At 40.2% G+C, this 125,562-nt stretch overlaps 4 protein-coding genes across 8 annotated transcripts; 1 reads left to right on the top strand and 3 right to left on the bottom strand.

Moving 5' to 3' along the window:
• Positions 1-14,224: 14,224 nt before the first annotated feature.
• LOC131228505 (small RNA degrading nuclease 1-like) lies at positions 14,225-55,818 on the top strand. Of its 4 annotated transcripts, none has more exons than XM_058224191.1 (12): positions 14,225-14,651; positions 17,588-17,770; positions 17,865-17,945; positions 22,129-22,200; positions 38,351-38,488; positions 39,018-39,134; positions 39,207-39,276; positions 39,461-39,561; positions 52,583-52,717; positions 52,808-52,915; positions 53,024-53,128; positions 55,323-55,818. In XM_058224191.1, exons 1-12 carry the CDS (start codon positions 14,631-14,633, stop codon positions 55,638-55,640), a joined length of 1,449 nt encoding a protein of 482 aa, XP_058080174.1. In that variant the 5' UTR covers positions 14,225-14,630; the 3' UTR covers positions 55,641-55,818. The 4 variants fall into 4 exon arrangements, with proteins under 4 accessions (XP_058080174.1, XP_058080173.1, XP_058080175.1 ...); XM_058224190.1 differs by having other exon boundaries at positions 14,226-14,651; positions 38,351-38,491; XM_058224192.1 differs by lacking the exon at positions 22,129-22,200 and having other exon boundaries at positions 14,226-14,651; positions 38,351-38,491.
• LOC131228507 (uncharacterized) lies at positions 55,772-56,926 on the bottom strand. Its single transcript, XM_058224195.1, has 4 exons — positions 56,775-56,926; positions 56,636-56,684; positions 56,186-56,530; positions 55,772-56,080 (listed from the first exon to the last, which is right to left on the bottom strand). Exons 1-4 carry the CDS (start codon positions 56,924-56,926, stop codon positions 55,802-55,804), a joined length of 825 nt encoding a protein of 274 aa, XP_058080178.1. The 3' UTR covers positions 55,772-55,801.
• Positions 56,927-60,570: 3,644 nt separating this feature from the next.
• Positions 60,571-62,887, bottom strand: LOC131228506 (protein SRC2 homolog). Its single transcript, XM_058224194.1, has 7 exons — positions 62,740-62,887; positions 62,539-62,643; positions 61,757-61,883; positions 61,572-61,643; positions 61,431-61,479; positions 60,993-61,329; positions 60,571-60,897 (listed from the first exon to the last, which is right to left on the bottom strand). Exons 1-7 carry the CDS (start codon positions 62,843-62,845, stop codon positions 60,863-60,865), a joined length of 831 nt encoding a protein of 276 aa, XP_058080177.1. The 5' UTR covers positions 62,846-62,887; the 3' UTR covers positions 60,571-60,862.
• Positions 62,888-116,138: 53,251 nt separating this feature from the next.
• On the bottom strand, positions 116,139-124,959 carry LOC131229531 (phosphatidylinositol 3,4,5-trisphosphate 3-phosphatase and protein-tyrosine-phosphatase PTEN2A-like). Of its 2 annotated transcripts, XM_058225520.1 has the most exons (4): positions 124,815-124,959; positions 117,456-117,586; positions 117,152-117,221; positions 116,139-116,711 (listed from the first exon to the last, which is right to left on the bottom strand). In XM_058225520.1, exons 1-4 carry the CDS (start codon positions 124,815-124,817, stop codon positions 116,175-116,177), a joined length of 741 nt encoding a protein of 246 aa, XP_058081503.1. In that variant the 5' UTR covers positions 124,818-124,959; the 3' UTR covers positions 116,139-116,174. The 2 variants fall into 2 exon arrangements, with proteins under 2 accessions (XP_058081503.1, XP_058081504.1); XM_058225521.1 differs by lacking the exon at positions 124,815-124,959 and having other exon boundaries at positions 117,456-117,951.
• Positions 124,960-125,562: the final 603 nt, after the last annotated feature.

Below are 125,562 nucleotides of genomic sequence, written 5' to 3'. Positions count from 1 at the left end.
TCAGTGTACACAGGGGTGGTACCAGTAAAGAACCGCACCAGTCCGATTAATCAGCCGTAGGAAGCTAATGAATCCGCCCGATCACTTGAACATCAGGTGTAGTGTAACGTCCCACCCGACCAGAACCGTGTCCTGGGGCGTCCACATAGGATTTGTCACAGGATCGTTCGTTTAAGCTACTCGTAGTGAGGTATCACAAATAAGTTAGACTAAGATTAGCCCAATTGATTAGGCCAGACGGGCCTTGATAGAACCTGGTGCGGGCCTCCAAGCCTGATGGCCGTTAACACTTGACGACAACCCGTGCGGGCTATACCGCGACACGGGAAGGTCAGAAAATTATAAAAATTTAGAAAAGTATAGATCTCACTGGGCTTGGAGACCATCGCGGACTACGGACTTAGTGGACACCCAGAAGTGGAATCTGGCACTTTCCAGATGCGCCCCACCAATGCCAAAATTGGAATCTGGCATGTGTAAATAAAACTGAAATGTAAGACATTTCAACCGTCGGATTTCTTCATAATTTATGATGAGGGTATAATGTATTTTTCTACACCCGCCCATAAAAATCTGGGTCCCGATCGTGGCATGGTGACCGTTGATCGCGAATCAGACCCATGCGACCAAACCCCATATCTGATCATTCCTAAATTTTGCATGGCCCTTCATCGGGTCATAGAGCACCTATCCTATAAGTTTCATGGTCAGAAGGCCACCAGAACTGCCCCGGTTATCCAAACAAGCTCTAGACCGCTCGTTGGTGGACCACTAGTTCCAAAACTATAGAATAATGTCCATCTCATTAGGCTTGACGTCCATCGCAGGAATCGGACTTGGGTACTGTCCAAAACCGGTCAACTTGAGCCAAAGGACGAGTTCATGAGAAGTGCAAATACCCTAAAGGAAGAAGTTGGAACTTAAGTGAATTGAGTCGTCCACTCTTATGCAAAGTTGAGGATTTCGGACCGTCAGTTTGCGACCAAACTTTACCCATGGAGTAAGGATATTTCCCTGCTCATATCCGTATAGCCGCGGCCCTGATCGACTATCGGTGACCGTTGAACAGACTTCTTATCATATCTGTCGATCGGCGCATCCAAATGGCGGGCCGATCATATCCATACGTAGATCATCATTAAGGCTAGCTATCCAACGGTGGGTATCAACTCCTACACCCTATAGTGGGCCCTAGAGCTTAGAAAGACCCTCTCATAGGTCTAGTATAGTAAAAACCCAACACTTGGGGCCATTGTCACCAAATCTGGCATTATAAAAGGGCCTCATTTGGGGCACCCCTCTCTCATACGAATTTGCCCTAGGAAACAAAGGGAGAGGAGAGAAAAAGGAGAAGGAAGAGAGGAAGAAGAGAAAAGAGGAGAAAGAGAGAAGGAGAGAAGGAAGAAGGGAGAGAAAGGTGGGCCAAAGGGAGGTGAGATCTAGAAACCCCTCTTCCCTTTCCTCAAGAAACCCCACATCCACAAATGCAAGCGATTTCCATCCGATTAGGGAGGTAAGTACCCATCCTTTTTGTAATCCTTTGTGTTGCGCTAGGATTTGTATGAAATCCTAACATGCAAGTGTATTGTCTTAGGATTCCGGCCGATCAACATCGAGTTTGGCGCTTCTAGGTCGTTTTCCAAGATCTCAACGATCCATAGGTGCGGACTATTATCCTTAGGTGGCCTAGCACCAATTATAGTTGGAGTTTAATGATTTTGTTTGCTTGGTATGTTGTATGGAAGAATCTAGAGGAACCTAGGAATGGTATGTTGTTGGATTGTATGGAATGACATGTTTATTTCTCTTTGACGTTAATCTTGTCTCTCTCATGATTTAGTGTATGGATGATTACATGCTCATGTTTGGTTGATTTCTTTTCTCATATGTGTTGCTTCATATTGTGTATGAATCATTCGCTCTTATGTATTTGATTCCTTGAGGTGTAGGAAGTGCTTAACTTCCTCACCAACCCACACCACACACATACACCTTATTCATGATATTAATAGTTTGCTTGCTAGAGAAATTTGAATTGTATGTTGAGCAACATGAGAACATGGTATTGAATATGCTTGATGTTACATTAGTAGTTAACATGCTATGAATCACTATTCCTACCCTTGGGTTGGTCAGAAACATGAGGAGAGCGAAGGTGGTTCCATTGGTAGGACCACCTTGAGGCTAAGCCCATGGGTTTGGACGAGTATGTGTGGGCGGCAGTAGTTATGCTAAATGGGTCGCTTGTACCCGATGTCGTTCCGCCACATACTTGCCTGGGCTCGTGCGGTTTAGTCCACTGGCTGAACCACCTAGTTTGTTAACCTTGTTTGCTCACATATGTATGGAAACCGGAACACTCCACCACCGTTGTAGCCCATCGATACCGGATGGAATATTGATCCCCAGTCTCATGAGCCGGGCATGGTGGAATGGGACACTGTCCGAGCTGTCGGCCTACGCTGGGGTGACGCGCCTCCCCGTAGTGACCGCGAGCGACTCCACATTCAGCACCCCCCATGTGCTTGAAGTCAGGAATGGGGGAAACCCGATGGGGTCAAGGATCGCGGGGTCTCGGCCTCACACATTAGGGGGTCTTGGTCTCGCAACTAGTTCAGGGCATTTGATACGTGGGGTGTATCAGATTTCCAAATCTGCTGGATGAATGGACTTAACTAAGAACCCGGTTAACATCATCATTGCATGGCATTAGCTAGGTTGGCGACTCGGCAGTCGAGGTCGCACTGAGGGAGTGTTGGCATTGGCGATCGTTAGATGTTGTCGCACGAGGGAGCGTTGTGGTGAGGGCATATATCATATCATCCTGCATGCATGCACATTATCAAGACTAGATAGATGTTTATGATTGATTGTTTTTCATTAAATTCTTATTATAATTTATGCTTGTTGCAACTTAAGACTAATAGCACCCACTGAGTTGATCACTCACTCCCACTCTGGGACGGTGTTTTAAAACACCAACCAGACCCATTCATAGATGCAGGTGATACAGACTTCGTGGAGCCTGGCGATGCGAGCCTTGAGGAGGAGGACAAGTTCTCTTACTTCCAACTGATGAATGGGCCCACATCGGACCTGTAGATGGCACGTTGGATCGCTGCACAGAGGGCTCAACTCTACTCTTTTTTGACATATTATTCTTTTGTGATTTTGTTGGGTGACACCATGTGTGACCCTTTATTATTTTTTTTCTTGGTCATGTATATGTGTGTAATATGTATATATGTATATATATACTAGTTCTCTTCCATTTCAGTCGACAGGTGCATTTGTGCTTCATGTTCCAGGAACTCCAGGCTGCACATTTAAACCCAATTAAATGCATATTAATGAAAACCGATTATAAGTGACCACGAAAACTCGAGAGTCGAGCATATGTACGACCTCCGATTTTCAGGGTGTTACATCCACCGTCCAGAAACTGGACGCGTGGACAAAGCACATACATCATATCAGGGCCCCATCGTCCCTTGCTAGACGGTGGTGGATGGCACGCACATAACAGGTGCGTTCTGCACCGATGGACAATGTAGGTATAACACATACGTCATGTGGTAGCCATAGGACTTGCTAACGTCGACGGTAGCAGGTGCTGCTAGACAGCTCAGATATACAACGCATATAATGTGGACCCCACCAGCAGTTTTAAATCAAGCAAATATATGTGTTTTCCATCCAGCGTCCAAGCAGGACGGATGGCCTAGATTCAGCATATGCACGAGGGGGTCTCACCGTCCAGATGTGCTGGACAGTGTGGATTTCACACACACCAAGGTGGGCTCCACCGTGATGGATGACATGCACACATCAGGTGGGCCACATGTACCATCAACACCACAAAAAAATGAGAAAAAAGGAGAGAGGGAAAAGAAGGGAGAGAGATCGGTTGTGGGAGGGGCCCCGCCACTATGAGCCCCTCTTTACAATGCATACATCAAGATGGGTCCCACCACTATGTGGGCCTTTAAATCACAAAATCACAACATAAAATCACCCACCTTTGATCATGGATTTCTTCTATCAACGTATCCTAGAGCTCCAGGAGTTGCATTTTAACGATGGAGATGATCTTTGGATGGTGGGATTGGGTGGTAGGGAGGTGGGCCACGCCTAGCTTTCTCCTCTCTCTTGGACATTGGATTTTCATGGGGGTTAGCTTGAAAATGAAGAAATGAGAGAGAGAGAGAGAGAGAGGGAGAGAGGATGGGATGTAAAGAGAGAGAGGGATGGGTGAGTGAGTGATGGGTGATAGGTGTACTTGACATGTATGGGTTATAAAAGAGAGAGTTGACTTTTAGGGGAGGGGTGGTTGTGCTTGGGGATGAGATGGTTGTACTTGACATTAGGTGATTGATGTGCACTCGATTGATGGGACATGTTGTAGAGATTTTCTTCGGATTGCAAACGCGCGACATTTTCTCGAACTGAACGCGGGCCCATCTCCTGACCTGGGTATCGCCTCGGCGCGCGAGACGCGGCATCGAAACCGCAGCGACGACATGGTCGCTAAGGTACAAGTCTCGGGTTGAGCCAATTCTGAAATATGGGATACGACTCAGGGTTGCGCACAAATACTGATAAAAGATCGTGGGTTGCCGAAATTCGACCGGGAGGACCACGAAAGTCTATGGAATGGTACGGGCTAGGATAGGGCCTTACACTATATACCAATTATATCAATCTAAAAAAGAAAAAAAACCATCATCAGTGAATAAAAAATTTATTACATGCCCACAAAGAAACATATCAATAAAACCCAGGACCAGTTCTTCTTAGACCGACACAACACCTGCATCACCAAAGTTATCGCGGAGTATTTTTTTCAACCACTCGACGCGTCGCTCGGGTCAAAGACTGACAAAGAACGATGTTAGCTTCTCGTTCCTACTTAACAGATGACCAGCTTCGATAAACTCTGAGTTGGTCAACCCTTGCACCTCTTCCAGAATATCAAGTACCTTGCTGTACGATTGACCTCTTTGCCTAAGCCAAAATCACGCATAGCCTCTGTAACGGTTTTAAGAGAGATGATGAGCACATCACAGGGATGAGGAGGCGGCATACGTTTCTTTGATGTGGTCCCACCTCGGCTACCATTAGAATCGGAAGTTCTAGTAGGAGTGTCATGCGATGTGCATTTTTCCATCAAAGGAGTCTCCGAGGAAAAATGATTGGTCTGGGTCGAGTCCACTACGTTGTCGCCTGAGAGGTCAATGGTATCGTCAAGATCATCTTCGAAGTCTCTCCAGGACTCATTGAGATCTCGATGAATCCGAGAGGATGATGCGGCCATACTCATACTTCCTTGCATATATCATCCTGTAGCCTGATCAAATTCAATGATGACCGCAGGGTCATCCATTCTATTGATTCTTTTCCTACGAAGCCTTTCAGCATGCAGGTGAGACTACAGCCGTAAAAGATAGTTGTAAGTTAGCAAAAAGTACATGTGATTTAAGTGTTTGTGATTGTGTTCTGTAAACTATACTTTTATAAATCATACCCTAAGGTATTCCTCCCAGACCTCATCAGGGGCTGTAACCACCATGCGCTCATTATTACATCCAAACTCGATGGCCGCTAGCATGTCCTTCACGACATTATATTCTCGCTTGTAATACCTTAGCCGGTTCTGCACATTCTGTCAGTTGACAGCTATGTCTGTATGCTTCGCAATCTCTTCAGCCGTTGCTTGGTAGGCTTCCCACTTGAAACCATTATCCGCTTTACATCCCAATGTAACCTGTCGAGCAGCGTGTCGAAAAGAACTTGATCCATTTCTCTAGTCCATTTGATTTTAGGTGCTCGAGACAGAGGCTCAGCAAGGGATTTTACTGTATTCCCATGTGGAAAACATCGAGTTGGCACCACATGTGTTTTAACTGGTGATTGCGTCGATGTCGATGTATCATTTGACCATAAGTCTGCCATTTCACCTACACATGCAGCACGTGTCAAGTACAGATGAAATTCAGCTAATGTCAACCATTTTCGTGAGAAACTATATGACAAAAGCATAATTGATCAGAAATTGAACATTCCTGATTGTAATTATATTTCAATCTTTTATAAACCATAATTCCATTGACAAGTAGTTAATATTACAAGCACCTAAATGCTGTCCAGTTCGTATGAAAAATTGAAAAGAAGAAATAAAAATAATTTGACTATTATCTACTCCTACTGTTCTCATGCGCATCTGCCCACATTTGAGTTGCAATATCATCTCGCACTCGAATCCAAGCATCCTTCTCTCATCGCGTAACTCACAGCAACTACTGTCTCTCGTTATTCGTTGATACCTCATGCGGTGTTGGGTTACTCTTTCCTTCAGCAAAAGATATGCCAGCGTCATGTAGGTCCTGACGAGACTTATATCCGGTTCGTATAAAATTATGTAACACACAACATGCTGTAACAATTTTCACTTGTATGTGTAACTCATACTGCATAGCCGTCTTCAATATGGGAATCTGTCTTTCATTACACTAAAACAATACTCGATTGCATTGCGCAATTGTGCATGTCAGTAATTAAACAGCTCTTTCATGTTCGTAAGTGCTCTCACGGTTCGATACTCCTGTAGGTGGTATCGAACGCCCCGGCATAAAGCCATAAAACCGGGTAAATACGCGTATCTAGCGTCGACAACATAATATTTTCCTATACAGTTGAATGAATGTTCCATTAAGTGGACAATCGAAGATTTCATAAGTATTAATTAGATAGATAATCTTTGAAAATCTAACCAGTACCATGCGGGACAAGTAAGGGATCATCTGTTTCAGAGAGTTGTGTAGCACCCTCACATCCGAAGCTAAACCCTCCCAACCGGCCAATACATATAAAAAATTCCTGTGAAATGAACACGCCGCAAGTACATTTTGAGAGAGGAACCTTTTCCAATTGCGGAAGCTCGCATGATCCACTGCTTGGACATGAGCAAGTATGTGTGTCTCGTCAATTGCACCGACACAGTCTTAGATACCTTTCATCAAATTTCTTTTAAGGACAGACTTGTTAGTAGGGGTTTATGAATAACAATGTAGATATACAATGACTATCAATCAAAATGATACCTGAAAGTATGGAGTCCAAATTATATTTGTTTAGATCTTGGAGGGTGTTTCTGATCCTGACTGTTTAACGAACTTAGGGTATAATAATACAATGACATCTAATATACGATGAAAGTGGTGGCTAATGGTTTCACCTTATCGAATAAATTTGTGCCTTATGACCCAATTATGAACATTTTGGCCCACAGTGTGGAGGAAAATAACTATCCGTTCTTCTAGAATCACATTACGAGTATCGCACAGATGTGTTTTCTCACGTAGTTTAGTACACAACTTAAAAAAAGCTTCTCGACTCATCCTAAGTTGAGTTACACAATCCTCGTCTGTCGCCCAAATGATAAGTTGATGAACCTCGCCCACTCATCATCTCCGTGTCGTGCCAGTTGTTTGAACATGCATACGTGGCAGTATTCCCCAACTACTGTTACACAAGCTGTCATCGCTTACATGACAACAGCTTGTTTCATCTCTTCTTCCTCATCATTATCCATTTCAAGCCAACTATGCACCTACACGCGTATGTACAATTGTGTTTTTAATATAAATCATAAATCTATAGCTTAATCTAATTCCCAATTTAAATATCTTACCGTGGGGAGTATCTGATAAATACAATTTAAGCGTGTGATTTACATATAGCCACGTCATGTTATTTATACCGAGATTAATTCCATGTAGTAGATAAAGAATAGAGCCCCAAATACTTTTGATAAATTGGACATGAGCAAGTATATATGCGACATATATCCAGACCTGTCACTTCATCGTATATTGAATTACGGTTGTTTGGAAAGGTGATAGTTTTGAATAGTAAAAAGAGAAGAATTCAAATAATAGTGGAAAGAAAATAACATGGTACATACGTGAATTTCAGCTGAAAATGGGCTGTGTGCGATGAATTCCTAAGAAACAGAGTACTGAATCCGGGAACCTGAACCTATGGAAATATAATAGTTTATTAGGAAGAAACCGATTACAGATGATAGGTAAACAGCACCAAAGAGAAAGGCAAACATATGTCCAACATTAGAACCGCCATAAAAGAAAGGCCTGATTTGTGAGTAGCTACTGCCAATAACACCATTAATACCACTACAATAGAAACGCCTGATTTGAAATAAGCTACTGCCAGTAACACCATTAGTATCGCTACAATAAAAAGGCCTGATTTGTGAGTAGCTACTGCCAGTAACACGCAGTGCAACAGCAAAATCAGATGTTGCTGTTGCAAAATCCGATGATGGATTTTACTAATAAAACTGCATACGTTACATGCAATAGATACCACTAAACCGTCCAAATCATGTAATCTAATAAACAGGCTTAAAACACGAAACAATAGTCGCCGAATGATCGTGATTAGTGGAGTGAAGATGAGACAGTTCCACTATAGCTGAAAGTACTGTCTGCAGGAACTAGAACAACAGGTCTACTAAATCAGGGCATGAGCAGAATGTACAGCGGCAATACCTTCCATGGATGAAAAGTGCACAGCAGCAATGCCATTCAATCGGCATGAGCAGAATATATAGCAGCAATACCATTCATTGGACATGAGCAGAATGTACAGCAACAATACCATTCAGTGGATAAAAAATATAACAGTTCAATGGGCCATTCTAATCAAGCCCTTAATGGACCACAGGTAATAATTTCGGTTTTTTGTCCCATGAAGAATGAAAGACAAATCAGTTTTATTATCCCAGGAAGAATGAAAGTCTTTATCTCTACACTTCTTAACAGCTCACGATCCATGAAATTCAAAATGTAAGGAAATGTAATAGTGTAGCAGTAACAGATTGCAATATATGTACTACACACATCTGGCATGGATGTTATACACATATATGCCCAACACTTAGGAAGTATAGCAATAGTAGAGTCACTTCTAATCACTAGACAGTTACGAAAGAAAAAAGAATACACATAATGCAAACATTACAAGCCAACCATTTCTTGTCCCAGGTTTCAAAACTGAATGTCAGTGACATCTTAAACGAACCACGCCTTAAGAAACAGTGGTGACTTACACTTTTAACTTACACATGGCTTGTAAACACATCACACACGTGTCATAATCATGAAACATCCATCAGGCATGGATAATATACAGATGTATGCCTAGCACTTAGGAAGTGTAGCAGTAATAAAGTCACTTCTAATCAATAAACAGTTAAGAAAGAATAAAATACAATGAACCATTCCAAGCCAACCATTTCTTGAATAGATGCAGAATGAAAGACATGGTGTTGATCAATCACTATTTGCAGGGGCTAATGTAGATAACTAACTGAACACGAACTACATTTGAGAAGAGACCTGATCCATCAGGTCCTATTATGTCCTCGATTTTCTTCATTTCCTTTCTTTTATCTTTTCTCTTTCATCTTTTTTTTTTTTTTTTTTTAAATTTCTCCTGGGAAATTAACACTTTTTGGAATTAGTTATTTAGGAAGAGTAGCAGCTAGCAGGTCTGTAATAACATGATGAGAAGACTAATACAAATCGTTATAAAGATTAGAGTTCTTGGAAAGAATGAATAACAGTTATTTTTTATGTTATCATTAATTCCAATTGTTTTTTTTTTCTTTTGTTTCTTTTATATTGTTTTCGCCAATCATTAGTGGTCATGATCGATAATCTCATTTGGATGCCTGTCATGTTTGGTTGTAAGCTATAAATGATTTACAGGTAAAGGATTCTCTAGGTTTGGATGGCCTTTAAATTGTTTCAAGTCCTGTAAATGGAGAGCCAATCTTTCCATTTATAGCTGTTAGGCTGTAAATGGAGAGCCTGAAATCAAATGGGGCTGAAACCTGTATACAACATTTTTCAGCATCCAAAAACCTGTAAATCATAACCCCATTTACAGGCATCCAAATGATCCCTAATCAAGATTTTTCTCTTCCCATCATTTAGTGAAGAATTTAAGAACCTATCTACAGTAATTTCATCAGTAGCCAGAATTTAAAAATAAAAAATCAAAAACAAAAGTCATAGAGAATAAAACAGAGACAGAGATTGAGAGAAAGAGAGTGCTTGCTTGCTTGCCTACCTACGGTTATCTGCGAAAAGGCATGAGAATCCATTTCTAATTTTCAGTTCAGGGTCAAAAATGAAAGTCATTAAAATCTTATAAGGACCACACCATAAGAAACAGTGGTGACTTACTGATTTAACAGACATATGGGGACTAAAACAATTCAGTATGTAATGTATGTTCTGCCCACCTCAGTCATGGATATAATATATACTTTACACAACAATTAGGAAGTGTAGCAGTAACAGAGTTACTCTTAAAAAATGAAAAGTGTACAAAAGTAAAAATGACAATCAGAAACATTACAAACTAGCATTATGATGGCCAGACCCATTTCACAAAAAAGGCATCGCAGCTCACATAACCAAGGACATGAGCATGAAGGAGATGAACCAATCTCCGTATGTCTGGAAACAATCTCTGACTTGATGAATATATGTGAGAAGCGACATTTCATTATAGCATGGAAACAAACATACTTTACAGCAGAATACATCACCAATACCTCATGGATAAAGAATGTACATCAAGAAATTGTAGCCTATTGCTTTGCCTGAAATGAGGGCAATGCCATTATTGGCATGGGTTTCTTGTAGCATTCATGAATGTAAAGCCATTCCAAGCCAACCAGTTCCTATCTCAGGAGGAGTGAAAGACATGGAGTTGGGAATGAACCATTTTGATTGGGCTAATATACAGAACATACTGTAAGCTGCCGCTTCGCCCTAAATGAGGGCAATGGCATTACTGGCATGGGCAAAATGTAGCATTCATGAAGGCAATGCCATTCCAAGCCAACCATTACATGTCACAGGATGAATGAAGGACATGTAGCTGGAAATGTACCCTTTACATGGGTGACTTACTGATGTGAACTACATATGGGCCACAAATACATCACCAATAGCATAAGGAAATGTAACCACTCCAAATATATCACCAATAGCATAAGAAATAGTGATGAATTACTGATGTAAACTACATATGGGCTACAAATACATCACCAATAGCATAAGGAAACGTAACCACTGTAAATACATCACCAATAGCATAAGAAACAACGGTGAATTACTGATGTAAACAACATATGGGCCACAAATACATCACCAATAGTACAAAGAAACGTAACCACTCTAAATACATCATCAATAGCATAAGAAACAGTGGTGAATTACTGATGTAAGCTACATATGCACCATAAGAAAAAAAAATTGAAATAGAAAAAGCAGTATGCAATATATGTTCTTCCCCATCGAGACCGCCCACTAATATTTTAAACTCCCAGCACATAAGAAATGTAACAGTAACTGAGACACATCTATGGTCTGAAAAGGAAAAATCCCCCCAAAAAAACATCCATTCAACATTGAAATCAAAAGAACAATGCATCATAGCATGCGGGAAACATCTCAGGTACCATGCATGCCCCCCCCTCTAAAAAAAAAAAGAAGAAAAAAGAAAAAAAATCAGCCATTCGACATTGAAATCAAAGGAACAACGCATCACAGCATGCAGGAAACCAGCTCAGGTACCATGCACAGTCCGTAGACAGCAAAACCCCAAAAATCCTCCCTTAAAAAATCCATTCGACATTAAAATCAAAGGGTCCACAAATCAGAACATGCAGGGCCCCATCTCAGGTACCACGCATAGTCCATAAACAGCAAACCCCCAAAAATCCCTCAATAAAAAATTCCGTACGACATTTTAATGAAAGGAACAAGGGATCACAACATGCAGGAAGGAAAACCCCAATTTCTATCATAAATCCGTAGTCGGACCAACATGCAGGAAATAAAACCCCCATTAGGAAAGCATCAACAGTGAAATCAAACTACGAAATTGAATCAAAGAAATCAACAGATCAATACAATGATGATTCAATTTAGACGGAGAGGGAGGCGTACCTTGGACGAAATGGGTCTAAATCAAACATTCTGCTCACCTGAAATCGATGTCACAAGGACAGATGACCACCATCTCACAGATTAACAGGTATTTGTAGACATACCTGTTCGCGCCAAGAATTTCACTCCTGCCAACTCGAGCGGCCATGTTTGGGAGAAATGCCATGGGATGGGCTCGAGGATGGCAGCGAGGGATAGCGGCGTATCCAAGAGGGATTTCGCAATCCCTCAGCTCGAAGACTACTTTGCTCAAAATATCAGTCGTCCCGTGGGATATATGCATGCCCAAATAGACGAGTGGACCGAGCGAATGGGATATTACGATCCCATCCCTCCTAATCCTGCTCAATCCGCCCGGCCAAAAAGGCCCTAAAATGTTTATGGCAAAATACCTCATATCCTAAAATGATACGACAAAATGGATGGACGGCGTGGATAAAATACTTGTATCATAGTGGTCTGGAAGAGCCACTACCAAGACCGACCAAGCCCCTACCGTGCCTACGTGTACTCTTGCAAAGGTTTTCTTCTGAATCTCTTCGTGCGACTCGCGGCAGCATTCGGAATCTTAGATATCGTAAATACCTATTCACATCCTCCACGCTTGCGGAAGGACAACTAAAACCCTAAGGGCCTGTTTAGATGCCTGTAAGTTCTTTTAAGTTGTAAGTGACTTACTTACAGGTAACCTGTTTGGATGTAAGCTGTAAGTCATTTACAGGTAAGTTAGTTTTTCTGTTTGGATATCCTGTAAATTACTTACAGGTAAAAAATTGTATATTCACATCGAGTAGAACTTGAATTAGGGAATTGTTTCAAAATATGATCATATTAAAATGCATGGGGATCAAATATGTAATTTTATTAAGCCCATCAAAATGAATATTTAAGCTAATTTTTTGGCCAAACTAATTATCAAGTGGGCCCATGAATTCAAAATATCTATAATATATAGCAATAACTCAATTTAAGCATTGATAAAGCTAAGAAATATTAATCCATCTTGAAATCCGAATTCATTTTGCAAATAAATCTAAAAATTAAGAATTATTAAGTCAAGAAATACATATTATTAAGCATAAATGGTCCATATAGAACAAAATCAGAATTATCATTACTGTCCAATTTTTAGAATCCAAATGCATAAAAATAATTAAATAAAAATTAAAAAATAAATGCATTATAAGAATCCAAGGGAGCATATTAGGATAAGATTTGTGTGGCCCACATCAATATATTAATAAATAAATGCATAAAAAGAATCTATATACGACCAACCTTAATATATTAATAAATAAATGTATAAAAAGAATCCATCTTAGGTGGACCTCACCATTGGAAACAGGCAAACAGCCCATGGGTACATTAAACTAGTCACAACTGTTTCTGTGATGGGGTCCAGGTGAGATTTGGATCAGCTTAATTTTCGGGACCACGTCCTAAAATGAGCATGCACACGTTCTGTAGTGTTTTTTACTTGAAAAAAACATATGAATCTTTTTAAGGTAAATTGGCAGTTTGTTCTTAAATGACAGCGACAACAAAGTAGCATATAATGCAGATGCACCCACCTTCTAGTGAGCCAAGATTATATTTTTGGTGCGACCAGCTAATGAATGGACCATGAATAAAGGTAATTTCCATTAAACAAACCAGCCATACGATGAGTGTACATTGTACCATTGTATATATACCACTGGACATTTCTTACTTTAAACCATCCATGGTAAACAAAATGGATGGACGGGTGGATCAAATACATAAATCAAGGTGGATCAATTCCTTCTGTCAAAATGCTCAGCTGAGCACGAGTTGGCACAAATTCTTGTGAGAACATTTTGAGAACTCGTAATATGTGATGTTAGTCTAAAATCTGAATGGTTCACGTGACGAAGCACCTCATGAAACCCATGAGGCCCAACTTTTACATTGATCCAAAACTTTCGTCGACCATGACAAAAGAAAACAGTTTTCTCTCTTGATTTTCATCTCACTTTTCAATGGCCCATCAGGGTTTTAGATCAGGGTGACTAATTTCATCGCACGGACCGTTCGGATTAGAGGCCTATGATACGTGTGGAAACGTGCGCACGTGCGCAAGTGCACAGGTGAGAATGCCTATGTACGAGCAACAACTATTCCACCCCCGTTTTCAAAGCAGGAAAAAAGGAAACGTTGCGATCAAACCCTACGGCGATCAAACCCTACCGTTTGGGAGGAGTAGAGAGGGAGGGCGGTCGTTGCAGACAGAGAGAGATCGCAGAGAGGGAGAGAGAGAGAGAGATTGCAGAGAGGGAGAGTGCGTTTCTCCTTCTTCCCCTCTTTTTAAAAATCTGACCGTTGAGCCTGTAAGTGGCTTACAGGGAAGTGACTTCTCACCCCCATCGCCCTGCAGTTTTTGGTAGATTTGCCTGTAAGTGACTTACAGGTGAATTTTCTCCCCCAAACACCACCTGTTCCCACTTACCCAACTTACAGGCATCCAAACAGGCCCTAAACCAGTCGCGGGTTTACAACAGCGGCAGAACAGGCATTTGAAATCTCCTTCTGCTTTCAATCCCTTCTTCCAACCTCACGTTTACAATGGATAAACTAGACAAGGAGGTACGTATGTGCGTATGTATACAAGGAAGTATGTATGTATGTATTCATGCATGTAGAGGGGAAAGTTTCATGCTTATAGTGCGCGTTTGGATGCAAAAATGTATTGAATTGCAAAATATTCGTAAGTAGATTCCTAGAGTTCATAATGATGGAATTCGAGTTGGGTTTCTTTCAATTCAGGGTAGAAAGTAGCGTAATTGCGATTTAGGGCGCACGCCCTCAATCTATGGATGCTGAGAAAGTTGCACTCGTTTGGGCAAGTAATTGCAATGCATTCCGATAGTGCATCCAAACGCTCCCATATTCGTATGAATACAAATGGGATTTGTTTCATTTGGTGAAAGCGACACACTGCGTAGTGACTATTTTGGTCCCATAGCAAATGATGGCGTTGTTGCTAAAACTTGCATTTGAAGGAAGAATCTTAGAGAGACGAATGGGTACCCGCAATGTGTTTTGGGAGATGCATACCCAATTTTGAGAGATGCTCCAATGCGTCGGAGCACTATAAGTTAGTGCTTCTAGTTGCACTTGCATTGGGACACTTACACAGTCCGATTCATTGATCCAGACTGTTCATTAGGTCTGATGCACCTTTTATGGGCTACCATGCAAACATCACATGATTTGATAAATGCTAACCATTTCATCAATGCCCTTTCATATGGATGGTCAAGATCATTTACACAGACATAGGCCCAAATCCCAATCAACAGTTTGATCCATCAATTTATTAGGATAATCATGGGTTGCGTATGATTCTAGAGAATCACTTTTGTTATGCAATTATAACCATCCCATCAATGGCTTAGAAGAAAGGATGGCTAGAGAAAAATAAGGCCAAATGAAGGATGGATTGGATCCTTTGCTCAAGGGTATTTTTGCCGAGTAGCCCATGAGAAGTGTTATGGACTTAATGGACAGTTCAGATTGATTGACTGGACTGTCAAAGTGAACTGATGCAACTAGGAGCACTATAACTTACAATGTTTTGAGAGCATTGGAGCATCTCTCCGGTTTTTACATCCTTGATTTTGTTGGAAATGATTGTTTTAGAAACAAATGTTATGACTTAAAAGGATTGAAACAAACACAACAGATTTAAGCAGATAATAATCAAGAACACCATGTTTTGATTCCCGTCAATAGAAAACGCAACGGAATATTTAGTTATGATTTTAACCCAAAGTTTCTTCCAGATGTGCTTCTGAGAATAGGAACAAGTTTGTTGGAACTAATGTATGAGAGAATTTCTCGAGATCTCATTTTGAATCCTCTTTTTGAGAAAGAATAAACGGTTGGATGATCATCCATGATTAGGGAAAGTTTTGTTGTTGCTACCTAGTACTAGGGGATAATTTTTTTTGCACAAATTTGAAATTGGTGAAGCCAAGTGACCGATGGGTAACTTTCTCATTCGAAGTGTATAGCCAATTTCATTTAATAGGTACTCCCAAGATTGATAATATTTTAGGAATTCGAAGGTGCTTGGTCATGATGAATTTGAATGTAAAGCACTTTCTTCAAGAGTAGACAATTTCTAGGATTATTGTAATACCAAATACACCCTATCTCTACTATATGTATAAATGCCAATAGCTATGAACAATTTTACCCACATGATTAGTCATTGGGGGATTAGTAAACTTCATTGAAGGAGGTTTGGATCTTTTTGCATCTTCAACTAGGGTATTTTGGTTATTTACTTTTTCTTTATGTAACTTGTTTTATCCTCTCTCCTCATTCCATCTACCTTGCACTCACTCTCTCGGATGGAAATTTTTAGGGAGCCTGTGTAACAAAAAAGACTTATTGTGAGGTTAGTGTGACATCCACTCCGTCCATCAGTTGTAGTCATGGTGTGCCTTAAAGGCCATTACGGGGCCGTAAAGTCTGTTATGTAAAGGTAACGGTGGCAATCATTACGCGTTACGAGGTTGTAACGGCTATAACAACCGTTATGGAAAAAATGACCCGTAATTGTCGTTAGCGGCACATTACGTCCCCTGTAAAGGCCATAATAGCTCCGTAATTGTTTGTTATGGGGTAGATATAGGTTTTCGATACTTTTTAATCAACATCATGGGGCAAATACAGGTTTTTTAGGATTTTTTTCAATAAAAAAAGAGACCGTAATGGCCGTTACGACTTACGACCCGTATCGTAAAGGTAACGGTGGTGGCCGTTACAACCACCGTTACCGTTATAGAACACCTTGGTTGTAGTGGCTCATATTAGGACGTGAGCCTAAAACCAAAGTAGATCTAAAACTCAAGTGGTACACAACAACAGAAATAATAGATGGGTGTACCCACCATTTAAACCATTATTAGTCATTAACATTAACCCAAAACCACGGTAGATCTAAAACTCAAGTGGGCCACAACACCGGAAATGGTGGGATGGGGGTTCCTATCATTGAAACCTTTCTTAGCCTCTCTGTCTCTCTCTCCATACGCGTGTCTGTGCGCATTTTTGTTTGTGCCTGTATGCATCGTGTCCCTATGTGTGCCTCAACAATAACCTTCGTTTGACTTTTTTTTTTTTTGAATTATTTGGCACAAGTTAGAGACATGTATCTTCATTTCTCATGTATTTATAGTAAAATACAAGAAATATTCTAAAGCATAGGGACAAAGGGAAAGACTACATTGAAGGATCCCCCTCCTCTATTAGGTTCGATTGGTCAAAAGACTGGGTTTAACATGTGTTGTTCCATGGCTACCTGTTGAGGGAGGGTTTGTGGTCCTAAGTCTTCTCTTATTTTGTTTCTAATAGTGTCTTTTGTTATGTACTTTACTTACACACAAGCTTGGTTGCTTCTTCTTCTTTAAATAGCAGCTTGGTTGCTAGTATGATGATTCAGAAGTCCCAAATGCTTATAACATAATGTTGACATTTTTCATTGCATAAAATTAACTCTTTAATTTGGTTAGACTCTTGTCAAGATTGTAAAGTTGGTCCAAAAACAAGGAATGAAGGGTGCTAAAGGAGGCTGGAAGGAATTTTTGGATTTCCATGATAAGAGGTTTGGTTCTAGTTTAAGTGATCCTGCAAAGAGATCTATTGATACCCTGATTGCGTTTCTAACAACTTTCACAAAAGAGGAAGATTTAGAGGTGAGTAATCTAAATGGGATTTGTACCTTGTAATTTATTCTTTCTTTGGTTTACTTATTATCAAAACAATAAAATTCCTTCTGTTTTATTGCAGTTCATTGCCAAAATCACAAAGAATCGTGAAAGAATAGAAGAACTTGCTAAAAGCTCCTCAGATGTTGAATCCCCTCAACAAGTATGGGTTAGAGAATTTATTTCTTATTAGTGCACGGGATCCGTGCTTGCACTATTTGATTTCTATTAGAAATTAAGAAGGTTTACACTGTGATTTGGATAACTTCAAATTCTATATAAGTTATTTCACTTTAAAATACTAGTTTTGTCGTGTTAAATAAATATCTCTTGTTATGTGAAGGCAGTAGTGTAGTATTGGCATATGTAATGGTGTACTAATTCTAGTCTTTCCTAGAAATATCAGTATATAGGTTTTTGTATGAGAGTTTCCTAACGTGGTCCTAGCTTTTCCCCAACTATTTTGGGTAGGTCTCATGTATCTTAGCAAAGAAAAAAGAAGCATTGAACTCCATTTAACAATATATTGTATCCCCCTTGATGCTCGGATATCTGTGGTTGTGAAGAAAGCCAGTGCATGTTTGGGGATAGTTTGAGGCCTAAGTCTGCTTGAGTTTCGTAGTGTTCGTGTGCGTTAGTATAGAGAAGGAAATCTTGGATGTTGTTGATCTGTGGGTGGAGTAAATTCAATTCAAAATTAGATTTGGAGTGAAAAGGAGAATTTGAGATGGGAATAGGTGCAAGTTGGGCAAGAGGAGAAGACATAGGGGTCAAGGGGTGGCCGAGAGGTAGAGCTGGGCATTGGTCCGAGTCGGATCAGATTGGGTCCAACTTGAATCGGTCCGAAATCTACATGGCCTGATTTGAACTCGATCCGATCCGGGTCCGAGTCCGGGTCATCTGACTCGAACCAATCCTAACCACTGCTGGCCTGAACCGATTCGAGTCCGACTCGGTCAGGAAAATCGAGTCAATTCGGATCGGGTAAGGTTTGGATCGGTCCATTTTTATTTATTTATTTATTTTTTTTTGAAAATTTAAGATTATCATTGAAAAAGATAATAATGAAGAGTTGTTAAGTACATTTAAAATTGAAACCTTGCAATTAGGTTCCAATACTAGAAACAATTAGCACTGTCTACTTATCAAGTGGTATATATAGCTACAACATCATCTGATATGTTCTGTAGTACCCTGATTATAGAAAGAACAACTATCGGACTGATTACAGAAAGAACAAGTATCAAACAGAAAGAACAAGTATCAGACAATCACAAGCATCCCTATCCCTACTGTTCCCTGTGGTGTGGCCCGCCTGAGTATTAGATCGGCCTGATTTTTGGATTCACAAACCCGACTACCCGAGCTGTCTGAAATGATGGACAGTGTAGTTGATTTCTTGTAACCCAAAGCTCGATTGGGCAGCGGCCATGGCTGGTGGACGATCCAGGGTGGCGGGATCACCAGCGGGCAGCGGCCATGGCTGGCCGACAAGCCACTCTCCTAAAATAATAAAAAAATAAATAAATAAATGAGTCTGAGTGGCCGAGTGGGTCTTCCTATTTGATAAACGAGTCTTAATGGCCGGATTAGGATCGGGAGTGGCTGACGTTCGGGTAGAGACGAGAGGGTTTTGGGGGATTTAGGGTTCGACGCGTTCGGGTGCGGCCGTATGGGTAGAGAGGGACGAGTAGGGTAAAAACTTAAAAAATGGTGGTAATGAGTAAAATAGTAAATTATTAGTTATTAATACATCCGATCCGGTTCGAATCGGATTGGATCAAATCCAATTGGATCGAATTTCGGATCGGTCCAGTCCGAATTGACATTGACCCAAACCCGATCCGATTAACGGTCGGATCTGCCTGATCCTGCTCGAACCTGACCGATCCAGGTTGTCGGTTTAGTTCGAATCGGGTCAGATCTGGTCGGATCCACCGGATCGGGTCCAACATGTCCAGCTCTACCGAGAGGTAGAGGAGGGATGAGATGAGATCAGGAAGGTGGAGCTGAGTTAGCAAAGATTGAATTCCAACATGGTGATGCAAAAGTCTTGTGGTTGGAGGAGATTGGCCAAAGGTGGATCCCACACTACAAGAAACACTAGTCATTGAACGTCCACCATAAAAAATTCCTAGGGCCCACCGTAATGTTTCTTTTCCATCCAACCTGTTGATAAGGTCGCAAAGACCTAGATGAAGGGAAACACAAATATCAGCTTGATCCAAGACTTTTGTGGCGCACAATAAGTTTTTAATGGTTAATCATCACTGTTTCTTGTGTTGTGGTCCACTTGAGATTGGATTTACTTTATTTTTGGGACCATGCCCTAAAATGAGCAGGAAAAATTGATGGACGGAGTGGATATACAATAGATACATCAAGGTGGGCCCCATGGTCAGGGACTCACCCACTAAGCTGTTACCCTGGACTAACCTAATCCGCGCCCCATGGGATGAATGAAGTGAAGATGGGGAGCATGATCAGATAGTAGGCGAGGAAGGAAGAGAGTGGGGATTCTTGGGTCGATGATGATAATATCTTAAGAGGATGGCTTGGAGAAGATGATGGTTGTTGTCGCTCAAATCTGGTCAATCCTACTCCTAGAGCTGGGCATGTTGGACTCGATTCGGTGGATCCGACCCGTCTGACCAGATTCGAACCGAACCGACGGCCTGGATCGGTCAGGTTCGAGAAGGATCAGGCAGATCCGATCGTTAATCGGATCGGTTTCGGGTTAATGTCAATTCGAACCGGAGCGATCCGAAATCCGATCCGATTCGGACCGGACCGGATGTATTATTAACTAATAATTTACTATTTTACCCCTCATCTATATATTTATGTATATATATATATATAAATATAATTTTACCATTTTTTAAGTTTTTACCCTACCCGTCCCTCTCTACCTGCAGCCGCACTCGAACGCGCCGAACCCTAAATCTCCCAAAACCCTCTCGTCTCTACCCGAACGCCGGCCACTCCTGATCCTGATCAGTCCATTCAGACTCGTTTATATTCATGAGTGTCACGTCCCCAAATCTCCACCAATCACAGAGAAAGTAGAAAGAGCTGTTCTCCTTGGAGGTGGAGGAAGGATAAATAATGGATTTAGAGATGGAAGAATAACAAGGTAACTGAACTTGCAGCTCCAAGTGAAATGGAAGAGTAAAGTTACCGTTTGCATAAAGAAAGTGGGTCTCATGAATTTGATGTGAGATAAACACTCATTCAGTTGTGGATGAAGATGTTGGTAATCTTTATGATAATAACTAATCCCAACAAAAACACAATAAACCCAGGACCATTGTAGCAATATGCCATTTTATATGATGTTTATTTAAAAAATATTCACTAAAACACCTTTCTGCATAAAATGTTGTATCTTTCAAAATATCAGCAAACAAGCCTTTTTGAAGCATCCGATTAAAACATGAACAAAATCGATCCAATTAGAACTGAAAAAAGAAACAGCAATTACAAATAAATCCTATTACAAAAATGGGTTTAAGTAAACCCTATCTCGTCCCATACCCCTCCAAGAAATACATCAAAACCTTCTCATTAGGGGCTTCAATTAGAGGTCTCTCTCTCATGCAAAAGACACATTTAGTGAAGGGGCAGATTATATGGTGTAGCTGGACAAATGAGAATGTTGTAAGTAGTTGTAACCATCTCTCAACTAGTGGATAAATGCCCATGTTTATTGTGTGTACGGCATCCAACACGCCAACAAGTTGTGCATGAATGTGTGCTTGCCATGTTTGTATGACATCCAACCCATTCTACAAGCTGGCCCACCATGAACACACCTAGCATAAAGTCTGACAGATCACTGGATCCACTATCCACACTTAATACTTTAGAGCAGTTAGGTGGCTGTTCATTATTTTCTATGGTCTAGCTAACATGATGTTTGGATTGATTGGAATTCTTCATGGCGGCCCCAACCTCTTACATGTTCGATGCTGTACACACGTGACAGGTAAACATTTATGTGTTAGTCTCTCATATCCACTTGACAGGTCAACATTTATTCGCTAGTTGGATGATAAGTCAATCATGTTATCATCCAACTGGCTGTGTATGGTTTTTTTCCCCTGATTTATGCTCATACACCTGTGATCTTCATATGTTATCTTTGATAATTGTTATGGATTGTATCTTTAAAATTTGTCCCGTTCCATGGTCTCCTATATCATAAATTTGTCCTGTTTCTTATTCTCCTATATGATACGTGCAAACTGCAGTTCCATTGGATGCAAACTTTTGCAGATGTGAATAGAGTTAAGTTTTCTTGAATCTATACTGATCGTTATTGGTTTCTTATTGTGGCAGTGCAGAGGCTGGTCCGTTTAACTATCGAACACCCCCTTTACGGAAAATATTATGACCCTATCACATCCTTTAATGAGGTCCTTTACCACTTTCATTCCTGACTTTTCTTATTTAGCTATTAATTGTATATGCTGTTATTTATCAGCTCACAATGTAAATTGTCCTTTCATGTATATGCTGCAAGTTTTCATATGATTTTACATCTCTTTGGCTGAATTATATCATAATTGCTCTTGTCATCATATCATCATCGTCGTCATTGTCCCCTTGTCCCAGCTATCTGTGGAAGGCTAATGAGCCGTGTTCCGTAGTGTGACTCGTTATACAAATTAAATGGATACTTATAATATTGGGATAATTGGATGCAAGACATCACTTTTGAGTCGTGTGCAACATTTAGGTTTTTGGGTGAACGACTGAACGTAGGAAGTATTTTGGTGATCCTATTTGTTATTTTATGCAATAGGACCTAGTTGAACCAAATCATTTTGTAGGTGGGACTTTGAATCGAGGTTTACTACCAGCCCAAGAAGTTGACCTAGAACCCTAGAGTGAGACTTAAGTGGATTGAATCTTAGGTAGACAGCTTTGAACCTTGGTAGAAGACTTGGAAAATCCTACGACTTAACTTAGGTGGACCTAAGCCATGGACAGTCCATATGTGAAATTAAACAAAAAAATGTCATTACAATAAATTACCCATAGGTTCACACCCATGGACCGCTAATGCACTTAGGCGAATCTATACTAGGTTTAAAGGCCCCAGGGGTGAATCAAGATCGATAGCTATGCGGTGATATTTATGATAAATTTCCAATTAAGAAAGTTTATTTATGACAAATTTCTTGAATTAGTATGAAGGACAAAGAGCGAGCAATTACGAAAACTAAGCTAGCCGTTTCGAAAAAGAAGTTCAAAAAGGAAACCAAGTGTGAAGTGTATGCGAAGGACCCTGATGGGCGTCCCTTACGCACATGTGGAAATGTGTTGGTAAGCGGTTCTAAATCCAAGATGCTACTATTTTTCCTAATTTAATTGGCAGGATATTATATTTGGAAAGTTCCACTATTATTGTGACTTGTGCTATTTTTGGAAGGTTCTTTATTTGGAAAATTCTTGTGACATGTTATTTGGAAAGTCCTTGTGCTATATATAATTTTGGAAAGTCTCACTGTTTTGGAAATTATTGCAAAATACTATTTTGGGAAAGTGATAATTGGAAGATTATTCTATTTTTGGAAAATTCTCTGAAAATGAGTTAAAATTTGGAAAGTTGATTTCATTCATTATAACACTACAGAGAGGAAAGCTTATGACTTATGAGTGATGGTTTGGATTATTTGAGGCGCTGCGAGGTTGTTGAGAGTGAGATCCAAGAGTGATGGTGAGGTTATGAGAAACATTTATGAGTGATGGTGAGGTTATGATACGAGTGATTTACCTGAGTGACTGTGAGGTATGCTTTGAATGAGTGAATTATGTTGAGGACTGTGTGTCCATTGGGGTGAATCCCTATGGATGAATAATTTTTATGGAATTCAGTGTGGCCAGGATGAAGGCACCTGCCCATCCAATTTTGAATGAGGGAATGTGAGTGATGTTTATGCTAAGTGATAAATTATGCCGAGTGATACCAAGTGACAATTTATGCTGAGTGATACTAAGAGATGAGCGATGCAGAGTGCAGTGAGTTGTGAGTAAGGTTTGACCAATTGGAAAAGAATTGGTCCTGGTGTAAATTGATAAACTGTACCTGAGAGTTGATAAATCATGCATATAAATCTTCATTTTTCTAAGCGATTTCACTATGATTTTCTATATTTACAAAACTATTGTGTTGTCTTGTATTCAGAACCTTTTTACTGGGTGATTTGCTCATAATATTTATTGATGGAAAAACTGTAGACTTAAGGAATAGGTTGCGATGCTCAGGAGTTGGCTAGATGCGACTGATAGCATGGATCACTTGATGTTGAATTTAGAATATCTTAGACTATGGAATTTTGATATTTTGTTATTTCACTTGAGGATATTATGATTTGGATTGATGATAGAATAATTTAAATAAAGTTTAGTAGTTATTACTCGGTATGCATGGTTTGGATGTGAATTTTGTGGAGTGAATGTTTATTTTTACTTTTAACCCAAGTCATGACCTAAACCTAAGGCTGGGGTTAGCCTTAGCTATGGTTTTAGATTTGGGGACGTGACACTCATGAATATAACCTCACTATCACTCATGAAAGTCACTCATAAAATGGCCTCATAAACACTCCTGAAATAATTCTCACCATCTCTTAGTTAAATCACTGTTTCTGGTGGTGTAGACATGTATGAATGCAAACTTTCTAAAAATAACCCTTTTCTAGAACTTTTCAAAAATAGATCATTTCACAAATATTTTTTCAAATATTGAAATTTCCATAAATAGAATTTTTCAAAAAATTACTGTCACATGAATAAAATTTGCAAAAAAAGAAACTTGCTAAATATACCAAAATCAGAAAAATATAAGGACTTGGATTTAGAACCACTCACCAAAATGTTTCCACACACATATAATGTACGTCCATCGAAGTCCTTTGATTACACTTCCCGTTTGGTTTCCTTTTTAACCTCGTTTTCTTATTGGATGGCTTGGGATTCTTATTGGCTCGATCCTGACCTTTCATGCTAATTCAGGAAACTTACCATAAATAGACTTTCCTAAATTATCCTTAACAGGAAAAATGTTCTCGTGTTCACCACAAAAGTCTTCAATCCTAACCTAGACTTACTTGAGTGTACTAATGGTCCATTAGTGTGACCTTACAAGTAGTCTTACATTAAATTGTGTTTTTATTTAATTTTTACTATACATATAGACCAAGGTATTCAAAATCGGTTATGTAACAACCGTAACGGCCGTTATAGAAAAACGGGCTGTAACGGTCCAGTAACAACATTTTTCAAAAAATAAAAAGCGGCCATAATGACTGATACAGGGGTTGTAATGGCTGTTACGGCCTGTATCGTAACAGTAATGGTGGTGGCCGTTACGGCCACTGTTACCGTTTTGGAACACCTTGATATAGACTCCTCCTACCTTAAGTTAATGTAAGTCAAGTTATTGACGATTGGGGTCCAAAATAACCTATGAGGGTCAAGTCTATCACACTATCTTAACATTAGTGGTCCCTCTCTGTGGTCAAGTCTATCACACTATCTTAACATTAGTGGTCCATCTCAATAGAATAGCTATAAGTTACACACTTGGTCCTAGGTTGATGCATTGGGCCATTAGTGGGATTTTCTCTCAAAATAACCTAAAATCACAATGGGCTTGATTTAACCGTACTATTCTCTTGTGGATCTTCAAATGAGTCTCTCACATCGTCCAAACCCCACTTTGCCAATTCCCCATAAGTTCACTAAAAGCCCAATATTACAATTCTAGGCCCTTAAAGCGACAATTTACACTGAATGGTCCAAGTATGGTAAAATAAATGATTTTCCTAAGCCGTTTATATAAGCATACCAAAAATTCATGGCCGTGATTATTGGAATACTAGTGGGTCCCGCTTCGCCCATAGGGTCTATTAGGCCCATTTCCATGGATAAGCCCAAAGTGGCCCAAAACAACTTTCATAGGAAGTGGGCTTGACTTAGGCCCATTAAGCATTGGCATGGTTTTCATTTGCTGATGCATACTAATTTACTTATTTCCAGATGCGTTCCGTACAATGGGGCTCACTCTAGTGTCCCACAATCATGACAATTATATTGGGAAAGATAAATCCCCTAAGTTACCTATTCAATGGGCCAGTTTTCCAATAGGCCCAAAATGATAATAATATATAGATTTGGCCCAAAATCTTAAATCCATGTGCTTTTTAGAACTATTAATGGGTCCAATTTAGGTTATCCAACAATTCTTTTAATTAGGCCGAAAAATCACTTTTATGGCACTTGGGCCAAAACCATTGATATATGCATAGGTGATGTTGGATAGATTTCCACCCTCATGGTCAAAATCATACTTTTATGGCCTGGCTGCTGATCTAATCTTTGATCATGATGGTGAGATCGTCATTATGCAAGTGGGTCAAAGATAGCAAATTTGTGTGTGTGTGTGTGTGTGTGTGTGTGTGTGTGTGAGAGAGAGAGAGAGAGAGAGAGAGAGAGAGAGAGAGAGAGAGAGAGATCATAGCATTAAATCAGAATTTTTATATAAGAAGAAATAGGCCGCTGATTGGTGGATACAAGGGGTCCTTGGTGGGCCCCACACTCCTCAAATACCATGGCGACAAGGCCTTTTGACGCCCACAAAGCCGGGACCCAATCCAGTCCCGAACTGGTCCCAAAGTGGGACCATGCGGACACCTACATGCCACTCACGGTTCACTCTAGGACTGTGGTCCCTGGCCTATTTAGCAAAAATGATGGGCTCCCACTTCAGCCCTCATGCGGTCCACCAATCCAAGGGTGTGATTTTGAGTGAAAACAATACAATGAGATCCCTTTTTCCAATGAGTGGTATTCTTGGGCTAAGATCATCATCTAAACACTTTTAATGGTGTGGATCATGCTTTAGGAAATCCTAAGCATGAGTTTTCTTACTTCAGCCCGTAGATCAATCATAGTGAAAAGAAGAAAACAAGAGTTATGAAGTTATTTCTACAAAATCAAAATCAAAAGATTCTTGGACTTACTTGGAGTTTGATTAAGGGTTGAAATAAGCTGAGGAGATTGGGCCCCACACAATGGATGGAGTGGATCCTTCCCATGCATACTCTCTCTCTCTCTCTCTCTCTCTCTCTCTCTCTCTTCTCTCCACGTCTAAAGGTTCGTACGTCCCCATGCATGGAGACATGAGGCCCTTTATAATAGAACCTTCTCACACCAATTCCCCCTCATCTCTTTGTAATAATGTGCTGGCTTTTACTAATTTGGGAGAGAATTTGTATTTTCTTCCTTATTTAGAGACTGTGATGAGTTTTGATAAAAAAACATTTTTGCTAATGAGGGCCCTTAATCCCTAGACCTCTTTCTCCCAACCAAACCTCGTCACTTGAGCTACTGGATGTTTTTGAAAGAGAAGTGAAATTAAATAAAGTTATTCACTTAGTTCGAAGATGGTTTGGAAGAAAAAAACAGAAGAAAAGATATAGTGTTAGTGCACTGATTTGTGCATCCTGTTTGTCAATCACGTGAGTCCTTGTGTCATGTAGTCGGTTGAGCGTTTGGAAGTTGAAGACCGAAGACACAAGAGTAGAGAGCATCAAGGAGCAAAGAACAAGTAAATGAGGTGTCGTGGTGGCTCTAACCCTGGACCCAAAATAACCGTTGAACCTCTAGATGATCTTGGCTTAAGAGGTAAACCTTGTTGATCATCCTTCATCCTTAAGAAGCTAATTGGAACATGATAAGTAAGATTAGAAGAGGTGTGAAGCTGCTGTGAAAACATACGCTCAAAACAACAGTTTTCAAGTGGTGCTCGATCCCATCAAGTAGACCTCGAGGGGTCTTCGATCAGATATGTCCAGCAAGAATTGATTATTTAATTTGATTTTCTTGATGGCATCGAGGTCTCCTTCAATGGCATCGAAGCTTCACTTCAATGGCATTGAAGACCACTTGATGGCATTGAACAGGTAACTCAGATATGTCTAGCAAGAAATATATCATATTATTTGATTTTCTCGATGGCATCGAGGTACCCTTTGATGTCATCGAAGACCACCTCAATGGCATCGAAGACCTTTCGATGACATTGATAGAGCCGTTATCTGTTTGTTTTCTGACCGTTGGAACTCATTATAAGGGGCATTCGGTTCCTAGGCATTTGAATAAGTTTTCGATGACATCTAGCAATCTAATATGTTTTATCTTTGCTTCTCTTTCTAGAATCTACATCCGCACGACAATAAGAATGACATCCAGGATTTACCTACCCAACATGACTTCTCCTTGAAATGGGAAATGATGAAATCCATCATTTCTTTGATTCCATTGAAATGATCTTCGGCTAAGATTTTGTATAAGTATCCTGAAAGGCTACTTGGACAGAAGTCTGATAAGTCTTCCACTCTTTTATCTTAGGAATAGTGTGATAGTTGTATTGGCCCCTTTGTGAATGCAGCTCCTTTCAAACAGTTCATTACGCATTGCAATAATATTGTTTGTTTCAAATAGTTCATTACACATTGCAAATTGCAAGAATATTGTTTGTTATCACGTCTTCTCGTTGCATTAGCAATAAGGTGAAAGATATATTTTTGTCACCATGTACACAAGATTCGTTTCTAAAATCTCTTTTCATTGTTGAGAATGTTAAGGAGGGAGGATATGAGGAGGTATGGAGCCCTTCCCTACACTCCGAGTGAGGGGCCAGAAGTGCATCTGAAACTCCCTCTGAGTCATTATCAGTGATCTCATCCAGAATCAATTCCTTCCATTCTTCCAACCTTAAAAATGCTGTTTTCTTCCAAACCTTGACCTTTTGTTTCACATATTGCAGTTTCTTTGAGAATTTAAAGCCAACCCAACCCTTGAAATTTGATTCATTCCAACAGAAATCCTCCTATTTCATGAAACTGTAATATTTAATTACATGTTTTCGAATTTAAAAAGGAATTGGCCGTTATATAATACCCCTGAGTCAAGCATAAGCAGATGATTGTCTGATTTTTGTGCTGGAAAAATGGATCTTGGCAAGCTATGGTAATGCTTGTCCCAATATTTAGAGATAAGGAACTGATCTAGTCCGCATTCTACTAAGATTGTGTGTTTGTTCCATCAAGTAAATACACGAGCATCCATTGAGATGTCTATCAGCTGGCTATCGTTGATTTGTTGAAAACCTTTCGTGCTAGTTGTAACCCAACTACGCTCCATCATCTTGAGGAGAAACGAATGGTGTTGAAGTCGCATGCAACACACCAAGGGCCCTCCAACAATGACAGTATATTTCCATCTTCAACCCACATATCTGCCTGCCTTGTAGCTTCAATGAGCTTGTAGACATTAGTGCAGGTCCATTGAAACCCATTCTATTTTTAGTTTGACTTTATTAGATGTAGAAACTTCCCCTCAATGTCCTTTTCCATATCAATAATGTCAGTATTCATTTTAGTTCTTTAGAGACCAAATTTTCTCCCTTCCCTCCACACAATGCAGGATACGCAACCACTCCTGGTATTCTCCTTCTTTCCCTCAACATCTTGGTATTCTCTTTCTTACCCTCAACAATGTATGGGGTGGTCATCTTGGAGAAAACAGGTGTGAACCATTTGAGTCTTCAAGAGATGGCGAGAGAAGACACTCTAGTGATGTTTCGAGTGAAGAGAGAGCAAATGACACTAGAGATTCTAACAGGTCTGGTTTGAGGGAGGCTTCTCGCAAAAGAATGAGGAGATTGGATAGTAGAGGTTCTCGGGCCTCTAATAGAGAATGAAGTTGGGCAGAAGAGGAGATCAGGAAGAGATATCCTTCGAGGGGGAGATCTTCCTATAGGTGAAAAGTTTCCTATTCTAAGAGGTCAAGGTCTAGAGGTGGCTATAACAAGGGAGGAGCGCTCTTGCTATGTAGAGGTTCGAGTAGGTGTGTTGGAGGGGTTCATGGCAAGCGATTCAATGGTAAGGAGATCAAAGACCAGTGAGCTCATTATGGGCCAACGGTGGTGAACACAGAAGGGTAGGTTGGAAATGGTAAAGTTCTGGGAGGGAAGACCAAGGAAGACATGTATGCTTCTTCCTCCTCTGCTCAGGATTGTTTGGTCGGAGAGGGTGTCATCTAGACAGAGGCCCAAGTATCCTTTAAGGAGGATCTTATGGAGCTTCCTCCCTTGAATGGGGGAGTGGATGGAGTGGCCATGCAATCCCGGTCACTTGCTCTAATGGAATCCTTGGTCCCTAGTCCAGTCCATCCTCCTCTTCTGTTATTCTTTGTTTCAGTGGGGAGGTTAAGGTTGTTCCCCATGCCATTGATAAAGTCTAGCTTCAATGGAGCCTTATTGCTTCTATGAAAGAAGGTGCTTCGATTTCCTATCTTTCTTTCTGGCATTACCATTCTTGTAGTCTGTTGGAGGACTTTCTTCTTCAACAATTGTTTGATCGAGTCTTTTGGGTCCCACTTTGCCCTATGGAGTACAACAACAGAGTTATCTTTATCAGTCACTGTTTCTGGAATTGTCCAGGCCTCTCTCTATGTAGATGGGAAGAATAGTCTCTCTTTGATGACTCAATGGTATGGTTCCATCTCTTCAAGGTCCTTCTAGAGTTTTGAACCAAAGAGGCCATGGTGGCAATCAGTTCTTGCCTTGGGGACATCATATAAATTAACGAAGCTTCTCTAAGGTGGGAGGAGTTGCAACAGTTTAGCGTCTGTGAAGGATTAAAAATGCGGTAGGGATTCCTCTTTTCTTGTCTGTAATGGTAGGGGAGATTAAATTTGAATTTTGAAGTCTTAGCTGTCGTTGTTGTCAAATGCGATCGCATATGCGCATATTGTGGATCGAATCGCATATGCCATGATGGCATATGTGATCTTGGCAAGTATGCCATGGCATACTTTTATATGCGACCAATATGCGATCACATATGCAAGTATGCGATCGCATACTGCATATGCAATCGCATATTTTCTAATAGCCATAGTGGAAGCAATTTTAATTTTTTATTTTTTCAATTTGGATAACTTTTGCCTATAAATAGGCACTCATATCCCCTCCATTTTCACTATTCTTTACTCCAAAGCTCTAAATCTCTTTCTCTAATCTTTCTACAATTATTTCAAGTAAGTTTATTCTTTTGTATTTTATAAGTTGTGCTTGCTTTTTGTAAATTAAGTTGTAAGTTGTTTCAAGTTATCCATTTATCAGTAAAATTTCTTTGTTCGAAGTTAATAATAATTAGTTCTCTTTTAATGTAGCTTGATTGTTTTGTTAAAATTTATATAATATAATATAAGTAATTAAATATATAACTTAATGAAACACGCAAACTATAATGAAATAAGTAAAATAACCCAATCCAATCATGTGTACTAATTAGGCAAGTTTTCCTTTTTTTTTTTTTTAAAATAAAATAAAATTCATTAAATTTTTTTTTTAATTATTGTATAAAAAATATGCCATGGCATACGCGATTGTGCAATCGCATATGCGAACAGCATATGCTGATCGCATACAATCGCACATGCGATTTGACAACATTGGTTGTTGAGGGGGGTTGGGGATAATTCGCCAATCACATTCGCGTCTGTTTCCATGGAGGTAGGTTGAACGGGGTGCCTTCTCAGTCAATGCAGCCACGATCTTCCCTTCTCAGTCAATGCAGCCACGATCTTCAGTGGTCCCATAGGTAAGTGTTCCCATGGTCCACTAGATCCTTGCTTGTGCGAGTGCGTTCCAGAACCTTTGGCACATTGAGTCCTCAACTATCTCGTTTGCGGGCGCACGTGGGACCTCGTTGTTTTTCGGTGGTATTCTTTTGAGACAGGTGGTGCTCCCCTCCCTGACGTCAGTCAGCCCCCTTGTTGTAAGCCCTTGATCTAAGTCCGATCCATTTGCTGGTGTGCCCATGTACTGGAAGTTCGATATTTGGTCTCGTGGGGTCCCATCTGATGATGGGCACTAAAGATCGCCATCTGTCTCCGTTATGTAATATGATAAAGAATTAAAGACGTGTCATAGGCCTTGGGTGTGGAAGCGAACTTCCATGGCTTATTCGGATTATGGAATGATCGTCAAACGACAGTTGGATGTCAGCCGATTTTTGTTTGATACGTAAGCATTTAAGGAGTTCGGCATCTCTCACCTTCTTAGGTCTGCATGCGTCAACGAAGTGGCCACGTGTTTAGTAGAAGAGGGGACACTTTAATGGAGGGCAGTCAAGGCAACTTTTTTTGGGCCAGCCTTGATAGGGCAGTGGTTACATGCCCTAGAGAGAGAGAGAGGGAGGTCACCGCCTCCTCTTCTCAAGTCTCTAGGTGGCATGACACGTGGCTATCTCAAAATTGGGATGGCTTGTTATTCTCTGCTTCTATGACTCTGAGGAGGATATTCGGTCAGTCGACTCAGAAGCCAATGAGAGTATGTTACGTGGCACTCTTGTATAATAAATGGATGATGAAGAGCTTCTTGAGGGAGGCAGAGCTCTGATCAAGGAGAATAACTTTGATGCTTCTAATGGTTGCAACAACTCATTCCGATCCACCTCTACCTTTTCGCTAGATTCGTAAGGTTTTCAAGAGACAGGACTGGATGTCACTACTTCCCTCCCTACACTTGTGTTTTCGCCCTATTGTGTTGTGGTCTCGAGTAATTTCATACGTGAGAGGGTGGCTTTGTTCTCTCCCATCAGTGACCCTATTCTCTTATCCCCTATTCCTTTTGACTGTTTCCATTCTCCTCATTGGTCTTTTTATCTCTGTTAGGATTCCCATCCTTTGGTTATTCCTCCTGGGTCTTTGGTTGTTGTGCAGTCTAATGGCTATGGTTCCTTACCTCTAGTTCCCTTCTTGGTAGAGGTTGCTCCTTGGATTCCTTATCAGGAGGTGGGTTCTTTGGTAGACGGGCGTGCAGTAGTTGACTCTAGAGTCTGTGGTGATGCTCTAGACGTAGTGCCCCTTCAGGCAGCGTTCTATAAGGATAATTTCACTTTCCCCCTAGTAATGAGCTTTCTTCGGCCTTCTCTACCAACAGTTTAGAGGGTCTAGTAGCTTCTATCAAAAGTAAAAGTTAGTTGAGGGATGCCATGTGCCATGTTGCTAGGAGTCTTGGGGTGGTGTTTGGTAACCAGGATAAGGACTATATAGCCCTTCTCCAGCAAATGGAACAAAGGGGTGTGCGTCTTTTGATGGAGGAGGTTTTGAGAAGATCCCCGAGGTCCCTTAAAGGCTGTAGGGTGCCTCTGAATTTTGGAGTGGACTCGATGGGGCAGCTTGATTCTTGTCCTCGGAGTGAGAGGAAGGGGAGAGGTATTAGCTTGGTGTCCCAATGAAGATATTGTGCTGGCATGTTAGAGGGCTCGATTGCCCCCAAAAGTGTATCCAAGTTAAGTCTGTCTACAAGCGGTCCAAGGCTAGTCTAGTCGTGTTGTAGGAGTCCAAGCTCCAGTTGGCGGATAAGGGTCTCGTGGAGTTTGTCTGGGGTAAAAGGTCAGTTGATTAGGAAGTTGGGGTGTCAGGGGTTGTCGTTGTGATTTGGCACCCCTCTTTGGCCTTAGAAAGGTCGTTGGATTGGGTTCTACTTGATTCATGTAGTTTTTGAGGTCTCCACAAGTTTCAGTTGGGTCTTTTATTGGGTTTATGGTCTAAATCGCCCCTCCTTGTGTCCTCTTTTTTGGGATGAGCTTTCCTTGGTGTTAGCCAAGTGGCCCCTCCCTAGGGGGGTGGTACTAACGTAGTCTGGTTTGTTCATGAGAAGCTTCATGGGGGTCTGGTTTGTTCATGAGAAGCTTCATGGGGGTCTAATCTCAGCTAGTATGAGGGGTTTTGCTGATTGGGTTCTAAAGCATAGTTTGGTGGACATTCCAATGGGAGGGGTGAGGTTTACTTGGTCCAACGGTCAAGCTAATCTAGCTATGGCCTTGCTGGATAGGTTTCTGGTCTCTCCGTTAGGTCTCCTACATTGCCTCTCTCTTGGAAGTTGGAAGATCAAGATTCAAGCACTTTTAAGTTTCAAGGAAGATAGCTTGTTGATTTTATACAATAATAAATAAATGGCTTGTTGATTTTGTTGTTACTTCTTGTTAACTATATTGTTGAATGTCGATGACTTGATATTTAATTCATTGTTTAATTAATTTTTTCTCTCTTAAATGTATTTTAAATATGTAAAATTAGTTTTGTATTAACTTAGAAAAGTTTCCCTTAGTTTCTTATATAATTTTAAAAATTTAAAATTTTCCTATTTTATATATGAGTCATGCTCCCCTGCGCACCTACGCACGTGCGCACCTTTGCACATGTGTCATGGGTGTCTAATCTGAACGGTCCATGTGATGCGGAATTCCATGAAACCCCATGTGACAAACTTTCACCCTGATCTAAAATTCTGTTGGGCCATAGCAAAGAGAAATGCAAATCAAGGGAGGAAAATGTTTTCATTTTTCATGGGCCATCAAAGTTTTAGATCAAAGTAAAACTTGGGCCCTGGGGGTTTCACGAGGTGCTGCTTCACATGAACGGTTCAGATTTTGGATCCACATCAGGTAGGATGGGTTCTCAAAAAAGTGTGTACGTAGTACGTACGAACTGGTTCGCAGGTGAGTGTTTCCGTACACACACACACACATTAATTTTTCAAAAATTCTACAACATTGTTTCAAGCTATTCAAAAAATCAAAGTTGTTGAAATCTAAGCTTGTTTCTTGGAAAAAAGATGTGTTTGGCCTCATAAAGTTGGAACTAGATTCTTTGTTGAGCAACATTCAAGCTCTGGAAATAATTGAGGAAAGCGAGCTACTCTCAGAAGCCGAGTGTGTTGAAAGAGATAAGTATTCTTTTGAGTACCAATCTAGGGTTAAAAAAGAGATCAAAGGTACCAATGTTCTAAGGTTGTTTGGCTAAAAGAAGGTGACAAGAATACCAAATATTTCCATGGTGTAACCATTGCCAAAGCGAGGACCAATTGTATCTCCTATTTTGTGATGGATGGTAAAAGATTGGTAGATAAGGGTCCTATTTGCGATGATGTGGTTAAGTTTTATCAATCTTTGTTGTAGGATGAGGGGTATCAAATCCCTAATATTAATAATCTTTTGTTTGAGACTCTTTCTTTGGAAGATGTTGAGTCTTCGGAAGCCCATGTCCGCATCGAGGAAACTAAGTGGTTTGGGATTTAGGGAGGGATAGAGCCCGGTCCCAATGTTTTTTATCGCCTTTTTTTTTTTTTTTTCAATATTTCTAGTAGTTATTTAATTCTGAGATTTTTTGTTTTGTTTTATTTATTTATTTATTTAGGGCATTTAGCTACTGAGTTGGGGTGTTCTTTCTTTGCCCTAATTCCTAAGGTAGAGGGAGTTGACAACCTCAAGAATTTTAGGCCTATTAGTGTAGTAGGGAGTCTTTAGAAGATTGTTGCAAAGATTTTGAGCCAGAGAAACATGGTAGTTCTCTTGAAGGTAATATTGCCCTTTCAGAGTGCTTTTGTGGCCGGAAGGCATATTCTTGATAGCACTCTGTTGAGTCATGAATCTTTGGACTCGTCTTATGGTAGGCAGATAGGGTGTTGTTTGCAAATTAGATCTTGAAAAAGCCTGTGGCCATGTTGAGTAGTCCTCGATTACAGTGTTCGAAATATCAGTATCGCGTTGCGTATCGCATTCTTGGGATACGGATACCTATCGGTTATTGCGTGGGATATATCGGTTGTATCGTGTAATGTATCGTTGTTGTTAGAAACATAGTTGATTTTTTTGGTGATTGTAAAAAAAGACATCAATTCACACTTATAAATCAAAACATTATCAAAATAAAGTACACATAATAGGTTTTCTTTGCATGGGGTCCTAATCTATGCGTTGTCTAACTGAATTGATGCAAGTATGTTCAATGTCTATTCATATAATTTATAAGGATAAGAAGACATGTGGAAACACAAGCAATACATTCAAAAGCAAAAGAAGAATCACTAGATTAGGGTACATGTTTCATTTGATGTTTGGACACAAAGATTGCAAACGATTTGCGAAAATTTGGAAAATTTGATTTTTTTTTTTTTCAAGTTTCCGCAACTCGGCCCATCTCCTCCAAATCTCGAAATCGAAGCTCCCAATCCATGATTTTTCATGGGATTTGTAACAATTTGACACTAATTTAACATGATTTACAAAAAATAAAAGTATTGAAATTCGAAAATTCTCAGCAGATCGAACATGTGGGATATATCGCACTACTCGTGCGTTTCGTATCGCACTGGTGGGATACAAGATATATCGTGGGATATATCAGCCGATATCGTCGATATTTAAAGCACTGCTTGATTATATGTTGGGACATTTGGGTTTTGGTGAGAAATGGAGGAAGTGGATTGGTTCCTACGTTGCATTTGCTAAATTTTTTCCGTTTGGATCCATGGCTCTCCTTTTGGTGTTTATTTATTTATTTATAAAGCTACTAGGGGTCTCCGCCAAGGGGTTCTCCTGTCGCCTGTCCTCTTTGTCGTGGTGGTTAAGGCCCTTAGTAAAATGTTATCTAGGGGTCAATCTAAAGGTCTATTTGAAGGTTTTAAGGTGGCTAACTTTCCTCAAATCATTAACCGTCTTCAGTTTGTTGATGATACGATTCTTTTTTGTGAGGCTTCTAGTCTAAAGTGGTAAACCTGTGGATAGCCATCAGATGGTTTGAGGTAGTTTTTTGCCTTAATATGAATTTAGCTAAAAGTGAGCTTCTTGGGATCAATATTTGGTAGTATGAGGTAATTCAACCAGTAGATGTTTTTGGGTGATTGGGTGTGGCAAATCAGGGTGGGGGATTTTAGCCTTTGAAGGAGGGTGCTTGCTGCTAAATATGGGTCCTCTATGAGCTGGTGGATTAAGGAGTCTTCTTTGTATAGGGCTTTCTTCATCTGGAAATCTGTGGCTGTTGAGGCCCCCTCATTGGCTAGGGAGGTTGTCCTTTGCTATCAAGGAGGATTCTAGGGTGAGATTTTGGCACGACGTGCGGTATGGTGATGCTCCTCTGTTAGTGTCCTTTCTTTCCCTCGTTAGCCTTTGCCCGATGGTAGACATCTCTGTTGCCAGTTGTTTCTCCCACTAGGAGCTTGGGGGAATTTGGCTTCCTTGCCGGAGGGATCTGAATGATGTTTAATATTGTGATCTAATGGATCTTTTGTCAGGTCGCACCAGAGCAGGGGGTGCAAGATTTACTCGTCTGGCGGTTTAGCAAGTCTGGAGCATTCTCGGTGAAGTCTTTCTATTTGAGGCTTACCTAGCATGGGTTGGGGAGCACTAGAAGCCACACAACCAGCCTTTGGCCTTATGGTGCACCTCTGAAAATTGCTGCTTTTGCTTGGTCGGTTGGAAGAAACAAGATCCTAACCATCAACAATCTGCGCAAAAGAGCCTTCATCCTCCCAAATGCCTGTCCACTCTGTTTGAAGACCGAAGAATCTGTGGATCATCTGTTCATCCGCTACTTTTCTCATGTAGTTTGGATTCTTCGATCTGCGAGCCTTGATTGGATGATGCCAAGTTCGTTACTTCCAAAACCTTTTAGGTTCAGAGATTTTGGTGTGTAATTGGGTAGCCTTGTATATTAGGGAGTGGGCTCCCTAAGGGTGTTGTTCAGGGATTGTCTTTCTGTTTCTTCTTTTTCTGTTTTCTTTGGTTTGTTTTTGCTTTGTATCTTTGTCTCTTGTTTGTTTTACTTTTTTCGGCCACTGGCCCTAAAAAAGCTGCTTCTCTTTCAAAAAAAGAAAAAAACGAAAAGAAGAAGTCAGTATCTCAAATAGTTACATGGCCCCCTGATCTACCCCTTGCAGGAAGGATGGTCCAAGCACATTGCCCCCTCCCCATAATTGCTTAATCATCAACCTCAAAATCTGTTCCATTTGTGTTTCATGAATACAGATAAATATGAATTGTTTAGTCTTTAAGCGTTTCTCATTCCTCCCCATCTTTTTTCGAGCTGGGAACTTCATTTTTTCCCATAATTTACTGAGCATTTGAGCTTCTGGACTAACGCATTTACTCTTGTTCCTGCCTTTTTGCTTTGCTGGTACCTATATGTTCGAATTAAAATTTTATGAGGAAGCGGTAACATTTTCTTCTGCTGTTGTTAATGGTGTTCTTTTGTTCGAAACCCCATTAATTTTTCAAAGATTCCTGAATGGAAACAAAACATTAATTCATCATTTTTAGTTAGCAAGTTTCTTGCTGGATGTGGTAGGATGCACCATTGAATTGAATTGCAATAACTACTTCAATCAAGTGGAAAGGAACAAATTCTAACCATCTTCCATAGTATTCACAATGAGGAGCCTTCTCAAATTGCAGTTACATCCTGTATTGTTCAGATTGGAAGTAATTTATATTGCAATTTGGAGCATAGTGCTGCAATACTAGTTGAAAGAAAGGTAATTGCAAATTGATGATTTCCACATAATTAAACTAATATTGCAATTGAATTTTATGGTGCATCCAAACACTGCCTTTATCAGCTTCTTAGGGGATCTGGCTTGCCCTTCAATCCTTTCTGAAGCATGTAATATTCTGATAATCTTATTGCTGGGATGTGTGACAGGAGTGGGTGGTTACAAAGTTAGGAAAAGTTTCAAAGGCAATAAAATCAACTGCAATGATAGCTGTTGACTGTGAGATGGTTCTTTGTGAAGATGGTACAGAGGCAGTAGTGAAAGTTTGTCTGGTGGATCACAATTTGGTGGTACTTTTTGCTGCCTAGTTCCATTTGTTTTGCAATATAAGTTCTTCTATAATTTGCATGATGTTTATATCCTGAAAAATTTCCTTTTAGGATTCTTGTAGGTGTTACTGTTTTTATTTTGAGTCAGTTATTATCTGACGATCAATTGAATTGAATGTTGCTCTTTGGTTTATGAATGGCAATGGTGCTCTTTGTTTGAACCCTGCAATGTTACAAAGGAGCCTCACCCATGTGTAACCTAAGCTGTTCATCTGGTGTGTCACATTGTTTTATCCAATATCTCCCATCAGATTATCCACATTAACAGTAGCCTATTTGGATGGTTAGGGTCATGTGATGGGGGGGTGGGAGTTTCAGCACATCTCCCATCCACCATGGTCCCTACAATATGAATGATGTGGGTCACCAGAAGGCAAGAATATGTATGTACTGTTTGTTGGGACACAAGCAAATGCTTAATTGAAATTTGTACATTTCCTCTTCAACTTTTTTTGAGTTGTTTATGCTCTTGGTGTGTCACTTTCAGGTTAAACTCGACAAACTTGTAAACCCTAATAAAGCTGTTGCTGACTACAGAACTGAGATTACTGGAATTTCTGCTAAGGATTTGGAAGGAGTTACCTCTTCTTTGATAGATATACAGGTATTGTAAGTTGTACCTGTTAATTGCTGGCTCCTGTATTTTCTTTTACTGACTGGTCTTTGCATTTTGTAGAAATCTTTGAAGAAGCTGTTGTCACATGGGACTATTTTAGTAGGCCACAGTTTACATAATGATCTACAAGGTATGCAAAGGACATTGTCACTCTTGAAGAAGCTCTATTTAATCAATTTGTTGAAAAATCCGATTAGTAGTTTCTTTCAGCGATCCTAATTGACATTCGTACGTTGTTGTGGGAGTGTTCTTCTAATGCTTCATGCTTGTGGTTTGTTCTCCTCTTTACTTTTTGTTTTTAATAATTTCTACAGCACTAAAACTAAATCATGCAAGAGTGATTGACACGTCATTTATCTTCAAATATCTGGATGAAACTACTCACAGTACACCTTCTCTGAATAATCTCTGCAAGGTAAATTTCGGAAAGTTACTTTTTCTGCGACTCAGTCATCTATTCCCACTGTTTAGACATTCCATGTGTCCACCATGCATTGATGGATTGAAGGCTGAAGTTCATTTGGATTTATGAATGATCTTTCGTCCTCTGATTTGGTGTAGTTTGTTATGTTTAATATCAAATTAGGTGTAGTTTGTTATGTTTAACATCAAATTAAGTTGAGGTTCGACATGGGGTCTGAAAATTCCTTAGTAGTTGTTGTTTTTCTTTTTAAATCAACTTTTTCACAGTTGCATGTACTACAGAATTCAGAACTATTAGTGATCCTTCAAAGTATGATAGTTGAGGAGTAACTTCTGTTTCCTGATTTGATACTTAAAGAAAAGAATCTCATCTGATGATTGTTTACCATGCATGCATTTGATGGTATCAGATCCATTGCTTATGGAAACATCTCAACTAGTTAGGGTGGCCTCGGCCATGCAAAATCAATATCTCGTGTAGACCCACCCAACCCAATAGGCCCAACCAATCAGTTCCAAACCCAGCCCCAAACCAGCCCAGGCCCAGGTTGTTTGCAACCTTAAATGTTGAGCTTGAATGTGGCGTGAATTAGCAGTTGGTGGGAAACGAAGCAAGAGGGTACAATTTGCATTTGGAGTGGAGCGGAAAACAGAACCCACACCAAGGAGGTCCCATTGCCCTTTTCTTTTCCTGAAGGTCCTGAATATATCTCACACGGCCCTAGTGAATCTTGACCATTGAACTGGGAACTAGCAAACGTACCCTAAGGCACTTGTTAAACATATCATGGTGGTAATGTATGCCTTTCTGAAACAAAAAACGGTTTGATTTCCTTGCGGGAAGGGATTTGGAAATGAGGGACAAACATGTTTATTGAAACTAGGTAAATGTTCCTGTGAAAATGTTGACACGTGTAGATTGCTCCACATGCATGTACAATTAGATAAATTGCATATAGAGTATTACAGATACATTTTACATAGACAGATTACGTCTGTCATGAGTTATAGACAAATTATGTATAAGTTGTCATGAGTTCTTTTGTGTCTATTATTAGTAAAGGAGAATTTGTATGCTTTTTCTATCCAAACCCTTATCTTTCTCATTATCTTTCATTGGAAACGTCATGGTATAAGAGTTAAGAAAGGAATGAGACAAGAAAGAAAATGAAGATAGAGGCACCCAATGTTGAGAGTGGCAGAAAAGTATAAATATGAAAAGCCTCAAAATATATATAAAAAATGATAAACAGGAAGCAAAGCAGTGAGGAAAGCTAGCTATAAAGCATATGATGAACTTTATGATAGGTTAAGAACAATTGAGGGGGAGCAAGATATCTACAAAATAGCAAAAGTGAGGGAGAAAGGTAGAGGCATAAACCGCGTAAGATGCATCAAGGGTAAGGATCAGTGGGTCTTGGTGAAAGATGGAGAGATTAGGAAGAGGTGGAGAGTCTACTTGGAGTGGTTGTTGAATCATGCATGTAGATGCATGCACAAGGATAGAACAAGGAGGGACCTTAGATCTTGAGGCATTGGGAGAAACATTTGGGCTATCATAGAAGTTGTATAGGGAAACTAAAGGTAGCCATAACGAGCTCAAGGGAAAGGCTAGGGAGGCAAATGATATCATATACGTATAGAACTGTGGAAGATGTTAGGTGAAATTGAATTAATTTGGTCAACTACTATTTTCAATAAAGTTTGCAAGAAAAAGATACCGGGTGAGTGGAGGAAAAGAACTGTACTACCTATTTACAAGAACAAGAGATGCATGAAGTTGCATCTAATATCAAGGGACCAAACTTCTGAGATTGTGAAGCTTTGGGAGAGGGTGGCGGAACAAAGATTAAGACAAGAAACAAGGGTATTGGAAAATCAGTTTGGTTTCTTGTCAGGGAGAGCAACAATTGGAGCATTTACAAAGACAATTGATGCAGAAGTATTGATATAAGAGAGCATCTTGACATGGTTTGCTAGATTTGGGGAGAGCATAGGATAGAGTACCCATAGAGGTTATGTGGTGGTCGATGAGTATCAAAGGGGTCCTAATTCGATATAATAACACCATTAAAAGACATCCAGGTGTTGTTACAAGAGTGAGAATGTCCTGTGCGGAGAGTCGGAGGCTACTGAGTTCCCTCTAGTAGTGGGTCTTCTTGTTTGGGTCTTCATGAGTTCTTTTGTGTCTATTATTAGTATGAATTCTTCCCTGATTTTGGCCTTGATCTTGAATCTTCTATCTCCAATCTTTGCAAATCGAGGATTTCAACTACTAGGAGCAGAGCTTAGTTTGAATAAATCCAGAAGAGACTTACTCCAGTCATCTACTTCCTCTCTTCTTCCAGCTCCATCTTCTCCCTTCTTCTCTGCAACTTCTCTCTAACTTCTCTCTAATCCTTTCTCGTTTCTCTTTCATGGAATCGTATCTCACAACATAAGAATTCTGCCTTTCAAAAAAAAAAGAAAAAAGAATTCCAGGGATCAAAGGCCTCGTCCTCTTGAAATGCAAGGCTATTTATAGACTTTGTGATGGCAATCTTGCAAAATGAGAGAACAAAATGGGCATTAATAAGCGTAAAAGAAAAAAAAAGAGAGCTTTAACAATTCCAATCCTTGGATGTAAGTACGATATTGTAATTGCTCAGATTTGAGGATAATGTTTGTAACAAAGGAATCTTTAGAACTCTCTAGATTAGAGGGTAGTTTTGGGATTTTTATTTTTACCATGGTATTTATGCATTTCTTTACTAATTTGGGTTTAAATACATGTTTGATTACACAAATCACAACTAGTCAATGCAAATTTGGGAGAGAAGCTTGGTTTAATCCTGGGGATTTGAAACACAAATGGCAAACTGTAAAAACAAAGACAAAGTCATGCAAGACCCTTCATTGATGCCGGCCATGGATCTCATCATACACTCGTCCAAAAATGAGATTTGTATAACACTAGAAAGCTCTTTTGACCTCCACATAGTGGTACAAAAATCGAGTGTAACCATGCATGATATCATCCAAATCATGGCAGAAACATTCAGTTCGTGCCCAACGCGTCTAGGCAGCATGACACCATTCACTTGTGGGGCTAATAACTCAAAATCTAAAAGTCTGATCTGAGAAATTTCACCACCATTACATGGATCTTTTCAATTATTTCATGTTCAACCCAAGAATCCTCCAAATCTGACTAAAAATGAGGGAGTTATGGCGTCCTATAGATCGTTGTCCTGCCACACAATCTCAAACGAGTAAATTCTACTATTTCGTCATTCTGACCCCTAATGTTACTTAAATTACACTTCATATACTCTTTTTTTTTTTTTTTTTAAAAAAAAAAAAATTTAATTTTTTAATTTTTAAAAATGCCCTGAAAGGTGATGATTTCATTAAAAGGCCGCAACCAAAATTTACAAAAGAATATAAAGAAACAAAAGGAAACAACAACTACCAATCCAACGGGAATTGGTAACAATTACCTGATCCCAACACCCATTCTTTAACTAAAGCTTTAGCCCTCCTTAAAACAGATATTGCTCCCCCCTTCTCATTCTCAAAACAACGACCATTCCTTTCTAACCATAATGTCCATAACCCCACTAAACAACTCAGCTTCCAAATCCTTTTCTCTGCTTTACCTATACCCCCTCCATGCCATGATAGTAGAAATTTATCTATAGATCCTGAAAGCACCCAAAGCACCCCAAAAAGTTGGAAAAAAGATCCCACACCTCTCTAACAAAAGAACAATGAATGAACATGTGATTTACTGATTCCGCATTTGGAAGAACTAGGTTCCTCTTGCAAAGATTGTCGATAGTTAGCACCTTGTTCCTACCAACAGGCCAACCAAAAACCGCTACCTTCAACGAAGCACCACATTGCCAAACATGTTGTTATCATTTTTTCCATCTTTGCTTAGGACCCGATATAATGACTCAGCTGAAAATTTCCCTGATTTATCTTTAAACCATCTTAATGAATCCGTACTAGAATCGACAGGAGAGACCTGATCCAACACTTGCAAAAGGCTTGTAAACTCTTGAAATTCTTCTTTGCCAAGATTCCTTCTACATAGAGCAGCCCAAATTACTTTGTCACCCATGCATGAGTAACAAGAACTAACCTTCATATCAACTTCCGATGCTAGCCCCGCTAGCCTTGGAAATCTAGCGCTCAAATTAATGTCTACTAACCACCTATGTTCCCAAAAGTGAATATTTTTTTCCATTCCTAAACCCTTTGTTTTAAGGACTCCACCCCAAACCTCCACACCCATTTCTCTAAGAGCACTAGGTCCATCTCATCTAACTTTCTCAACCCTGCCCGTCCTTAATTCCTTTGTTTGCACACCTCTTCCCACTTCACAAGATGAAACTTGTGTTTCTCTTCCGATCATTTCCATAGAAAATCCCTCATTCGCTTTTCCAAAATGTTCAACACCGACTTTGGGCACTCGAATAACGACATAAAATGAACTAGAAGATTCGATATGGATGCTTGAATCAAAATCATTCTCCCCCCCCATAGATATATGTCTCGCCTTCTACTTGGACATCTTCCTTTCACATTGCTTGATGACTGTGTCCCTCATGTGCCTTGCCGGTTTACTGATACATAGTGGAAGCTCAAGATACATGGTTGGGAAAGACCCCTCCCTACAACCTATGATGGACACAAAAAGTTGAGATTTTTCTTTAGAAAGACCAACCCCAAGAATCTTGCTTTTGCTAACATTCACCTTCAAACTGGAGACCACCTTGAAACTAACAATGATTGACCGAAGATTCTACACTTTTACCACATTTACCATATAAAGCAAAAGCGTATCATCCGTATATTGGAGATGCGAAATCTGAAATTTTGAACTTTCCACCCCAAATCCTTCCACCAATCCTAATTCCTCCTTTCTCTAACATTTTGCCAAGGGCCTCCATCACTGATACGAACAAATAAGGAGACAATGGGTTGATGATGCAGGATAATTAACCACTTGCTCTAAAAGCTTAAACTGATAGAGCATGGCGAATTAATCCCTTTATCTTATAGCCCATGCCCCAAATCCATGGGTTAGGTCCTCGGCCGAACCCTCATCGTGGGCCTCAAATCCATGGGCTCCGCCTCACACAAGCCACCTGCCTCACACGGGCCCCAAATCACATGGGTTCCACGGGCCGCCCACCTCGAGTGTGCCCCTGCATCTAACAAGTCACCCCACTCAAGCCCGTTGTGAAAATGCCCCTGCATTAATCACCTCCGGTGAGGAGTCTCGAACACGAGACCTCCCCCTTTGATACCAATTTGATGCAAGATAATTAACCACTTGCTTTAACAACTCGAACTGATAGAGCATGATGAATGAATCCATTTATCTCATAGCCCAGGCCCTATTTCCATGGGTTAGGTCATGAACCGAACTCTCTTCTTAGGCCCCAAATCCACTGGTTTTGGCTCACACGAGCCACCTGCCTCACATGGGCCCCAAATCACATGGGTTCCGCGGGCCGCCCACCCTGAGTGTGCCATCGCATCCCATAGGCCACCCCACTTGAGCCTGGTGTGAAAATGCCCTCGCATAATTCGCCTTGGCGCAACCCTCTAGAAGTTGAAAAGTAACCATTCGGCAAGCCATTAACTAGAATCGATAATTTAGCCGACCTAATACATGCCTAGATTCAAGCACGACATTTAACCCCACATCCTAACCTCCCCAACGTATAATCAAGAAAGGTCCAATCCACATGATAATATGCCCTTTCGATGTCAAGTTTGCATACTCCCTGATCCCCTCTTCTCTTACAAGAGTCAATACATTCGTTAGCTAGTAAGGATCGATCTCTCCCATCCGGGAATACACCTTGAGAAGTCGAAATGATATCCCCCTACATCCGAAAACTAGAAGCCAAAACCTTCACCAGTATCTTATATGGGCTTCCTAACAGGCTAATAGGGCAGGCGTCTTTTAGGCTTTCGGCTCCTTCCTTTTTGGGAATCAAAGTTATGAACTTGGCCCCTAATTTTGACGCTACGAAACCTTTTTCGAAAAATTCATTCATGAACCAAAGCACATCTCCCTCACCATTTCTCAAAATTTTTGAAAGAATAGTAATGGAAAACCGTTTGGACACGGAGCTTTTTCACCACCCAACTCTGCCATTGCTTCACTTCTTCCTCTGAGAAAGGTTGCTCCAAAGAAATTGTTGCTTCAATTGACATATAAGTGTTCAAGGGGAGGACAATGCCAAGCATCTTTAGATAACATGTTTTTGTAGAACTCGACAATAACACCATTGACTCTAGCCTTACGCCCTCTTCAATTAGAAATTTGATCTTGTTTGAACGCGCTCTAGCACTTGCAATAGCATGGAAAAACTTGTTGTTTTTGTCTCCCTCTTTTAGCCACAATGCCCTTGATCTTTGTCTCCATTTAGTATCCTCCTCCCGCAGTTTGGCGTTATATTTTGCACATGGACCTCCTGCCATGCTTTCCTCCTTTGACAATTGCCCTGCCTCTTCTTTGATATCCAACCTATGCATCTCCTGGAGTAGAATCAACGTTTCCTCCTCCCGGCCTTGCAAAACCTATTTTTTCCATTCACATATCATTTTCTTTAGCATTTTAAGTTTTTGAAAAAGAGAGAAACCTACACTCCCGTAGACTGAAAAAGATGTCCACCACTCCACTACCTTTTCTGCAAAACCTATTTTTTCCATTCACATATCATTTTCTTTAGCATTTTAAGTTTTTGAAAAAGAGAGAAACCTACACTCCCGTAAATTGAAAAAGATGTCCACCACTCCACTACCTTTTCTGCAAAACCTTCTACCTCTAGCCAAGCTAGCTCAAATCTAAACGGACGCGGACCCCAATTCTCCTCATCTACCTCAAGCAATACCGGGTAGTGATCGGAGAAAGGTCTGGGCATACCCCAATTCTGTTGATATGAAGAATCTGTCTAGCCTGGATTTGGTCGGCTCAACTCACCCATTCGACCATGTAAATTTGACGCCACTCATTGGAAGGTCCACTTGCTCGTGTTTTAAGATCCAATTAGAAGAATTTCTCATACCTGTGGACGTCCGCTCTCCATTGGACTTCTCATGAATGAACCTAATGACATTGAAGTCCTCTCCCAAACACCAAGGTATTCCCCATCTGTTTTGGCATTTATCTGGCTCCTCTCATAATTCACCACATAACTTTGGTTTCCATGGCCCATATACTACTATAAACATCCATGTAAATCTAGATGCAACTTATTTCAACACAACTGACACCAAATAATCACCCGACCAACTGTCCTCTTTACTCCACAACATTGAGTTCCAAATCACTAGAATATGTCCCGCTGAATCTGTCACATCCTCACCTACCCAATCCTTTTGCTTTCCCCACTATATTGAATTTATCAGCCTTTGATCTATTTCTTTCATCTTAGTTTCCCGAAATGCTACTATTTGAATTTTGAATCTCTTACACATCTCTAATTTGACCCCGCTTTTGTGTGGAACCCATTCCCCTGTCATTCTAAGATATGAACTTCATTTAAAACTATCTATACCTGATGTACTCCCACCCCTCATGTTTTGAAATTCGGCTCCTCCATTTAGATTATTATTGTCCGAACATATCATATTCCTCATACTAAAATGAACCTGCTTGGGAATTAATTGCCTTCCCCTTTCCTCCACAAATTCAAAGTAAGCTATATAATCCTCAGGCCTATCCCCAAATTTGTCCCCCACTAACCGAGCCACCTCCATTGTAACCATTTTTATTATTTTCATGTCTTCCACCATAGGTAACATTTTATTTTGTGCAATTGAGCTAATTCTGGAACTGCTTGAATCACCAGCCTCTCTCCCGTTGTCCTTGCATTACCAGATTGCTGACTGGTCGCCAAAGCGGATATAAAGATAGGACTACGTAAAAACTTTGCCTCTGATACCACCATTGCACCACCTGACGGCTTAGTCCCTCATAACTCTTCCATTGGTGTCCATATCTGACTTGGCCCTTGATCTTCATTTCTAGCTATTTGGCGATGAAGAGGAGACATCTCGAGACCTCCTTGAATAATGTTAAAGAACTCATTTGCAGGCTTTGTTATTGGCTCTTTTTCTGCCGTAGAACTCGCTTGTCAACCATGTACTAAGGGAACCACTACCTCTGCCAATGAAACTGTAACCTCTCTCCCCAGGGTTTCCTTTCCTGCACCAAGGTTTTGTGATGATGCCTCTGGTGAAATCACTATTGCCCAGCTGAATTTGAAATCTTGAGAGGAATGATCCTGCAACATAGATGACTACTTCACACCCTGTAGGTGACTCTTGTAGCAAAGAGTGGTCATCCGCAACCGGGATATGCGTCTGTTGCTGCCGAACCACAACTTTTGACAGTTCTTCGCAGCAAAACTCACCATTCTTGCCTTTGTAAGGAACCAACTGACGAAAATCAGTGACCTGTCGACCATCTGTTTCGATTTCCAGAGAAATCGGCGTGATACTTACCGTAGACGTTCTTCCACCGCAAACCCTTTCTAAGAGAATGTCACTCGCATAACATTTATTGGGTTTTTGGATGCGAGAGAGACTTGCACGTGCCGCCTATTAAGTTTTTAGTGGCACGTGCGATAGAGAGAGGTGAAGACTCTCGTGTGAACAGTTCCACACGAGCCAAAGGATTGGAATAGCAAAAACTCGACTTAAAGCTCTTACCTCCTCTATATCTTGCCACAATAAATGGAGGAGAACTATTCTCAACATGTGTCGACTCAAGCACAAGTCCCACTCCCTCTTTCGTTCCTATTACATTTACTCCTGACAATGCTGAGTCCTTGTACTGCAGCCCACCAGATGTCACGCCCTCCATCAAACCCAGAGAAAAGCTTTTCATCTGGCCAATGGGGTTTGAACACTGCCTTTCTTGAATGTTTGATAGTCCGGCAGAGCACTCTGATTGTGCACCTTCACTGCGTTTCCGTTCTTCCGCCATTAACAATTTTTCTTCTTCCACACCATACACTCTCTGTTCCAGCGGCTCTTCTACTACTTTGATAACTGCAACCCCAACTTTAAACTTGATTTTATCCTTTATAGAGTTAACCTTCTGTATCTTAATCCTCATCCTCGCAAAACACGACTCCTCACTATCTTCTGTTCTTGGATGGATCTCTACTACAATCCCCAGACATGCTCGTAGCTCTTGAAAGATTTTAGAGGCCCAAAATTCCATCGGCATATTCCAGAACTGGAACCATTTCTTTTCCCATCCCAGGATAGACCATTCTTCCCATCATTGGATGCTGACGATGATATCTTTTCGATGCACCGGATCGACTGCAAGAACGTATTCGATGAAATCGCTTCTGGTGAGAGAAAGCAGAAATAGACTGCCCATGAATCTTTTTAAGACTATATCTCCCTCCATTTCAATGCAGTGTATTGCCAGCCATCCTATAATGTCTTCTTCTGAAATATTCGAATAAGCTGCTTTTAAATGAGTTCAGAGACTCTACTAGAAGCTTTTCGTGGATGTGCACTTCCAGCCCCTCTTCCGACTACACCCTCCGAACCCAATTTTTTTTCCTAATTTTTGTTACTCCCTACCTCTGACCTAAACTTGGGCTCCCGTTTTGACGAATTCTCCCCCACTTCTTTATAAGATCTTCCTCCTTAGCCACGTGCGGCGTATCTATTTCTTGAGATAAAATGATGAGGACATCAGTGGTGCACCCTTTAGAGTGTACTAGAGGAGGAGGCGTCGCCGACAGAATACCAGAGCAGAGGAGTTGATGTGGATGGATGGTGGGTCCATCAGACCCATTTTCTGATGTGCTACAAGTGCAGGAGCGGCATGACCACACTCTGACCATAGATCCATGGGTCGGATTTTACACTCTACCACATGGGTGTTTTAGTTTTAGACGTTTTTGTTCTTTTTTCTTGTTTCAGGGACTTTATTGCACTTCCTTTAATTTAATTTTTTTTTGTTATTTTTCTTGTTTTCAGGGGCTTTAGTGCACTTTTACTTTTTCCATACCTTATATATACGTTGTGAGAACCCCATTTTCATTATTACTGAATGAATAGAAATTCGTTTCTTTTCTTCCTCTTTATTCAAGAGAGATTAGGGTTTCAGGATTGACCCTTGGGTGTTGAGGATTCCACCCCGATTTTAGGTTTTCTTCTTTCTAAATCTTTGAGGTGCAGGAAAAGGTAAGAATCATCCTCCTCATTTTCTTTTGACGATAAAAATACCTGTGCTTTTTTTATCTCGAACCCTTCATTCTTCACCCATTTCGTTCCTCTCCGGCTACCCCTTTTCTAGTTTGAATGGAAAAGAGGGATGATTAGTCAGTAGAATTAGATTCAAACTTAACCATGGACTGACTTATGCTAGATCTGGGATATCCTTATATCCTTAGGTCCTCCTTTTTTATTGTTTACGCGATTTTATGCTAGGCCGCATGATCCTGACGGAATGACCTCATCTTTGTGTTGAAATTTACCTAATCCCTTTGATTGGAAACGGTTAGTTGATTCGTGTATTTACTTGAAGATTCTTTAACTTGATTATACATGCATATAAGATTAGGTCATCACATGTCCCTGCATCATAAAAAGGAGACTCCTTTTTGTCTAACTTTCTTCATGTATTCTTTGCATTTTTGTTAATCGTCCGCTTTTCTCTTTCTATATATATATTTTTTACTCCGACCCATATCTTGCTCTCCGGATTCGCAATTTAATCCCTCCAAACCTCTCTCCATTCAACATTTGAGCTGCCTTCTCTAACTCCTCTTCCAACGACATTCGGACAAATGCAAAACCGCGAGGAGAAGCTGAATGCCTATCTCGTGGTATTACTACCTCCATGACTATACCTGCCTCCCCGAAGACCCTCTCGAAATTCACCGGCATCCATCCTTCCGGGAACTGTCCACAAATAGCGTTGGATATTCCAACAACTCTCGCCTGTTCGATCTGCCAAGTCCTTGTTTCCTGGCTTTCCTATATGACACCTGTTTCCACTCCCCTGCACTTTCTACCCCAAGAAAGTGCTCATTGGTATCTCAAAGGTCAGATGTTGGCTGTTTCCCGGAATCTCCCTGACTGGATGAAGACGCTCCTCTCAATCTGTCGCCACGTTCATCCCATTTCTCTCGCCGTATACTCTGTTCTAGTCAGACTAATTTTAAATCCTTCGGATTTGAAAGCACCCTTCCACAAATCTAGCTTTGTGTTTATGAAATCTCCTTAGATGAATGATATTAATAGATTTGTGTTTATGACATCTCCTCAGATGAACGACATTATTCTTGACCCAAGGTTCAATAAATTTTTTTGTTGTTCCAAGATATATAATTTATAAGGCCGGCCAACAGTTCTAACCCAACTAGCTAAACTTTATGTCTACATAATTGTAGAAAATCAATTATTTTCAATGATTGGTGGGTATTTTAAACCATGGCTCATTACAAAGATCAGTGGATGGGTTAAAGATATGCCACTGAGCATTTAAATTTATGGACCGGATTTACCAGAAAGTGGGTCTTCTTCTATATGTTTGTTCTGTTGTTTGTTTGAGCCTATTGCCACAGGAATTGCATCTGCTTGAAAGTTATTTCAGATAGCATTATGATGTAATTGTGTATCAGTTCGCTTAAAGGTCTGTGATTTTCTTTGCTAACACGACCATGGAAACATCAGAGATATCATTATGTATTTTACCCAGTGTTTTAAATAGTTACGGTAGGTAGCGTAGCTCATGAAAATAGCTTAAGTTGCCAGTAGCCCGCTAAATGATAATTTGCATACACCACATGCTACATAGAGTATGCTACATGCCACACAACTCACATTACAAGCTATTATTCACTACAACATTAAAATCAATTAATTTTTTCAATGATTTGTTGCATTTTTCTATTTTCAACAAAAAATAGTTGAACATTTCTATGCTTTTAGTAAAATAATATAAGTACCCTAAATCAGTTTCGTTGCTCTTCTTGACCTTTATACTTGATAATTGACCTCTCCTATTATTTCGGTTGCATTTGGTTGCACCCAGTGTTTAAGTATCGACGATATCGGCCGATATATCCCATGATATATCTTGTATCCCACCCGGTGCGATAGCACAAGTAGTGGGACATATCCCACATGTTTGAGCCGGTGAGCATTTTCGATTTTCGATCCTTTTTATTTTTTATTTTTTTCTGTAAATCATGTTAAATCGGTGTCAAATTGTTACAAATCCATGGTTTTTCATGTTTCGCATGAAAAATCACGGATTGGGATCTTCGATTTTGAGATTTGGAGGAGATGGGCTGAGTTGCGGAAAATTGAAAAAATCAAAATTTTTTAGTTTTTCGCAAACCGGTTGCAATCTGTGTCCAAACATAAAATCAAACATGCATGTAACCTGATCTAGCGATTTTTCTTTTGCTTTTGAATGTATTGCTTGTGTTTCCACATGTCTTCTTACATTTAGAAATTATATGAATAATAGACTTTGAATATACTTGCATCAATTCAGTTAGACAACGCATAAATTAGGACCTCATACAAAGAAAACCTATTATGTGCACTTGTTTTTTGTAATGTTTTGATTTATAAGTGTGTATTGATGTTATTTTTAACAATCATTGAAGTTTCATTGAAAAATTCGACCAACTTCCCAATGTTTCCCCATGTTTCCAACAACAGCGATACATTACGTGATACAACCGATATATCCCATGAGCTAACCAATACATATCCGTATCCCAAGGGTGCGATACATAATGCGATACCGATATTTCAAATGCTGGACTTGCACCAAATATTATGAATTTTTGTTAGATTTCATTATTAATCAGAGTCTAATTTGGTGTAGAATATCATGAACTTGGTGCAGCTAAGTGCAAACTTGATTAAAAATTTACACCTCATGCTTTAGAGGGGTGAAAGCTATACTACATGCTATTCACTTTTTAAAACACTGATTTTACCTTGTTTAATTCTATCAGTCTGTGTTGGGGTATGAAGTTCGAAGAGATGATGCTCCTCATAATTGTCGAGATGATGCAGTTGCTGCAATGAAGTTAGTTCTGGCCAAGATAGAGCATGGATTTGATGATCCTATTGCGGTTGAAAGGAAACATGTCTGTTGGAAGTTGAATGACTCTCTTGCATTTATTTTTTTCGGTAAGAAATTTGGCCTTATTAATTCATTGCATCTTCAAAAATTGTAGGTACCTGAAACAGACTTCAGAAAGCTTTTTCTTCACAGAATACCAATTGGTGTGCCAAGTCAAGAATTGATGAAAATATTTCCTCCAAATTTTACTGTTGAAGTTCAGGTATGATATTTCTTATGTGCTACCTGTTCAGATCCTCACTGAACCAACCTAGACCAAAGGGTTTCATTCTGACATTTCCTGCACCATCCTAACGGGTTTCATTGGCAGCCCAATTGTAGAGTTCGAGGCCGAAGATATTCCACCTTTGCTATTTTCAAGGATTCTGAAGCAGCATGTGAAGCATTTGAAAAAATAGAAGGCAAAGTAGAAAAGGTAGGGGCCATCTGAATTTACATGTATTTCAGCAATTGCATCCATGGCCCAACAACAACACTGAAGATTCATGTGATGAACGATGCATAGTTCAAATGAATTAAACAAAAAAAACCAACAACAACAGTGAAGATGATGGTGGCATTGGTGGTTGTGTTGTGGGAGGAACTGTGATGGCTAGATACAGATACTGCTACAAACATGGATACAAGAACAGGGTGTGACTCTATTCATTTCCCAGAAGTCTACAATATGGATATGCAAGTGGGTAGCCCACTTATAACATGTTCATATATATTTTTTTTTGAAGACACAGGGTGTTCATATTTTCTTTACATGATATTGATTTCTAATATTTTTAGCATGGTAAATTGAACAGAACTTAGTGTCTACTATTTTTTACATTTTACTCGGACAAAAATATACATATATCATGTCAAGAATGTGAGCAAATTGCCAGGATTTTATGAATATAAAAAATTGGATTCAATTAAAGCACTTTCTCCAAGTATCCTAGAGTATCTAGTAATAGCTTCTTACCACATCCGATCTACCATACCTAATTAAAACACTTTCTTCAAGGCCAAAGATACTGCTACCATATTTAATTATTCTATCATCACCATCATCAAGATCAAGATCTGGATTGGGTGATAGCATCAAAGGCTATTTATTCGGTCCAACTTCCTTCTAGTTGGTCAGATTTGTAGATTGTATTTTTTCTTTTTTAAAATTTTGTTTTCTTATGTAATTCTTTAGGCTTTGGCATCTATTTGATAAAATAATCACAGTTCAAAAAAATCAAGATCAAGATCTAGGAATGCTGATTTAGTCACATCACAGATAAAAAAAATGTAGGGATTGAAAATGAAAGAGAAAATGGCATAGGCCATCTGTTCAGCAAGGGTTTGGGGATATTTGTTATTATTATTACTGTTACTACTGTTTCACAAGAGTATAGAATTTGACTTTACTGCATGTTGCTATGATAATGATGAAGTATCTAAGAATCCTGCTTGTTCACCGTCTGTGGCTGTAGCTTTACTGGTAATGTGGGATCACTTGTTTGGCAACCTGCTTGCTTTGAATTCATTGCATTTTCTTACATTTACAAAAAGAAAAGCAGACTGAATAATTACAGAGGTTGATCCTTTGGAAATGAGCATTAGATGAGATTATGGCATATGCTATGTTTTCCTTCAATAGAATGAGCTCTGTGCACATCTTTTTTCACTGAAATGCATGAAACTATTCAGCTTCCAGTACCTGCCACAACATTTGCTCCATTGCTTAAACTTCTCTCTTTTTTATTTTCAAAAAATGGGATATTGGTCCATAGGATGAGTGTGCGGATATAAGGATGCTGATGAATGAGTGGCAAGAAAAGGAAGGATGGAACTATAAATGAATGCATTCAAGGGAATTTAGGAGCCGCACCAATAGGTAACAAGATGAGGGAAGGTAGACTTAGACGGTTCGGTCATGTGCAACAGAGACCATAACTGCAGTAGTTAGTAGTAAGTGCATACAAGTTGAAGGCTCTAAAAGGGCCAGGGGAAGGCACACAAGGACCTAAGTGGAGGTAGTGAGAAAAGACATGACGACATATGGTCTAACTGAAGTTATGGCCTTTGGTAGAGTGGAATGCCATATTCATGTAGCCTACCCTAGCTAGTTGGGATAAGGCTTAGATGATGCTGATTTTCAAGAAATGGGATATCGTAGGGTGTTTGTTACTTCCTATCACTTTTTAACTTATCAGTGATTTGCTTTCCAGACACATGGCACGTGTGTCCAAGATTATGAACAAATCATCTGGTAGGCTGTACCTTGGATGAGCCACACCCCAAGAATCACACTATCTGACAATCCTAACTGCTCTATTGGTGCATGGGATCCAATTGGTGCAGAGTTTGAGATATGGCCCCATCCAGGTAGGCTCTCCTGATGATTGGTTTCAATACTGTGCATGTTTGCCACATGTTTGAAAAATGAGACACTAGATGCCGAAAGAAAGTCACAAACATTGTAGGCTTTTCTCAAGTAACTGGATCCACATAAACCAGAGACATACAGGTTGTAGATGGATAATTTCAGTCTTTGTTGGTGAAAAGAACATTGATCTTATTTTTGGGAGAGTCAAAATGTAGCAAAAACAGTGGGGACTAAATAAAAGGTTTTCTTCCGTTGGCAGGATGTACATGGCCGGCCTCAGAAGCTCATTTCTTTCCAACCAAAAAAGGGATCAACTGCCAGTGTCTATGTTCAGAAAATGACATCTGATGCTCTTCTCGAGAAACCCGACTTATTAAAGAGGAGATTGGCCCAAGACGAGGGGGTGCAATCCAAAAAGCCAAAGGTGGACATGCTTGAGGAGGACTGCGTCAAAGAGTATCAGTGTGACCACGTCAAAGAGATCGAAACACTGAAACAAGAACTGCGCCAAAAGGAAGAAGAAATATCTAATTTGCAAAAAATCCTATCCGCTCTTACAAGGAAACATGGGCTCTGAAATTGCCCATGGATATTTAGGAACATGTACCTTCATATATTGAATTTTCATGAATTCCCAGGTTCAACCTCTCTTTTTTTTTTTTTTTTTCTTATTTATAACCAATATATATAGAACTTGATCAACATTCATGCAGGACTTCATTAAATTTCAATGAAACATCATGTTACAACTAGTAGTAACCATTGCAGGGAAGAAAAGAAAACGAGAAAAAACAGCACTTTAGCTACAGCCAAACAGCTGATTTGAATTGCATCTTTGTGAAGTAGTGAGAAACCTTTGATGATAATGCAAAACGAGGCCTCAAATAGATGCAAATGATTCAGAAACAGTTCATAACTTCGAGGTGCTGCGCGGCTTTCATCAACCGACTCATCTTCATACGAGGAAGACTCTATCTGCATCTCAGCATGTTGGTGGATAGGTTCCTGGATATTGGCCTGCAGATCAGAGGTAGTATACAATCAGAAACATATTGCAAGCACAAAAAATAAGAAACCGTTTCTTTAATAAGATTGTCAGTGACAACGATGAATGGAAATTACCTGGTGGGTAATGTAGTGTTGCTTGTAGGGGTGGCAGGTATGGTGCAGGTGGGTACGGCTGTGGGTAATAGGCAGTTGCTTGTTGCAGGGGAGGGTAAGTGGACAGTGGATATGCAGTTGGATTTGCTGGGGGAAGTGGGTATGATGGGTAAGGAGATGGAGCAGGATAGGTTGCGGCTGGGGCATAAGGAATCGTCGGTGGAAGTGTCGTGTAAGGAGACACATGGGGTGCTTCTGGGGTTGTGTAAGGAGGGATGTGGTGCAGCTGGGGTTGTATAAGGAGGGACGTGGTGCAGCTGAAGCTACATAAGGCGGTGGGGTCGGCGCAAATCCTGGTGCTGATTTCTGCAATTTCATACAAGCATACATTAATGGTTAATATAATTCGGCTTTCTTGATTTTCTTAAGGAGAGCATGAATCAGTTTCCAGTTGAAGAAGAATGAACTTACACTGCTGGCATTGGCATAATGCAAGATGAGTCTTACTTCTCCGATGTGTCTGCATCATAAGTACGCTGGTTAGAAATGCTACAAACGGGAACAGATAGAGGATTGCAGATGTGGGTATTGTTTGTTTTTATGGTTATACCTGCTGTTCTTCCTCTGGAGAGGCCATGCAGCATCGTCGAAGCCTTGAGAGAGTACCTTTTGGGGTTGAATTCTGAAATCAGACAGCAAGATCAATTGAAACTTGAGATGCAATGAAATGAAACTGAAATGAGTTTTTTTGCCAGCCGTCATTTGGTTGGTATGCAAGGAAGAAGGGGTACCCGCCACTACAGGTGAAGTCGTTGTAGGTGAGGGTGTTGCTATTTCACACCACAACGTTCAACTCATGGAGACATTCCACGAGCAACAAGATGAATTTCTCTTGGAAAGTGGGGTTCTTGTGTCTATCTTTTTTTTTTTTCCCTCTTTCCCTCAGATTCTTGTGTCTATCTAGATCACAGATCAACGCTTGCAAAGAAACTCAATTCAGGAATTTAACAAGTGCAGGATTCAAAAAGGACATCTGTTGATAACTTCTATGGGTGGTCCATCTGCCAAAACCAAACTGGTCAGATGAGCCTAGCAGGCAATTGGAGGACATTTTCCTATTGAATCTTAACCATTTGTTGGAAATTCTCTCTACAACTATCGAATTGTTACTTCCAATAGGTCCCTCGAGCAGTGGCTAGGATCACCCGATCAACGTGAATTTTGGGGCTACGACCGATCAGATGAATGGTTGTGATCTCACAGATGTATTGCACGTGTAATAAAAGCGATTTTAGCATTGGATCCTTTCTTCTGAAGAATGCAACAGAAGAAGAGTGGAAAAGGGTACTAATAAACGGGCATGTTGCAGATGTGGTTTTTGAAAGTATAAGATGCTCAAGACGGCTGTGCTGTCCTTGCTGTTTTCTATTAATGACTGATACTAACCTTCACTGGTTTCTGCTAATGACTGATGCTAACCAATGGACTGCGTGGAGTCGTCACCAAACGCTTAGGCCCTGTTTGGGCGCGTGCAATACGGTGGAATAGAAGGGATGGAATTATGGCCGCCTAAGCATTTATGATTTGCAGTGGATGGTCGGCTGCATTGCGTGTACACATTTATCCCACGCGTAGCACAAGACCTGTTTGGGTTTCACGGAACTGCAATCATCCCCTCAGTTATCCCATATGGGTTTGTTTGGTTTACCCATTGGATTGAAGTGGATTTCACTTGGTGCCGTCGCGTCCTCCATCTTCACCCAATGTGAAGGTCTGAGCCGTTGATTGCATGGTATCCGCATTGGGATGAATGGTCTATTCACAGAAATTGTGATTCTGTGTATAACTGTGGCCCAGTTGATGATCATTTTACATGGCTCGAATGGCCATTCCTCAACTTTCTTCTCGGTATTCTTCCCTGTCTTAGCCGGCGCAAGCTTCCGGAACTCCGTCTCAGAACAGCAGCAATTGAAGCCGTTCAACCTTCCTGGTCGGTCTCGGCCACATATCCGGAAGTCTAGTCTGTGGTGAGGGAGAGGGAAAGCATAGAATCTCCAGATTCTGAAGCTGAAAAGAGCAGCTAAGCCTCTGAAGCTCGCCTCCATCCCTTGTATGCTTTTTTTTTTTTTCTCTCACAAAAATGCCATTGGAGGAAAGGAGTTTGGAAGAAGAAAAAAACCCTAGCTCTGCAAATTGAGAATCATTTTTCCTAAAATGGGAAGAGCTCTTATGAGAGAAGAAGTTCAAATGGTGTTGTCACCCTCTGTTTTCCCACCTAAGGAGAGAGAGAGAGAGAGAGAGAGAGAGAGAGAGAGAGAGAGAGAATCCTAGCGCTTAAAGGTCGCGCATCTTTCACAAGCGTGACAGGTTCGGATGAGAAAAGAGAGCATCGAGGGATTCTCTCGAAAGAGGTGAGGTTGTGGCTAACGCCGGCCTTCGTTTTCTTTTTGCTAGAGGGATTCTAGCTTGCGACAGGGCGTTAACAATCCCACCAACTCCACTGCACGCACTAGTTCCTCTTAAAATGCGGAGAGACGTCCACCATCCAAACAGCTTCGGAGCCATCACATCAGGGATTAGTAAATCCCATCTCTCGTAATACCGGTTGCCGCCGTATTTCACGCGCCCAAACAGGGCCTTAGAGTTTATTATGGGGGCTGGACTCCAGTCAACTGACTCAACTTAGATTGGGTACTGCTCATGCCTGTACCAGCTTGGCAGAGACATGACATGGTGGAATTGGATGGGACAGCCGGATCCTGTCAGATATAGGAGATATAGGCCTGGTCGAGTAGGCATCTACCCAACAACTTTCAAACATATTCTTGTGGCCCATTTCTGACGGCTGCTTGTGGTCCAATCAGTCCGGCTCATTGTGCATGTGGGGAGTTCAGTGCACGTTTGGGCAGTACCCATTCCGAGTCCCAACCCACCACCCAGCTGCACTATGGGGCCTACTCTGATGTATGTGTTTTATACCCATGCACTACAAGGGGCACGAGCCCAAAAATGAAGCAGATTTGAAGCTCAAGTGGACCACACAACAGGAAACAGTTGGGATAATTACCTCCACTGTTGAAACCTTCGTAGGGTCTACCGTTATGTTTATTTGCCATCCAACCCCTTGATAAGATCACATGGACATGGATAAATGGAAAACACAAATATCAGCTTGATCCAAAACTTGTGTTAATCAAGAAGTTTTTAATGGTGGGTGTTCTATCACCACTGTTTCTATGGTGTAGCCCACTTGAGCCTTTGATCTGTTTCGTTTTGGAGATCATATGCTAAAATCAGATGGCAAAATGGATAGATGGTATGGATAAAACACATACTTCATGATGGGCGTGACAGCTTCCAACACACCTAGTATACACAGGCCCACACACTATCTCTGCCATCTTTTTTTCTATCGCTCTTTGTTATCTTTTATTTTCGCCTACTCAGGGCTCTGAAACCTGCCTAGTATGACCTAATGAAGTAATACTGAAACTTCATTGAATAAATTTTTTTTTTTGAAATCCCTTAAAGTAGAGACTATACATTGCACAAGCGGAAAAGAGTGCTTAATTCTTTTATTTTTTGTAATCAAGCCCTTGTTTTGAATCTACAGTGCAGATCAACCATATGAGTCACATGGATTGAACAATTTGACAATCCCCCGATTCACCAGCATTCTGTGGTTTCTAGTTGACTGTAGATTAAAGACACACCCCATGACATTGCACAATCAAGGAAACAAAAGCGATTCAAACTAAATCAAAACCCAGGCAATATTCGCAGTCGTGGAGTTCATCCGCTCGCATGAGAGCATTGACACTTGGTCGAGTGACTTGGGTGTAAATGAATGAAATTATACACTGAAAACGAAAAAGAAAAGTATTTCTTGCGGACCGGTGCTTAGCGTAGATGAAAAGGCATTACACTACTCTTATGGTAAAGCTGGTCCAGCATAGTAGCATAGACAAGTTGTTCTAGTCTAAGGTAAAATAAAATAAAAGGATATGTAACATTATGCTGTAGATTTGATTTGTGTTAGGTTAGCGAGGGCGTTTAGCTCTTTGATCATTCTCTTATTTATGGAATTTTGAGGTGGTAACTAAAGAGATTTTGCCACTCTTCATGTCGGCTCACATAAAAATAATCGTCTGGGCTCAAAGACAGCTATGACCTATTAAGCAATGTCACATGTGCTAATAGTTTGTCATGGGTTGGCCATTGATTATACACATGTCTTGCTCCTCTCACATGGATGAGAAACAAGAACTACGCAAGAGGGAATAAGAAATATTTGATTTGCAAAATATCCTTTCTGCTCTCGCAAGGAAAGATGGTCTTTGAAATTCATTGTCCATGTATATTTAGGACCTTCATATATCAAATTTTTATGAATTTTTAGAACTTGATCAGCATTCATGTATATAACTTTATTAAATTCAATGAAAAATGACGTTACAAGTAACCATTGCAAGGAAGAAAAGAAAAAAAAAAAAACAGCACTTGAGCAACAATCAAACATTTGATTTTAATTGCTTCTTTGCGAGTAGTGATAAACTTTTGATGGTATTGGAAAAACAAGGCCTCAAATAAATGCAAATATTTCAGAAACAGTTCCAAACTTCAAGGTGCCATCTGGCTTTCATCAAGCAATCATCTTCATATGAGCAGGACAGAGAGCATGTCTTATATGTCAAAATCTCAGTACGCTGGCGGATAGATTCCTGGATATGGGCCTGAAGATAAGCTATTATACAATTAGAAATGTATTGAAAATAAGGAAAACATTTCAATAATAAGATCATCAATGACGCCGATGAATGAAAATTACCTTGTGGGTAATGTGTTGTTGTTTGTGGTGGCGGCGGATATGGTGCAGATGGGTATGTCTGGGTATTATAGGCAGTTGCTTGTGGTGGGGGAGGGTAAACGGACGGTGGATATGCATTTGGATTTGCTGGGGGAGGTGGGTATGATGAGTAAGGAGATGGAGCAGGATAGGTTGTGGCCGGAGCATGTGGAAATGCTGTGTAAGGAGATGCATGGGGTGCAGCTGGAGTCGTGTAAGGAGATGCATGGGGTGCAGCTGGAGTCGTGTAAGGAGGGACATATGGTGCAGCTGGAGCTCCGTAAGGTGTCATGGACGGTGCAAATCCTTGTGATGGTTTCTGCAATTTCATACAAAGTATACAAAAATCGTCAGTCCAATTTGGCTTTCTTGATTTTTGAAGGAGATAATGAGGAGATTTTCTAATCGAATTCAACTTACATTACTGGCATTTGCATAATGCAATATGAGTCTTACTTCTCCGGCGTGTCTGCATTAGTAGTACATGGGTTAGAAATGCTACGAATGGGAAGGAATGGAGGATATTGAAGATGTGAGTTTTGTTTGTTTTTATGGTTATACCTGCCCTTCTTATTCTGGAGAGGCCATGCGGTGTCGTCGAAGCCTTGGGAGAGTACCTTTTGGAGTTGAATTCTGAAATCAGGAGATAGAGTAAGATCAGTTGAAACTTGAAATGCAATGAAAAGAAACTGAAATGAGTTCTTTTTATAGAATTTATTTGGTTGGTATGCAAGAAGAAACGGTACCTGCCGCTGCCGATGAAGTCATCGTAGGTGAGAGTGTTGCTGTTCCATACCACAACATTCAATTCACGGAGACCTTCGATGAGCGAGAAGACGAATTTTTCTTGGAAGGTGGGGTTTTTGTGTCCATCTAGATCAAGATCAATGGTTGCAAAGAAACCCAATTCAGGAATTTAACAAAATAATAGTTACAGTGCAAGATCTGTGGTTGATCCATCTACCAAAATCACACTTGGTCAGATGAGCCTATCAACCAATGGGAGGACTTTTTCCTATTGAATCTTAAACATTTGTTGGACATTTTTCTTTCTCCGACTATCGAATTGTAACTTTCAATAGGTCCTTGAATCAGTGGGTAGGTGATCTAGAGCGGGTCGTGGACACTTTCATGGCCAAGATGGATCAGAAAAGGGCCGATTGGAGACGGAGGTGATCCGGACCGTCAAAACTTAAAATGGACGTATCTGGCAAGCCGGAATGAGTTATCGGACGTTCCATATATGATTTTGGGTAGGACGAGCTACTTTAGCCACCCAACCCTGCTACACCGTGTTGCACATGCCGGACTTGCGAAATAACACCAGATCCACGGTCGAATCCCTGTTTTAATTTTGTTTTTACTATTTATAGTAAGTTTTAGTTTGATTAATCTTTGTGAGGAGTCAAGAGAAGCTCATTCAGAGTAGGATCACCCGATTTTTGGGCGTGATTTCGTAGATGTATCGGTTTGTTGAAGATATGGTTTTTGAAGATATGTGCGTATATGTATGGATGTGTATATATACCTGTGCAAGTCCTTGTACGGAACTTGGTGTTGGCGTATTCAAGGCAGACGTATGGATCTTGCTTTGATATCCATTCAGTGTCCAGCAACTTGTTACAGCCAACGACTGCAAGAGAGAAAGAAAACCCACATGTCATGTTTGGTGGTGATGATGATGATGATGATAATGGTTTTGTATGTGAAAGCATGCATTCATGCGTACCTGTAACTTCAAGGAGATGGCCTTGGATGCCTGAAAACGTAGACATAGATGGTGAAGAATCTGAAGATGATGGGTATGAATTGGAGTAGGGAGAGAGAAGATGCATACAGATGTGAGAGGGAGAATGAAATGGGCTTCTTTATATGTAAAGAGAAGACGGTGAATCAGACTGGATGAGACGTATGTGCTGCCGTTGTTGACTTCTACGAAGATTCCAACCAATGGTTTGCGTGGAGAGTCATCAAAACGCGGGACGAATTTATCATGGGCTGGATGAAGTCGTATGCTCGATGTACGATGCGGCGACTGTGTCCACAATGTTGGACGCGGATTTCCAATGCCGGAAACCTAGGTAAGGCCTTACATAGTGTTCATGAGAAATCCACCCCGTCCATCCGTTTTTTGAGATCATTTTAGGAGATGGGACAAAAATGAACCAGATTCAATACTCAACTCGGCCGAAAGCGTGAGAATTGAACTTCCATAGTTGAAATATTTGTGGGGCCACGGAAGTTTTTAATCAGGCTAATATTTCTGTTTTCAGTTAATCCCAGCAGTAGTGACGTTATGAACAGTATGGATGGCATGTAAACATTACCGTAAACCGGGGAGGTTTCAACGGTAGCAAATTCTCTACGCACCTTTTCCTTTACTGGCTCACTTGAGCCTTTGATACCCCTTAAATGATCTGACAGAACGGATGAACGAGTTAGATTTTTTAAGAACATAACGGTGGGCCCAGCTAAGTTTCCAGCGCAGCAACCGTTGAGAAAGGCTCTGGTAGGAAATCCGTGTACAAAACGTAGAAGATACTTTTTGGCAGGAAGTTACTCCGCTGGAATGTTAAGTGGAGCCCACGTTAATGTTTTTGAGAAATACCCTCTATCCATTCGCTTTTCCGGATATTGTAGTAAAAGAAATTAAAAATAAGGTGGCGGCCATACGACAGGAAACAGTGGGCATTCAGTGACCATCGCTGAAATATTTGTATGGCCACAAAATTTTCATATCAGGATAGGTTTGTGTGTTTTCACTTCATCCCATTAGTGATGACCTTATAAACGGTTTGGATGGTATATAAGCATCAAGGTGGAGCTCAGAAAGATTTCAACCGCTTGAGTTTTGAATCCACCTGATTTCTTATTTCTTATCCCGAGATGATAGGGAAAAATGGATGGACGGAGTGGATTTCTCACAAACATCACGGTGGGCCCCAACTAGGATCACAGCACAGGATGTCCCACCAAAGGCTTTTGAAGAAAATCCTATCCGTAGAAAAGGTGAGCCAGAAAATGATGATAGCCTGTTATAAAAATCAAGCCGATCCACCCGCACAGCATGACCCAACGGCCGTATCAGTGGGCCCACATGATTGGATGGGGCTACCTTTTTTACGGATATAGCCTTTTCATGGGTGAGTTCTTATTATGGACCCGACGGAGCACCTACCGTATTTTATTGGACCCAAACAAAACCTATTAAGCCAAACTACACTTTTACCTGTGCGAGACAAACCCGTAAAGGCGAAAATACACTCACATTAAAGACCAAAGGTTTTTTTGTCCGTAGCCCTATTTCCATGACTTCAAAACATCCTCCAGCAGCCTATGTTTTTTGGGCGTTTGAAAAAAGAAAAAAGAAAAAAGAAAAAAAATACGGAAGAGTCCACGGTGCTAATTTTTTCTTTCATTATCTGATCAATTTACCTTTATTTAAGGGAGCGGATTAGGTGAGACCCCTTGCTCCATGGAGGTGGTAGGATCCCTGGCTATGAGGCTCACAGTGATGTATGTGCCTTAAATTCACACTGTCCAATCATTTAGGACTCGATCCAGAAAATGAACCTGGCTCAAATATTAGGTGGAACACACCACATGAAACAGTCGTGATTAAATCCCTACCATTAAAAACTCCATGGATTCCTCCAGATTGTTTATTTGCCATCTAACCCGTTGATAAGGTCACAAACACCTAAATGAAGAGACCACAAAAATATCATCTTCAGCCAAAGCTTTTGTGGCCCATAAGAAAATTTTAATGGTCAATCACCACTGTTTCCCGTATTATGGTCCATATGGGATTTACAATTGCTTCATTTTTTTTATCACCCTAAAATGAGCTTTCAATAAGGATGGAAGGCGTGGACATACTCACATACATCACAGTGGGCTCCACAGTCAGGGGTACCACCCATCTCGGTCGATCCCGTGTCTAACGTAATCCGCTCCCATTGTTTAATATTTTATTTAATACGAGTGTTCAAACTTCAAACTCAATTTCAAAAACGGCTAGTTGGATGATAAGTTACCGTCCAGCTAGCGGATAACCGCCTACCTGTCAAGTATGCACTACATCCAACCGTTCAAGAGTTTGGTCCACCACGAGGAATAACTTGTACGAAGATCTGGCCGATCCACTCATCAGATAGGAATTAATATTATAGGATGCACTTGGTCAGTGTACTCCAGTTCTCAGTTCTGACAAGTGGAGCCCATGGCTCATTAATTGGAACCGTTGATCTCTTGCATCTCACGTAGATGGACTCTACAATCCTCATAGGACAATGTGGACCTTTTTAAAACTTTATTACAACTGTATATACACATCAAGGCAGGGCGGTGCATTGCAACGAACCAATGTTGGTTTACTTTGAAATGGCATTTCTAGGTCCAACTTGTTCTTTTTTTAATCATCACGCGTTGCATGTTCCAATCGTCCACCAGCTAAATGTACCATACTCGAACCGAGGATGTGGACAGAATACTCGAGTTTTCAGTTTGGATGGATAGTCCCTGTAGTTAAATGATCCAAACCGTTGGGTAAACGGATCTTTCCCAGAAAAATCTCCCTTGTGAAGAATTATGAAAATTTATCCGTTGCCAGTAAAATATAGTTAGAAAGAGTAATAAGGCCCAGCAATGGTAGGCTAGGATCTTCCAATCTAGGAGACTTTTCATTTGTCAGATCATAACTGAAAAAGGTTTATTTCAAATGCATCTCAGCGCATTGCAATATGATACGTCTGGGACATTAACCTTTGAATCTGGGTCGTCTTCCAGTGATCTAAACCGTTCATTCGATTAGTCTCAGCGTTTTATTGTCGATAGACAACAATTAAAATCTCTCACGTCGTGTTACTTTAACCCCTTTACATGTGCCTCTTTTGCTTTGAAAATGGACGGTTATCATACTCTTTAGTAGATTTTATGAAATTCCTCACCCAAATATCTATCATATAAAGGGCTTTGAGTCATTGAGAAGAACCCAATTCCAATTGCTAAAAGTCCCAACGGGATGTAAGGATAATCCTCACAGCTCAACTGATGGGCCATGAAATGGATGGCTAAAAAGAAAACAGGTCAGCAATAAAATTCTATGGGTAAAAACAGATTGTAAGGCATCATCCTTCCGGCAACGTTCGGCCCACAATGGGCACATGATTTCAACGTTCTGAAATGGCCGACGCGTACAACTTCCTATCGTTTTATAACGTGTGAACTCATATATTATTCCAACGTTCTAAATTAAGCTACGCGTACATCTGCCTAACATTTTATAAACAGCGGCAAACTCACAAGATTAGTGAGAATTATGAAAGTCTATACATTTATGTCATATTTTGCGTCAATGCTAAAGCTCCGTAGCAATCCGGCAATCCCTTCATTGACTTTGACCGGTCTAACTAGTAAAATGGAAAAAGGAGGGAGAACTGTATCAATTGGGGGTGGGTCTACCATGGATGGATCATGTTTCAAACCTCACCTAAATTAGACGATCCTATTTATCAAATTTATGGAATTTCCTTCTTTGTATTGTTATCATTGAACGGCACCCGTCAGGTGGCCCGGATCATCAGATCTGTGTGTATTTTGGAACCATCTTCCATCTACTCTAGTTTCAGGTAGATGGACGGTTCCAAATGACAAGTCAAAGTTCCACGTAGGATATACATCTTATGCCTTGAATTTGAGCTCTTGATCAATAAGGCATGGGCCCACTTGTAGAAGATAAAGGTTGGTGGATTTTTTTTTTGTTAGCTTGTTAGTACACCCACTGTGAGTTCACGCTACACTGTTAGCCACCCCCTCTAGGGAATCGATAAAGGTTGGTGGATGGGCCAAGGTTCACATGTTTGCTTTTGTGTACTAATGGGGCTTATGAGTCGGTGATATGTACTGTTGATGTGGTGGGCTCTGGTCATCCCCATTTCGGCCGTGCCCTGCAGCAACCAATCAAAGTAGGTTACGTTTTATCTAGATATGTATATATGGTATGTTCTAAGATCTGCATATATCTACGGAGAAGATTTATTAGGAAATAGAGCCATGACGTATCAACTAGTGTCATATATGGCTAGAGCGGTCGGGAGGAGAAGCAACCGAGATCGAATGGCCGCATGACAAGTGACATAAGTAAAAGCAACTAAGCCCGGGCGACCACGCGACAGGTGGCTCAAGGGGAATTAAAGGAAGCAGAACGTAAGAAGCATTCAGAAATCAAGTAGTAGAGATATTTACAGTAATCGTAAGAACGTGAGAATGATCCAAAACAGTTAGATCAGATTTATAAATAAAAATGGATTATAGCAAGAAAAATGGTCTCATACTAACCCAAACAAACCGAATATATCTTTCAATTACCTTTTCAAATTATCCTGTCAATTTACATTTCCTAGTGTAAGCCGTTACTATACACCCTGATCCATAGCTCAAGTGGTAGACTGAGTGAAAGATACCTCATTTCAACACCGAGGTGTAAGACCCATGTCCTAGTCCGTACTGTTCCGTTGGCTTCCGCGGTTCTTCCGGTCAAATTTCGGCAACCTTTGCACCATAACCGACGTTTGCGAGCGATCTTAAGCCAGGTCCCGCACACCGACGTCAGCTCGATCCGAAACTTATGTCTTGGCGATCGCGTCGTCGCCGCAGTTCCAACGCCGTGACTTGCGCACCGAACCGATACCCAGGCAAGAAGATGCCGATCTGCGTTTATTCCGAAGAAACACCGCGCGTTGCGGATTTTGAGAAAATCTCTACTATAAGTCCCATCAATCAATCATAAATGCAAGCCTTACCTCAAGTACATCAACCCATTCCCTCCTTTTTCAAAAGTCCACCTTCTTTCCACCTCACCACTCCTCTTTTCTCATTTTCAACAACAACCATACCCCTTTTCAAAAATTTCAACCCAACCCATCACCCATCACTCCATCACCTTACCTCACCCATCCATATCTTCTTTCTCTCCCTCATTTCTCAAAATCTCCAAGCAACCCCAAGCCTCAAACGTCCAAGCTTCCTCTCCCTCTCAAGTGTGGCCCACCTTCCATCTTCCATCTGCACCCTCTCATCTCTCATCCCCACCATCAAAAGTCCATCAACCTCCATCAAAGTTGAAGCTAAGGAGCATTGGAGTCTAAAGGACCAAGAAGAAGGAAGATAAGGTGGGTGATTCGTCATTATTTTAAATTTTAGGGCCCACTTGTTGGTGGGACCCATTTGGATGTATGTGATTTAATCAAGAGGGCCTATAGTGGCGGGGTTCCTCTATCTCACCGTATATCTCTCTCTATCTCTCTCTTTCTCTCTTTCTTTGTAATGGTGTGGATCCCACCAATATGTGCTACATCTACCCCGTCCATCTACATCAGACGGTGTGACCCACTCTGTTGCAGGTGATGATCCACACCATCCATTGTTTGGATGGACCCAATGTATTTATATATATATAAATATATGTATATATGTTATATTTTATATAATATATATAATATAATATGTATTATATATATAATATAATATATATATTATATGCATATATGTTGGTGGGCCACATCTATGTGGGACCCACCACAACAATGTGTTTATGCATGCCGTCCAGCGTCCCTGGACGCTGGACGTTGGCAAACAGTTAAGTGTAAACTGGCATGGGTTGTACTAACGAGCTAGCCTAGAGTAGGGAGAGGTGGGCCACTCATGCAGGCCCCACCTTGATGCTTTTATGCAATCCAAGCCAACCACCCTATTTCTCAGATCATTTTAGGTGTTGAGCCGAAAAATGATCTCAATCTGAACTTATGGTGGGCCATAGCATAGTGAACGAGTTTCCTACCTTTGATTTACTCCTTAATGCTCCTGTATATCTGAAACAACCCAATATTGGACTCTATGGGTTTGTATCGAGCCACAGGGACTAATGGCTGGTGTGGATCTTACTGAAGCGGGCCCCATCTACTAAAATCTGTAGGAAAAAAAAAAAAAAAAGAAAGCAGCAGAGCTGCTGCTGCTGTCAGTGCTTATGCAGGCGCTGCCTGCGCTGGTCATGGACGGGCGGACGGGCTGGGGTCACGGCCCCAGCTGTGGGCCCCACTTTGATGCGTTCGACCATCAGCACCGTGCATTTGATGAGTCCCCTCGGACCAGTCGTCCATCCAGAAATTCAGCCAAAAACAGAACTCAGGCGGGCCATACCATCTAAAATCATGTGAAGACATGCCTAAAACATATAAAAATCGTTGGTGGGGCCTACCTGAGTTTTGGATGTGATTGAAACTTGAATTGGACCCTTACATTTGTGGGACACACACAATGAATGGGCTGGATTTGTGAACCACATTTCGGTGGGCCCCACATCCGCCCCAAGGTCCAATGACCTTATCAACAGGTTGGACGTTAAAATAAACGTCACAGTGGGCTCCCAGCCCACGTGACCGGCCCAACAGGTTAGATGAAAAATAAACATTTCGGTGGGCCCCTTCACCACGTGGCCCTGTGAACAGGTTGTATGAGAAATAAACATTTCAGTGGGCCCTTGGTCCACACGGTCCCATCAACAGGTTGTATGGAAAACAAATATTACAGTGGGCCCTATCCAGGCCCACGTGACCTTATGGATAGATTGGATGAAAAAAAAAAAATACAGTGGGCTCTACCCTGGTCCACATGACCCTATGAATAGTTGGGTGGAAAATAAACATTATATTGGGCCTTAAGTTGGGTGGAAAATAAACATTATATTGGGCCTTAAGCTGGGTGGAAAATGAGCATTTTGGTGGGCCCCACTTATATAAGTATTGTAAACTACACCTCTATTAGTGTGGGCTCCATCATAATGTATGTGTTTCATCCAACTGTCCAACTGTTTTGGAGATAATTTAAGGCTCATTATGGAGGCCCATCTTCATGCATTAGTAGTCCTTGTTGAGGCCCACCTTGATTTGTATTAGGCCCATATTATGAGGCCCATTGAGGCCCACCTTGATATAGAGATGTGGCTCATGTTATGTAGCCCGTTTGATGAATTTGGGTCTTTGGGTCAAGGCCCAATTAGATGTACAAAAGGCCCATTACAATGTGTGATTCATGGAAGGCCATCCCTTGGGAGCAAATGTTGGTTTGATGTCCACATTGAATAGATAATGTTGGTTAAATGTCCGCATTATAATTCTCCCTAAGGCCCACTGATAGGCCCATAATTATGGTAAGTAGGCCGTCTAGGGCCATCTCCATTATACCTAGAGCCCATCTCTTTATACATGTTTAGTATAGATCCATGATTCATGATCATTCGCACCATATGTATGCCTGATGTGAGGAGTGACTGATCATAGCATATACCTTTGGATAGACTGTTTATGGGCTCCCTGATAGGCGGAGTTACCTCATATAAGTGCATGGTATATACAGGGCTGTTGCATGACTGATAGTGTGATTCATGCACTTGCATTTGTGTGATTGTAGTTACTGTATGCCCTAGCCACATCAAGGCCATAGCCTCCACAGACACATCGTGGATGGCAGGATTGGAAACCGAAAATATTTGGTTCTAGCATACGGGCGCCATAGACGTCCCTGGGTGAAAATCCCTAAACCCGATGGTACCAGAGGATGACTCCAATGTCGAGACCGACTGGATATATGAGCGCACGAGGGCCGAATACCAGGAGTCCGCGTCTCCCACTGTGTCGTGGTCGGTTGGAAAGGAGTGTGGCCTTACTCGCCCGAGGGTAAGGGGCAATACTAGGCTGAGTTTGACCAGCTCGCGAATGGGTCCGCTATCGACGTGCCGGATAGGTATTGGCAGACTATTGGCCAGGCGGATAGTGAGGTTTCTTACGCTCACTTGGACTGTGCGGCTAGGAGAGCGACAGTGCCATTTGGAGTGTATTGAACCCCGGTGATTATCTTGAATGAGAACTGTACTGACACATGTTGAGGACTGGCATGCTTGAGTTGTATTTCACATCGCATGGCCGTGTTATGGCCTATGGCATTCATATCTTGCACCGCATAGCCTTGGTACGGCTGATTGCATTCATGTACTCATCACCATGATTCCGCATTACTCTGACCTTGCATTTTGAGCACGCTTATATTGCGCACATACTTACACCACCCTCTAAGCTTTTTATAAGCTTATGCACGATTGATGCGTGCAGGTGACGCCAGGACGCAGTCGCAGCCATAGTCTTGCCGTAGTTGGACCGTGCAGACGAGCTTCGGAGTTTCTATCTTTTGCACTACATTGTATTTTTCCCTTTTTGTCGCATTGTACTAAAAAGTTTTTGATCATAGTGAATTTTGTGGTGGTGTTCTTGTGCTTATTGTTTGTGGGTTATGCTTTTGTTATGCTCATTATGAATCAGACTGATGATTATAAATCCTCCTTTTAGTATCCCAGGATCGGAACCTGGTGAATGGATGCCGGGATCCGAGAATTGGATTTTACGGAGGCTGTCGGCGCCGGATTCGGCGATCAGGAATTTTGTGAGCCCGGTTTCCGAGTTCGGGGCGTGACACAAGGTCTTGGTATCGATTCCCTAGTGGGGGTGGCTAACAGTGAAGTGTGAACTGACAATGGGTGTACTAACATGTAAGACCTGTACCCTAGTCCGTACCGTTCCGTATGCTTCCGCGGTCCTTCCGGTCGAATTCTGGCAACCTTTCCACCGTATCCGATGTTTGCGCGCGATCTTAAGCCGGGTCCCGCATACCAAAGTTGGCTCGAACTGAAACTTGTATCATAGTGACCGCGTCGTCGCCGCGGTTCCAATGTCGTGACTTGCACACCGAACCGATGCCTAGGCCAGGAGATGTGAGCCGCGTTCATTCCGAAGAAATGTCGCACGTTGCGATTATCGAGGGAATCTCTATGATATATCCCATCAATCAATGTCAAGTACACACCATGCCCCAAGTACAACAACCCATCCCTACTTTTTTCAAAAGTCCACTCTCTCTCCACCTCACCATTCCCCTTTACACAATTTCAATCACAACCATACCCCCTTTACAAATTTTCAACCCAACCCATACCCTTCCTTACATCACCCCACCCATATTATTCCCATCACCTCACTCCCTCTCTCTCATTTCTCAAATTTCTCAAGCAACCCAAAATTCCAACGTCCAAACACTCTCTCTCAACTCCAAGTGTGGCCCACCCTCTCAACTCCCATCTCAACCATTCATCTTTCATTAACCACCATCAAAAGACAAGGCAAGGAGCATAGAAGGCTAAGGGAGCAAGGATGAGGCCTAGAGGTGGGTGATCCACCGTTAATTTTAAAATTTAGGGTCCACTTGTTGTGGGACCCACTTGATGTATGTGTCGTATCAATGGAGGGCCCATAGTGGCGGGGTCCCTCCTCTCCATCACCGTGTCTCTTGTTTCTCTCTCTCTCTCTCTCTCTCTCTCTCTCTCTCTCTTTCCATTGTGATGGTGTGGATCCCACCAAAATGTGTGATATCTACTCCGTTCATCAACATCAGACGGTGTGGCCCACCTTATTGTAGGTGAAGATCCACACCATCCACTGTTAAAATGGACCCAATGCTCTTCTTATTATATGTTATATTTTATATAATATATATATGATATATAATATAATATATATTATAAATATATTATAAGATATATATATATATATATAATATATATATGATATATAATATAATATATATTATAAATATATTATAAGATATATATATATATATATAATGTATATAGGTGTAGGTGGGCCACGTACATGTGGGACCCACCATGATGCTATGTCTATCCCAGCCGTCCAACATCTCTGGACGCTGGACGTGAGGCAGAGGGTTGGCTAACATGGAGTGTATGTACTGACATGGGTGTGTACTAATAAAGCTAACAAAAAGAGAAATAAAAGTTTTGGGATAGGCTTCCCATGTAGGCTCCACCTTGATGTATAGGGCCGATCCACGCCATCCATTCCATTCTTCAGCTCATTTTAGGAGTTGAGCCGAAAAATGAAGCTGAACCCATTTTTTGGCGGGCCGTACCATAGGAAATAGCAGTATTACCATTGAAACGCACCTTGATCCTTTTATTCGCCAAAAACAGGCCGTATATTAGACTCATTTGGTCGGTCTTGGACCGTGGAATCCGATGGTTGGAGTGGATTCATCTAATGTGGGCCCTGCAGGGGAAAAACCATGGAATTTTATATTTTCAAAAAAAAAAAAACCAAAACAAGCAGGCAGCGTTGCTGCCACTGGCACGCTAGAGATGCGCGGGAGCTGCCTGCGGCGTTAGCAGACGGACGGCCTAGCAAGGACCCACGGGTCCTAGCCATGGACCCCACCACGATGCGTTTCATACATCAACACCATGCATTTGATGGGTCCCCTCGGACCAGGAGACCACCCCAAAAATCAGCTGTATACGGAACTCAGTTGGGCCATACCATCTAAAATCATGTGAAGATATGCCTAAACATATAAAAACACTTGGTGGGGCCTACTTGAAATTTGGATGTGGCTGAAACTTGGTCTAAACCCTCAGTTAAGTGGGACACACATAATGGGTGGACTGGATTGGCGAACCACATTACAGTGGGCCCCTGACCGTGACCCTATGAACAGTTAGGTGGCAAATAAACATCCCAGTGGGCCCCCATTTTCCCAGGTCCACGTGACCTTTTAAACAGGTTGGATGTCAGATAAATATCACGGTGGGCCCCATGTATACGTTGGATGGCAAATACATATCACGGTGGGCCCAGGTCCACGTGACCATATGAACAGATTTGATGGAAAATAAACATTAGGGTGGGCCCATTTTGGATGGAAAATAAACATTCCAGTAGGCCCTACTCTGGTCCACGTGACCTTATGAATAGATTGGATGATAAATAAACGTTAAGGTGGGCCCCACATGAGACCCACTGATGTACGTGTTATAAATCCACACCTTCCATAGCATGTGCGCCACCACGAGGTATGTACCTCATCCATGCCGTCCATCCTTCCCATATGGAATCCGCCGTGATACATGTGTTGCATTAAATTGTCCAATCATTTTTAAAGGATCATTTTTAAGACTTGAGACAAAAATAAGATAGATCTATTTATCATGTGGACCACGAAGCATGGTGAGGATTAAACGGCTACCATTAAAATCCCTTGGGACCTTATGATCAGATTGAATGGGAAATAAATGTTATGGCGAGCCTAAGGAATTTTAATGGAGGGAATCATTATCACCACTTAGATTTGGGTTGGCCCATTTACCATGTTTATGGCCAGGTTATGAGGCCCATTATGACGCATGCAAGGCCCATGGGTTATGGCCATTGCAGTGTATGTAAGGCCCAATTGGCGCGGCCTATTCGATATACATATATGAGGCCCATTAAGGCCCACCTTGATATAGATATGGGGCTCATGCTATGCAGCCCATTTGATGTATTTGGGTCCTTGGGTCGAGGCCCAATAGGATGTAAAAAGGCCCATTGCAATGTGTGATTCATGGCAGGCCGTGCCTTGGGAGCAATGTTGGTTTGATGTCCACATTGTAAGGATAATGTTGGTTAAATGTTCGCATTATGACTCTCCCTAAGGCCCATTAATAGGCCCATACCTGTAGTATATAGGCCGTCTAGGCCCATTTTCATTTTGATCAGAGCCCATCACCACATAACATGTATAGTATAGATCCATGATTCATGATCATACGCATCATATGTATGCCCGATATGAGAAGTGTCTGATAATAGTATATGCCTTCGGGTAGATCGTTTATGGGCTCCCTGATAGGCGGAGTTGCCCCACATGAGCGCTCGGTACGTGCAGGATTGTTGCATGTTTGGTAGGGTGATTCATGCACTTGCATTTGTGTGATCATGATTATTGTATGCCCTAGCAACATCAGGGCCATAACTCCATAGACACATCATGGGTGGCTGGGTTGGATACCGAAAATGTTTGGTTCTAGCATACGGGCGCCATAGATGTCCCTGGGTAAAAATTTCTAAACCCGATGGTACCAGAGGATGACTTCAACGTCGAGACCGAGTGGATATATGAGTGCACGAGGGCCGAATACCAGGAGGCCGCGTCTCCCACTGTGTCGTGGTCGGTTGGAAAGGGGTGTGGCCTTACTCACTCGAGAGTAAGGGGCAATACTAGGCTGAGTTTGACCAGCTCGTGAATGGGTCCCCTATCGATGTGCCGGATAGGTATTGGCAGACTATTGGTCAGGCGGATAGTGAGGTTTCTTACGCTCACTTGGACTGTGCGGCTAGGAGAGCGACAGTACGATTTGGAGTGTATTGAACCCCGGTGATTATCCAGAATGAGAACTGTATTGATATATGATGAGGATTGGTATGCTTGAGTCGCATCTCGCATCGTATGGCCGTGTTATGGCCGATAGCATTCATATCTTACACCGCATAGCCTTGATACGGCTGATTGTATTCATGTACTCATCACCATGATTCCACATTACTCTGACCTTGCATTTTGAGCACGCTTATATTGCGCACACACTACACCACCTTCTAAGCTTTCTATAAGCTTATGCACGATTGATACGTGCAGGTGACGCTAGGACGCAGCCGTATCATAGTAACAGTAGGAGCGTGCAGACGAGTTTCTGGAGTTTCTATCTTTTGCATTATCTTGTATTCCCTTCAGATACATTGTATTTAAAAGTTTTTGATCATAGTGGATTTTATGATGGTGTTCTTGTGGTTATTGTTTATGGGTTATGCTTTTGGTTATGCTCATTATAAATCAGAGTGATGATTATAAATCCTCTTTGTAGTATTCCAGGATCGGAACCTGGTTTATGGGTGCCGGGAGCCGAGAATGGGGTACTACGGAGGCTGTTGGCGCCGGATTCGGCGATCGGAAATTTTGTTAGCCCGGTTTCCGAATTCGGGGCATGACATAACAAGCTTAAAAAAAGAAGAAAAAAACAGAGTAATATATTACTTTTCTAATTATCAAGCAAATTTACATTTACAATAAAGTCTTTACTTTCCAAGTCTTTTAATTTATGTTCCTTAGCGTAATCAGTAGCAGTAATCCTATAGCTTGTAAATTTAGCTATAATTTAGTCTACAATAGTACGTTGGACGCAATTCATCAATCAGAAAGGTGTTCCATGGCCGTACTTCGTGACGTTGTAAGGATTTCTTTCCTTATTTTATTTTATCTGTATGAAAGTCCTTTTGTACAAAAGTCAAAGGCGTAACCCATCATTAGAGGATGAACCCCACCCTTTAAAAATCTCCTAATCCAATTTACACAGTGAGCGAGTGGATGAATAGCGGTCGATCTCTTCAGATCTCGGTCATACACTACGTGTTTGCTTATCTTGCTGCTAGGGGTCATTGTTGTTCGGTTCGAATTGGAGCCGCAAATCCAATTCTAACAATAAATTATCGACTGAATTTTGCTTATTCTTGGGCGAGCTTGGTTAGTTAACTATTGAGCATGCCAGTAGGGTTGTACATCGAGCCGAGTCGAGTCGAGGTGGGCCAAGCTTAGCTCGACTCATCAGTGCTATACTTGAGTTCGAGCTCGAGCTCACCCTCGAGTTCAACATTGAAGCTTGGCTTGTTTGCTAAAGCTTTCGAGTTGAGCTCGAGTCGAGCTAGTGGTCCGAGTCGAGTCGAGTTTACCTCGAGTCGAGTCGAGCTTGTTCATATGTCAATTATTACATTTTTGGCTAAAAAATACAAACTAAATGTCAATAATATTAAGTCTAAAATGTATCATATGCCACATTACTAAGAGGGGCGGAGAACTCCTCGGGCGGGCGAAGATGGTGACCAATGGGCTGCGGGGTGCGGCGGGCTGGGTAGGGTAAGGGAAAGAGAGGAATGGGGAGTCGGGTAGGGCCGATCGGGTATTAATATATTATATATATATATATATATATATATAATAATATTAATATTCATTACTTGAGCCGAGCTCGAGTTCGAGCTTCGAGTCGAGTCGAGTTAATATGCACCATGCTCTAACTCGGCTCGAACTCAACTCAAGCCTTTTAAAACTAGATTGACTCACCCCAAGTTGGCCCTTCAAGCCGAGTCAATCCGAGCTGACTCGAGCCGAGTCGAGTGAGCTTTTCGAGCTAGCTGGACTTATGTACAACCCTCCATGCATGCTAGTTCACGATGCAGTGTGCCGAACTGGCCAACTATGATTATTACAGGTTATAGTTATTCGGTCACTCATTGACCGCAGTGGCTTTCACTTGGTACTCAAACTTACTGCCAGACTCGATGCATACTTGCAAGAGTTGGAGGAGAAATTCCACTCTCATTTCTTCTTTAGAAACAGGGAGATTACCTTGGTTGATCTCACACGATTCCAGCAGTTGCCCGGGGAATCATGCGAAAGTTATATTATGCAGTTCAAGTGGGTGAAGAGCCATTGTAAAGTAGTCATGATCAAGGCCAAATTTGTGCAGCTCGCATAAGATGGACTGGAATATAAGCTCCGTAACAAATTCATAGGTACGGAGTTTGTTGACCTATATGACTTAACTAAAAAGGTCTCTTATTATGAAGAGCTCCTACAAGAAGGGGATATGCAAACAAACTCACTATTGGGGATGTATTACAACGACCCTAATTACGAAATCATAATTACTGAAGTAGTGGCTAAGAAGCCATTGGTATGCTTAGCATTGGTCAAAGCGGAGTCGATAACCTCGACCGCGCAAAAGACTCAGAAAGTGTACACCTTTGATATCACCTGAGTTGAAGAGATATTTGATATCTTGTTGGTTAGAAAATTTATTAAAGTTTCCTATCAATCATAAGGTACCTCCGACCGATGAATTACAAAAGATCGAGTACTCCAAATGACATGGAACTCGTTCCCACTCAACTAACAAATGTGTTGTTTTCAGGAACGTCATTCAGGACCACATCGACCGTGGGTTACTGAAGTTCTTGAAAAAGGGTGAAGAGGTAATATTGATCGACACTGATCCATTCCAAGCCAATATTGAAGTGAACAAGGTCACCGCCAATCTGTGGGAGCACCTGCAATCGAAGATCGATCTCGACCTGGATAATCGGTGAAGAATGGATGGTCGGCTTACGCCAGGGAGTCGATGGATTCCCCATCCTCAAGGTGATCAGTCAATCACTATCAAAAGAAGGTGCTAAGGTCCTCGAATATGTAATCGGTGCACTCGGGAGATTGCATCCCAGTTAGGAAACTTTCCCAAGCAAGGAAGGGAGAATCACAATGATAGTCTTGACCATTACCAGCCTTCCAATTGCTATTCATGATGGGGCCACCTGTGCCAAGGATGGTCAAACCTCCTACTACACAAGGAGGATTCATATTCCTAATGAGCAATTGACAGTAAACACAGTCGAAGCCCTACTACCAACTATAGTACATGAAGGTCCAAATACTATTGGCGACATGACTTGGTTGGAAGACCTTAAAGAAGAAGATAGTTGCGGTAACATGCCAGATTACCTTAGCGAAGACTGCTTTCCAACAGAGGAATGGCTGGCCAATGAACTCTCATCTACCGCCGACACGCTGAAATTCTCATCGCCCGTCAATCTGTCAGTTGAACTCGTGACTGATGAATACTCTAACCGGGTCGAGAAGATAGAACCTGAAACACTTGGGGGCCAAGATTCAAGTGGTGAAATTGTGTTTGGTTCGTTGTCGCCAATGAAGTTCCATTGTAATATGGTCTTCACATTGCCGTCTAGTTTTCAGGTGAGGCCTACTCAACAAAACAAAATGGTCAGTGATGTAGAGGAACACGCTCCTCCAGTGATCATACAACATGCTTCTTTCCCGTTCGAAGAGAATAAGGAAAATGAAACCAAAGACGATAAAACACCACACATCAACATAGTCACCGTCATAGTTGGGGTGTATCCGAAAGGGTAATCATCGACATGCCTACACGTGACATGACACAACACATAAAGCTGTTGTATATATCGGCTCACCTCGACGGATGCCCTATTACCAAAATTTTGGTTGATAATGGGGCTGCAGTGCATTTGTTACCAGGGAGAATGATGGCCAAGCTGGGAAAGACTACAGTCGATTTAATCCTATCAGAAGTGACCGCTAGCCATTTTGCCTGCCACGTCACGAACACGCACGGTGTCTTGCCGGTCGATCTGACCGTGGGCACAAAAATAGTCTTAGCACCATTTTTTGTTCTCGAGACTTCATCAAGCTACAACTTGTTGTTAGGGAGGGATTGGATCCATTCCTTTGCTTATATCCTATCCTCTCTTCACTAGTTTGTACTGTTTTGGAACCAAAATAAGGTCGAGCTAGTCTTGGCCAACAATAAATCATTTTTGGCCACGTCGGATACCGATAAGGCTTATTACTACTGTGAAGATGTAGGACCTATCAGATTCATCGAGAGGAATAAGTTTGGTCACCCTATTGGGATCACGGTAAAGAAGAACCCAGATAACATTGTGCAAGCTATCCTGAAAATTACCCAATCTAATGATAATCGGTAGAAGGACATTATTTTATATCGGCCGGTCTCTTGCTGTACCATTGAAGGGATCCCATGATCGGGATGCCAAGGAATGAAGCAAATTGGGTCGACATCATGGTCAGAATAAAAAGGCTTGAATAGAGCCTAGTGGAAGCCGATGAAGGTTGTTTTGTGAATTTGGCTGAGTTGGAAGAATCGGCCGACGAAGATAGTATGAAATTTGAAGAACTACTAGAAGAAAAGTAAGATTCTCGACCTCAAGTCAAGGATCCGCTGGTTGAGATTAATCTAGGTATATAATTGGATCTAAAGCCAACGTTTATAAGGACTTGTTGCAACCTCTCGAGAAGGAGAAGTTGATAAAGCTTCTATTGGAGTTTGTTGATTGTTTTGCGTGGGATTACCATAAAATGCCAGGGCTTGATCGATCCCTGGTTGAGCACAGATTACCCACGAAGGAAGTTATTGACCGTACAAGCAACTGCCTAAGCGGATGACAGCCGAAGTTACCCTCAAAATCAAAGAGGAAATCGAGCGACTCCTGATGGCCAGTTTCATCCGACCGATCAAATATGCAGAATGAATGTCAAATATGGTCCCGGTGATGAAAAAGAATGATGTGAATCAATTTTAGAAATTTAAACCTAGCTACATCGAAGGATGAATATCCTATGCCGGTGGCCGATCAGCCCATCGATCAGACTGCTGGACATAGGATTATGTCTTTTATGGACGGGCATTCTGGATACAATCATATCAATATAGCATTAGATGATGTGCCGTAGATGACATTCAGATGTTTAGGACCATCGAGAATTTATTGTTGGGTAGTAATGCCCAAAGAATCCAAAGGCCACATATCAAAGGGTGATGAATGCCATCTTCCATGATATGATCGGCCGCTTCATGGAAGTCTATGTGGATGATATAGTGGTCAAATCAACCGATGATATTGAGTATTTGGTCCACTTGTGCAAGTCCTTTGAGCAGATGAGGCTCCATATGTTGAAGTTGAACCCCTTAAAATGTACCTTTGGGGTCTCAGTCGGTAACTTTTTAGGGTTCCTCATGCATCAAAGAGAAATCAAAGTTGATCAGAACAAGGCTCAAGCTGTGATTAACGCTCGGCTACCAGGAAACAAAGATGAGTTGCAAAGGTTCTTAGGTCATGTTAATTTCTTGAGGAGATTTATTTCTAACTGTGCAAGCAAGACTAATATTTTTTTTTTCCGTTGATAAAATTGAAGCAGGGGTCTGAATTCATCTGGGAAGCGGAACATCAACTAGCTTTTGACAAGATTAAAAAAATATAATGAAGCCATACATGTTGATGCCATCGATCAAAGATCGACCACTCAAGCTATAGTTGCAGCTTCAGTATAGTCGGTCAGAGCCCTGTTGGCACAAGATGATGACATGTGGAAGGAGTGAGCGATTTATTGTCTGAGTAGGACACCGCTTGATGCCAAAAGATAGTATTCGACCATGGAGAAATTATTCTTGTCTTTGTATTTTGCGGCCACTAAGTTCAGACATTATTTATTGGTTAAAAGAGTGAATGTAATAGCAGTCACTGACTTGATAAAATATATGTTGAACCGGCCGATTTTGAGCAGATGAATTGGTAAATGGGTGCTTGCTCTGTCTGAATTTGATATCTGTTACGTCCCACAGAAAGCAGTAAAGGGTCATGCCATAGTTAATTTTCTGGCCGATCATCATCCTTCCGACGTAAAGGAACAAATTTTCACGAGCATACTTGATCTATATTTATGTACAACTTACACCATGGAAGTTAATTAATCTTTGATGGGTTAAGAACATATGATATGTCCGGGGCTGGGGTGATCCTAATTGCTCCTAATGAGAATCGACAGGAATATGCCTGCCAATTAGACTTTGATTGCACCAACAATCAGGCCAAGTATGAAGCAATGATAATCGGCTTGGAATTGTCATTAGAACTAGGCACAAAAACAATGACTGTTACAGGAGATTCACAGATGGTGATAAACCAAATGGTGGGACTATTTAAATACACTGGCCAATCTCTACTGCCATACTACACTCTAGCGATCCAATTGCTAGAACTATTTGGAGAAGTCGAATTGATGCATGTTACTAGAGAATATAATGCGGACACCAATGAAATGGCATAGTTAGCTGCATGACTTGATGCCTTGGGAGGGTCGGCCAAGTGGTCGATCACAGTCTAAAGGAGATCATCGCCCTTTATTTTTCAGAGAGAGTACAATGGAAGTCTACTAGGAAGAAATAAAGGGGGACGATTAGAGGGCTCCTCTTATGGGTTATTTGCAGAGTCCCCATACCAGGACTAAAAAAATGTACGAAGATCGGCCGTGAATTACATAATGGTCGACAATGAGTTGTACTGAAAGGTAGCCAATGGAATTTTACTTCGGTGCTTGTTAAAGAAAGAAACTATGCTAGCAATGGAAGAGGTCCACAAAGAAATTTGTGGGGCCCACCAGGTTGGTAGAAAGATGAAACTTACACTCAGATGTTATGAATATGTTTGGTCAAAGATGATGGCCGATTGCACCTAATATACAAAAGGTTATGAAGCTTGCCAGAGGAATGCACCGGTCTAGCATGTGCCTGCGACTAAAATCTATCATATAATAAAGCCATGGCCGTTTTGAGGATGGACGCTTGATTTAATCGGTGAAATTCACCATCCTTCAACCCGTATGGATTCATTCATCATCGTAGCAACCGACTACTTCACCAAGTAGGTTAAAAAAAACCCTTGAGGAGAATCAGCTATCAAGAAATGATAGGGTTTATCGAAACCAACATTATCCTGGGATACATGAGTCCATTACCATGGACTGAGGTGTAGTGTTCTTGGCAAAGGAAGTGCAAACGATTGCCAACATATACGACATAAAAATCCTGCACTCGACCTCGTATTATGCACTGGCTAACGGCCAAGCCAAGGCTAGTAACAAGGTAATCAAGAACATCTTAAGAAAAATAATCCAAGAAAATTTTAAAGAATGGCATACCAAACTGTCTGAGGCACTCTGGCCTATAAAACATCGCCTCGCATCAATACTGGGGTGAGCTCATTTATATTAACTATGGACATGATGCGGTCGTACCCCTAGAGATCACGATACCATCACTGTGAACTGCATATCAGGCCAAGTTAACTCCTCTAGAGTTCACAAAGTCAATGTTGGCCGAACTTAAGGGACTGGACGAGGGCCGTATAAGGGCTTTAGATTGAATCGTGGCTAACAAAGCGGTTGTAGCGCGAGCATAACAAAAAGGTGAAATGAAAGTCTTTCGGAGTATGTGATACGGTTTGGAAAATGGTACTGTCAATCGATCAGAAGGACCGATCCTTAGGCAAGAAGTGGTCACCCACATGGGAAGGACATATGTCATTGAGTAGGTCCTCCAGGGAGGAGCCTATGTCCTGAGGGACATAAACGAGAAGATTGCAAGGGCTCCTATAAACAGCCGATTCTTAAAACCCTGCTTCCCTTCACTGTGAAAAGTTATAAAAAATGGAATCGAGGAGAGTTAGAAAAATAAATAGTTTATTCGAATAAAAGCCTTGTAATGAGGGCTAATTGATTACAAAATAACGGGGGCAGAAGATTTGGCAGATTGGATGGTCGAGATACAAATAGGCCAATTTAATTTCTTCAAACCTTCTGGTGGTCAATGGTTTCGCCTCCATTGCTATCTTTCACATCTCGGTCCATGAGGCATGTTGACTCACGAGCTCTATGGAGGAGCGATTGATCAATGCGGGATGACGGTCGAGCACCGCATACTCCAAATCAGCCGACTTCTTTTCGGCTTCATAGGATTCCGCACAGTCCCGATAGAGTATTGTCTAGGACTCGATGAACACAACCAACTCCTCATTTTCGGGACGATCACGGTCTGGGTAAAGCTGATGGGTCTCAACCAAGTTGGCAAACAGATTGTTACATGTGATCTTCATCGACTGCAACATCTCCTCATTAAATTGATGTTCGTGAGTTTAGTGCAGTTGGTTCTTCCAAGCTGCTTCATGACGGGTTGGCAGAGCTTGGATTTGACGCTAAGGGTTGACAGATGCGATAGTAAAGCAGTGCAACATTGAAACTCTTGGTCAACCTTGGAGTATTCTTCTCTAAGTTGCCAGAGTTCCAAAAGAATGTTCAGAACCTCCTGTGGTGGCCTGCGATCTTCAGAAAGCTCAATGGCATCCTTGAGGAAGGGATAAGGTTTGTGTAAAAAGGAAGAGCGTGAAAAGGACTTGTACCCTTCTGCGAAGATTTCTTCCATAATTTTGATTGACAGAGAAGAGAAATCCATATTTGCTGAAGTAGTGACTATAGAATTCTTGATTTGAGTTTGCTTGTGATGTATTTTGAACCTTAAGGAGTACTTTTATAGATTGGAAATTCAACAATTAATGCGCATTGGATAGGGTGTGACGGTTGGGAACTCAAACCAATGACTGTCGCATCTATTTGTTTTCGAGATTATGGGGAATGTAGAGAATTAAATGGGATCCCCTCGGAAAATGTTGCACAGTTATTAGGGTTGAGTCAATGCATGCATGTAAATAGAAAAATGACAATATTGAAGTAGAGATGCATCCAATGTCATAAGCAAAATGAGTCAATTTTATTGATTATTTGTTGCCCCACAGGTCATCGACGACATTATAACAAAAAAAAATAGAAATAGGAAGTCTAAGGCGGTCGAGCGTCTTAGATCTTCATTTTTTCAAACTCCTTGAGGAGAGCCTACATCTCCACTTCATTCTTTCCTTAGATGAAACCTAGCTAGCCCCTTCTTCTATGATGAGTGGCAAGAGATGGAGTAACTGATCAACATGAAGGGCGCTCGAAGAAACTGCATCTTCGGCCGCTTTCTTGGCACTAGAACTTTCCTTCGATCGTGCTTGATAGAGGGCGATTTGTTCATCTAGGAGTGCGAGGTCTTTTGGGACGACCATCTCCTTAGCGTAGTAAGTGCCTTCTCATTCTTCCAGTTCCTCCATTAGCCTAGATCGGTAGGACTGCAATATTCTTAGCATGGTGCAATTGAACTGGTGTGTTTGGACACATTGTAACCGCTCGTACCAAGCTTACTCCTATTTACCACTCATCATTGAAGAATCTTCTTTGGTTGTAACTTGCTATTGAAGATATTCCGAAATCACCCGATTAGTAAAGGTTAGTACACAATATTGATTTCTCATGGCATAAAGACGCTTCACTTCTGAACAAGCTTCTAGAGCACATCGTCTGATTCGGTAGCGGACGTAGCATGTATTGTGAAACCGTTGGCATCAAATAGTAGGTTGGAATGTGTAAGTGCTTATATGTTTAGCACACATTTGATTGTCAAATTTCATAAGACATAAGAGTTATAAGTCAGATCACAAGTATGGAATCACAACTACTCTACATGTCTGAAGATCAGCTCGAGATCGGCATATCGCCTCAAGAAGTTGTCGCCCGATTTCATGACAAGTTCAAGACAAGTTGTCCCATGTATTTGCTAAAACACAGTTGATATAACCTTAGAAAGACCTTAGGTTAGGTACTTTCAAAAGTCTAATTGATTTTGAGTTTTTAATAGTGTTTTTGCTTTAGAGTTCGGCTAGCCTAACTTCTAAATCGGCCAACCTAACTTCCTTGGCTAACCTAACTTCAAGTTCGGGATAAATATCAAATTATGTTGAAAATTCAGCCAGCCTAACTTTTGGTTTGGCTACCCTAACTTGAAATTTGGTCTGCTTGAGTAAAATTCAGATCAAATTTCAGCAATGCAAACTTTTGAATTTTACGAAAATTCGGCTAGCCGAATTTGACCTCGGGCTAGCTAAATTTTGGATAAATCTTATCTCGCGTAATCTGATAGCCGTTGGAACGAATCCAATGGAATCCAGTCAGCCGAAGATATTCTTAGGCTAGCCGAATTTTCAATCTCTTTGGCTACAAATAGATGCCTTCTCTCATTCTAAATTAAAACGAAAAATCACTCGAAACCTTCTGCAAGTGAGAGAGAAGCTCAAGTCCTCGGCAAACTAATTATGTGGTATTTAAAATTTATTTTTAACTTATTCAATTCCCTTTCTCAAGATCATTTGAATCTTATTTTAAAAAGTATTCTATACTCCTTTTGAGATATAAGATAATTGAATCAAGCAACATTTAGATTTTTCATTTCTAAAATACTATAGAACCATATACTCTTTCTTTTAAGCGAAAACTGCCCCATTTACATTCAAGAAAGAAGTTCCTCTGCTATAAGCTTTTACTAAATCTTTGAATCGACATTTGAAGATAAGTTATTTTCTACTTTATTTCATTTAGGTTGACTTATGATATCCTGTGAAAATCACAAAGTGGGTTTTTGTTTGTAACATCCCGTCAAAATCACAAAAGGAGTTTTATTGAGGTGAGTTCGTGAAAATCACAAGGAACTGTATAAGGTTGTTAAGGTGAACCTATGAAAACCTTGTTATAGTGAAAGCCAAAATTAAGAGGGTAGTAATTTTTGGAGTGGAGTATGTATGGTTGTTTTAGGCACCGAACCATTATAACTCTTTGTGCATCCGTGGTGAATGTTTATTTCTTTTTTATGGTGGATGTTATTTATTTCATTCTTATGGTGAATATTGTAATTATTTTATCTTCTCTTGATAGTTTGAAAGATTGATTTTAAAGACATTTGTAAAATAAGGTTGTCCTGCCTAACATTTTAGGTGAAGGTTGTCCTACGAATTATTTAGAATCAATGTTTTAATACTTAGGCGATTGAGATTCTGTATTCTTTATATATTCCGTATTTATTTTAATTATTTGGCATTGTCTTATTCACCCCTCCTCTAGGACATCTCTAGCTCTCCTTTTCAAGTGGTATCAAAGCAGGTTGCTCTTTTAATTTTTTTAGATTTACCTCCTTGAGCTATATCCAGAGCTATAAGATGTCAAATTTTGAAAGTTTATCTATTACCAGAACACCGCCCTTTTATAACTTAAATTATTCATATTGAAAAGCAAGGATGATGATCTTCATCAAATCCATTGATGAAAGTGGTGATAAGCCACTGTGACTAAATGGATCCCTCTTATGATGGAAGTAGTAGATGAAGATGGAATCACGTCAATGAAAGAAGCTACATATACTTTTCAGATAACTATTTAGAAAAATGAAAGCAGTGCAACAAAGGCCTTAAATGTAATAACTTGTGCTCTATCGCCAAATGAATTCAAAAGAATTATTTCGTGCGATATTATTAAACAAGCATGGGATATTCTTAAAATGACACATGAAGAAACTAACATTGTCAAAAAATCTAAGATCCAAATACTCACAAACAAATTTGAGAAAATTCGTATGGAAGAAAATGAGTCTTTTATAGACTTCTATATGAAACTAAATGACATAGTAAATTCCATGTGGGTCTTAGAGATAAAATTCCTCAAAGAAAGGTTTGCGAAAAAAAATACTGCGATCACTTCCTAATAGGTTCAATTCAAAAGTTACCGCTATACATGAATTGATGAATACCAATACTATGAAGTTCGAGGAATTAGTTGTGTAACATCCTGAATTTTTGTGGCCCAAGTACATAGTCATGCTCGAGAATTTCAGGTATTAATAATGTAAAATTTGGATGCTTCAAAATCGCACCTTTGTTTTTTGTTTTTTTTTTCTTTTTTTTGTTAGATAAATCACATCCAGTTACATTCACGAAGGTAACCATTCATGAGAATAAAATCGACTGTATTTATTATTCCATTAGAATAAAAAATGTACAAATAATTCTTTAATGCCCTCTTAATGGGAACTTATTAGATTATCAAAGTTTGCAGCGAAAAATAAATAAAATAATTCGTGGTGTTATCCTTCTTCTTTTCTTTTTCAAAGAATCTTCTATAGAATGATTATCGGCCATATCATCAACCTGTAATTTACCTACAATATCTTTATGTTTGGATAGGGTCAATGCCTTACTCATAGTGATGGTTATCCTTTAAGATTAACAATAATTCAAGATATTCATAGGAATAATGTGAGGGTTTTGATACGTCTCATACTCCACCATTACGAGTGGTATCAGTATGTTAAGCAATATATATATGAATGCATGCCTAGCAAAGTGTGTGCGGTCCATAATACGTAGTGATCATCACAATGTGGAATATAATTCATAGAAAACCCGGCTCGCCCTGCATCCTATACTATGGAGATTCGTCGGTGTGTCTAACATTAATGTGAATTTATGCGAACATTTCAAGGTGACACAACAACGCGATTGAGAGATTTACGTGACACGATGTGTTCATGGAAGGACTATTTACGACATCCAATCCTAAGAAGTGATGTAACACGCATGAAGATTTACTTATATCGATTGTGCACTACTCACCAACCCACATGATTACGTGCTGACTAAGAGGGCCACTACCTGAAATGCATTACGTCCACGATAATATATATAAAGCCTATAACACATCACTTGTATCAATATAGAAATAAGTCGAAACATGAGTGTTTTGGAATTTCAAAACACATGCCTAAGCCATAAAGGGAGGTAGCACAAGACTAACTTAATAAATGAGAAAAGTAGCATTAGGCTATCTTAATAAAAGAGAAGAGTAATAAATAGGCTAAATCAACAAAAATAATAGGAGATGAGCAAAAGGCCAACTTAATATAGAGTGGAAGCACGCGTCCCTCTCAAAATTGGCAAATGGCAAAGCTTGTATCCATCACCCCAAATAAATTCATAAAAATCACTTATAATTAAAATCATACTTTAACCATAATTTTCAAAAGAATAAATAATTGATAATGGTAAATTAATCAATTGCATGGAAAAACACAGTAATATGAAAGTATGCAAAGACAAGATAAATTATATAACTAAAATTAGTGTAAGCTTTAAAGGAATCCCTCACCTTAGCATTAGATCTAAACCCTAGGTAGATCTCGATGTACGAAAGTTTTAACATGAATCATAATGTCGCTTAAACAAGGGGGAGACACCGCACATGTGGAGGAGGATGATGGGCGACTAGGCTTTCTCTTTCTCTCTTTCTTTCTTTCTCTTTCTCTTTCCCTTTTCCTTTTCCTTTCTCTTTCTCTTTCTTGGACATGAGATCATAGGCGTGTAAGAGGAGAAGGGGATGCACTCCTCCTTTTATAAAGGAGTGGGCGTGTGAGAGGGGGTGTGTTTCACATCCCACTTGTATTGGGTTTCTTCAATTTGACCTTTTCTAGCGATCTTTCTTTAAATTTAATTTATCCAGTGTGTCGGGGTCATCAAATAGGGCTGGGGTATATGATTTTCTTGGCGATCCAAAATTTATATTGGCCTATCTTGAAAATTCTCCTAACGGGTGCCAAAACGAACTTGTTCTCAATTAATGGTCCACACTTAATGACCAGGTCCCAATTTTGAAAGAAATGTGTAGTTAGGATAGGTAAACGGTTGAAAAAATTTTGGTGGTTAATTGATGGTGGAAAAAGCCTAAATCTAAAATTTTACCTTTTGTACCAAAAGGAAGGAATTGGCTTCAACATTCAACGGTGTACGATCATAGATCGGGGTCTAAATTTTGTATAACCTCATAGTCATATGAGACCAAAGTGTGGTCTAAATTTGAATTGTGATGGATGGCAGGAAGTGGTGAAATCGGAAGATCTAGATTTAGAAGGAGTTAGTAAGCCTCGTAAGGATAACTTTGCGCCTAAGTAAAAGACTACCAAAGTGGGGTCTTCATATTTCACACACGGTTCATATTATGTGCAATCTAAGTCATTTATATGTAGGAAAATATCTTCTACGACTACCCACGAGGTTTCTTCACTCGATGGACACCAAAATCAATGGTTAAGGGGCTGATTTATCTATTGGGTCACTTTTACAATGATCTAAGGGCTGAAATTTAATATGTATAATTAATTTATGATACATAGGCATGGTATAAAATTGTACATCAAACGGATCGTGGGAACCATGTGATCTAGAATTCAAGAGTCTAGGTTAATGGCATTTTCGTTATTATTGCTAATATGAGAGTTCTGAGAAATCTAATAATTTTACATGGTTATAGGCACGTTTTTAAGTAATTCTTATAAAAGAAATTATATATAAATCATTATGAATAAAAATTTATTCACCAAATTAATTAAGTGAATGTACATATATCAACAATATAATGGATGGTCAGATAACATGTTAAAAATAGAAAAACTTGATGGTTAATACTCTGATCATATATGTAAGTGGTTGTATGGTCAGTTTTGTAACCGGATGATCATAAGTGGGTTTTTGGAGTGATTAAGAGGTAGAACATGTATACTATTAGATTCAAGTGACTTATTCACCTTTGTAAGTTTCTTAGATTGTAGTTTTGATAGTGGGTCAAGCATATTCATAGGTGGTGAACAAGATGAACTGATCAGAATCTTAATTTGATATATGTACGAGCGGATACAAATATCAAGTAGTTAGTTTACTATAATTGAGTGGTCCAAACTCAAAGTGGATAGTCAGATATCTTTACCTATCGGTGGATTGTTGGTTGAATGGTTGGTTATGATGGACAAGTGAGAATACTTGGACATATGATGATCTTGTCTTAAAATCAACGGTCGGATGGCTTGATCTATGAATGAAGATAATTCTCAACGGTCAGATTTATGTTGGAGAATAAATGTAAGGTTAGGTTAAGCTAAATTGTTGACATACATATGTATATACTAAATTAAATTTTATAGTAACACTCGAGAACTTTCAGTACTCGGGTATTGAAAAGTTTAGGTGTTACAAGTTAGTTCTCTTTAAACTTACGAGCTGAATTTCAAAGCTCATAAGATCAAGTCTGTTGCTCTTAAATATTCTAAATCTAATTCAAATGATTCTAATGTAAATTCTGATATTGAAGAAAATGAAGATGATATGCTTATGTTGGCAAAGAAATTTTATATAATTTTCAAAAATAAGAAAAGAACAAATTTTCAAAAACTATTTGATAAAAGAAAAGGAAATTTAAAATTTTGAAAATCTAAAACAAAAGACAATGTTTCAATTGTTCTGAATATGGGCATCTAGCTTCTAAATATCTTAAAAAGGATAAATCTAGAAGAAAATGCATGATAGTTACTTGGGATGAATCATCAAAGTCTAAAACTAATTCAGAAACTGACGAATCAGACCAGGAAAATGCAAATGAATTAAAAGCCTTTATGATTATAGCCAGAATCATTTCTTCAGATGATTGTGATATGTTTGATTATGAAACTCCAAGAAGTGATTCTGAAAATGAAGATGATCTTCAAGATGCATATGATGCCTTATATAGGGAAAGTTGTAAGATTGTGGCTAAATTGAAAATTCAAAAAGAAAATTATATTAAATTACAATTAGAACTTAAAAAGGGTTGCTTTAGAAAAATCTCATCTTTCCGATTGTTTTGAAAAGACTAAGTTAGATTTGAGTTTAAGAATTTCTAAATTGCAAAAAAGTAAATCTGAAAATGAAAAATTAAAACTTAAAGTTTCCTCTCCTTAGATTTCAAATGACACTTGGAAATATGCCCAAGGTGACCAAAACTTGAAAAGTTGTTAACCTCATCTCGACGATGTGGTGACAAGTCTAGACTGAGTTATATTAAAAATAACTCTTTGAAATCTACGGATTCTGCTCCTACCTTTGTAAAAAGAGAATCCTTGAACTCTAAAACAGAGACTCTAAAAGAATCATACTATAAAAGGAATGACTTTAAAAATTTAAAACATTTTTAACACTAATATAAAAAATAGTGTCAATTACCACAATATTAAAGGAATAATAATAGAAATCCTCCTTTAGCTGATAAAATCGTGGACTTGCTTGAAGAGCTATTGAAGTCCAACTTTGGTAAGAATGGAGTATATAGAAACAGAAGAAATCCTAACTCCCAAACATAGCAAAAACCAAGAGACTCTCCTAAACCTAGAACCATAATGAAATGGGTTCTAAAGGTTAAGTGTCTTATAATCCACATAGCTTTCAAAGCAAGTAGCCATTTAAGATGGTACTTGGATAGTGGATGTTCGAGACACATGATAGGTGATAAGGCTATACTTTCAAACATCAACCAAATAAATGGTGACTCAATTACATTCGGAGATGGAAGCAACTGTAAGATTGTTGGTCAAGGTAATGTACAATTTCCTAACTTATCTCTCTTTGAAAATGTTTTATATTTTGAAGGGCTAAAACATAATTTTTTGAGCATATCTCATATCTATAATAACAAACATTGTGTAAAATTTTCAGATCAAGGATGTGAGATAATTAATGAGAAAGGATATGTAATATTAAATGGTCGCAGAACTTTTGAAAATTGTTATATAGTTGATGATTCTTACTCAACTAATCATTCATGTTATATGGTCCAAATAGACGAGACTGAACTATGGTATCAATATCTTGGACATGTAAACTATAGAGATCTATATAAACTGAGTAAAAGAGATCACTTACGTGGCCTACCCAAACTGAAAAAAATAGATAAGTATGTAACGCCTGTCAGATAGGCAAACAAATTAGGAGTAGTCACAAGAAAGTGATCTCCTTAGCCACGGTAAGACCTCTTGAACTTCTCCACATGGATTTAGTTGGACTAGTTAGAACGGACAGTAGAGGTAGAAAGAATTATTTTCTGGTTGTAGTTGATGACTACTCTAGATATTCTTGGATAACCTTTCTAAGAGAAAAGTCAGATGCTCTTGATGAAGTCAAAAAACTTATAAAACACGTCCAGACTGAAAAAGAGTTATTTGTGGTTAAAATTAGAAGTGATCATGGAACTGAATTCAAAAATAGTAATTTTCAGAAATACTACAATGACCATGTAATATTGCATGATTTTTTTACTCCAAAAACACCTCAGTAAAATGCGGTTGCTGAAAGAAAAAATAGAATTTTATAAGAAATGGCTAGTGTAATGCTAAATAGCGTAAATTTACCTAAATATTTATGGGCTGAAGCTGTTAATACTTCATGTTATATAATTACTCGTGTTTACATTGGAACATCTAAAAACAAAATAGCTTATGAACTATGGTTTAACAAAAAGCCCACTGTCAAATATTTTAGAACTTTTGGAAGAAAATATTTTATTTTATGTGACCGTGAAAATTTGAAAAAATTTGAAGCCAAAAGCGATGAGGGAATATTCCCAGGATATGCTTTAAATAGTCAGGCAGAACGAGTTCTTAACAAAAGAACTGAGTTTATACAAGAATCAATAAATGTTGTAATAGATGATCAACCGATCACACCTAGTCTTGATTAAGATGATGATGATATCAACTTGGTTAATCAACCTTAATCCTTGTCTAAATCTGATAATACTGAGTTAATGTTAGTCAAAGACCATCCGACTAATCAAATACTTAGTAACCCTCACACTGGTGTTCACACTACACACTAGATGACAGCTTGAAAATATATGTAATCATGTCTACTTTATTTCCTAAATTGAACCGGGTAATGTAAATGAGGCACTTGCTGATGAAAGTTGGATAATGGCCATGCAAGATGAATTAAATTAATTTGTTAGAAATGATGTATGATATCTAGTTTCCAGACCTTCCAACAAACATGTGATTGGAACCAAGTGAATTTTTAAAAATAAAACTGATGAAATGGGAAAAATTATAAGAAATAAAACACGACTGGTTATACAAGGTTATACTCGGATTGAATGTGTTGATTACGATGAAACCTTTGCACCAGTTGCGCGTCTTGAATCGATCAGATTATTTATTTCCATTGTATATCATAAAAAATTCAAAATATATCAAATGAATATAAAAAGTGCTTTTCTAAATACTGATTTAAATGAGAAAGTTTACATTGAACAACCAAAAGATTTTGAAGATCCCAAGCTTCTCGATCATGTTTACCATCTTAAAAAGGCTCTTTATGGTTTAAAACAAGCTCCCATAGCATGATATGAAAAGTTGACTAAATTCTTACTTAGTCATAATTTTGTTATGGGTAGTGTTGATAAGACTTTGTTTATCAAGAAATATAATGATGATATCCTTATTGTTCAAATCTATGTTGATGATATTATCTATGTATCTACATGTGCTAATCTATCTACTGAGTTTGCAGATCTTATGAAATCCAAGTTTAAAATGAGTATGGTCAGCGAACTAAACTATTTCCTTGGATTACAAGTCAAATAGCTTGAAGATGACATATTCATCTCTCAGACCGAATATTCATTGAACCTTGTAAAGTGGTTTGGTTTGGAAAATGGTAAGAATTTTTGCACTCCTATGAGTACGATTCTTAAACTCTCAAAAGATGAATCAAGTAAAAGTGTAGACTCGACTATATCGCAGTATAATTGGTAGTCTTCTTTATTTAACTGCTAGGAGACCTGATAATTCATTCAGTGTTGGCATTTGTGATAGATATCAATCAGACCCTAAAGAATCTCACTTATCCACTGTTAAATGGATAATCGGATATGTTGTAAGTTCTGCAAACTTAGGCTTATAGTATCTACATGATACATATGTACAAATCGCAGGTTATACTGATGCAGACTTGGCAGGTAATGTTGATGATAGAAAAACTACCAGTGGTGGATGTTTCTATGTTGGAAACTGCTTAGTATCGTGGCTTAACAAGAAATAAAATTCTGTATCCCTTTCCACTATAGAAGCTAAATATATTGCTTGAAAGAATGCTTACACTCAACTAATGTGGATGAAAAGAATGCTAGCTGATTATATAATTATGCAAAATAAGATGACCTTATATTGCGATAATTCGAAGCAATAAATATCTCTAAAAATCCAATTCAGCATTCTCGTACAAAGCATAGTGACATAAGATATCACTACATTCGAGAATTACTTGAAAATAAGATTATCATGTTAGAATACATGTAAACTGAGAAGCAGGTTGCAGATATACTGACTAAGCTCCTTGACAGTGTTAAATTCTCAAATTTGAATCATGATATTAGATTATGTATTGTTACATAAATTTTTTCTTTGCATTTAATTTTTATGTTTATTTGTAATTAAAAGATGCATGAAAAGAAAATTGAAAAATAAAAAATTTTAAATTAAAAATTTTGGAGATTTTTCGACCAGCCTATTGCTGACTGAGAAATTTGGCCAGCCGAGCACATGCTCGGGCTAGCCGAATTGAGTGTAGATTGAACAAAAATGGAGAAAATCCCCAAATGTTTCATTCTTCACTTCTTCTTCGGCTTGTCGATGCTTCATTCGGCTAACCCATCATCTTAACTCTCTTGTAAGTGGTTTTATTTCATTTTCTTTTAAGATTTAGGTTGTCATTTTCTAGATTTTCAAGTTTCTGTAGTTTTTTTTTTTCTACATCTTGAAACTCATTTCTTGTTGGGCTTTCTTAAAAATCCGATTTTCATTTCTCCTTGCATTTTTCTTGTAATTCTTCTTATGCTATCAAATGGAACCAAGAGTTAGAAGAGCTGTATGTAAAGTACAAGCCGGTTCGTCATCCCGGTCAACCCTTCTTGGTGTATGGACCTTACATCCACCAGAGGATGATGTGAAAAATGTTGGGGATTTTCGCATGAGAAGTGTTATCATAGAAAAATCAGTGAATGTAAACCATATTGCGTGTTTTAGTCTAGTAGAAATTCTTTTTGAGGTTGGATGGGAAAAGACTATGCATTAGGGTGGGATGGCTTACCGGTCCATAGTGCAAGGTATGTATGCCTCAATCATTGACGTCTCTCTTGACGAATTGTATTTTAAAATTAAATTTTTAGAAGAGACGGTCACCATAACGCCATCCATTTTATCTGCCTTAATGGAAATTGACATGGCAAAAGATGGAATGCCTATCGCAATGCTTTCAGAGAAAATGACTAGCTCTGAAAAACAATTGATTACGAGGGCATTGTGTGGTTTCAATGTTAAATGGCGGTGCCGTAACGCCTTGCCCTTAAACAAATTATTTGCCAAATACCGCGTCATGCATCGCATCTTTACATCAAATGTGTATCCTAGGGTTGGGAATAAGACTGATCTTACTCCCTTTATGATTTGTGTTGTCCATGTCGTTGTCATGGGTATGTGTATTTGTTTACCTTTCTTGATTTGTTATGTCATCATTTAATTCCGTTTGCATCCTAAGCACGGGTCGATTCCATTTGTACATCTTATGTCTTGTCTTGCATTTCACTATCATGTCCAAATCCCTTCGTTTGAAGTGTCGAAATCGAACTCCCCTTCAATAACTTGAATTTGAATATGATGAACCTCACTCCCCTACTGGAATAAAGAGAAGATCAGGAAGAACCTCAAGGCTTACATTAACATGAATGATATCTTCAATGACCTGGAAGGTTCAGAAGATCCAATTGATTCTGACTACCACCCCTCTTAATTTGATGAGAGGTTAATTGCATTAGTGGAAAAAGTTGATGCTCTGTAAGTATCCCAGGCATCATTAGCCCAAACTCAAAAATCTATTATGAAGTACATGAAAAAGTACTTCCATCGATTCAATCTAAGTTTGAGGATTAATGATCCTTTGATGCCTGCACCATCCTCATCAGAGTTTAAGTGAGTTAGATTTATTTATTTCCTTTGCTTGGATCTATACTAAACAAACGTCAGCAAATTAACTTTCCAAGGTTCATACCCCGCTTACCCAGAGCAAAGAGGGTGGGCTAAATTCTACAAAAGCCAGAAGATACCAAATTCTCCTGACTAATGGGTCGAACCAGGCACACTGGTTCGTGAGGAGCACTCGGAATCGGTCAACCTGCCGCTTTTGGAGGACAGAGAGGTCAGGGACCCCCTTCGGCTGGACTGCAAACAGAAGCGAAGAATGAGTTTAAGCATAGAAGGATGAATTGAGCATGCAGTGCAACAAAAAGATGTCCAACTTGGATTGACAAATCTGGTTGGGACTCGAACCCATAGTCTTTCTAATTCAGAGGCAGGGGCTTCCCATTCTTCCAAGGCCCAGAACCACTTCCCCTTCCAGTCATTGTTGGAAGAAGAAAGTTGAGTTACCAGACCCGGGAGGCAAAGAGGCCTAGCTGAGAAATACCACTAGGCTTTATCCGTATTATCGAATTTGGCCATGTACAAAAATAGAAATTTATCTTGCGTCAACCTTTGATTTTCCACCCGATGTCAGAGGACAAAAGTGGAGGCGAGGATCCTCCAGGAGTTCGGGACCAGCTACCCCGACGTAATTTTCAGTCGTGCTGTCAATTTACGCAAGAAAGGATAGATGGGAAATTAGAGCCCGCATTGAAGGGCACAGATGAAGATAGCAATCTCCCCCTCAGATGGAGATCCCGCTTGGTCTGTGGGGGTAGGGGCTCAGATGTGAACCGAGTCAGGGATCTGATAGTCTTTACGGAGTTGGGCCATCTGGGACTCGACCAGAATTGATCCCCCAGGGACTAACGGCTTCGACCTGTCTCCCTTGAGACCCACCTTCGACCGCCTTACGGGATCTCGGAGGGCTCTCTTCAGTCCCTTGTCTCGACTCTTGGCCCTATGACTTGCGGTTCCTTGGGCCGAGGCTGGTGTGAAAAGGGGTACGACCTTGAAGGGGCCTTTAGACTCTCTGAGTCCCGAAGCTGTAGTCTTTGGTTCAGACTTTGAACCGACTCCTCGGACCTCGACCATTTCGTTAGAGTTTTCATTGGAGTTGCTCGACATGAAGGAAAAAGGCGTTTAAGTGTTGGAGGACTCACAACGTTACATGCAATTTCCTCCGGCAGAAGTTTTCCTAACTCCAACTGCTTCCACTGAGCTGAGTCCCCTCTCCAATGGTCAGGAATCCTTTATCCGGCGATAAAAATACGATTTCTGGCAGAAGGCGATTTTCGGTGAAATGCGATTTTCGGCGAAAGATGATTTCTGGCAGAAGGCGATTTTCGATAGAAGGCGATTCGGAAGGAAGGAATAGAGAAAATGAGAATGTGAGAGCAAGGATGAGAGGGGTTTATATAACCGCCTCATCACTCGACGCCATTATTGCAAGCGACCGTTCCCGAAGCTGATGCAACTCGGCACTGGTGCCAAGGGACACATGGAAGAGTGCTATACATCCGAACCCACGCTTTGAGGTCGGGATCTTCTTAGTATTTAATGTTATTGATGATACAGGCACCTCCTCGTCCCCTCGCAAACACGTGGCGCTGTTTTCCTTGCTCCGCCGTCTGTAAATCGTAACCGTCACCATGCATCCTTTGCCAAGAGGATAGAAACTGAAGGGTTGCAGCCGCTACATAACACTCCAGATCTGAGGCATACGAATTGCATTAATTACGCCCCCATCATCCCAATCATCATCATGAGCAAGGGAGGGGAGACGTCGTTTCATTTCCCCAAGCATTTACTCTCCAAGTCCGGACTCGGACCAAGAGAGTAGGGGGCTTCTGTTATGGGGAAATCTGTACAAGGATTATCGGGATCAGCTTGAGCTACATGAATCGGATAACGAGGCCTCGGAAAGAGGCTACAACGTTAGGGGCCGACTCTCAAGTCACGACTTGGAACTACAATCCTAATTGACTGACCCGAACCCTCATCTTCGTCCGAAAGAGAATGGTTGAGCCGAGTCCTAATCTTCGTCCTCAGCCTTAATCAGCGAACTCTGATCACTGGTACTTGGCCTCATGACTGTATGATCCGAGGCCGAGTCAGAGTACGAATACTCTGTGCGCCGAGGCCGAGGCTGAGTCCGGGCATGGATGTGCCACATACCGAGGCAGAGGCCAAGCCCGTGTGATGGTACTTCGTACGCCGAATCTGGATATCGACCTAGTTGCGGACATGACCGACGATCTCACCCAAGGATACACGCCATTAAGAGACGATACGCCACACGATCCAAAAATTACGGATAATATCCCCACGATCATAATATCTCATTGATTGAGTGAATCATGCCGAGATTAACAAATGTGGATCATCCGATCTACAGATGTAAATACCAGAGGACCCCATTGCTACAGGTACGCAAGATCTTACACCCTCTCTCTACATTCAACTTAGACCCAGATTCCCTAGCCTGACTTAGGCATCGAAGGGTCCCTCGGCTTAGCCAGGGTCTCCTTTGTTCACCCTTTTGTGCAGGTCCAAGGCTCATCGAAGGTTCTGCCACATTGAATGGAGGGTGGTCCAGATTTTGTCCTCAACAATAATGGTTGGACTAATCATACATTTCATGGCATATGAACTTTACTGAGTGGTCAATATAAGATGCAGGGTTTTCTTGGGTTACTATGTGATATATCATAAAGTACTTTATCGAGTTATCTCAAGTTATCATCATGTCCTTTCTACATGAACTTTTCTGGGTGCCCAGTACTCCTTAGATATATAGTAGAGTACTCTTTCGGGAGGCTAGATCACCTTGAGTGTCCTCGTTGCATGGTTTTTTTCGGGTGACTAGTGTCCCTTGGACGTACCTTGAGTACTTTTTCAGGTGGCTAGTTCTCCTTGGGCGACCTTTTGCCAGCTAGATGAGCGTCCTAGGTCTGTGAGCATGTGCATGCATTCTTGCGTTTAAACAAAAATACCATTGTAAAATTTATTTAACATTTGCATATTTTATGAACTTTGTCTTATTACTACGATGGTTATTACAAAATATTCATTATAGATTGTTCATGAAAACTAGGTTTAATTATCATGGTGTTTTGATAAATCTTGGGTTATGCCTCATCGGGATAGCCATTGACACTATCATACCATATTCAGTGTGCAGGATACATAGATGATGTTTATGTGGAGTATGAGGAGATAGATGATCTTGTGGCTCTCTATGACAGATTTCATTAATGTTTAATTTGTGCTTTCATGTATTGTAAAGACTTAATACATTGGTTTGTATAAGCCTTTGGGCAGCCACTTGAATATTTGGATATGTATATTTAGACTTTCCTTTATACTTGATTTGTTCTTCTCTCGCTAAACTGCTCACTCTTAAAAGTAAAGAAAAAGAAATAAAAAATATATACGCAAAATTTGAGTTATCTTTAAAGGTTAACACTCGAGTTTTCGAAAAATAAGTAGTATACTTAGGTTTCAGAACCGGAGTGTTACAGTCTGTTCTCTTCTTGCTCCTTGTATTTAACTGTGAGACAAGGTGGCTGGTGATCTTAGCAGGATCTCTATTGTTCAAAAACTTGGCATAGTGGCATTCCCACCAATTAAAGAAACTATCCATGGCCTGCGGTAGGGTAGGATAGTTGGGAAGCACAAGGGCATTCTGTCACGCCCCGAAATCCGGCACCTGGGTATATCCGACCCCGATTCCGTACCCGCAGGCATGACTTATGTTTTGTATGTTTACACTTCATAATCCACACGTATATTGACAAAATGATCTCACTCATAAAATATAACAATCCAAAAATTTTATAATCGAACATTTATTTAAAGAAGAATAACATGTCCATGTTCTGACTATTCAAGATTACCATCAAACACATGTCATCATAATGTTGTCTTACTAAATGTTCATTACACTTATTTAGAAAATGGTAAAGAAAAAAAATAAAATAAAAGAAAATCTCTTTAAGCTCCTCCATGTGATCCCGATCCTGAAATTTTAAAATCCCAACAGGGTATGCTGTGAAGCCTAGTGAGTAATCTCAACACAAGTTTCAAAATAACTTCATATAACATGAATAAAAGTATTAAAAGATACAATACCTATTTAGGTAAAACAACAAATGGGGAGATTTAATAAACACAAAATTTCAATGTAAATTCAAAGAAATATGAATGCATGAAATCAACATATGCTATACTCCATGATAAAAGGTGTGGTTTATTCTTTTTAGCACCAGGGCCAGTTTACACCGGTTGGCCAACACCCGCGCCAATACAACACCTAGCCTGGCAATGGGAACCTCTTGCATGATATGCTCACCCATCCAAAGGGCACTTAGTGAGGGACCCATTTGTACGTTAGCTGGTCAGACTACTACCCTACCGAACCTGGCAGTGGGAACCTTTTGTAATCCTGACATGCTCACCCACTCAAAGGGTACGGTAGAGGTTCCAAAAGGTATCAATTGAGTTTCTGGGACTTTCAACCCAAGGGTCTTGATCGCCCCACCTATTTACGCTTTAGGGATTTTCAACCCAGAGGACTTGATCGCCTCACCTATTTTCTGGTGTTTCATAACTATTTTAATGATGCATGATTTAAATCAAATATTTCTAAATATCTTCAATGACTACTATTCTTTAATCAATCCATAATACTTTGTGTATATAATTTATTAAACTAAAAATAAAATTTCCAATCAATGTAAATTGTCCTTACATGATTAAAGTTGTACAAAAAAATAAACATGTAATGTAATATATTAGATCTTGATTAAAGTTCTACGTAAAGAAAAGAAATAATAATAATAAACACGCAACGTGCTTTATTACATCTAAGAATTTAGAAATTTATATATAAACTCAAGATTTTTGCAATAATTCTAACAACAAAGTTAAAATGTAAAAATAAATTTTTAATGTAAGATTAACAATAAGACAATATAAAACTTGAATTAAGGCATATTAAAATAATGACAACCGATGTAATAAAAAAGTTAAAAATTAAAGATCATTTTTAGGAAGCATGGTAAGTAAATAATAATAAAAATAATCTAAGATGGCAAAGATTAATTATAAGCACAAAAGAACAAACAAATAAATGTATATATATATATATATAATATATATATAAGTTTTTTTTATATAAATATCGAGTGAGAGATACTCACTTTTTTTTTATAAAAAGAAAAAGTATATATATATATATATATATATATATATTATTTTTCTCTTTCCTCCTTTTCTTTCTTCATTTTTCTCTTTCCTCTCTCTCTCTCTCTCTCCTGCTTGGTAGTGAGATGTCACTTACGTCTCCCCTCTTCTCTTTTATATTATAAGGTGGGTCCCACTTTATGTTAATGCATGGGAGGTTTCACACGTGATCTTTCATCTTCACATGTTTTTTTTTTTCTCTTTGTTGGACAAAACGCAAGTGAGTTATGGATTTCATGTATATTGAAAATTATCCAAAGTTTGGTATGAACCGCATATTTTATATGAAATACGACCCCTCACGCTAAAACTAAACTGGTAAGGTTTTATGATTTTTGAAGTTGTATAATGTGTACCGTTGGTTCGATGATCGATTGAATAGATAAGACGATCTATGATAATAACAAAAATGAATGATGAGCGGTTGGATGATTTTGTAAATGAGAAGTGTATGGTCCACTAGGTTCTTTGACAGGAGACGAAGTTTGTGTACAGATGGTTTCATGGATGGTTTAAAGTATAAGAGTTTGTTGTGTGATGTACAGGGTGAAATAATATATATAAGTGTACACACATTCTTTTAAAATATAAAATCGGAACTAACTTTCTAAGCCTAGATCACCATTGATTTGTGGGTTTAATTGTTTCGTAAGAGATATTTTCTCAAAACCGACCGATAAGAGCGTTGGGCATAACAAGATCTTCATGATGAACCATTAATGTTAGTTTTTAGATGAACCACTTGAGAGTTATGATCCATATTTGCAATGGATGGTGAGATAATGGATCTAAGTGTAGAAATTAAGGGATTTTGGTTTAAATTAGGTGAATAGGTCTTGGTATAAGTTCGGATATAAATGGGCATGTGCAAATATGGTTTTAAGAATTGTCTATGTGGATGGGCATCTACACTCTTAGATGTTTTAAATCGATGATGGACCTCACATTTTGAAGATTTAACTTAAATGAACGAATTCCCAGTTAAGGGTTTTTAAGTGCTACGTAATGATGAATTTAATTTTGTAATTGGGTCACTAAACATGGGTGATCTCTACCGTCAGATTTTGATAAGTACCCACTGGATGGACATTTTTGGAAAACAAAATAGATGATTGGAATTCTCATATAGTCATTTACAAAATATCCAGATAGTTTTTTTGACAGGGCCTCTAGAAAGTAGTTTTTGAGAAAGGTCTGTACATGTGGGTATTTATTCTGGGATTACTTGGCGCCCAAATTGATCGAGTTGTAGTTGTTAGAATCTTAATTCATTGGTATGGTTTCTATAGAAAAATATAAGAATCATAATAGTCATGTCGAACTATTTGTTCGGGTCCCAAAAATGGGTGGATTTGATCATATGACGTTTTGTTTGGTATGATCGAGATGTCCAAAAATCCTATAGATGGAATGTAATATATATCTAGTGATTTCAAGGTAAATGTACGAAGGGTTTTACGATCAGACAAAATATTTAAAACATATATGTCATTTTTAACATATACCATTTGAATGATAATTATGGTATTGGTCCTGTGATATGTATGATCACGTTTAATGAAATCTAACCTGATGAGAATCTTAGTTATGAAAATTATATCACAATCTGAAAGTTAGGAATTCGGTTAAGTGGACTTATGCAATTGTGGCCCTTGATTTATATAAAAAAAATATTTAGAATTTAAGATTGAAAAAAAAAAATAAACAGGTGGTTAGGTTCCTTAAAATATGAATAAGTAAGTGTATGGATAGTTTATCAATTGAATGAGTGGTTAAAAAGTTATAAGGGATATATGACAATGTGATGTAGGGTTCACCCAAGGAAAGTGTTATCCTATCATAGTTACTAGTATCAAGTTTTAATATTTATAGGAGAATTCTTTTAAAAAAATGAACAACCAAATAAATAAATAAATAAATTATACCACCAAAATTTACTTGGGATATTACACATTCGCCTCTTGATGGTATGAAGTATTAAGTGAGGTGTATACACCCGAGTCAAGTACCACCATGCAACTATAGGGCTGTTGGTTGCATGACTCGTGCATGAGAGGGCATGGGATGCATTAGATGAGGTCGAACTACAGAGCGAATAGTGTAGGATTGTATTGCTCGATCCCAGCCTTAACGTTCTTTCCTTACTCTATTGTATTGCCATACGGAAGGTCACGACCGAGGAGGTAACTGCTCAATGCATTGTGTGACTGACTAGCCGAACATTCATTATTTGGCTCAAATTAGTCGATGAGCCAGCCTGGTCCATATGTTTCCCCCTCTAAGAAGGGCATGAAGGTCCTACTCTTCTTGGTGCTATTCAAATTAAAGGAGGCATGGAGATAGTGCTCGAACATGATATTCTTTAGGAGAGAATGGAGAATTCGATCGCCGAAAGAAGAGTAAGGTTTTCCTTCATACATGGCGTGATGAAATAGAGAAGAGCGGAAGTAGGTGTAAAACTACATCTGCAGAAGCCACAATGGCCCTCCTGCAGAGTACAATCCTTTGTGGGTGGTCTCGTAGAGACCCCGATACAAGTGGCTGAGGATGAAAGGTGCCAGGGCTACCCTGAAGCCTTGGGCAATCTGCTCGGCCAAGGCAACATATTCTGTGGTGACTTGCTGAGCGATCATGCATAGAAGGTGGTGATAGATTCAAAGAAGAAATGTTGCATGATCATCCTCCTCGACCAGGCCTTCGTGTTTGCGATAGGGCTTCGTAAAATTGGTGTAGGCCTTGGCAGTTTTGTTTGAAAAATCCTTGCGCCACCTAGAGACATCACTTGGAAAGAATGCCATGCATAAGGGCGGCAACTCAGTCGGATGACAGATGTCTTTGACGGTTGGGCTCATGGGACCGCAACCAAACAGAAAGGTGTTAGTCGACGTGCTCCAAACTACCGACATTGCAAGAAGAAGGGCTGGATTCGCTAGATACTCTCTCACGGACAGTTTAATGCATTTAAAGATGCCGGTATGCTTCCATGAGTCCTTGTACTGTGAGGATACTCGTATGAACCAGGTTTCCCAATCTGGAAGGGGCTTTGGCCAGGTCCATGGAGTTTTCAAAGCATTTGTTGGATCAAGAAAGGATCCAGATCAGATTAATATGCTCTCCCCAGGGCAGATAGGGAAGAACGGATCCAGCGGGCTGACTTCCGTAACCTCAATCTCGGTGGAAAAGGCAGGCCCTAGTCAGAGATAGTTGCTGTTCAACGACGACTCGAATACCATTTTCTCTCAACACATTTTTCCACAAGGACTTCCATCACAACCATGATATCCTTTTGGTCGAAAGGAGTGGATGAACAAGAAGCAACCATTTCAGATCAAACAAGAGGAAATGAAGGTTTTTCGGAAGAAAATCACAATTAAGAGAAAAACAAAGCGCGTAAAAAGAGGAAGTTTCGAAATAGCGCTTATATCGATCAAGTACGAATATTTATTGAGCAATCATGATGGTTTTGGTAAGATTGGTGGAAAAGACATGTGTCGATACGGGGTTCCTCCGATGCCTCAATTAAACGCGACCGACGTTGACACATTACGAGGAGACGACCGAAGACGGTTATCATCCAAGCGATGCATGTATGCATTTATTGCAACATTAATGAGAGGTCTCACGTTGCTGTCACTTTTTACTAAAGGTACAACGACATGGGGGCAATTTTCGTCCCAGTTTCGGTCGTGTCCTGCAATGACCAATTAGAGCAGGTTACGTGTGATCTGTACAGACACACATGGTACGTTCAAAGATCTATAGATATGTACGTAGGATTTCTTAGGAAGTGGAGACACGCCATTTCAACTGGTGCCATATATTTCTAGAGTGGTCGGGAGGAGAAGCGACCAAGCTCGAATGGCCACATGACAAGTGATGTAAGTAGAAGCGATAGACCTCGAGCGGCTGCATTACAGGTGGCTCAAGGAGAATTAAAGAAGCAGAATGTGGGAAGCATCCATAAATCAAGTAGTGGAGAATAGTTACAATAACTGTTAGAATCTGGGAATGATCCAGAACAGTTGGATTACAACTATAAATAGAAATGGATTTCAGTAAGAAAAATTGTCACGTACCAACCCAAACAAACTGAATTTATCTTTCAATTACCTTTTCAAATTATCCTGTTAATTTACATTTCCTAGTATAATTTGTTACTTTCCTTATCATTCAAATTTACATTTACAGCACAGTCTTTACTTTCTAAGTCTTTTAATGTACGTTCCTTAGCATAATTAGTAGCAATAATCCTGTAGCCTATGAATTTTGTTGTAATTCAGTCTACTATCGCATGTCAGGCGCAGTTCATTAATCAGAAAGGTGTTCCTCAGTTATACTTGATGACGTTGTAAGGATTTTTTTCCTCATTTTATTTCATCTGTATTGAAAAGTCTTTTCGTATGGAAGGCAAATGAGTAACCCATCATGAGAGGACAAACCTTACCCTCTGAAAATTACCTGATTCAATTTACACATCGTACGAGTGGTTGAATAGGCGGTCGATCTCTTCAAATCTCGGTTATACACTACTTGTCTGCCTATCTTGATCCCCAAGTCATTGTTGTTCGGCTCGAATTGGAGATACAAATCCAATTCTATCACACCAACACCAATGTGGGATTACCTAAAATCTCTCCTATTGAAATTTTGTAGCACCCAATCTTTTAATACACTTTCAATTAATCTAGGCTATTCATGTAGAGCTGTGGCGTTGATTGCTACATGCTACACATGGCTACCACCTTATCTTTTGGTAGAGGAGTAATACCATTCAGGGAGATAATACGGCGTGGTATCAAGAATAAGCAGGGTAGAGCCAACTCTGCACAATATGAGTAGTAGAGTAATGAATCAATCAGGTCCATTCATTTAGTTACTGGTACTTTGGATGCATTCTATTTCTAAAATATACATTTTTTTTAAAAATTTTTTATTGGAAGGATGGGCGTGGTCTCTATGGCAGATCACCGATAGTCTTAAGACAAATGCCTACATCTTGCTTGTTTCAGGTTTTGCAATTTTGTGCCTCGACCCAATGGCTATTCATATTATCAGTAATCTGTCCATGCGGACATTAAAGATCAACTCAATAAGCGTTGGTTTTTTTTTTTTTTTGGTTTTTTTACCATTTATTTCTGTCAAATATTTTCCATTTCTAGAATCAACAAAAAGTTTACAACATATGATGATATTCATCGAATGTTGTATTTGTAATTTTTGTGGCATACAAGTGTTGTTGTAATGCACAAACTTATAGTAATATTACATTAGAATATTGTAAAGTTATTAAAATTTGTTATATATGACATATTGTGAATGTCATCTAACTATTGTTATGGAGGGATTCTTTTATTGTTCTTTCGACTTTGATTGTTTCTACTACACCTAATTGGCCGAACAGACAATAACGGTATTACCTTGTGTCAATTAATTTGCGTGATGTCAATTTAAACCATTTTAGACCACTAATGATTATTGGATATTAATATAATTAAAATTAAGTGTCTCGGATGTGTTTGCTGATTGACTAATACAAGACCCTCCTCTCTCACTTGATGTATTGCCAAGAAATGGCGTCCCAATTAGCTATAACACTAAAAGTCTTAAAATGAGAAAATTTTGACTTTTTTTTTTTTAAATTACTAGGATAGATCTGACAAATTTTATTTGATGAAGAAAACGTATTATACATGTTGAATGGAGATTTATAGAAAAACATTTACATAAAAAAAAAATCCATGGAATATGTTAAGAAAGTTCAAACAAGCAAGATTTGTAAGTTCTTAAAATCTATTTATAAGTTGAAATAATCATCAAGACAATGGTATGTGAAATTTCATGATACGATTACTTTCTTTGAAATTTTTGTGTGAAGAAGTCTATTGTGAAAATGTAAAATAAATTAGATATTATCTCAATATGTCGATGCTAGTTTATTAGCAAGCAAAGAAATGCAAATACTACTTTCAACTAAAGAATGACTATTTTTGAATTTTGAAATGAAGGACTTTGGTAAGGCAAATTTTACATTAAGAGTGAAAATCATAAGAGATTGCTTGATAAAGTTTTTATACATATCACAACATTTAATATTGAGAAGATCCTAAAGAGATTCAAAATGCATAATTCCAAACTAATCAAGACTCCAATGGGTAAATACTCAAAATTAAATAAAAATGTATGCCCCTAATCTAATATAAAAAAAAAACTATGTCATTCGTGCTTTATGCCAATGTGATTAGCAATATTATGTACTAGGCTAGATATATATTATGTAGTAAGCCTTGTAAGTCGATATCAAACTAATTCAGGCTATGCACATTGGCAAGATTTTTGCTACTCATGAGAAAGGATGGACTACAAGGGAGGGGCAGAGGGAGAAAGGCGATGGCCTCTCCCCCATACATGCTGCCTCTCTCTCTATATAAGCAATGTGGATTGTGCAAGCGCGCCTTTGCCTTCAGCCTTGCGGCCTCCCCTTCGGATTGCACAAATGCACCTCAACCTTTGGCCTCACGCCCATAACTAGTGGACTACGTACTTGCATCTCCATCTAGTAGACTATACACTTGGTTCTCCAACTAGCGGACTGTTGATGGTGTACCCACGTCTCCTTCCGGTAGATTGTGTACTTGTGCTTCCAACTAGTGGATTGCATACCCGTGCCTCCATCTAGTGGATTTCACACTCGCTCCCTGATGGATTAGACACTCACCATCTCTATTTTACTAAAAGGTGCTTATCTACTCGCATCCGCATATCATCTTCGCCGTTGGATCAACTATGTAAATTGGCTTATCTTCTGATCCTTGCTCTTGCTCGGGTGGTAGACTCTCGGGAGTTTCAACACCCGGAAGCCTACTACGGCGTGAGTGTGTGTAAAAAAAATAAAAATAAAATTGGCTTATCTTCCTGCATGCGTGTGTTAATTGAACATGCCACAGGGTAACATGGCTCCCCAACTTAATTGTATAATCGTGCGGCTTAGTCCATGAAAAATAATAACAATAACAGTAATAATAAAATTTAATGCATCAGGCTGTCAGCATGCGCTCAGCACATGAAAGGACGGTTTTAAAGAAAACTGAGTCAATGATCTAAATTTAACAAGCAAATCTCGAACAGTTTAGATTATCTTATATGTTTTTCGGGCACACCCCAACCAAAAATGGAGTTTTTAGATTTTCTAGATTCATTGCATGTATTCATGTGTATGATTGATGTCTGCATGCGTACGACCCTTCTTCCCATGCAAGTCGAGTAATGGTGTCTTCCTTGATCCCTCTTTCTGACGAAGTACACTGCACTTGCCAGAAGAGGCGATTCGTGAACGTATCTGGAATCCTGGTCATTCATCAGAAGGTGGGCACCGTGAATACGTCCTTACGAAATAATCAAGGTCCACTCATCAGATGAGCTACATGTACTAAATTAAGAGATGGACGTTTAAGATTCTTACATTCAGTCCTCCGTTGATCAAGGGGCTCACATGTACGACTAAATCTGGTCGGTTGAACATCAGGTGGAACTCGTGTACGTTGAAAAGAATACGATTTTATCAGGTGAGTCAAATGTGAAATCATGCCGATTGGGATGATCAGCTGGGGTCATGAATGAATGCTGAATAAGGGTCGTTACTCCAAGTTTTCCCAACTGTACATTTTGTTGTATTTTGTTTTAAAATAGCATTAAAATTTGAATTTTCAAATTTTCGGTAATTTCCCTTCAATTTTGAAAAGTTGTAGTATTTTTGTGTTGTGGGTTTTGTCCCACATCAGATTTGAAAAGGTAAACTATCTTGTTTATAAGATAGTCTTTTTGCCTAGGGCTTGAGCCCCTTTCAGGGGGCATGTGAATTTGGTCCTGTGGGGGGGGCTATGCCAATAGCTCTAATCTATGCCATTAACCACACACGCGCGCGCGCGCGCCGAGCCGAGCCGAGCCGAGTCCGAGTCCGAGTCCGTGTGCGCGACGGGCTGGGCTGGGCGTGGGCGCGGGTGCGGGTGCGGGTGCGGGTGCGGTGTGTGTATACTCGCGTGGGTGTGTGTATGGGTACTCGCAGGACTGTATGTGCGGGAGTGTACTCGCACTTACCTTTTGTAAAGGGTGCTTATGCACCACTTCGGAGTCTATATAAAGACTACCGATTCCAGTTTTAATATACGAAAAATTCTTCTCTTATAAAACGCTCTCTGATATTCGGTTTTAAGCAATTTTCTACTGAGTTCATCGCTGAGTCAACTCAGCACTTTCGGATTAAACTGCAAGTGGTTCGAACCCGTGTACAGTGAGTGCATCGCTGGGACCGGGTCATAGTCGTTGTATCCTGGAGGTCAATTGCTCTGGGAACCTGTTGCACTTGGGACGCTGTCCAAGGGGAGCAAATTCGATTTCAAGCCGAGTGACTCAGTCACGCCTCGACTCATTCAATAAGTTCTTTTTTCTCAAAATTTATTTTCCTTTTTTGGTTCTCGATTTTTAATAGTCTATTTAATTCAACTAAATATTCCAACAATCTTGAAATCGAAATTGTTGAATTACATAGACTATGGCTACAGTAACAGTAAATGCTTCTACTGAGTTAGCCAAAATCGAACCGTTCGCTGGACAATCATTTAAACGGTGGAAACAGAAACTGATGTTCGCTCTGACCACCCTGAAAGTTTCATACATTTTATCTGAATCATTTACTATAGATCCAGCAAATCAAACTGAAGTAACAGATGAAAATAATTGTAAAAATTATATTCTAAACTCTTTATCCAACGAACTATATGACGTGTATGCTTCTTACGTGTCTGCCAAAGACATATGGACTGCTTTGGAAAAGAAATACATATTAGAAGATGCAGGCGCTAAGAAACATGCAATTGCCAATTTCCTTCATTATGAAATGACAGACGATATACCTGTCACAAATCAGATTCATGATTTTCAAAGTCTAGTTCATGAACTATCAATGAAGGAATTAAGTTGGATGAAGTGTTTCTGCCAGAGCACTAATAGAAAAGTTACCGCCTCCTGGAAAGAATATAAGAATAGAATGAAACATAAAAAGAACGGTATTTCTTTGGAAACCACTATCGTACACATACGAATAGAGGAGGCCAATAGAATCAGAGACCAAAAAGAAAATAAAAATGAGATAGATTCAAAAGCGAATCTTGTGGAATCAAGTCGGGCAAATAATAAGAAAAAGGGCAACTGTCATAACTGTGGCAAACCTGGACATTATGCAAATGAATGCAGGCTCAAAAAGAAGAATGCAAATAATCAATTCAAGAAAAAGGGAAACTGCTACAACTGTGGAAAGCCTGGGCATCATGTCAAAACCTGCAGGCTTAAGAAAAACAAAGATAAGCCGCAAGCTAATCTTACAGAAACAGGCAATGAGTCTGACTTAATAGTAGCTGTGGTGTCAGAAGTCTTCCTTGTAAACAACTTGGAGTGAGTACTAGACACTGGTGCAACTAGGCACGTGTGCAAGGATCGTAACATGTTTACCTCATATCAAGTATCAGGAGATGATGAACAGGTGTTCATGGGTAATGCTAGAACGTCTCCAGTTGTAGGGAAAGGGAAAGTACTTCTGAAACTCACTTCTGGAAAGACTCTGATGTTGAATGATGTCCTACATGTACCTGACATTAGAAGAAACTTGGTCTCTGGTTCACTCCTCAATAAGGCTGGTGTTAAGTTAGTATTTGATTCAGATAAGCTTGTAATGACTAAGAATGGAACTTTTGTTGGTAAGGGGTACTGTAGCGATGGCTTATTCATTATAAATGTATCCAATGATAATAATAAGAAGACATTCAGTTCTGTTTATACCGTTGAAGCTTGTTATCTATGGCATAGTAGATTAGGTCATGTGAATATAACATCTTTGAAGAAAATGAAAAAGATATTACATAACTTTTGTAGATGATTACTCTAGGTTTACTAGAGTCTATCTGTTAAGGAACAAAGATGAAGCTTTAAATGCTTTTTCTAAATACAAAATTGAAGTTGAAAATCAGTTAAATATAAAAATTAAAAGACTTAGAACAGATAGAGGAGGTGAATATGAATCTTCTCAATTTAGAGAATTATGTGAAAAGAATGGAATAGTTCACGAAACTACAGCTCCTTATACACCAGAACAGAATGGAATAGCAGAACGTAAGAATAGAACTCTAAAAGAGATGATGAATGCTATGTTAAATAGTTCAGGCTTACCCTCAAATATGTGGGGAGAAGCAATTCTATCTGCTTGTTATATTCTAAATAGGATTCCTTCTAAATCTTCTGAACAAACACCATATGAACTATGGAAGAATCATGTTCCTAGTTACAAATATATTAAAGTGTGGGGGTGTCTTGCTAAAGTAGGATTACCTGAAATTAAGAAAAGAAAGTTAGGTCCTAAAACGACCGACTGTGTATTTATAGGTTACGCACAAAATAGTGCGGCCTATAGGTTTTTAGTTTTAAAAACTAAGGATAATATTCTAGATCCTAATACAATTATAGAAGCTAGGGATGCAGAGTTCTTTGAGAACGTATTCCCTATGAAATCTAAATCTATAAGAATAGAAGAAGTCAATGAATCAGATATTGCATCTACTAGTAAAAATGCATACGAGAAAGTAGTAGAAGAAATACAACCAAGAAAAAGTACTAGGGTTAGAAGAGAAACTAACCTAGGAGATGGTTTTTTCACTTTCTTAGTAGAAGATGATCCTACAACCTATATAGAAGCAATTAACTCTCCAGATGCAACCTTTTGGAAGGAAGCAATAAATGATGAGTTAGAATCTATTATATCTAATAACACTTGGGAAATTGTAGACCTACCACCTGGAAATAAACCAATAGGTTGTAAATGGGTGTTTAGAAAGAAACTAAAACCAGATGGGACTATTGATAAGTTTAAGGCTAGGTTGGTAGCGAAAGGCTTTAAATAAAAAGAAGGAATAGATTACTTTGATACTTACTCTCCTGTAACTAGAATTACAACTATCAGGGTCTTAATAGCGATAGCCTCCATATATAAACTGGTGGTACACCAGATGGACGTAAAGACAGCTTTCCTAAATGGAGACTTAGAAGAAGAAATATATATGGAACAACCTGAGGGTTATAAGATATCAGGAAAAGAAAATAAAGTATGTAGACTAATTAAATCATTATATGGTTTAAAACAGGCTCCTAAACAATGGCATGAAAAATTTGATGGTGTTTTAAAATCAAATGGTTATCATATAAATGATGTAGATAGATGTGTATATAGTAAAATTTTTGGAAATGATTATGTTATTATATGCCTTTATGTTGATGACATGCTTATTTTTGGAACTAATATTAAATTAGTTAATACAACTAAGAAATTCTTGTCATCTAAGTTTGACATGAAAGACTTAGGAGAGGCTAGTGTAATCTTGGGTATTGAAGTAACTAGGAAAAATGATGTTATTATATTATCTCAATCTCATTACATTGAGAAGATATTGAGAAAGTTTAACCATTTTGATTTTTTCACTGTCAATACTCCTTATGATTATAGTGTGACTCTCATGAAGAATACGAAAATAGTGTGTCTCAATTGGAGTATTCCGAATAATTGGTAGCCTTATGTATCTAACAAACCGTACTAGACCAGCATAGCTTTTGCCGTAGGAAGGCTAAGTAGATATACACATAACCTGGAAAAGAGCATTGGAATGCTTTGTCTAGGATTTTGAGATACCTAAAAGGCTATAGACTATGGTTTACATTATAATGGTTTTCCGTATTAGAAGGATATAGTGATGCTAATTGGATTAGTGATTCAGATGAGACAAAATCTACGAGTGGATATGTCTTCACTTTAAGTGGAGGAGCAGTCTCTTGGAAGTCTACCAAGCAGGCATGTATCGCTCGGTCTACTATGGAATCCGAGTTTATTGCCTTAAAAAAGGCTAGAACAGAAGCCGAGTGGCTTAGAAATCTCTTAGTTGATATACCATTGTGGCCAAAGCCTGTATCGGACGTATCTATTCATTGTGACTGTCAAGCAGCTATAGCGAAAGCAAAGAGTAAAATATATAATGGAAAGAGCAGACATATTAAACTCAGACACAATATAGTGAAACATATGTTGCGTGATGGAGTCATATCTATTGACTTTGTGAGGTCAGAAAAGAATCTAGCAGATCCTCTGACTAGAGGACTATCTAAAATGTTAGTCAATGATACATCGAAGAGAATGAGGCTGAGCCTAATATATGAGCTGCCAGTGTCGGCAACCCAACCTATACAAGTGGAGATCCCATGAGATAGGTTCAATGGGTAAATAAGAAGACATGAGGTAGACGATTGCACTGAGTTGTATGAGCCCTTTTTATGGTGTACAGTGCAAGTAGCAAGGCAGAAGGATGAGTTGTTAGAACTCTTAATGAATCCATAGCCATATATTTGGTGGTGTATACAGTTGCTGCATACACTTGATGAAATTCACCTATATGGGTGTGGAGGTGGAGGCCGCTTCCTATGAGAATCTAGGCGAATTCTCTAGAGCACTCATGAAATCCAGGTAATGGTGTATGGCCGAAACGCACCGAACCGCAGAATCACTTGCAGAGAAAGAGTTGTGTGAGTGGCATGTACTTGCAATCTACATTAAAAGGATTCAGGTTCAAGACTATGGTGTCACCTGATTCCTGTAGACCTGTCTTGCTTACTCTAATGTCGGTTCAAGTCTATGGTGACACCGGCACCATTGCACAACTATTACGCTTTAATCCAAAAGAGTTTATTTTAAAACATGTGGGGGATTGTTGTATTTTGTTTTAAAATAGCATTAAAATTTGAATTTTCAAATTTTCGGTAATTTCCCTCCAATTTTGAAAAGTTGTAGTATTTTTGTGTTGTGGGTTTTGTCCCACATCGGATTTGAAAAGGTAAACTATCTTGTATATAAGATAGTCTTTTTGCCTAGGGCTTGAGCCCCTTTCAGGGGGCATGTGAATTTGGTCCTGTGGGGGGGCTATGCCAATAGCTCTAATCTATGCCATTAACCACACACGCGCGCGCGCGCGCCGAGCCGAGTCCGAGTCCGAGTCCGAGTCCGTGTGCGCGTGCGCGTGCGCGACGCGACGGGCTGGGCTGGGCGTGGGCGCGGGTGCGGGTGCGGTGTGTGTATACTCGCGTGGGTGTGTGTATGGGTACTCGCAGGACTGTATGTGCGGGAGTGTACTCGCACTTGCGCCTTTTCGTTTTAAACCAGAGAGATGTGTCCCTTTCGGTTGGTCGCACCTGTTGGGTTTAAACCCAACGGACCTAACCTTTTGTAAAGGGTGCTTATGCACCACTTCGGAGTCTATATAAAGACTACCGATTCCAGTTTTAATATACGAAAAATTCTTCTCTTATAAAACGCTCTCTGATATTCGGTTTTAAGCAATTTTCTACTGAGTTCATCGCTGAGTCAACTCAGCACTTTCGGATTAAACTGCAAGTGGTTCGAACCCGTGTACAGTGAGTGCACCGCTGGGACCGGGTCATAGTCGTTGTATCCTGGAGGTCGATTGCTCTGGGAACCTGTTGTACTTGGGACGCTGTCCAAGGGGAGCAAATTCGATTTCAAGCCGAGTGACTCAGTCACGCCTCGACTCATTCAATAAGTTCTTCTTTCTCAAAATTTATTTTCCTTTTTTGGTTCTCGATTTTTAATAGTCTATTTAATTCAACTAAATATTCTAACACATTTCAAGTGTATGTGTGGTCCACCTGATTATATGCTTGGATCTCGTACGCACATACACGTTGCACGCACGTATGAGAGGGCTCAAGACCTCAAATCAGACCCACGGGAGAAAATTATAATATGATCATTTACACGAGAGGCCTTGAGTTTGGACAAGTGGATCCTACAGCTTGGTGATTCAGATCGCCAATTTGAAATTCATTTTGGTAAACAATGACCAAAAAAACCTCAAAGACTGGAATCTCCTATCCATATCTTTGTTTTTCTTTCTTTATTTATTTTAAAAGTATATCTTTGTATATTTGGAGGTCAATTTCTGAAGGGTTAGGAGTGTTCAATCTGTGGTTTTTTCTTTCTTCTTTTTTCCTCAGGAATCCTACATCCGCAGCAAGACCCAACAGATCAAGATCAACAGCCAGGATCGTCCAGCTCAAACATCGAGGTACTGTTCATATCCCCAACCTGAAGGATCATATCAACATTTTGGTGAAAAGGAAATCAACCTGCTGGATCCAAATCGCTGACGAGGACCCACTGATGTGTGATGCAGGAATTAAAACAGGAGGGGCCATTGCTTATCTTCCCCTGATAGTATGACCCCAATATAGCAAGCTTCTAAGACTCGTACGAGTCCCATGAGACTTGTCCGAGTTGACTCAGACTGGGTGGTAGGTGGGAACCATTGCAGTTCGACACCCTGAATCGGACCATCAATCTGGTGGGTCTTTCTCCGGATTACCTGTGGTAGAAAACAATCCTAAACACTAAATCCAGGCCTTCAAATGTGAATAAAGCTATGATTATTCAACCAGAGAACTCCGTACCATATGGGGCTGCAACGAACAGCAAGCAGATCACTGCACAAGAAGCTGGAAAGCTCATCAAATTACGATGTTGAAGCTGTGGCCCTGGCCCACTTGCAAAACTGTCATAAATAGAATGTAATAGAATTTTCAATCTCTTCTCAATCAAGAAGAAGAAACATCTGCCACATCACTTCTTTTGAAGATCCTTCAATCTGAAATCTGAATTTCTTACAAATCTTCTATACATATTGTGACAACCATAAAATGCCAATGCCATCCCCCGCTCATTCGCTTTCGAAGTCTTCTTCATCGCCGAAAGTAAAAACAGAAGCATCTGCAGCGATTGCCTTGAATTCACTCACTCCCGACAAATCCGATTTCGGGACCTCAAACGAGGCAGCCCCACTAGCGCCTTCAATTTTCATTTCACTGGTGTTGGGGTTCTCTTTCGCTCCTTCACTTCTTAGAGAAACTTGTTCAACGCCATGAGTTACGCTCGCCATTTCCTCCTTTGGTTTCTCTGTTTTAGATCCCCCACCAGCATCAGCGGTCCCTCTCGCAGCAGTTGCCTCTCGAGCTTGTCGGCTCTTGACAGACCCGCCCTCTGCTTCACTGTCCGAGAAAACATCGTCCTTGTCATTGCTAGCAGAGCCTTTACTTGGGTCCGAAGGCCGAGTAGTAGGACCATCAGCCATGGCAGCAGTGCCTGAGATTCTATCTGATTCCTTGCTGACGGTTTCGGTTTTGACCTTCATCGGGACCGTACCATCATAATCTATCAACACCACCTCGACCTGGAACCCAGGGGAAGGCAGTTTCCTCTGCAAAGCAAGCACACAATGAAAAGTGAATGGTTCAGAAATAGTTGCTGGAGACGAGGAACTGCAGAAGTCAGCAAGGAAAGAAGAAACAGAATCTGATGACAAATGCAAAGGCGATTATGTGGTCCTGGTAACGATAAAATCAGGCTGGTCCATTCATCAAGTGGATCAAATTGTCTGTTGAATATAGGTCATTGGTCTTCTTTTACAACTGTCATTTTTTTTCCCTCTGGCAAGCAGATGGCATTATTTCTGGGGCGGGAATGCTCATTGTCAGAGTAACCTGATGAATGTGTCACTTTGGCTCATAGCTCATTGTGCCGCAAGGGAGGGAGGGAGGGTGAGACTACTTGATACCATTATCCCCCATGTGTCACTATCACAAAACCAAACTACCATGTTCACTTCTTCCCTCCATTGGATATGATGCGTTTACATACCTTGTCAAAACCATCAAGATCTGATGTGTTCAAAATCTTCCTGTTTTCCACCATTGTTGTGTTCAACCAACTGAAAGGGAGATGAGGAACAAGACGTGTGTCAGTCATAAGTACGGAAAGGGGAAAAACTGAGACAGTACTTCTAAGGTTAAAGGCACAAAATATGCATGGTATTATGAGTGAACTTTGTGCCTTTTACCTTTAGAAGAACTGTTTCGGTCACAGCTAGTTCAGACGAATGCAGGTATCTTCTCATATTATCATTTAACCAAACATACAGCTATCAAAGAGAAAAGTTACGGACCAGTAGAAATCGCCTTGACGGTCATGAAAATGGACTTTGAAGTCACCAGCCAACTCTGTCAGACCAGGCTCCCCAGGTAAAGCAAAGACCATGATACCTTTCCTTGGTGCACTAAACCAAAAATCTTCAGGCTGCAAAAGCAAATGTGATAAATGTAGAAGAGGGGAAAAAAACAATCATGCAAATCTTCCCAGCAGACATACAGGAAATAAGAAAGAAATCGCATAACATCTAATGTTCTAAAGATAAGTGTGGACTCTCAAATAGAACATGCTATGAGGAAGAAAATTTTGAGGTCTCTAGTTTGTCATCTCTTTTGCCATTCACTCAGAGGGGGTACTGGGTATCAAATTATTCATGATCAATACCCGATATGTATCTAACAATATGCCTGGAAAACAGTCCCGAAAGCCCACAAAATGGATTAAAATACGTTAATAAACATTTCTAAAACTCATTTTCCTCAAATAAGGGCTTAAATAGGTGAATTGGGAGGATCTTGGTGTGACTGACTCGTGTCATTGGGCACTGAAACCAATATGACGCAGGGATGAACGTGATGAGGATAACTACTCCGAATCCACGGAGCTTCTTTGGACTCCTCACAGAGACTTCTCGAATCCACGAGGAAAGAAAGCAGAAAATAGAAATAAATTCTAAGAAATTTGAAATTGATTAATTCATTCATAAAAACGAGTTCACAACCCTTTAAATAAGGGAACCAAGCAATGGGAAAGAAATCAGAATCAAACTACAACTCAAACTCCTAGAATCCGCGACTTACTATAAATAGTAAACTTACTATTTATAGACGGCCGTGATGTCTACTAGTGCGCAAGGTTTTCGGCCAAAAATAGTAAGTGTCCTATTTGGCTTCACCAAACCGTTCTCCTAATTATTCTAAGCTCTTTTCACGTTGGGCGTAACTTCTAAAGCCGACGGATGATGAGTTATAATTAAACTAAAACTTACTATTTATAGTAAGAATGAAATTAAAACAGGAAAACGACCGTCGATTCAGGAGTTTTTCGCAATTCTGGGCTGCGCAACCCGGCATAGCAGGGTTGGTTGGCTTCAGTAGCTCGTTCTACCCCAAAATCATATATTTTATGTCAGATAACTCATTCCGGATTGCAAGATATGCCCGATTTAAGGTTCGATGGTTTGAATCACTTCTGTCGTCGACCGGGCCTTTTCTGATCCATCTTGGCCATGTAATTGTCCGCGACCCACTCTACATCAGTCTCCTCTACTTCAAAAGAACTCGTCCTCGAGTTCTCGTCATGCTCTGGTTCATGATACTCGGTCAGGTCCGCGATACTGAAAGTCTGTGAGATTGTCATGTCATCTGGAAGATCAACAATATAAGCATTGTCATTGATCTTTCAGATGATTGGTACCGGTCCAATCTTCTTATTTTTTAACTTGTTGTACGTCCTGGTCGGAAATCTCTCTTTGCGCAGATGGACCATAACGCGGTCGCCCACCTCGAACACTTTTTGTCGCCGATGCTTGTCCGCTTGTTCCTTGTACTTCTCATTCGAGGCATGTAGCTTGGTCTGCACTTCTGCATGGATGCCTATGATCTTGTCTACCATATGTTCTACTGCAATGCTCGTGCCTAGGTGCTTGGGCAGAGGGACCAAGTCAAGTGTGTGACGAGGCACTCGTCCGTAAATAATCTGGAACGGTGATCTCCCTGTCGAGCGGTTCACCATGTTGTTGAATGCAAACTTTGCTTTAGACAAGGTCAAATCACACTGTTTCGGTTTTTCTCTTGAAATACAGCGAAGGAGGTTTCCCAATGTGCGATTCACAACTTCGGTCTGCCCATCAGTTTGTGGGTTGTAAGCACTGCTGAATTGAAGTCGTGTATCGAATCGATTTCATAAAGTTCGCCAAAAGTGGCTAATGAACTTCGTGTCACGATCGGATGTAATGGTCTTGGGGACCCCGTGTAGCCGTACGACCTCCCTGAAAAATAAATTCACCACGTGTGTTGCATCGAGGGTCTTCTTGCATGGGATAAAGTGCACCATCTTGGAGAAACGATTTACCATCACGAACACCGAATCCATGCTGCGTTGTGTTCGTGGGAGACCAAGCATGAAGTCCATTGATAAATCCTCCTAAGGACCGTTAGGCACAGGTAACGGGGTGTAGAGGCCCTATTCTGAGATTGCCCCTTGGAGGTCTGACAAATATGGCAACGTTGTACGGCTTTTCCCACATCGCGTACTAATTGCGGCCAGTAATACCGCTCTTCCACAAGAGCTCGCGTCTTGTCTAGCCCCAAGTGTCCACCGAGGCCACCTACATGTAGCTCCTGAATAATCTGCTCCCTTAGAGAACTTTGGGAGATGCACAATCGATTCCCTTTGAAGAGAAAAGCTTCCTGTATATGAAGGTCACTTCATCCAAGAATCTTTAAAGTCCTCATCCTCGGCATACAGCTCCTTGAGACAGTCGAAGCCGACCACCTCGTTGCTCATCGTAACAAGTAGTGATGCACGACGGCTAAGTGCATCAACCACCTTGTTCTGTTGCCCTGACTTGTGCTTCAGAACGAACGTGAATTCCTGTAAAAATGCAACCCATCTAGCATGCACACGATTCACGTTAGTCTGACTATTAATAAACTTTAATGCTTGATGGTCAGTGTACAAAACAAACTCTCTTTGAATCAGATAATGCCGCCAATGTCGCAGCGCCTGAATAACTGCGTATAACTCAAGCTCATAAGTCGACCACTTCTTTCGGGCTTCACTGAGCTTCTCGCTGTAAAAGGCTACCGGCCTGCCTTCCTGTGATAATACTCCTCCAATTTCGACATACGAAGCCTCACACTCAACCTCAAACAATTTGTCAAAATTAGGAAGCACCAAAACCGGTGTTGTAGACAAATGATGCTTGATCTCATGAAAGCTCTTGTCAGCTTTATTGGTCCACTGGAACGGTCCTTTTTTCATGCAATCTGTTATAGGCGCAACTATAGTGCTAAAATCTCGCACAAATCGACGATAAAAAGTCTCCAACCCGTGAAAACTCCTCACCTCATGAATATTTGTCGGGATCGGCCATTCCCTAATAGCTCGCACCTTTTCATCGTCCACACGAATGCTTGTGGACGTTACAACAAATCCTAGAAACAACAGGCTGTCGGTTAAAAAACTACACTTCTTCAAGTTGAGGTACAACTTGTTAATTTGTAGGACCTGCAGCACCTACCTGAGATGTTTCCTATGCTCCGCCTCATCTTGACTATATATCAATATGTCATCAAAATATACTACCACAAATCGGCTAGTGAACGGTTTTAGAACTTGATTCATCAAACGCATAAAAGTACTTGGTGCGTTCGATAGGCCGAAGGGCATGACTAGCCACTCATACAACCCTTCCTTGGTCTTGAATGCCGTTTTTCACTCATCACCGGGTCGAATACGAATCTGATGGTACCCACTCTTAGATCTAGTTTAGAGAACACCTTGGCTTCTTCTTACATATCGAGCATGTCATCCAACCGTAGTTTGGGAACTGATATTTGATGATAATTTTGTTGATTGCCCGACTGTCGACACACGTGCGCTAGCTTCCATCTTTTTTTGGCGTTAATAATGTTGGTACGGCACAAGGGCTCATGCTCTCTCTCAAGAGACCCTTACGGATCAATTCCTCCACTTGCCCCTGAAGTATCTCACACTCCTTCGAACTCATCCGATAATGAGGGCGGTTGGGCAGGCTAGCCCCAGGGACGAGGTCTATGTGATGTTGGATGTTCCTCATGGGGGGCAATTCATCAGGTAAATCCTTAAGCCAGACTTCTTTGAATTCGTTTAGCAACTGTCTTAAACTTTGAGAGATGTTTGAGGGTTCCTCTTCCTCGCCGTTCACCACTACAGCGTATACCTCGCCGGTTTCCTTGGATTCCTTCATAAAATCCTGAATGGTCAAGAGGGAACTCCCCTCCACTTTAGAGGCTTCAGGGTGGTTCTCTGGTGCCATAGGGGCAAGGATTATTTTTCAACTATCCTTGACGAATACGTAAACATTATCTCGTCCTCTATGGGTCGCATCACGGTCCGACTGTCAGGGTCGACCGAGTAACATATGACAAGCTTCCATATCGACTACGTCACTAAATATTTGATCCTTATAATTTTTACCAATTGAAAATGAGATAGTGCATTGTTCAGTTACCTTGGTTTCATTCACCTTTTTTATCCAGCCGATTGAGTACGGGTAAGGATGTTTCATCCTTGGTAGCCGTAACTTGTCCACCATCACTCTTGAGACGATATTCTCGCTACTACCACTGTCTATGATCACATCACAGACCTTTCCATTGACGGTGCACCGAGTACGAAATATATTGTGTCGTTGTGAATGTAATTCCTTTCGTGGGGCATACAGTAATCGCCTCACAATTAGAAATTCTCCACGATCCTCGTCCGTCATTTCATCGCCACCCGCTATTTCTTCAGTGATTTATTCATGTTCATCAAAGCGATGGTCTTCTTCTACGGCCTCATCTTCAGTACCCTCTTCGTTTATAGTCAAGTGTACTGCGAGACGTTGAGGACAAGTGTTTGATAAGTGGCCTGGTTGGCCACAGTGGTAACAATTGTTCGACCTTGGCCGAGCATAAGGATTTGGAATCCTACTCGGACCCGCTGTTGTGGGTGCTGCACGTTGAGGTCTGGATGAGCCGCTCCCCGTATCACAGTTTACGGTTGTAGGAAGTTGAGGTACTGGGTCTTTTCCTCGTGGCAGCACTGGATCCTGCGTGGGACCCGTCATGGGGGGTCAAGTTGAAGGATATAGACGAGCAGGAGTTCTTGCAAGTTGTGTTTCTGCCCTACCCGCCAATTGAACTGCTTCATCCATAGTCCAAACTGGGTACATCTGAACTCGGTCCTGAATTGTCGGTCGCAACCCACCTATAAATCGTGCCACCTTCTGTGACTCAGATTCTGACAGATCGTTTCGTGTAGCCAGCCGTTGAAATTCTTCAGTGTAATCTGTGACTGTTCGATTTCCTTGTCTGCAATTTTGATATTGCTGGAATAATATCTGCTCATAATCACTGGGGAGAAATCGAGATCGAAGAAGACGTGTCATCCGTGGCTATGATGAGATGAGCGCCTTGTTCTGGCGGGCTTGTGAGAGTTGTAATTGTTTCCATCATGCAGAAGCACCAGATTTTAATTTAAACGCTACCAATTTTACCCTTTTATGATCTGGCACGTCTATGTAATCAAAATATCTCTCTACTTCCGCTAGCCAATTGAGAAAATCTTCTATACGTAATAAACCGTTAAAACTAGGAAGTTCAGCCTTACCTCGATAGTCTCTTTCAGCACGATCTAGATGATCACCTCCATGGATTGGTCGTCGAGCAAAACCCTCATTAAGGTCCTTGTCACTAGAACTTGAATCATCTGGTGTAGCCCTACGGTTTGCCACTGGCAGTGCTCTACGAAAATCGGGGTTGCGTCGTACAGCAACCATGGGTGGGGGAGCAACCAAAGGTGGTGGAGTACCGCCTAGGGCTCGGGGCGGGAGTAGCGCATCTGCAAGACGGTCAAGAGTTGCCTGCAGCCCTTGCATGGTCAACTGACTCTCCCGGTGGAAAGCTTCCATTCTTTCCGAAAGATAACGAATCTCTGGGTCACCGTCCACAGGATTTTGATTCATACCTTCGTTATTTGCCATCGGCCTGAGGGGAATCCTCGCTTTGATACCAACTGACGTAGGGATGAACGTGATGAGGATAACTACTCCGAATCCACGGAGCTTCTCTAGACTCCTCACAGAGACTTCTCGAATCCACGAGGAAAGAAAGCAGAAAATAGAAATAAATTCTAAGAAATATGAAATTGATTAATTCATTCATAAAAACGAGTTCACAACCCTTTAAATAGGGGAACCAAGCAATGGGAAAGAAATCAGAATCAAACTACAACTCAAACTCCTAGAATCCGCGACTTACTATAAATAGTAAACTTACTATTTATAGACGGCCGTGATGTCTACTAGTGCGCAAGGTTTTCGGCCAAAAATAGTAAGTGTCCTATTTGGCTTCACCAAACCGTTCTCCTAATTATTCTAAGCTCTTTTCATGTTGGGCGCAATTCCTAAAGCCCGACGGATGATGAGTTATAATTAAACTAAAACTTACTATTTATAGTAAAAACGAAATTAAAACAGGAAAACGACCGTCGATTCAGGACTTTTTCGCAATTCCGGGCTGCGCAACCCGGCATATCAGGGTTGGTTGGCTTCAGTAGCTCGTTCTATCCCAAAATCATATATTTTATGTCAGATGACTCATTCCGGATTGCAAGATACGCCCGATTTAAGGTTCGATGGTCTGGATCACTTCTGTCGTCGACCGGGCCTTTTCTGATCCATCTTGGCCATGTAATTGTCCGCGACCCGCTCTACATCACAATATGTATCAGTTGGGATGAAACTTCAAAAGTTCATAGTGGGCGGCAAGATACAAGCAAGGACAGATCATGAGATCCATCCTAACGCAGGAGCATTTTCACACCGGGCTCAAGTAGGGTGGCCTATGGGATGCAAGGGCACAGTTAGGGTGGGCAGCCCATGTGAGGTGGGTGGCTCGTGGGAGGTGAGACCCATGTGATGTGGGGGCCTAACCAATGAGAAGTGGGCCTGGGCTATGAGATAAAGGTATTGATTCGTCACGCTCCACCAATTCGAGCTTTTAGAGCAAGTTGTTAGTTGTCATGCATCAAAGTGGTATTAGAGCGGGAGGTCTCCTATTTGAGGCTCTTCACTGGGGTGACTAATGCATGGGCATTTTCACACCGGGCTCGAGTGGGGTAGCCTATGGGATGCAATAGAACACTCAGGGTGAGCGGACCATGTAAGGCAGGTGCCTCGTGGGAGGCGAGACCCATGTGATGCGGGGCCTACCATGGGGGTTTGGCCAAGGACCTAACCCATGGGAAGTGGGGCATGGGCTATGAGATAAAGGGATTGATTCGCTACGCTCTATTAGTTCAAGGTTTAGAGCAAGTGGTTAGTTTTCGTGCATCACATCCAGTTAAATACAGATGAACAATAACACCACAAAAGATCCACTCAACAATGTAGAAAACAATGGCTGCAGAGGAGGGTTATTGAAGCAAGGCTTCGATTGGTAATTCGAAAAATATGGAATTCAAAAAAGATATTAGTTGAACCATTGCATGAAAAAGAAGATATCTTTCATTGTGCTTGACCATTAAAATATGTTATAATACTATAAAGCTACTTAAAAAAAATCAAATCACAGTCTACAATTAAACCATATGGTTTTAGAATGAGAATAATAGTTGGAAGATCTACCATCAAATCCTTAGTCCTTGGATGTTTTTATGTTGAGAAGAGAACTCCTGTACCCCGATTAAAAGAAAGAAAAACAAAAAGAAATATATGTCATCCAACCTTCCAGCCAAAAAGAGTATATAAAGATGAAAGAATGTAGAGCTAAGGCATAGGATAAACTATATAACCCTTCAAAAAGGAAGAGTCCCAATTTGGTTGGCAATTAGATTATGATCATGAAAGAAACACAAGCAGGAAATAGCAAAATGTTTTCAATACAAATGGAACACAAGTTTAACAAGTATTTTGACACAATTCAGAAGCCTATTTATAAACAAATCCCACTAAGACTTACATTGGTTGAAATTCAATCAGATAATCATATTTCTAGACCCTTTTTTTTTGTATATTTTTGCAAGAACAATATTTCTGAAGTCTTAGAAACCTTGTTTATGATCTCTAGCAAATAATTAGTCAAGAAATTTTAAAATTTGTGAGAAAACCATGATATAAAACCCAGGCTATGTTAGGCATGAACCCTACCAAATTTTCCCTATTTGTAAAAACGAACTTCTTGTACTGTGAGACTGTAATGTGCAACAGAAAAATGCATGTAAAGTTGTCAAAAACAATATACAAAGGAAAAATTATAAGACATGATGTAAATTTTAATATGATGGACCATGATGCTCCCACAGCGGGTGTATGGTTATCTGAGGAGCCACCATGGATGGGAGATGCCTCAAAAGTCTTCCAGATCAAAAGATCG

The sequence above is a fragment of the Magnolia sinica genome, chromosome 16, assembly GCF_029962835.1.
Source record: "Magnolia sinica isolate HGM2019 chromosome 16, MsV1, whole genome shotgun sequence".
NCBI lineage: Eukaryota > Viridiplantae > Streptophyta > Magnoliopsida > Magnoliales > Magnoliaceae > Magnolia > Magnolia sinica.
This window is presented reverse-complemented; position numbering and strand designations above follow the sequence as displayed.

Bases quoted from the DNA above. Each gene is read 5' to 3' on its own strand.
- LOC131228506 (XM_058224194.1), bottom strand. From the start codon at position 62,845: ATGCATCTTCTCTCTCCCTACTCCAATTCATACCCATCATCTTCAGAT. The intron at 61,644-61,756 runs GTACCGTTTCTT...TCCTGATTTCAG, and splicing joins GACTTCATCGGCAGCGGCAG to AATTCAACTCCAAAAGGTAC. The intron at 61,330-61,430 runs GTAAGTTGAATT...ATGAAATTGCAG, and splicing joins ATTATGCAAATGCCAGTAAT to AAACCATCACAAGGATTTGC.
- LOC131228507 (XM_058224195.1), bottom strand. From the start codon at position 56,926: ATGACGGCTGGCAAAAAAACTCATTTCAGTTTCATTTCATTGCATCTC. The intron at 56,531-56,635 runs GTAAGTTCATTC...ATGAAATTGCAG, and splicing joins ATTATGCCAATGCCAGCAGT to AAATCAGCACCAGGATTTGC. The intron at 56,081-56,185 runs GTAATTTCCATT...TCTGATCTGCAG, and splicing joins AACACTACATTACCCACCAG to GCCAATATCCAGGAACCTAT.
- LOC131229531 (XM_058225520.1), bottom strand. The intron at 117,222-117,455 runs GTCCGTAACTTT...TCTCCCTTTCAG, and splicing joins CGTCAAGGCGATTTCTACTG to TTGGTTGAACACAACAATGG. The intron at 116,712-117,151 runs GTATGTAAACGC...CTTGCTTTGCAG, and splicing joins ATCTTGATGGTTTTGACAAG to AGGAAACTGCCTTCCCCTGG.
- LOC131228505 (XM_058224190.1), top strand. From the start codon at position 14,631: ATGGATAAACTAGACAAGGAG. The intron at 14,652-17,587 runs GTACGTATGTGC...TAATTTGGTTAG, and splicing joins TGGATAAACTAGACAAGGAG to ACTCTTGTCAAGATTGTAAA. The intron at 39,277-39,460 runs GTATGCAAAGGA...TAATTTCTACAG, and splicing joins TTTACATAATGATCTACAAG to CACTAAAACTAAATCATGCA.